The sequence below is a fragment of the Urocitellus parryii genome, chromosome 2, assembly GCF_045843805.1.
Source record: "Urocitellus parryii isolate mUroPar1 chromosome 2, mUroPar1.hap1, whole genome shotgun sequence".
Taxonomy (NCBI): Eukaryota; Metazoa; Chordata; class Mammalia; order Rodentia; family Sciuridae; genus Urocitellus; species Urocitellus parryii.
In genome coordinates this window covers 173,501,465-173,645,643 of record NC_135532.1, presented here as the reverse complement: position 1 = coordinate 173,645,643, position 144,179 = coordinate 173,501,465, and the positions used below count along the sequence as shown (strand labels likewise).

Below are 144,179 nucleotides of genomic sequence, written 5' to 3'. Positions count from 1 at the left end.
TATCAGTATTCTCATTTGAGTCCAAGAGTTTTGGGCTGGGGATGTGGCTCAAGCGGCAGTGTGCTCGCCTGGCATGCGTGCGACCTGGGTTCGATCCTCAGTACCACATACCAACAAAGATGTTGTGTCCACCAAAAACTAAAAAAAAAAAAAAAATGAATATTAAAAAAAATTCTCTCTCTCTTGAGTCTAAGAGTTTTTAAATTTCTCTTTTGATTTCTTCTGTCACCCATTCATCATTCAAAAGTATATTGTTTAATCTCAATGTGTTTATTTTTGCTGGGGGTGGCTGTCAATTTATTATTTTATATCAATATTTTTTGTATTTGCTAAGAGTTGCTTTGTGACCTAAAATAAAGTCTGTTTTGGAGAAGGTTCCATGAATGTATTCAGCTGTAAGAGAAATAACTTGTGAGTTAAGTACACAACAGCCTGGTGGTCACCTTAAAGCTCCATCCCTCTGTACCTGCTTCCTGCCCCTTTCTTCTTCTGCCAGGGCCACCCTCACCTCAATCAAGGGATCTCAGAACAGTCCTGTTGGAGATCACAAAGGATTTAAGGAGCTGATTGGATTCTTGCCTGGCTCTGATGCTATTACTTATTTATAGATGTAATCATTAAGCATTTATTGAGTTCTTGCCATGTGCCAGGCAGGGTGTTTTACCACTACTATCATTTAAACTCCACAAACCTCATGAAGAAAGGACTGTTATTATGTGTATGTGTAACATAACAAAACAAATTGGAGAGATCCAGTTACAGTTACAGAACCCTAAGTTTTTGTTTGTTTGTTTTTGGTACCAAGGATTGAACCCAGGGGGGCTCAACCACTGAGCCACAGTCCCAGCCCCTTTCTTTTTTTTTTTTTTTTTTTTTTTTGAGATAGGTCTCACTCTGTTGCTAAGGGCTTAAGGGCTTGCTAAATTGCAAGTTGCTGAGGCTAGTAGATTCAAACCTGCGACCTTCCTTCCTCAGCCTCCTGAGCTGCTGGAATTACAGGCATGTGCTACCGCTCCCGGCTTGTCTGTTTTGTTTTGCTTATTATTATTTTAGTTATAGATGGATTCAGTATTTTTATTTTATTTTATTTATTTTTATGTGGTGCTGAGGATCAAACTCAGTGCCTCATGCATGTGAGGCAAACGCTCTACCACTGAGCTACAACCCTTAGCCCTTGTCTGTTTTTTTTTTAATTGTAAAATACATTTCTAAATAGGATATGTAATATATTTGAATGACTTAAATAATTATACATGTTTTCATATTTTTGCACAAATAATTTGTTGGTTATATACGTCATAATATATGTGCATAGTGTTTTTTGCCTTCTACATGGAAGCTTTTTTCTTTGGGCAGTGCAAGGGTCAAATCCAGGGCCTTATTCATGCTAGGCATGAGCTATACCCTCAGCCCCTCCTCATGGAATTTTTTTTGGAATATTTTAATAAGTTCTTAATTTTAATAGAATACAATTTATCAACATTTATGTATGATTTTTAAAAATTATATCCTATCTCTATCTGAAAGTCATAAATATATTTTTGTATTTTTTTCCTAAAATGTTTATAGTTTGACCTTTTACATTTGCATCCTTAAACCACCTAGATTTTTATTTCATTTTTTGAGGTGACATAAGGTAAGTACTAGTTCTTCCTACTGTACAAGGTTATAATATCTGCGCTTTCTAAACTCCCACAGTTACTGCACGAAGCTTGCTTGTTTCAACTTTTATAAGGTCTCATTTAGCATCTTCTGTGGGTTTGTCTGTCTGTCTAGAAGTAGGCCTATATAAGAAGAAAAAAAGGAAATAAGAAATTGCTCAAGTTTTGAATCATTATTAAAGAATGTACTGTTAAGGAAACCATCTTACATTTTCTGCTTCCTGACTCATTGTTTTCACATATAAAGAGAAGTTTATATGGGTCTGTGGGTTGTAGGGGGTTTCCAAACTCACTTCCTTTGAAATGAAGCGGGTGAGCATTGGTGCTATGCAGAGTTGAATCTTGGTTCTTGTTCACATTCTAATTTGTTGTCTTACCTTTTGCTACAGAGATATGATATGGTCTGGACGTTTTTCCTATTTTACAATGATCCTCTACTTTTTCACAAGTAGAACCAAGGTGTTTAAGAATAAGGATTGTATTTGTGTGCTAAATGCTTCTGAAACTTGGTATTGAGATGTGTAAAATCAGCTGGGTTATGTTTGGGTTATTGAATGCAAACAGTTGGCTTGCCATAGCTATACCATTCCTATTCCAGAAGAACCACTCAAACCTAGTAGCCCTCACATTCAAATTCACAGAGGTACTTAGGAAGTGCCTTCTCAAGTAATATGAAAATTTTTTAAAATTTTAAAGTCACGAGTGTGTAGAATTAAAAAGAAAATTTGTAGTTGTAGATGGACGTCATGCCTTTATTTTATTTATTTTTTTATGTGGTATTAAGCATTGAACTCAGGGCCTCACACATGCTAGGCAAGTGCTCTGCCACTGAGCTATGGCCCCAACCCTATTGGTGTGCAGATTTAAGCAGAGGTTTCTGAAAGGCATTTGTTTACCCAAGAAGCCAGACTCCTACTGCAACAAAAATGGCACTTAAAAAATATGTATGTGTGTGTACATTTGCAAGTATGTATATGGGGAAAGAAAACATCTCAAATACTATGAAAGGTTATGAAATGAAAAACAAAATTTTTGCTTTTGCCCACTCTGGTTCACTCCATAGAAGTAATCATTATCTATAATTTCCTAAGTCTCCTTTCAGAAATAACTTTAAGCACATAGAAGCACAAAATGGTTGTATTTCCTTTTGATAATTCAAATGGAATCATATTAAACATGGGATTTTGCAGCTTGCTTTTTAAAATAGTGCCATAATTTACATATAATAAATTTCACTGTTCTTAATTTGATAAATTTGGACTATTGTATACACCCATGTAACTGCCCCTCAAAACAGATATATAACATTTCTATTCCCCCAAATTGTCTTCCTGCCCCTTTCCAGTTGATTCCCACTGTCCTTACTACCCCCGTCTCCCATCACCAAGGTAATCACTTTACCATTTGCTTTTTTAACTGAATTTATTCTGGATGTGATTTGCTATCAATGCTCAGAATTCTACCTCATTTCTTTAAACAGTTGTATAATGTGCAAGGAATGGATGTATCAGCATTCTATCTATCTACAATAAAAGCATTACCCATTTGGGTGTGGCGGTGCACTCCTGTAATCCCAACAGCTCAGGAGGCTGAGACAGGAATATCAGAAGTTCAAGGCTAGTCTCAACAATTTAGAGAGCCCTAAGCAACTCAGGGAGACCCTCTCTAAATTAAAAAACAAAAGGGTTGAGGTTGCTGGGGTTGTAGCTCAGAGGTAGAGCACTTGTCTAGCATACGTGAGGCCCTGGGTTCGATCCTCACTCAGCACCACATAAAAATAAATTAATTAAATAAAGGCATTGTGTCCATCTACAACTAAAAAAAAATTTAATAAAGTAGGGGGTGCTGGGGATGTAGTTCAGATGTTAAGCACACTGGGTTCAATCCTTGGTACCAAAAGAAAAAAAATTACTCCTTTTAAAAATTACAAACAATCCCAGCCACTTAGGAGATTGAGACAGGAGGATCAGGAGTTCAAAGCCAGCCTCAGCAATGGTGAGGGGCTTGGCAACTCAGTGAGACCTTGTCTCTAAATGAAATACAAAATAGGGCTGGGATGTGGCTCGGTGGTTGAGTGAACCTGAATTCAATCCCTGGTACAAAAAAAAAAAATGTAAACAATGTATATATGCTGAGTGAAAACAAAGCAGTCTCAACAATAAGTCCTCGGGGTTTCTACTTCAGCCTGGACCTCCAGTTCTAACCTTCCACGGTTCTATTTGGCAACATTGGCTCCATCAGTTAAGTTCCAAGCCTCACCAGTAGTAAGACGCTGCTATTACTGGAAAATTCTAATGACAAGACAAAGTAGATGCTACTAATCTTACCAACGAGTACGATATTCTGAAATGGTTTACCAGTAACTCTTCCTCCTCAAAGAGTCTCTCTGGGGACCCCATTTGTGAATCCATACAGGATGGGGAGGAACAAGATGACCTTAAAAATCTTTCTTCATAGTGCTGATGCTCAAGGAACCTAGGAGGCAATAAATTTGGTTATATGCATAAATCTAGAATGGTTTTAAAAACAACAAGCCAAAAATTTACCTAGGTAGAAGCATTACAGAATAATAAATTCATGAAAATGAAAGGCTATGTTCATAAACCATATGGTGCAGAAGAATGGTCAATATTATACCTTACTTAATTGGGGAGTATATTCTAGAGAGATAGGAGAGAACAAATATGTGATTCTGGGAACATTAGAAAATAAAACTAAGTTATATCAAAACAAAGGCAGAATGATCTTGGGATTAGAGTAGTTTTAGGCATAAAACTCAGCAATCTGTCATGCGTGATGTCTGTTGGAAATCCAGAATGTTTCGCATCCAACAATAGATTATCACCATATGCTTGATCAATAGACCCAAAATTGGGTTCTACTGAAAATAGATAAAGATGAAACTGGTCATGGCGATGAGAGGATTGTGGGGCCATTTCCACCGAGAAGAGAGCTCCCTTGCTTGCTCTTCCACTTGCTATCACTCTGCACCTCAGTAAGAGAGAATAATTTACCCAGGTAAATAGCTAGTCTCAAGATTATGGTCTGCCCAGACGCTAAAGGAATGTTTAAAGACATTTTCACGGTTTGTGTGCACAGGATTATCAACTGTGTCAAGGGTCTTCAGGGATCTCCTTTGGAAATTGAGAATAGTCACCTCTGAGTTCCATAGTCCATTAGATTCATTGCTACCCCGCCCTCCCCTCAACTGAACCACCACACTGCATTTCTTTTCCTCTGGACAGCTCAATCAGTGACCTGAAAGTCACTCAGGAGAGTAGGTATTAGTTCATGCAGTGTTTTCAGCGTCATCTGGCAAGCTAGAATTTGCCGCCTCTGCATGTGTTCCCTCTTTGTTCAAATCCCCAAAGACCCAGATCCATTAAGGAACTCATTATTGCTAACATTTAAAATCTTGATGAGCCTGGAGGATTTTCGAAGCTTTTGTTATGCAGAGTAAAGAGTGAGTTTTCCCCTTTTTGCTTAAGATGTTAGGGGAAAACAAGAAAATTCAGTTTTTATTGAAGATCCTTTGCATGTGAAGCAAGTTCAACGCCAAGCACCTCTGAGATGTGTGTTTTGGCTTGTCCTCTTCAGTGGCTTGTGAAAAAAAAAAATTTTTCCACTTGGGTAGGAGTGGAATAGGAAGGTAAGGCTGGGAAATGATGCAAGAATCAGTGATATTTTTTTTTTTTAAAGAGAGAGTGAGAGAGGAGAGAGAGAGAGAGAGAGAGAGAGAATTTTTAATATTTATTTCTTAGTTCTCGGCGGACACAACATCTTTGTTGGTATGTGGTGCTGAGGATCGAACCCGGGCCGCACGCATGCCAGACAAGCGCGCTACCGCCTGAGCCACATTCCCAGCCCGATTCAGTGATATTTTTTTATTTTTTCCCAATCTCTGACTTTGACCATTTTCTACAAATTATTTGGTTTACACGCATCTTCAAGGCCATATAGGTTCATAGAAAAATCTAGACTACCTAAGAGTTTTATATTTATTTTTTACCCCTATATCATTCCAAAGGAGGATTTGAGGTGGCAATATAAATAAATATGACCTATTAATTATTATATTAGCTCAAATTTATTGAGTACTTCTATAGGCTGAGTAATAGGCTAATTATTTTATTTTATTTTGCTATAGATGGACACAATACGGAACTACCTAATGGGGCATTGTTTCTGTTTCTTTATTTTATTTGTTTATTATGTGGTGCTGAGTATTGAACCCAGTGCCTCACGTGTGCTAGGCAAGCACCCTACCACTGAGCCCCAGCCCCAGCCCTAGGCTAATTATTTTATATAGATTACTTTGTTAATCCTCAGAACTACCCTGTGGGTTGTTCTATCATCTTATCAATGAAGAAATGGGCTCAAGACGTTCAGTATCTTGCCCAAGGAGTAAGGGCTAGTGAATGGCAAAACAGAGGTCAGACTAACTCCCAGTGTCCCTCTGCTTCCCTTTGAGATAGCCCCTCTAAAACCTCACAGACTGTGCCAAAGAAGGGACAGGTGGCATCCTGCACAAATGTGAATGTTGTGCAAGTCACAGCCTCATTTCCCCTAGTTCTAGGAAGAAGAGGGCTTACCGCTGAGGAGCAAAGGGAAGCCTCCACCCCAGCCCCAGGCCTTAGACAGTAGTTGGGTCCTAAGGGAGTCAGGAGTCCCTAGGGGGCTGGGCTTTGAGGTTGCCATACAGAGCCTCAATACCTACCAAGCTTCCCTTCAGCCATCACACTGAGCCTTGAATGTAGCCCAACACCAGCCAGGTTCCATGTTCCATCCTCGCACCAGCTATCATGGGCTCTGGAGTCAGTTGGCTTGGGTTTGAATTCTGGCTCTACTTCTTACTAGTCTGGCAAGTACCTAACCACTCCAAGTTTTCCCAACTGTAAAATGGAGAAGATGATTGCATTTGTACCCACCTGCTATAATTTTGATCTTAAATATTCCCCCAAAGCCCATGTGATACAGGCTTGGTCCCCAGTCCATAGGAAGTGTGATAGTAGAAGCAAAGGTGACTCCATTTTGTAAAACAACCATGCCAAGTAGAAGGTTCATGACTGGAGCAAGATATTCTTTTCCTTTTTCTATAGAAACCTTTAAGAACACAGAACTACCTAATGGGGCATTGTTTCTGTAACTGGAGTAACTGGGCTAATTGTGATTGGCTAAGCATCCTCTGCCTGACTGCACTCTCCTGGCTTGCTTGCATTGGCTGGACCCCCAAAACACTCCTTTTGCAGTTTTCAGACTTAAAAGGAGAGCCCTTGCAATTGTTCAGGGCTGATCACGGGACAGCTTTATGTTCTGGTCAGTCACCACCAGTGTGCTTCAATAAAGGCTTGATTCGATTATACTTGAATGGTCTGGAAGTCAATTTATGAAACCCCGGAATGATGCTTTAACTACAACAGAAGTACTGGAACCTTTAAGAAGTAGAGCCTAGGGCTGGGGTTGTAGCTCAGTGGTAGAGTGCTCATCTAGCACACATGAGGTACTGGGTTCGATCCTCAGCACCATATAAAAATAAAATAAAAATATTGTGTCCACCTATAACTACAAATAAATATTTTTAAAAAGAAGAAGAAGAAGAAGAAGAAGAAAGAGGGCCTAGCCAGGTGTGGTGACACATGCCTGTAATCCCAGCAGCTCAGGAGCCTAAGACAGGAGGATCATGAGTTCAAAGCCAGCTGCCAGCCTCAGCAATGTCGACGCACTAAGCAGCTCAGTAAGAGCCTGTCTCTAAATAAAATACAAAATAGGGATGGGGATGTGGCTCAGTGGTCCAGTGCCCCTGAGTTCAAACCCAAGTACCCACTGCCTCAAAAAAAGTAGTAGCACCTAATGGGAAGTCTTTGTCACTGGGGGCATGCTTTTGAAGGGAATTGAGGGACCCTGGCCTAGTTCCTCATTCTCTTTTCTTCCTAGCCACGGGGTGAGTGGTTTTGCTCTGTCATGTACTCCTACCAAGATACGCCACCACAGCCCCCAAACAATGAAGCCAATCAGTCAGACTGGGGCCTCCAAAACTGTGAGCAACAATAAACCTTTTCTCTTTATAAGTTGATTATCTCATGTTCTAGTGATGGAAAGCTGGCCAACACATCACCTCACTGGGTTGTTAGGAGAATTAAGAGATCATGAGTTCAAAGCCAGCCTCAGCAATGCACCTGTATGTGTCACACTATGTGTGTTCAGTATGAATTAGCTGGCCTTGCAAATATATTATCTGCATCCTAGGCAGCAGAACAGAAAAACGTGCCTCCTATTATAGAATAGTTATAGGACAAAATTCAGTAGAAATGATAAGGCCAGGGTTGAAGGTCATTGCATAAAATATTTGATCAGTACTCCTCATAACTTCCAAGCTCAGCAAAATAAGAAATATATAAAACAATCATTTTTTTTTGTTCATGGCTTTAAAAATTTTGTTTTGTTGTTGTTGTTGTTCAGAGTAATATTTATCAGTAAGAAACATTTATTAGAAAAAGTTTTTTTAAAAAATATTATTCAGGCTGGGGATATAGCTCAGTTGCTAGAGCATGCACCAGGCCTCGAGTTCAATCTCTAGCACCACAATACATAAATAAATAAATAAATTCACTATTAACTTTCTGATATTTTTCCCCTTATCCGTAATTCTATATATGTGTATGTGTATAATATGTATATGTTTTTAAAAAATAAATTGTTTTACTTTAGAATATTTTTGTAGTTTTTTTTGTTTGTTTTATTGGTGCGGGGGATTGAACCCATGGCCTCATACATAATAAGCACATAGTCTACCACTAAGCCACACTCCTAATACTCATTTTTTAGACTACTTTTTGACTTCCAGAAAAGTTGAAAGGATAATAATGCAGGATTCTCTTTTACCCCACACCTAGTATCTCCTAATGCTATCTTTTAAAAAAAATCTTTTTGGTTATACATGGACACAATATCTTTATTTTGTTTATTTATTTTTATGTGGTGCTGAGAACCCAGTGCCTCACATGTGTAAGGCAAGTGCTCAGATCCTAAACCACAACCCCAGCCCTCCTAATGCTATCTTATATTACTATGGTACGTTTATCATAACTAATAAGCCAATACTTTTATGGCATTCTTAACTGAAGTCCATACTTAATCTGGATTGTCTTTGTTTTTTTTGTTTTGATTTGGTTTGGTTTGGTTTTGTGTGTGTGTTGTGTTTGGTGCTGGGGATCGAACCCAGGGCCTTACCTGCACTTCATGTTTGTTTAGGATTTCATCTATGACACCACATTACATTAGTCATCATGTTTCCTTAGGCTTTTCTAGAATGTAAGAATTTCTTATGCTTTTCTTATTTTTGCTGAGTCTGGAAGTTTTGAGGGGTACTGATCAATTATTGTATAAAATTCCTTCATTTGGGACTTGTCTGATGCTTTTCTCATGATTAACTTGGGGCTTGGAGATAAAGTACCATTTTATCCCATCGTTTCAGGATATATATATATATATTATTGACATGATTTATCACTGTTGATATTGACTTTGATCACAATTGATCCTTAAAGTTGCAAAGTTACTCTTTTTTTCCTCCCCTTTTCATACTGTACTCATCAGAAAGAAGTCACAATATATGGCAATTTGTGTGTGTGTGTGTGTGTGTGTGTGTTACTGGGAATCACATTCTAGGCAAGCACTCTACCACAGAGGTACATCTCAGCCCTTTGTTTATTTTTATTTTTTTAAAATTTGGGAGTACTGGGAACTGAACTCAGGGGCATTCAACCACTAAGCCACATCCCTATCCCTATTTTGTATTTTATTTAGAGACAGGGCCTCACTGAGTTGCTTAGCGCCTCTTGGTTGCTGAGGCTGGCTTTGAACTCGCAATCCTCCTGCCTCAGCCTTCGGAACTGCTGGGATTACAGGGTATGCACCACCTTGCCTGGCTAGATCCTTATTTAAATGTTACTGATTTCATCTTGCTGCAATTTTGCTAGTCATTTTTGAGGATTTTATTTTATTTTACTGTAGCTTTCTAATGAAGTCTTTGGTTTCAATATTAGAGTAATAGAAATGTCATAGAATGAGCTGGGAAGTGTCCTTACTGCCTGTTTTTGTTTGCTTGTTTTTCTTTCTTTCTTTCTTTCTTTCTTTCTTTCTTTCTTTCTTTCTTTCTTTCTTTCTTTCTTTCTTTCTTTTTTTTTTCCTTTTTCAGTTCTGCTAATTGAACCCAGGGGTTCTTTACCATTGAGCTAGATCTCCAGCTCTTTCTATTTTGAGACAGGGTCTCACTACGTTGCTGAGACTATCCTGCAAGCCTCCTACCTCAGCCTCTGAGTTGCTGGTATTACAGGAATGTGCCACCATGCCCAACTTCACCACTTTTTGGAAAGCATTTGTAAAGAACTGTTACTGATTCTACTTGAAATGTTTGTTAGAAGTCACCAATTAATCTCTCTGTACCACAGCTTTTCTTCATGAGAAGTTTCAAAATTCTGATTCCATATCTTCAATTGCTATAATTCTATTCAAATCTTCTTTCTTGCATTAGTTTCAGTAATTTACTTTCTCTGCCATTTTTCTCTAATCTGTATACACACCCACATCCTTGATTATATATAGATATGGATAAATACTGTACCTTGCTGAAACTGGCCTAGAACTTGAAATCCTCCCACCCCAGCTTAAGTCACTGGTATCACAGGCATGGTCCACCATGCCCAGCTAAATACAGTATCTAGGAATTCTAAAAATTTCCTCTAAGTTATCTAATTTGTTTATATATAGTTGTTTGTAGTATTCCTTTATCATCTTTTTTATTTATGTAAGAAGTTTTCTCTTCTTTTTTAAATTTTTTTAGTTGTAGTTGGACATAATACCTTTGTTTTTATTTATTTACTTATTATTATTTTTATATTGATTTTATTTTTTTAAATACACAACAGTGGAATGCATTACAATTCTTATTACACATACAGAGCATTTTTTCATATCTTTGTATATAAGTATATTCACGCCAATTCACGTCTTTATACATGTACTTTTTTTGCATTACAATTCTTATTACACATATATATCACAATTTTTCATATCTCTGTTTGTATAAAGTAGGTTGACACTCAATTCTTGTCTTTATATATGTACTTTGTATAATGATGGCCATCACATTCCACCATCCTTGCTAATTCCCTGCCTCCTCCCTTTCCCTCGCTCCCCTTTATTTATTTATTTTTATGTGGTGAGGATTGAACCGAGGGCCTTGCACACCATAGGCGAGCACTCTACCGCTGATCCACTACCCCAGCCCCTGATGTTCTCTCTTTTATTTTTAATTTTCATACATTGAATTTTTTTCTTTTTTAAAATTTGATCCGGCTGGGGATGTGGCTTAAGCTGTAATGTGCTTGCCTGGCATGTGCGTCCGGGACACTGGGTATTCGATCCTCAGCACCATATAAAAATAAAATAAAGATGTTATGTCTACTGAAAACTGAAAAATAAATATTAAAAAATTCTCTCTCTCTCTTTTTCTCTCTCCCCTCTCTCTCTTTTAAAAAAATTTGATCCATTTAAAGATTCATCAGTTTTGTTTATTTTTTCAAATAACCAATTTCAGATTTTTTACTATCTCTGCCATTTTTGTACACATATTCTAATCTGTATACACACCCACATCCTTGATTATGTAGATATAGATATAGATAAATACTGAACCTTGCTGAAGCTGGCCTAGAACTTGAAATCCTCCTGCCCCAGCCTCCCAAATCACTGGTATCACAGGCATGGGCACCATGCCCAGCTAAACACAATATATATATTAAATTACACATAAGTTTACACTGATGGCTTTAACTCTGGACATGATTCATTCCAGCTGCTTCCCTTGCTTATCTGTAACTTCCTACTCCAATAGTGAAAACATCTGGCGTCCACAATTTACCAGCCATCTTTTTATTTGTTCAAAACCAGTATACACATGTAAAAGTTTCAGAATTGTTAACTTGTATTCTCATGGGAAACAACATTACCAATTATAGTAAAGTACTTTTACACAGTTCCTTTTGTCTTTAGTCTTGGTTTTCACTCATTTCCAAAGTCACTTAGGTGAGCACTCTTATACTACCTTCAGTGAAGGTAGATCATTGTTGAACCACGATGCAAAAAGACCACTGACTCCAGTGTAAACCAAAGACAGCTTATATTGTGTACACAAGAGAGGTGGCCAGCGGCTGCCTCACCCAAAAAAAAAACAGGGCCAGAGGACAGTATCAACTTTCTGGGAAAAGAAAGTTTTTTATAGCACAAAAAGTTACAAAGGGGGTGTCTTGGGAACTTACAGCTAACAGGGTTCTGACAAGCATAATACAAGGGCAGATAGCAGGTTTATGATCTACATTGTTTAACATCTCAAGGTGGAAGTAAACTCAGATTCCAACATCAAAGTCAGTGAGCCGCAGCTTGGATTTCAGGGAGGGTTGTTATCTGGTCAAGGAGAGCCAGGCACAGATAAGTTCAAAGCACAGGCAAGAATCCCAAGCAAGTTTTTTAAAACATCAAACTGTGGTCAAGCCAAATAGAAACCTTAGTATTTTACAGTAAAACATAAATGAACTTTTCATGACTCTGTGACAAGATGGCTTCGAATCTTAAAATGGAATTAGGCTGTGTTCATCATCATATGTTTGTAACAGATTTTACCAAAGGCAGCATTCCATTCTGGGACTCTGCCGAAAGCCAATGTCTCGGCTTGGCACAGAATCACGAGCCACCACACAGCTTTGTAGGTTCAAACAGCAATTCTTTATTCCAGATCTCACACCAGCCTCCACACGCGTTCAGGGGAAATTCCTAATATGCCCGTCCCCAAATCCTACTCCACGAGGCTTTTTCCAAATCCCATTTTAATCTCACGAGAACTCAATGGGAACAAGCAGCAGGAACACCCTAATCCCAGCAGCAATAATCTTCAACCTCAACTTCCCTAAAACCCATATTCTTAAACCGGAAACGCCTTAAACCCGGAACACCCTAAACCCAAGGACCGGGATACTTCCTCAAACCTGCAGGATACTTCCTCAAACCTGGATCCACCCTCGATCACCTTGAGCAGGGTCATCTTTCTCAAACACACAAGCAAGGTCGCAGCAAATTTCCAAGGCAAGTCCATTTAACATGGGGTACACTGGCAAGGATTACGATGCGTCAATACCTACTTGGTAATGGCCCTCAGCAGGACTCCCTGACCGCCTAATTAATTTTTTAACTAGCATACATTAAAGTTGACTGTGCTATAAAGTTCTATGGGTTTGGACAAATGCATAGTCTCATGTACCATAAACAATAGTTTCACTGCCCTAAAATACCATGTTACCATTCATTTATTCAACTCCCCCATCTTCAAATCTCTGGAAATCTCCCGTATAAAGTTAAGTCTCTATAATCTCATCTTTTCCAGGATGTCACATAAACAAAATCTATAGTATGTAGCTTTTTAAGACTGTCTTCTGGGGCTGAGGCTGTGGCTCAGTGGTAGAGCACTTGCCTAGCATGTGTGAGGCACTGGGTTTGATTCTCAGCACCACATACAAATAAATGCATAAAATAAAAGTCCATACATCTAAAAAAATTTAGAAAAAGAAAGACTGCCTTCTTTCATTTATCACTGTGCCTTTTTATGCATTTTTATTAGCAGTGCTTTTTTTTAAGAAAGAGAGAGACAGAGAGAGAGAGAGAGAGAGAGAAAGAAAGAGAGAGAGAATTTTAATACTTATTTATTTTTTAGTTTTCGGTGGACACAACATCTTTTGTTTGTATGTAGTGCTGAGGATCGAACCCGGGCTGCACGCATGCCAGGTGAGCACGCTACCACTTGAGCCACATCCCCAGCCCCAGCAGTGCTTTTCATGAATAGCTCATTGCTTTTTACTGATGAATTCCATTGCATGACTAACCAAAGTTTGTTTATATTTTCCCTTTTTTGGGGGGGGGTGCTGGGGATTGAACCCAGGGCCTTGTTATTTTCACTTCTTGAAAGTGATCTTGGTTGCTTCCAGTTTGGGGAGATTATGAATAAAGCTGCTCTAAAATTTGCATTCTAGTATGGAATAAGTTTTCAAATCAGTTGGGTAAATGCCTAGATATGTGACTGCTGGATAGTATGGTAAAAATTACTATATTTAACTTTATATTAATACTCTGCCAACCTGTCTTCTAGAGTGGCTCTACCATTTTGCATTTCTACCAGCAATGAATGAGAATTCCTTACATTACAACAGAAGACTTACCAGCTAAAGTTACCAGAGTCTAAATTTAGGGCCCTTTGTTAAGTCACTTTTTACTGAGCTGATGGATCTAAGGCCATGGGAAGCTGTGGGAAGGCAAGGGTGTGCCTGGAAGGGAGATATGGGCCCTTTGATTAATTTTATCAGTCTCCTGGCTAATGGAAAACTTTATAAACACCAGAATTGAAACTAAATCCAAGGATACCTTATCTTGCCAATAGTTAAGGGCTGCTGTCATGGAAGGAAGGAGTCTTTCCTCACTAAACTCATAATCCCAACTTCCATTTGAGGTTTTCCCCAGGCTATATGTTTTGCACATCTTCCCAATAATCCACATGGTACCATGCTATGGGACACTGCAGATATTATTTTTCTCAGAAAATGCTTCAGCTGCTGGGTGGGCATGGTGGCATATTCTTATAATCCCAGTGGTTTGGGAGGTTGAGGCAGAAGGATCACAAGTTCAAGGCCAGCCTCAGCAATTTAGCCAGGCTCTAAGCAACTTAATGAGACCCTGTCTCTAAATAAAACATAAAAAGGGACTGGGGATGTGTCTCAGTGATTAAGTACCCCTGGATTCATTCCTTGGCACACACAAAAAAAATGGGGCTGGGGTTGTGGCTCAGTGGTAGAGTGCTCGCCTAGCATACATGAGGCACTGGGTTTGATCCTCAGCATCACATTTTTAAAAAATGAAAAAAAAATATTGTGTGTCCACCTACAACTAAAAAATAAAGAAAGAAGAATAAATAAAGAAAGAGACAATGCTTCATTTATCTTTTCTGGTTTTGTTGCTTATAGTAGGTATCAGAGTATCTGGCACAAATATCCATAAGAGACACAGATGTGAGTTCAAGCAAAGGTTTATTGACAGAGAATATCTGCCAAACTGCTCTTCTGCAAGGCGCAGCAGCTTGCTCGGAAAAAAAAAAAAAACCCAACTTCTTAATTATATAGTTAAGTATGATGGAGTAGTTAAAAAATACCGCACCTGGTCCTGTGATTTTTACTTGATGTCTTTCCTGTGGTTTCAGTAGTTAGGGACTCTTGTGGGGTAGACATAAGGGGAAGATCATGCCTGGGTGGGCAGGTGCTGATTTTCAAAATGGAATTACTTTGGCCTAGGGACCTAACAGTAGGTAAAGTATATATTTTGGTTGAAGTGCCAGAGCACACTATGATCCCTTTCTTATGAGTTTTGAACTCCCACTGGAGATGAATCTTAAGATACAAATTGGTGACAGGAGCAAATAAACATGGCATTGAGGTTTCTGGCTTTAAGAACCCCTAAGGTGCTCAAAGGTGTTCAGAAAAGTATGAGGAAAAGTGTTCAGGGAGCTATTAGGATCAGTGAAAGAGAGAGATTGAAAGAAGAAGAACCTATCTAGGGAAGAGAAAAGAAGCAGATGGCAGAGAGATGATCCTCATGGTGGAGATCCCTATGGGACTGGATGGAGGAGGTGGAGAAAAGGAAAGATGCAGAGAAACAGGAGAGGAGGACAGGTATGTTGTGTGTGCCTGTAATCCAGCGACCTAGGAGGCTGTGGCAGGTAAGTTGGAGGCCAGCCTCAGCAACTTTGTGAGGCCCTAAGCAACTTTGCAAGTGTTAGTACATGGTCCACAAATGACAGAGGCATAAAATGGGAAGCAAACCTTGGATCAGCAAGGTTTATTCAGTATTCAATGGTGGAGTCAATTGGCCATACCCTGGCCTGTCTCTTTTTTTTTTTTTTTTTTTTTTTTTTGGTACTGGGGATTAAACTCAAGGGCACTCAACCACTGAGCCACATTCCTAGACCTTTTTTTATTTTACTTAGAGACAGAGTTTCACTGAGTTGCTTAGTGCCTCACCTTTGCTGAGGCTGGCTTTGAATCTGCGATTCCCGTCCCCCAGCTGCTGGGATTACAGGTGTGCGCTGCTGCCTAGCTCATTTTTGGGTCAGAAAATAGCGGTGGGCCTTGGACTACACCCAAAGGACTTAAAAACAGCATACTACAGGAACACAGCTACATCAATGTTTATAGCAGCACAATTCACAATAGCTACACTGTGGAACCACCCTAGATGCCCTTCGGTAGATGAATGGATAAAAAATATGTGGCATATATACACAAATGGAATGTTACTCAGCAATAAAAGAGAATAAAATCATGGCATTTTCAAGTAAATAGATGGTGTTGGGGAAGATAATGTTAAGTGAAGTTAGCCAATCCCCAAAAAAACAAATGCTGAAAGTTTTCTCTGATATAAGGTAACTGACTCATAGTGGGGCAGGGAGGGGAAGCATGGAGGCAAAGATAACTCTAGATAGGACAGGGGTGGGAGGGGAAAGGAGGGAGCAGGGGGTTCCCAAGGATGGTGGACATAATTATCCAGAGTACATGCATGAAAACATGAATTGGTGTGAACATACTTTATATACAACCAGAGATATGAAAAATTGTGCTCTATATGTGTAATAAAAAATGTAATGCATTCTGATGTCATTTATTTTTTAAAAATCAATTAAAAAAATATTTAAAAAATAGCAGTGGGTCTATAGACTTCCTTCCTTTAAGGTGGGATAAGAGGGTAGCTCCTGGTGTTCATTGTATTAGGGTGGGGTGATTCATTAAGGTGGGACAGGAATGTGAATGGGGAATTTCCTGGGGCTCATTGTACTGGGGTCAACTGATCCATGGAGGTTGGGGGTGAGGTGTCACTCAGGTACGAGTTCCTCTAGTGTTTCTTTACTCTGGCTGAGGCCTAAGATTTTAAAGGACAAAAGCCAAAAGCTTCAATTTTACTTTGGACAAAGTGGATGGGAGAAGAGCTGCAGATAGGGAAAATGTCCTTGTGCTTATTCTCCATATCCTTCAGCAAGACCCAATCTTAGAAATAAAAAATACAAAGGGCTGGGACTTAGCTCAATGGTAAAACACCCCTGGGTTCAATTCCTAACATCCAAAAAGAAGAAGGAGGAGGAAGAGGAGGAGGAGGAGGAGGAGGAGGAGGAGAAGCAGCCATTAACTTTTTTTGAGTCCTTGTAATATGAAATGAATTGTATTCTGCCGTCATATATAACAAATTAGAATAAATAAATAATTTAATAAACAACAACAACAAAACATATATATAATTTTGATTGTTGAATGTATATAGGTGACTCTATGAGCCCTGTGATTCTGCAATCTCTACAATTAGAAAAATGAGAAATTATACCCCAATGATTCAATGTAAGGTAAAAACAACCCAAAAAAACATATATATATGCCTGGACAGGGGAAAATGTGCCTGTGCTGGGTTGTGCAGGAGAACTGAAAAACACTGGGCAAGAGAAGACATTTAATAAAATGTCACACTTTGGTAAACCTGGAAAAAGATGATTTAATGACCTTGTTAAAACCTCTGAGGTAAGCATATTATTTCCATTTTACACATAAGAGATAATCAAGTCTTAGCTCAAGACACTTAGAGATCAGTATCTCTAAGGTACTTAAAGGACTTAAGTTGAACTTTTCTAATCTAGGTTCAGTTGGTCTCAAATATGCCTTCTTTGTGCCTGTGAACTATTTGGAACCTGAAGCTCCAATGGTGGGGACCAAAGTACAGCCTGCCCAGATTGTACCTTGAAGATCCCCATATCTTATTTCTTCCAGGACCCCCGACTAAGTCTCCCTGTTCATAATCTTTCCTCCTCCGAACATCTCAGCAAATGCTTGTACCTTGAGTTTCAGCTTTTGTATTATGCAACTCCCAAACTTTTAACAATTCACTTTTCTGGTTTGTTTTCCTAATATTTTTCTTTCTAAAATCATTATTACCCTAGATGCATGTATAATTACACTACTGGAGTGACTCTGCAAGATGGACAGCCAGAGGAATGAGAAGTTGTGCTTCATTTGTGTACAATGTGTCAAAATGCATTCTACTGTAAAATAGACAGATAGATTTTATTTTTTAGAACAACTTGGAAAAAAGCAGAGTTCTCATGTACCCAGTATTCAGTTTCCTTATTATCAACATATTAGTGCGTGTTTCTCCTTTTTGGTCATTTTCTATGCACTTAGAAACATGCCAACAAATCTCTAGAAGCAGTTATGTTTAGTGTGTCAGAGCCTCTGCTCAGAGCTTATCCTGGTGCTCTGCAGAGAAACCATTAGTCAACACAGGCCAAGTGATTGAAACCAAGCCAAACTGAAGTCCTCACTGTTCCTCCAGAAAGACAGTAACTTGGGATGATTGCCCAGGTATGGAAGAAGTCTCAGTCAATATCTCATTTCCTTCCTTGTGGAAACTTGCAACTCTCCCTAAGAATAAGCTCTGATTTAAATATTAAAAGTGGAGATGCTGGGGGCTGGGGTTGTGGCTCAGTGGTAGAGTGCTCGCCTAGCATGCGTGAGCACTGGGTTCAATCTTCAGCACCACATCAAAATAAAATAAAGATATTGTGTCCACCTAAAACTAAAAAATAAATTTTAAAAAAATGAAGATGCTGGGATCTGTTCAATGCTAATCACCAGCAGCTCCCAGATTTATGATTATCTTTAACTCCAGGGCATTGGTGTGGACAAGTTATTTCCCAATAAATAAGCTGATTTCATTTGAGCTCAGGCACAAACTGATGCTAAAGGAACTCTCTTCAATAAACATTTACTGAGCACTCATTAGGTGGCTATGGGTGTTGGGAAAAGGTATAATGGCAGCCACATTCCAAAAACCCCAACGTGGCACCTGAGGAGCTTCTCTTCCTGCCTCTCCCTTTCCCACTGGCGCCAATTCTCCTGCTGGCGCCAATATTCAAATCCCGCTGGCAGGCAACCTTAGCCCCAATAAGAACTAACTTCTTGGGCTCCGTAACTGACATCTGGGAGAACTTACCAATAAACGGGTGATCCGTCATTTACCTAAGCCCTGCCACCTCTCCTTAGATCTATATAAGCCCACAGCCTTTTGTAAGAAAGTGGAACCTCTTCGGTGATTTGTGTCGTGTGATGTCTTTCATTCGTAGTGTGGTGTCTTTGTGCGGTGTCTTTCAGTGGTGCCGAAACCCGGGAGACAGTGTGCTCAACAAACTGAGCCCCATCTCCGCCACTGCCGTCACCACAGACACATTTTGCCTTCATCTATCTTTTTGGGCACTGGCTCCCTGCACTCACCACTGATCTGGTTTAGGTAAGTTCCCCCTTCCCAGCTCGCCAACTCCCTTGGGGCTGACAGCAGGAACCGTGACCATGATCGTCTGGCAGGCTCCTGCCGCCTGGTAGGGAGGAGGGAACCCACCCCACTAAGACCTTCACTGGCCGCAGTGGACCCTCTGGCGATCTGCTTCCCTTTGGGGCGTGAGGCTTCTGGGTTTACACGAGAGGCTCCCTAGTTTCTTCCTCCTCCACGGGAACTTCTGGCTCGGAACTGCGTTCTGCTGGAGCTGGAGCCCCATTCCTTTCATTCCTGACTTTCACTGCAGTCCAAAAACTTTCCTGATGTCAGGTTGCCCTCGGCCCTGGCCCTATTGGCCTCACAGATCGCACTTCACTGGTGACGACCGGGTAGTGCCCTCTGTATTTCCTCACAACGGTTGGTCATTTTGGGGACGCCCACTTGACCCCCATTCGCCCTGAGCTTCCAGGAAGCTATTCCGGCCTGGGTTTTCTCTTTGTCTCTCTCTTACTCTTATTCTCTCTCTCTCCCTGTGACTATGGATACCTCTTCGTCTGTACCTGAAGCCTCACCTCTCAAATGTCTAATAAAAAATCTGGCCACACTCTCCCTCACACCAGACATTAAGCCCAAACTTCTGATCAAGTTCTGTACCTAAGATTGGCCTACATATCCACTGGATAATGGCAATCATTGGCCTCCAGAAGGCTCATTAGATCCAAATCTCTCCGGAACCTTTTTAACTATTGCCAGCACCTGAAAGGGTATTAGGAGGTTCCCAGGTTTTCCCATCCTGCCCTCTTCTCTCTGCTCCCAACCTTCCCTCTGTGCCCTTCCCTCCGCTCTTCATGTCTGCTCTCCCTCCCAGCGGTACTGGTCCACGTCCCCTCCCTCTCCTTGCTGTAGCAGCCCTGTCTGCGCACTTCCCCTCCTCTTCCTCCACAGAGACATCCCCCTCCTCTCCCTCTTCTTCCTGTCCGCTGCTGCTGCCACCCGTGGCCCTCTCTGCGCGCTTCCAGTCTGCCTGGCCACCAGACACGTGCGCTGGTGCTCCACCTTCCCAGTGCTGCGGGCAAAATGGGCTGGTAGTGCGCCCTCTGCAGCCTGGAGAGGCCTCAGGATCCCACCTCAGCCAGCTGGCGAGCCGCAGTCCTTCACCTTTATTGTGCCATGGCAGCTTTCACGCAAGCCCCTGACTCACGTGCACCTCCCTTTTGCCACCCGGTTCCAAGGGGCAGGCAGGATGGGTCCCACCTGGCTGCAATGGGTAGGATCTCCCCCCCCCACTCTGCTCAACTCTTCTACTGATAAGCCCTTTCCCTCCCCCTACTCACGCCTCTCTTCTCCTGTCAGTGCCCACACCCGGTCCCACTCAGATAACTCACAGTTCCTTTGTCCTCTCAGGGAAGTAGCTGGTGCTGAAGGGATAGTCCGAGTGCACGTCCCATAACTGAACCTAACTGGGACTATCAAGATGGCCAACAAGGTCGCCGTCACTGTGCTCGCATGGTCCAATATCTTATAGCAGGCATGCAAGCAGTTTCTAATAAGGTAGTTAACTTTGATAAACTGAAGGACATTACCCAAGATCCTGATGAAAATCCATCCTTATTTCTCAACCGCCTTACAGAGGCCCTAACCAAATACACTAAGCTAGATCTTGAGTCTCCCATCAGGGCTACAGTGTTAGCAACCCATTTCATTACTCAATTGGCCTATGATATCAGAAAAAAAAAAAAAAACTCAAATGAGCTAAGGAGGGCCCTCAGGCCCCTATCTGAGATCTGGTAAAAATGGCCTTTAAAGCAGGCTCCATTGCAGGAAAAAAAAAAAAAAAAAAAGGTATCACCCCAAACCCAGGCCTTGGCAGCAGCCCTGAGGCCTACATCTCCAGCAAAAGTTTCAGAGGGGAACCAGCATTCCTCTCCACCAGAGGCTTGCCTCAAATATGGATGCGAAGGTCACTGGGCTCGCCAATGCCCAAACCCACGGCCTCCTTCCAGGCCATGCCCCACCTGTAAGCAGACAGGACATTGGAAGATTGACTGCCCCATGGCTGGCCCTTCCTCAGCACCTCTACGCAGGGGTATGACCAGTCAGGTAGTCCCTTCTCCTGAACTTTTGGGGTTCGCAGAAGACTGAAGAAGCCCAGATTCAAAGACCCCCTCAGCCCTCTCCGAGCCCAGGGTAGTGCTCCAGGCAGCAGGTAAGTCCATTCCTTGTGGACACAGGGGCTACCTATTCTGTCTTGCCTGCCCATTGTAGGCCTCTGTTTCCTTCCCAGGTCTCAGTTATGGGGATTGATGACAAACCCTTTTCCCCAAACAGAACTGTAAAGCTGGCCTGTGCCCTGGAGGGACACCCATTCACTCCTTATTCTGGTCATTCCATTCTGTCCAGTTCCTCTCCTAGGCAGAGATGTTCTCCAATTATTAGGAGCCACCCTCCAATTACACCCCAAGAATACTACCACCCATCTCCTTCGGCCTTTAACTCTCACCCTCTCTAATGACCTGACAGTACCTACCGTGCCATTGCCCCCTGATCTAGTTGATCCCTAGGTCTGAGACATCTCATCCTGACTTTTTGCCTTCACATGGGAAGACCTTACATTCTTTAGGTTTCAACCGCTGACATGGACAGGCCTACCCCAAGGCTTCAGGGACAGTCCCTACCACTTTGGTCAGGCCTTGACACAGGATCTAACTGTAATTTGGGGATAGCACTCTCTTACAGTTGGATAGAAGCCTTCCCTACCTCCAGGAAAACTGGTGACCTGTCACCTCCATCCTCATTGAGCAAATCATTCCTAGGTTCGAACTTCCTGCCTCCATCTAGTCAGACAACAGTCTAGCCTTCACTTCTCAGATTGCTTAACTAGTTTCCAAAGGCCTTAACAGCACTTGGAGGCTTCACATCCCCCACTGACCCCAATCCTCTGGTAAGGTTGAGAGGCCTAATGGCATTCTCAAGGATCATCTCACTAAACCTGCTATTGAACTCAGACTGTCGTGGCCCAATCTTTTGCCATTGGCCCTCACCCAAATTCGGGCAACCCCTAGAGCCCCCTCAGGCCTTAGCCCCTTTGAGCTGTTCTATGGGTGCCTTTCTTAATCAACTAAAACTTTCCTGTCACTCCTCCTCCCCTTGTGTCCTACCTGCCCTATCTCATGCTTCTATACAAACTCCTAAGAGAACACGCAGACCGGTGTCTTCCTGCACCATCTGTTACTTCTGTTCCAGCACAACCAGGAATTAAATCGGACCCTCTTCAACCAGGTGATGCGGTCTTACTTCGAGAGCTACATTCTCAGTCGTTGAAACCTTGCCAGACAGGACCCCATACAGTCATATTTCCACCATGCTGGGGCCCACCAAACTCAGTTTCTTGCCAACCCTCTCTTGTTACTAATCATTAATCTCTCTCAAGCTTCTATCCCAACCCACAGATGGCGCTTCTACATCCAAGCGACATGGCAACAGGATGGCACCACCCGCTCTCAGTTTATGGGCCAAGGCGATTGCCCTTTCACTGGCTGTAATTGGGCCCTTAATGTTACTGGATTCAACTGGGCCACCTCATCCCACTTATGTTCAGCAATGCTTTGCTTCATAGCAGATCAAACTGAGGAATCCTGTTGAAGCCATATCACCAGGAAGCCGCCCCACCTGCTGACGACAAGACAACCCCAGAGGAACTTCAAGAGTCACCTCCTAGACCTCCCCTTTACTCCTGCTCTCCACATCCCAACTATCCTCTAAAGCTTCGCCTGTCCCGCGTAACCGCCCATACTCCACCATGACTCCCACTCTTCTAATTGGTATTTTCACTGTCATCACCCTTCTCCCAGGGACATCATCGTCCTCCTCTTATACTTGGAGATTCAAAGTTAGAGAGACATATGTCCAAGGCAGCACTCATTACACTCGCCTAGTTTCTTTGGTTGATTGCGCCCCTACAAGATGTAATGCATCTATCTTCCTTCCCCTCTCCTCCCAGAATTCTGAACTTTTAAAAACAGCCACTAGGCCTTACCTTTGCTTCTTATATTATCAGACACAGGATTACTGCAAATGGTGGCCCAAAACCTATGGGGGGGTGCCCCTACTGGTCATGCAACATTCATAACCCACGTGCATGCATCGGGGATTCCTGCGTTGGAAATTTCAGATCGATCTCGGGGGGCTATCAATTGGCTATCACTAACCCCAACTATTCGCACTGGACCTCTAGGGTAAATGCTTCCTTCTACTGTGACATATCCTCTTCCACCCCCGGTGGCTCCATCTCCATCTCCCGGGAGCTTCAACCCTCCCAGCCCTCAGTAACTATAATCTCTACTGACGTAAAGCAGTCCGAATAGCAGTTATTAGGCTCCACACAGGATCCATATGAGCCTAATACTGGGAGTTCACCACAGTATTCATGGCTACGACTACTTGCCGACACTGTAACCTTCTTAAATCAAACCCTCCCCGCCATTGCACCAACTGTTGCTACCTATGGGCCTCTCTGACTCGACCTTTGCTTGCAGCAGTTCCCTTAAACTTCTCGGCTTCTGACCTCTCAAATTCTCCACTCCATCTGCCCACCGTTCTCTCTGGACCCTTTCACCTGACACTCCATTATGGGAGCCCGAGGAGTCTAACCATACCGTGATTCCCTGACGCTGCCTCCCCAGAGTTTTGCCACTCTAACATCACCTTTAACTTCACCCTCTATGCACCACTTGACTCATTCTTCTGGTGTAATGGTTCTCTCACCACCATCTTATCCACCAACACCTCCGCCCCATGTATACTGGTAATGCTTGTCCCGCAATTGACTCTCTATACACCTGCTGAAGTACAGGCCCTCTTGTCTCCCCCGTGCAAAGTAGGCTGGCTGCTTTCCTTCCAGTAATGGTGGGTCTCTCACTGGCTGCATCTGCGGCGGGAGCAGGAATTTCTGGTGGAGCTCTAGGACACTCCTTATGGGCTGTACAGGACTTAAATTCTAAACTTGAACAAGCGCTCACTTCTATGGCAGAATCTCTAGCATCTTTACAAAGGCAGGTCACATCCTTGGCTCAAGTTACTCTTCAAAACCGACAAGCTATAAACTTACTCACGGCCGAAAAAGGTGGAACCTGTCTTTTCTTGAGGGAAGAATGCTGTTACTACATCAATGAATCAGGCCTTGTGGAAACTAATGTAGTCAAGCTCACCAACCTGGCTACCTCTTTGAAAAATCCACCAAACCAAACCCATTTGCCACCTTCCTTTTAGCCAACTTCCAATCATGGCTGTTGCCTCTTTTAGGGCCCATATGTCTTCTTTTTCTGATGTGTCTGTTCCTGCCCTGTCTGCTTCGCTTCCTACAGGGCCAATTACGGAATATCTTTAACCAAACTTTCAACCAGCTTCTGCTTAAGTACTATCAGCCTCTGATGACAGATGAACCCCCAACATCTTCAAGAGAACAGCTCACTCAGTGCTGAAGCTCACTACCAGGCGCGATGGAATGCAACGGACATGGGACAGCGGGAAACAACGGGCCCGGAGAACCTCTTAATCTGCCATCCTGGATTCTTGAGCCTTTATGTCCTTTTAAGCCTCCTCATGGCCCTTGGCCTCTTCTCTGTCAGTCCCCCAACATGGAATTTCTGCCCAAAACTGACCTTTGCTTTAATTTTTATCTTCATCCTGCTTTTGTTTGCTCTGATCTTCTTCAGGTGCTGGTGACGCTATGTCGAGGCAACGCTTCCAAAATTTCCTAGACTCTCTGTTACAGGTCCAATGGCTGATACCGACAGTCTCCTCCATCCAGGACTGGTTCGATGCCATCGACGACTTTTGGCTTCAGGGAACTTTCATAGACTTCACCCCTACCGAAGTAGCTGTCTACAGCCACTGGGCTTTATTTCTGGTTGCCATGATATCCCCGACCTGCCCCCTGAACATTCCTCCACTTCCCCTTCTAGGCCCCACGCCGCCCCCACACAGCAGGAAGCAGCCGGATCTGACCAAGGACGCCCTAGTCCCTAAGAAAACAAAAAGGGAGGAATGTTGGGAAAAGGTATAATGGCAGCCACACCCCCAAAACTCCAACATGGCACCAGAGGAGCTTCTCTTCCTGCCTCTCCCTTTCCCACCGGCGCCAATTCTCCTGCTGGCGCCAATATTCAAATCCTGCTGGCAGGCAACCTTAGCCCCAATAAGAACTAACTTCTTGGGCTCCGTAACTGACATCTGGGAGAACTTACCAATAAACGGGTGATCCATCATTTACCTAAGCCCTGCCACCTCTCCTTAGATCTATATAAGCCCACAGCCTTTTGTAATAAAGTGGAACCTCTTCGGTGATTTGTGTCGTGTGATGTCTTTCATTCGTAGTGTGGTGTCTTTGTGCGATGTCTTTCAGTGGGGACTATCCCTAGGACTGTCCTCTGAATCTTCAAAGCACGGTGTCATGAAAGCAAGGAGCACAGGAGACAGGACCACCAGCTCTTGGGAGTATGATGAATTCTCTCTAGGGCAGGCTGAATTTGAGTGGGTCATTCAGGTGGAAGTGCCAGAGGACACCTGAGAATAAAAACCTGGCATTTAGAGAGAGGACACAAATTGGTATATGTACAATGAACAGGGATTAGAGAAGGAATCCAATTAATATTGTAGAGATCCAGGGTAGTGTGTGGACCTCACCTGCAGCTCCTCACAGACTTTCCCTTAGATACGCAAGGCAGTTGCATATCTGAGTCTAGCTTATTTTCACAACATTTCTTGGAAACATAATGATAGGTCCATTTCAGTGCTCCTTCTGAACTGGCCCTTTGTCTTTGATATCTAAATATGAAACAAGGATGCTTCTCTTTATATTTAACAATTTTTTTAATGCTAGACAAGTGAAATAGCAGGCTTCTGGAAGACCCCTCCCCTGTGGGGCACTTGAAAGATAAATTCAGAGAATCCAAGGGATATCCTGAGACAGCTCTTTATCACCAGCGCTCAACAAGGTCTGACACACAGTAGATACCTGGTAAGTATTTGTCAGGAACAAGGGGGAGAAGATTGGGAATGTGAGCTCATTAAGGCTCACTCATAGGGTCTACTCTCTGAACAATGGGAAATCAGAGACAGGAGGTAGGGGCTTAATAAATGGTCACAGTGCAATTTCAGATTAGGAACAGGATGAAGCCACACAATCTTCTCTGACAGAAGGAGCTAATGCAGTGCACACAAATAAGCACTAGAGAGGTGTCCTCTGTCACTGAGGCACAGGTGCAGGTTTGGGGCCATGCATGACCCAGCTCAGTGACTGGGCTAAGTAGCCAGAGAGAAACAAGAGAGGGAGAGGGCTGGCCTTCCAAGAGCTAACTCCACAAGAGATGCCAAAAAGGCTGGAGTGGTGTTTGCAGGCTCAGTCTCTAGAGAAACCTTGGTGGACTGGGGAAGACTCAGGTCAGGGCCACCCGTGCAACAATCATCCAGGCCAGGGATGATGATATCACCTGCATTGTATGAGCACCTAACCCCCCAAGTGTGAATGTCATTGCCTGAAACCCAAAAGCTTCTGCCAACCTAGAGAGGTAGAGAAGAGAGAGCAGGTCAAGGATGGCACTCCATTCATGCTGACCTTGAACCAGACTCCAAATTTAAATACACACTCCGTGATCTGTTTGTTTCATGAGTGGTTATGGGGAGTGGCTTAAGTAGTGATTTCGTATATGTTTCCCAATAAGGATTTTTGTTGTTGTTTGTTTGGGGTGGTGGTGGAGGTTGTTGTTTGTTTTAGAAAAATCCTACCCTTTTCCAGTCCTTGCGAGTTCTGCAGAAGAGGTTCCAGAGCAGAATGTGTGGGGACCAGCTATTCAGCTGGCCTTCCCAAGGCACTCAGTTAAGTTCACAACAGTCTGGGCTGTTCCTCTGGTTTATAGCTTCTTTAGAAACTCAGTTTTATCAGTTCACCCAAGGTCATCAGGTAATCTGCTACCCAAGGGCAGAGGACACTGCTTCAAACAGCCAATTTATTACTTTGTGTGGAGCAAGAGCTGCTGTGGAGGCCAAAATTTCAGATTGGAGCCTAGTATCTTCTCAGTAGGAAAATCATCTCAAGAACTATGAAGGAGTGGATTGTTTGGCAATTGTGGAGTCCCAGCAAACGCACTAAATGGTCCTGAGGGCTGTTTTATTTAAGCTGTGATAGCCCCAGGAATTGACCTTGTCCACTGAAAAGCTAAATAGAATAATAGGCCACCATGGCTACATAAAAATAGCTGCCAAGCTGAAACCACTTTCATGCCAGCTGGCTGCCCAGTGTGCCCTCTCTGTGGGAAGGGCTGGAGAGATAGTTATGAAACCTCTCCTTCCTCTAAAATCTATTCAAGTGTGCTCTAAAGACCAGCAGCCTTGGCATCCTCAAGGAGCTTGCAAGAAATGCTGAACTGTGCCCCACCCCCACCTTCTGAATCATAATCTGCATTTTAACAGGCCCCCAGATGAACCATTAAAGTTTAAGAAGCACTGGGTTAGAGTCTAGGTGCCTATGGATCTCAAAGCCAATTTCAGTTTAACTCATCCCAACACCTGAAGGGAAACCTCCCTGTTCCTTGATAAAGCCAAGGTAGGATCTTGGATTTTGCCCACCATCTAGATTGGCTCCTTGTAATGGAGAGGACACCAGGCTCAAGATCAGCTCTGTTCCCAGGATTCTTGTACCCTTTGGAGTTTTCTGCTTCCTTTTCCCACTTTGTGTGTGTATGTGTGTGTACTAGGGATGGAACTCAGAGAAGCTTTACCACTGAGCTATGTATATATCCCCAGTCCTTTTATTTTTCACTTTTGAGACAGGGTCTTGCTAAGTTGTTGTGGCTAACCTTGAACTTGTGATTGTTCTGCTTCAACCTTTCAAGTGGCTGAGATAAGAGGCAAACTTTGCCCACCTTATTTGGCCTAATTACAGAAGCCAGTGGTTCTCTTTAGATGCTCCCTATCCTCACTGGAACTAAGTTTCAGAAGAAGTAATGTCATGCAAGTTTGAAGACAGTTTATCCTGCTTATGTGTAGGTTGGCTGCTTTCCCATCACCTGGTTGACAGCTGTGAACACTCATCTCATTAGTTAAGCCAGTTCTAAATCCCATGGTACGGTAAATTATTTCTAGGAAGCATCTGGGAGAGAGTTATTCCAGGCACACTGTACTTGTGACCTTGTCATTTTATTTTAGAATCTTTTTGAGTCCCTGGCATAAATTTCAACTGTAAATGAAACTCAAACCTTCCTAAGATGGGTGTAGTTAGGATTAGGGTTAGGGTTAGGGTTAGGCTGGCACTAAGTCACTCTAATCTGGGCACAGAGCTTCAACCCTCTGCTTTCTAGATAGTGCTTCAGTATTTCAATACCTGAGCAGTATGAAAAGTAGTTTTAAAGAGAAGATCTCAAAGATTTGAGGTTATCCTCTGCAACTTAAAAATTGTGTCACTTCTAACCAATTAGTTTGTATCCTTTGCATTTCTACTTCATCTATAAAATGGGTAAGATACATGTTTCACAGAGTAGCCAGGGGTCAAATAAGATGACACAAATATGAGCACCCTGCCTAGTAGCTGGACAAGCTGGGGATTCAGTGACTGTTACTTCACTCTGAGGCCTGGGAAGCCCAGCTCTGGGTGAGGCGCTCCCCACATTTGGAAGCCCGTGTGGTATGAACCAGGGGAAGTCAGGCCAACTCTCACAGATGTACCCACCATATAGTTGCCTCCTTGACCACATTTCCATGTATGAGAAATAAAAGTTTTGGCAGGATTATTTTCCAAACTGGGAGAAACTGTCTACTATGCATATTGAGCCAAAGAAACCAAAAAGTTTTGGATGATTTGGTATTTTTCCTGCACACTGAATTTGCTGACTTGGGAGTTAGGTTTAATTGTCTGTTTTTCAAGTGGTTTTTTTTACACATAGGTTCATTTACATTAATGCAATATTCCTCTCAAAGTCCTCTTTATTAGTCTTTTCAAAAGCTCTCAGCTTAGGCAGTGTTTGGCCATATGGCACATAGTTTATCAAAAGTATTAGATGTCAGGAAGGGAAATTCACATATAAGCAGGAGGGGAGCTCAGATGTCCAAAGAATAAAAAAGAAAATTTTTTTTGTAAAGCCAAACTGACTCACAAATAGTTTGGAAACAAAGTTAAAATAATTTGTTTGATTTAATAACTCTCCTTATCAAAAGCAGATAGACATTTAAAGAGATCAGCTGTCTTGCAGGGACAATGAGGGTGCACTGAAGCCGGGCATGGTAGCACACGCCTGTAATCCCAGGGACCCTGGAGGCTGAGGCAGGAAGATTGAAAGTTCAAGACTAGCCTCAGCAATTTAGCAAGGCCCTCAGAACTTGTCTCAAAGTAAAAAAAAAAAAAAAAAAATTACTAAAGAAAAGAGTCTGGGGCTGGGCATGTGGCTCAGTAGTTGAGCACCCCTGGATTCATTCTCTAGTACTAAAAAAAAAAAAAAAATGCAGAATACACTGTAATTCTGTCACATATGTACCTAGATATCTGCAGAATCAGTCTGATTTTTAGAATTATCTGGGATTTCCCTCAACACAAAAATAAATCCAAATTTTGAAGTGAATCCTCCAAGTGCTGAGTTTTTCTTTCAAATTGTACTACATGGGTGGTCCTCGGATCTCTTTAATAGAAATTCTGCCTTGAGCAGGGGGCATGGTGGGGCATACCTGTAATACCAGCTACTCAGGTAGTAGAAGCAGGAAAATTAAAATTTAATTGCAAATTTAAGGCCAGCCTATGCAATTTAGGAAGACCTTGTTTCAAAATAAAATAAAAAGGGCTGGGGGTGTAGCTCAATGGTAAAGCGCTTGCCCAGCATGCAGAGGTCCTGGGTTCAATCTCCAGTAAATAAATAAATAAATAAATAAATAAATAAATAAGTAAATAAAATTCTGCCTTGAGTAATCTATATAGCCAAGTATGTAGTGCAGGCAGTCTAGGTCAGATTGCATTTGTAAGAAGGTAGTATGTATAGTGGAATTGTTTAGGGCCAGGTCTAGGAGCAAGATAAGTTACTTAACTTCTCTGTAATACCAATTTCCATGCCTAGAAGATAGAAATAATAATAATTTTCATTTTTAAGGATTGTTATGAGGGCTACATGAACTTGTAGGTTTAAAGGCCTTAGAATGGTACCCACACAATACTAGTATATGCTCAATAAACCTTAGCTATTGTTATTCAGCTCTCATGATAAGGAGGTTTTCAACCAGATTAGATTCTTTTTTTCTTTTTGGTATCAGGAACTGAACTTAGAGGCACTTAACCACTGAGCCACATCTCAAGCCAGCCCTTTTTAATTATTTATTTATTTTTTGGAGACAGGGTCTTATTAGGTTGCTTACAGCCTCAATAAGTGTGAGGCTGGCTTTGAACCTGCAATCCTCCTACCTCAGCCTCTCAAGCCGCTGAGATGATTAGATTCTTTTCATCTTTAGCTGAAGTAGACTGGTAATAAATTAGGGCAGATATTCTACATACCAGTATATTAGACTGCAACAATATCTGGATATCACATTATCCATGGAAAACAGTTAACTTGAAATACCAATATGATTAATTACTAAATGGCAAAACTATATTTTGAACCTAGGTCTCATTACTTCAAAGACTCATCTGTTCCCATTGAACCCTGTTGAAAACAGCATGAGTTGAGAATGTGCAGTGAATGTGGTACAGACAGGTGGCCTTCATAAAGTCTGCAGCATCTACAAAGGAATGCCCGCCCTGCTTATTCTGGAAAGGTCAGTAATATCATGCTTCCAAAAGGGACTAGTGGATGGGGAGATATTGAATCATATCCTATGGTGGCCCTTAGAAGAGATTTGGGTATTTAGCCTAAAGAGAAGACAGTTGTGAATAGGAGAGTAGTCTTCAAACAATAATAAATTTATAGGAAGTATAGGCAGAGAGGATTCAGCTCAGGACAAGTAAAAACCTTCTGAATGTTGGCAGAAGTTCTACCCCCACACCCCCTCCCTTCTATTGAGATTTCTACAAAGACCTGTTGTGTGACTGGTCTGCCATCATTCAAAATGCCCAAGGTTCTCTGCTTTGGGAAATTATAGATTCACTGTTTTTGGACAGGAAAAAGGAGAAACTAAACAACAGCCACTTGATGGGATGAAGTAGGGAGATTTTGTTTAATTAACTCAACATACTTTTATTGAATGCTTACCTTGACGATAGGCCAGAGTCAGAACATGAGTTAAAGTTCCTTCCAATCTTGAAATTCTATTATGAAGCCAAACCTACTTTGCCCAGATGGGGTTAAATAGAACCTCACAACCTGTATCCTCATATCACTAAACTAGTTGGCACAACTATCCTTGTAATTGATTAAAAAATTAATTACTTTCTTCTCTCTGCCCTAAATAACCTTTGCCATTTGCTATAAAGTGGGGGCAAACTCCTCCATATTAACCTGGATATTGGTTCTGTTCCATGTTCTCCTTGTGTGAGCTTTCTTTTTAAGAACTGGGGAAATAAACAAACAAACAAAAAAAATTCAGTCAGCAATATAAGGATAGGAAACTGAAGGTTTTCATGTACACATTTAAGGGAGAAACAAACAAACAAAAAGAACGAGATAGCTGGGTACAGTGATGTATGCCCGTAATCTCAGTGGCTCTAGAGGCTGAGGCAGGAGCACAAGTTCAAAACCAGTCTCAGCAAATTCAAGGTGCTAAGCAACCCAGTGAGACCCTCTCTCTAAATAAAATACAAAATAGGGCTCTGGATGTACTTAAGGTCAAGCGCCTATGAGTTCAATTCCTCTTACCCCCTCCCCCCCCAAAAAACAAAAAAAAAAAGCTGAGGATGTGGCTCAGTGGTTAAATGCCTCTGGATTCGATCCCTGGTACCAAAAAAGAAAGAAAGAAAGAAAGAAAATTGATATAACAAGTTCATAGGAGCTCTAATTAGATAGAGCTGAATAGTTAGAGTGGTTTCTTTTTTAAAATTTTTTTATTCTAATTAGTTATATATGACAGCAGAATGCATTATAATTCTCATTACACATGTAGAGTATAATTTTTCATATCTCTGGTTGTATACAAAGTATTTTCACACCATTCATGTCTTCATACATAGGGTAGTGATGTCCATCTCATTCCATTGCCTTTTCTACCCCCATACCCCCTCTCTTCTACTGAGGTTTCTACCAAGACCTGTTGTATGACTGGTCTGTCATCACTGGTCAAAATGTGTGACGCTATATGAAAGCATTTGATTTGTGTTTTCTTACTTGGTCTCTCCACTCATAAAACCTTAATCAATATTTGCTGAAGTGTAGGGTGGTAGAAAGTTTAAACAGTGGGCAAAGAAACAGGGAGAAACGTTGAGAGTTGAATTTTAACTTTGAGCAAGTCCTGTGTCCTGTTCACTAAAAAGACATGTGCTTTGGAAAAGTAGATAGTCTAGAATTACCTCCTGTGGTTTTCAAACACAGTCACACACCCCATTAGGAAATCAACAAAGTGGGCTGAAATTAGCATTTTCACAATTAAATAGGATAGAAAATTCCAGAGTGCTTTGCACACAGCAAGAGTATTATTTCATGAAACTTATTTCAGTTTCATGTGAACACATACACACACACACACACACACACACACACACACACACATAAAATGGATGTTTTTCTATGGAGTGTAATAATAATAATAAAAAAAAATCTTCGAGAAATGCAGATCCAAAAGACTCCCCATATACCATTTGGGCCAGAAGTATAACCCCAGAAAAAACATATGGTTTTAGATGATTTATTACTAAATTGATAGATTATTTTTTTTTGTACTAAGGATTGAACCCAGGGGTGTTTTACCACAGAGCTACATACCCAGTCCTTTTTTTAAAGCTTATTTTGAGACAGTGTCTCTCTAAATTGCTCAGGCTGGCCTTGAATTGTAATCTTCCTGCTTCAGTTTCCTGATTTGCTGGGATTACAGGTGTGTACCATGGTGCCCAGCTAATGGTATTTTTAAAAGTGTGATAAAATATACACAACATAAGCAGATTAATGTTTTCAAATGTAAGAGACAAAATAATAAATGCCTCTATCTAAAAACTAAGAACCTCTTCCCCTCATCTTGAAAATTTGTTTTTTTCAATGCTTACTCTACACTAATTAGTCCTCCTCAGTTCCTGGTCAAAATCTCAGCTCAGAGGTTTGTGTTTAGAGCTGGGTGTGGGGCACATACCTATAATCCCAGCAGCTCAGGAGGCTGAGGCAGGAGGATCTCCAAGGTGCTAAGCAACTCAGTGAGACCCTGTCTCTAAATAGAATTCAGAATGGGGCTGGGGATGTGCCTCAGTGGTCAAGTGCCCCTGAGTTCAATCCTTGGTACCAAAAAAAAAAAAAGAGGTTTGTGTTTGACTTTGCTTTCAGGAGGCAAGTGGCAAAGATCCCCTCTTGTACCTGGGACTGAAGAGGAAAATGAATTTCATTCAATTGTACTTTTACATTAAAAAACAGATAAACGTTAACTAGAATCTAAGTAGGCGCATCATTTGGAACAATTAGATTTAAACAGTTAGATTTAAAGAACTGCCAGGCATGATGGTGCAAGTCTATAATCCCAGTGGCTCTGGAGACTGAGGCAGGAGGATTGCAAGTTCAAGACCAGCCTCAGTAATTTATAGAGTCCCTGTCTCAAAATAAAAAGTAAAAGAGCTGGAAATGTGGCTCAGTGGTTAAGCACCCCTAGATTCAATCCTTGGTACAAAAACAAAAACAAAAAAAATTTATGTGTAATACACACACACACACAGAGCTAGATGTATCTATCTATATCTATATCTATATATATCTATATCTATATATATATAAAGGTACATAAAAGCATAAAAATTGCATATATATTATGGGATGCTATGTGATATTTTGACATATGAATACATATGTAATGTTTAAATCAACTTAAAACATACTTCCTTCTTCAAACATTTATCATGTCCTTATAATGACACATTCAAAATCTTCTAACTTTTGAAACATATCATCATTATCAATGGTCACCCATTGATAATGGATGATCACTGAGTTGTTTAGCACCTTGGAGATCCTCCTGCCTCAGCCTCCCAAGCTGCTGGGATTACATTACAATAGCCCAGCAGAACTTCTTGCTCTTATCTAATTGTAACTCAGTACTCACTGAACAACCTTGCCCCATTCCATTCCCACCCCAATTCGATCTAGTCTAGTACCCACCATTCTGCTCTCTACTTCCAAGATCAACTTTTTATATTCCTCATTTGAGTGAGATTATGTAGTATTTGTCTTTCTGTGGTTTTTTGGGTGGTGGTGGTGGTGGTGGTGGTGGTGGTGGTGGGGTTTGAACCCAGGGCCTTGTGCATGTGAGGCAAGAACTCTACCAACTGAGCTATATCCCTAGCCCTACAATTTCATTTTTAAATGGCTGAATAACATTCCATTGTGTATATGTATCTGCATTCTTGCTATTTGTCCCTTTTTATAAATAGTTTCTCCAGCTGTATTGTTTGCCTTTTCAGAGGTACATGTTTGAATATCTCTTTACATATCTGCCCAGTACGCAACTCTACTCAATAAACAATAAGGGATTACCTTTTCATCTCAGCCATTATCAATAACTATCATTTTTTCTGGAATCAAAGCATTCAAAAATTCTTGAAGATACCTTTCTTACTTTTCTTTCTTAAGCAATAGCCTTGGGCTGGGGATGTAACTCAAGGGTAGCACACTTACCTAACCCTGATTCCCATCCTCTGTACCAAAAAAAGAAAAGAAAATTTCTTAAGCAATAGCCTCATTGCTAGAAGCTTAGGATTTTTCAGTTTCCAGGCTTCTGCCTCACTGTACATGTTCTTATTTGCATTGGGCCCTGAATGAGTAAACACTTCACATTTGTTTAACCATATAGTTTAAGAAGATTTCCTACTTTGAAATTCACTGATGAAGGAAATAAAGGGATGTTATTTCCATGCGGCAAACAAGGAGACTGAGGCACAGAGCCATTAATGAGATGCTGACTTCTAGGCTGGGGCTCTTTTTACTACTTAAGTGGCTTCTCTGGTTTGCTTTTTCTGCTATTTTTCACTCACCAACTAGCAAGCCTCTACAGGAGTTTTCATGTGAAGAAAAAAAGGGAGAATTTTGTAGTGGATGACGGTTGTACCCTCTTTTTCATCAGTAATCCCCCTGCAGTAGCTATCAGGTATTTCCTTTAGAGTGGCTTTTTTTTTTTTTTCCGGGGGGCGGGGGTGTGGTGTGTAATAGGGATTGAACCCAGGGGCACTTTTAGCACTGAGTTATATCTCTAGCCCTTTTTATATTTTCTTCCTTTTTTTTTTTTTTTAAATGGTGCTGGGGGCTTTGTACATACAAGGCAAACACCCTACCAACTGAGTAATATCCCCAGCCCTTTATTTCCATTTTGAGACAATGTTTTACTAACTTGCCCAGGGTATCCTTGAACTTGGAACCCTCCTACCTCAGCCTTCAAGTAGCTGGGATCAAAGGCCTGGCTAGGGTAGGATTTTTTTTTTTTTTTGGTGGTGGGGGTGGGGGTAATGGGGATTGAACTCAGGGGCATTGGACCACTGAGTCACATCCTCAGACCTATTTTGTGTTTCCCAGCCCTATTTTGTGTTTTATTTATAGACAGGTCTCACTGAGTTGTTTAGTACCTTGCTTTTGCTGAGACTGGCTTTGAACTCTCCATTCTTCTGCCTCAGCCTCCAGAGCTGCTGGGATTACAGGTGTATACCATCTGGACACAATACCTTTATTTTATTTACTTATTTTTATGTGGTGCTGAGGATTGAACCAGGGTCTTTCACATGCTAGGCCACAACCCCAGCCCAAGGCTAGGATTTTTTAACAACCCCAGGCTCATTCTCACTTCAGACCTTTCATGTGAGTAGGGCTATTCTCCACTGAAATGTCTTCTCTCTTCCTCTACATGAACCTAAATGCTACCCCAGTCTGTAGACATCTTCTATTTCACAGTCCTACTGGACCCCAGTCCTCCCCACCCAGACTCTTACTGAACTGAACCAATGCTGATCAAGGGTCTACTCTGAGCCAGTCATGTTTTTTAGGAGTTCCTCACTGCCTTAGCTCATTTAAACATAGAAAGGAAGGGCTGGGGATGTGGCTCAAGCGGTAGCGCGCTCGCCTGGCATGCGTGCGGCCCGGGTTCGATACTCAGCACCACATACCAACAAAGATGTTGTGTCCGCCGAGAACTAAAAAATAAATATTAAAAATTCTCTCATCTCTCTCTCTCCTCTCTCACTCTCTCTAAAAAAAAAAAAAAAAAGAACATGGGAAGCAGTTTTTTTTTTCATGATGAATTTTATGGTTTCTGGATTATATCTCAATTATAAAAATTTTAAGTGAGTACTTATGGAGGAAAGTTAACATTTCCACTTAAACATTTTCCCATTATAGTTACATTCCATTCCTAAACACACAATCAAATGGCATCTCCTATAAGATCACACTTAAGTGATGATATCCTGCCCCATAGCTCAGATCTCACTATAGTTTTTTTTTTTCTTTCTTGCATTGTATCTTTCAGGAAAATTATTAGTAATAGTTGGGAGGCAGGTTAGCCCTATTTTAAAGTTGATACATCCAGCATCTGACTCTCCAGGCTTTGTGTTCTTTCCCCCATAACTCAAGGTGTTGTTTTTTCTTTAGCACATTTTTTTTTTACACTGTACATTTCTTGACAACCTCCACAAATTTTATGAAAAGTCTAGCATACATGATTTGATTTTTCTGCCCTTTTTGGAAGAACTGCAAGAATTTTATTTCCAGAGTAAGTTAAATCTTTTGTTATAGTTTGTGGAAGGTTGAACATTGAAAACTATCCACATCAGCTATACTGGATAGTTTAGATAAAGGTTATCAAAACCTTATTTCATTAAAAACATTCTATGTTACTGGATTTCCACAAGTATGAAATAATGCTATGTAATAATGGTAACAATAATAACAATGACAATCAGATTTTAAAAAAAGAAAATGAATGTTTGGAGTTGGAGGCTAAAAACATACAGGATTCATAACAAAGCAAGATATATTTATATTCATTTACTTGAAACTGTAGAGGAGGAATATCTTGCAACTTCCAGAGACAAAGAGTTAGTAAGGGAATTTGATTGCATAGTGTCTGTTACCACTAATAAAAGCATGAAAATAAAAACAATAAATAAAAACAATTGACATCCTCTTTGGTGTTTTATTCAGTGAATATAAAATTTTATTTGAAATTTCATATCAATGGATGATCCTGACTTTGCTTTTCTCCATGAAGGTATGAGATATTTCACCTTGAAATACTAGTATTGTTAAATATCCTTAACTTGCATGCACCATCTGATAGAGGACCAGGACTTGAGGTCAGTCCCTCATTTTTGCCCTTTCTTAGCAACAAATAGCCAGACTAGATGATGCCCAACCACTTTAAAAGAGTTTAAGGACACAAGTCCTTAAGGGGTGGGGGAGGGTTAAGGTGGGGGATCTTAGGTAGCTAGTCAGCCAGGAAAGGGAGCAGGGAAAAGGCAACAAAGGGCAACTGAAAATCACAGAGAGCCTTATCTGACAGATAAGCACGTGGAAGATTGGGGTTTGGAATGTTAATTACATTTCCTCAAAGGGAAAAAAATTGTTTCAAGATCAGGTCACCTTAACAGGTGGCCTCAACTATAACCCAAACTATCATAACCTCCAACCACTGTGGCAACTAAAACCGGAAGACCTTCACAACAAAAGCTTGCTGAAGGCTATTCAAAGGTAATAAACAGATTAAGGGAGCAGTAAATTGAGGCAAAAAGAGGAGAATTCAATTTCCTTAAAATCATCAGTTCTGCAAGCATCTTGAATTCTTGCATCCTCTTTTGGAGGCAACCCCTGCAGTTCCCATTTCACCTTTCAAAAGTCAGGAAGCAGACTTGGGCAGGACTCACTGAAACTTCCCTGAGACCCCCAATAAAACTGGGGCGGGCAGGAGGGCTGCACCATCCTCCTGACAGGGCCCATTCTACCTCATAACCAAGGAAAAGCAGACGGTCTATTGTCTGAATTTCAAGGCAACTAAGGTGCAGCGATGTTCTGGCTTATAAGATTTTTAAATACATATTTTAGAGTGGAGAGAGATTTTATACAGGGGTGGGTGTAAATGGAACTGCTGCAAGGCTCTTGGATGGCACATGCCCATAATCCCAGCTCCTGGGAGGCTGAGATAGGAAGATCTGCAAATTTGACCTCAGCCTGAGCTACTTAGCAAGACCCCATCTAAAAATAAAATCTAAGGGTGGAGATGTAGTTGAGTAGTAGAGCTCTTAATTAACATGCACCAAGCCCAGGGTTCAATCCCCAATACTACAGAGGAAACAAACAAAAACCTGCGGTGGCAAATCCCAAGTATTTGCCCTTATTTCAGAACCGAATGTGGGAAAAGGCAAGAGCCTACAGCCCCAGAATAGATTTGCATTTTAAAGTACTGCCCCAGGTCCCGTAGGGCTCCACCTACAAAGTCTGTTGTTGTTATCTGTAACCCTCTGTTGGTCCAGGTTTAACTTAGAAGCTATTTGTAAACTCTCTCTCATTGGTCTTGGTCTGTAATGGACAGAAGGCAAAATGTGAATGTCTGCAAAGACTTTTAAAAGTGACAAGAATCCTGTCGTATTTGTTATGCATTCAGCAATCCTGTAACAATAATGGCAGTAAACGTGAAGTTAAATCTACAATCCTATCACCTCAGCATGTTTCTTGTTTCTGCCTTCCTTTCCATTTTCTTATGCCTTAAACATATGCAAATCCCTCTGTCAGTCTAGGTTCAAGTGCTGCTTGTATACCTCCTGAAAACAATTTTGCATTTTGCTTTTATTTTTCTCCCCTTTTTGCTTATTTCTGAGGCTGCGAAATATATATGTTTACAATATGCCTTAGTGGCTACCTCATATTCCATCCTGGTTATTCACTTTAAGTAACTATTCACCATAAATATTTTGGAGTCAAAGCTAACACTTTCGACCTTGCACTGCAGGGCCTGGAGGTCGGTCAAGGTTAGGCGGGCGACAAGGGCTGGGTCCAGTGACCCAGAGGAGGGAGCCCAGTAGAAAGCCAGTGCGCCAATCGCTCGGCTTCCCCCGGCACCTGCCGTCTTGGCGCCTTTTCTCTGAGACCTCGCCCCACCCCGCGCACCCAAGCGGAGGGCCGGGCCGGGTGCGCGCGCACATCACCCCAGGCGGTTTCTTTAGAGTACCTCGTTAGGTGTACGTGAGGCAGGAAGTGACGCAAATCCTAGGGGGTCGAGTGGGGCGGGCCCATGCTATAAGCCGCCGGTTGCGGGTGGCCAACCTCTCAGAGGGCGTCTGGATCTCGAGTAGAGGCTGGGCGGTAGCGGACAGAGGAGGAGGCGCCTGAGTGAGTGACGAGCGGCGGCTGTTAGAACTTCAGAGACCCTCTTGTTCTTTCCTCAGCCTGGGAGGCGGGTTGGAGTGGTGTCCGGGCCGACCCCACCTCGGTGCTGTCCAGCAGCTGCGGGGAGGTGCGGAGGTTGCAGCGCCTCGGTGGGGCGGGCGGGATGCTGCGGGAGCCGCGAGCTGGTGGGCCGGGGGCTACGGCCGCGCCGAGGGCGGGCTGCAGGTGCAGAGGGGTGGGGCCGCTCTGCAGAGAGGAACGTCCTTTTACTCCTGCGTTTTGCGCCTGCCTTGGTCGCGGAGAGGCGAATGGTTTTTCTTTAGGGCTTAGGGCAAGAATAAAAATATCCCATCATCGCTCTGCCCTCTCTCCATTCTGCTTCCGGCTCCTCGGGCCGGGTGGATCCCTGTTCCTCACTAGCTGGCTCTTAAAAGCTGCATGCCCTCCTAGCCAGGCTCAGGGGCAGCCACGCTGCAGCAGCACTGCTGAGCTTGGAGCACGTGGCTGCTCCAGGAAGTAACCCCCAGCAGTGGCTGTCGGGGTTCTTGGGTGACCTTGGGCTTATAACCCTTCTCTTCTGCAAGGCCTGGTCTCACTGCTAGAATGGACAAAGCTGACCCCTATTCGGTTACGAGAGTGTCATGGGCATTTAGGTGGCAGTTTCTGAGAACCGTACATTTGAGCTCCGGTACCACCTGATCTTTTGCCAGGCTCTGCCTGTTGGCCTTGTGTGTGGACTCTCAAATTTTCCCAAGGCGGAATCAAACAGAACGTCCCAGATGTTCACATTAAGAGTACTGCTGGCAGTCTTTCCTACAAGATGGGAGACCGTAGGAAAAAGACTTGTGTGTAAACTCTGGGAATTAGCAGTGTGATCAAAGGGCTTTTGAGACCTATTGTGTTCATTGTTTCTGCTGGACAGCTCTCTACAGTGGTTGTGTGGAGAGAGGGTCTGTAAGAAAATGATATTTAGTGACACCTCTTTTCATTTAACACTTTCTCCCTGCCACTGATTGCAGTGACCTTGGGGTACATAACTTATGGAGAGGACTGCAGTATTGTGTATTTTCCCATTAAGAGGATTGAAATAGGAAATAGTTGTCCAGTTACAGAAGTATTCTACCCGACGTCTTTATTGGGGGCTTAACTACGAGTCTGTAATAGTAGGTGCTGACTCATTTGTCTCAGAGCTGGGAAATTTGACCCATTAACAAAGAAATTTAAGCTGACTTCTAGAATTTACTGCGAAAATTAAGTTTAGGCTCTCTAAAGTACTTGTGGGTCCTGCATTGGTTTTGGATTATAAACTTAGTGTGCTTTATATGAAGAACCCACAGTTGGATATAATATAGTACCCCACCACCCACTTTGGGATGCTGTTGTCAAGTAATCATGACTGTAAACCTAGCCAGTGTTAAGGATTTAGTTTGGGTAACTCAACCCTAAGGCAGTTATTTGTTTCTGATAATGTGCTTATCTATTATAGAGTAAGGTTCCTAGCTAAACCTTAGGCAAACAATGAAACCTAGTTAAAAATGGCCTTGTGGAACTCTTCTGTGTAGGTGCTTTCTTTCTGCTGTCCCTGATGAGCAGACTGCAGTGACTTCGAGTGGTTCTGTAATTCTGACCTTCAGTTTGGGCAATCTCTTTTCAGAAAGCTATATGGGAAGGAAGCTGCTGCTCCACTGCTCTTTCATTTCAGGCCATAAAATTAAACTCTTAACTAGAAGCACCTTGACCATCCCTTGTGAATTCATACGTGTGTGTGTGTGTGTGTGTGTGTGTGTATAAGTACATGAGTTTTGAGCACCCTGCACAAGTTTGGTAAATTCATGTAATCCTTTTCTTTTCACCTGGTGAATGCATAGTTGTCTAAGGAAATGTTTGCATTGTCTACAACCAGGTGCTTCAGATTTTAGAACCCTACCAGGTATATTTTACAGTTTTTCTGCTTTTATTTATTTAGATACCTGGGATTGAACCCAGGGCTTACATAACCATTGAACCACATTTCCAGCCTTTTATATTTATTATTTTGAGACAGGATCTTGCTAAGTTACCTAATTCAGTAAGTTGCTGAGGCTGACTTTCAACTTGAAATTCTGCCACAGTGTACCACTCATTGTGCCCAGCAGTTTTTCTGCTTTTAAAGAAACTTCCTTCTACCCAAGATTTACCTGGTGATTTCAGGATAAACCAGACTAGTGATAAAGATGGAAAAGATTCTAGTTCCAAACTTTTCATTATGTTCTTTTTTCATGTCATTTGGAACCTCATATGCATGAATCATGCACCAATACTGTTAAGAAATAAAATTTTTACTCCTTATTAATTAACACATAGTCCATTATTCAGTGTTCCAGGATAGGGAAATATGTCAGAAAAAACTTCATAAAGATGGGCATTGAGCTGAGTCTGGAAGAGATGAATAGGACCTCAAGGAACAGGGAAGAATGTAGGTAAAGTGTATTCTGTCTCATTTAGGAGAAAATGCAGATTATGAACATAAGGCAGTGAAGATTTTTAGAACAGATCCTCAAAAACGGGTACAGGAACTTCCTTTTATGTGAACTCCAAAGACTTGAAACAGTGGCTGATTTTCTAAATTGAAGTGGGCTTGCTGGTATTGACAAATGGCTTGTCCTTACTTCACAAGAGAGAGTAGTGGTTTTGTCTGTTATAATAGGTAAGAGTATATCTGAACTCTTCCACAACCTCCAGCTCTATGAAATGTTTATAGATCCTTAGTCTTGAGATACTACAATTAGTTTGAGATTTCAAGATAGTTCTTCACTAAGGTACATCCCCAGCAAGATGACTTTATTTTAAGGAAGGTTGGGATTGTAGTCTACCTAGTATCTTTTGCCTGTTTATCTTCTGTCTCACAACTCAAAAGACATTTCAGATCCTCCTTCTGTTTCACATAAGAATTGAACTGGTTTTTTTCCCCCTCAAGCTGGGTGTGGTGATCTATACCTTAAACCCAATTTCTCCAGAGACTGAGTCTGGAGGATGGCAAGTTTGAGGCAAGGGAGCAATTAATGAGACCTTGTCTCAAGATAAAAAGGGCTGGGGAATATTTATAGCTCAGTGGTAGAGTGCTTGCCTAGCATATATGAGTACCCAAGTTCTATCCCCGTTGGGAACTTCAGAGATAACACAGTTAACTAATGTGTGTAAAAATCCAGGTGATATTAGGATTGTATCTTGTAATAGATTAATCAGCATTGGTGATGACATCTTGAAATAAACCAAATGAGAATTGTTTTTGACTTTTAGATATGGCTTTTTAATAGAACTGTTTATAGACAGAATGGTGTTGATAACTGGTAGGAAAAGTTTCTCTCCCATGCCCCTTTAGAGTACATAAATTAGAGTGATTTCACTTGGGTTTTTGTTTTGTTTGCCACAGATTAAACCCAGGGGCACTTAATCATTGAACCACAACCCCAGTCCTTAAAAAAAAAAAAAAAAACAAACTTTTGAGCCAGGGTCTCATTTAAGTTGCTGAGGTTGTCTTTGAACTTGTGATCCTCATCCCTCAACCTTCCAAGTAGCTGGGATTATAGGCTTGTGCTCCCATATTCAAGTGACTTATTTTATGTTACGTTATTAATTTTGTGTCTGTAGATTGAAATAAAAATAACATTTGTTTTATCAGTAACATGTACTCTGGTTTTAATTACATAAATAATAAATATGTGTAAATGTCTACTTGTTTTATAGATTTGAAAATCACTCAATCTCGTTTATTTAATTTGTTTAAATAATTTATTTAAATGTGTTATGACTTAAAATTATTTCCATGACCAACGGTATAGCTCAGTGGTAGAGTGTTTGCCTAGCAGGGATGTTTCATCCTGGGTTCCATCCCCACTACTGCAATAAATAAATAAAATTATATAAACAAAATTAATTTAAAACTATAAAAATTGAGGCATGGTTGGGTCAGACAAGTTTTAAACTTATAAACTGTTTTCTCCTAGAAAAAGGATGATTAAAATTGGCTTAGGGTGGGGCCTTCTGGTTCTGGCCCAAGTGATTGTGGTTATACACTTTTGGTGCAATGGTAGTGATAAAACTTTGTACCAGAAGGGGCAAGAGATTGTACTTCTAAGAATATGATAGGTTGCATATGACTTTGGTCTTTAAAGCCTGGGGATAAAAAAAAAAAATGATTAATAGTACTTTTTAGAAACGAACTTTTTAGCCAGGTGTGGTGGTACTTGCCTGTAATCTCAGCAGCTCAGGAGGCTAAGGCAGGAGGATTGCAAGTTTGAAGCCAGCGTCAGCAACTTATCGAAGCTCTAAGCAACTCGATGAGACCCTGTTTCAAAAGAGGAGGCTTTCTCTAAAGCCAGTTTACACAGTGTCTTTTATTTTGTAGGTGGCATGCTTTCTACCTTGTGGGTATTTAAATAATGTGCTATAAGTGTACTTCTGTGTTTGGAAAAGACTTAAAAGTGAATTATATGTAATAGATGTCCGTTTTCAACATCACTTTCAAGTACCTGGATGCACTCAGACCAAATTTATTCGAAAATTATGATTTCAGTAAAGGCTTTAACTTGACATGACATTTAGTTACAGAGATATTTTACTTTGATTATAAATAAAATAAAGGTATTGTGTCCAACTACAGTTAAAAAATAGATATTTTTTAAAAAGGGGCTGGGGTTATAGCTCAGCAATAGAGTACTTGCCTAGCACATGCGAGGCCCTTGGTTCAATCTCAGCACCAATAAAAATAAATAAAATAAGATTGTGTCCAACTACAACTTAAAAAAAATTAATTCCAGGGGTAAGAATATAATTTCCCTCCCTCCTGCCCTCCCTTCCTTCCTTGGGATTGAACCCAGGGATGCTTTACTATTTACCATTGAGCTATATTCCCAGTTCTTTTTTTTTTTTTTTTTTCCTAGTGAGACAGTTCTCACTAAGTTGCTGAGGGTCTTGCTATATTGCACAGCTGGCCTCAATTTTGTAATATTGCCCCAGACCATTGAGCCACTGGGATTACAGGTATATGCCACTGCCTTGGCCAAGAATACTTTAGATTTAGAGTATCAGTTTGCACCCAGGTGCAGTAGCACATGCCTATAATTCTGGCCGCCCTGGAGGCTGAGACAAGAGGATCAAAGCCAACTTGAGCAATTTAGCAAGACCCTGTCTCAACATAAAACATAAAAAGGAGGTGGAAAATACTAGATTAAACAAAGGTGGCTGGGGCTCAAGCGGTAGCGTGCTTGCCTGGCATGCGTGTGGCCCGGGTTCGATCCTCACCACCACATACAAAACAAAGATGTTGTGTCCCCCGAAAAACTAAAAATAAATAAATATTTAAAATTCTCTCTCTCTCTCTCTCTCTCTCTCTCTTTGAAAAACAAAACAAAACAAACAAAAACACCCAAAGGTACCTCCTCCAAACAAAACAAAACAAACCTTAAAGAAGGGCTTGGGATGTAGCTCAGTGGTTAAACACCCCTGATTTTAATCTCTGGTACCAAAAAAAACCCCCAAAAATTATCAGTTTGCAGCCTTATATAAATCACTTAGCTTCTTAGGTAATTGATGTCTTCATCTGTAAAATAGCATACCTATGTGTTTTGTGTGTGTGTGTGTAAGATCTAACAGATTATTAGAGCAACTGTTTTAAATGAAGGATTAGGATTCTCATGTCTATTGCAGATGCTTTGTGATTTTGACTTAATTCTGCTTCAGTCTTCCCCTCCCCCAGATGATAGTCTGTTGTCTCCCCCACTTTTTTTTTTTTTCCAGTACTAAAGATTAAACCCAAGGTCTTGAATGCTAGGCAAGTGCTCTACCATTGAGCTACATCCCCAACCCTGTCCCTTTTTCTTTTTGCTGCTAAATTTGGCTACTTAAATCTGCTTAGCAGGAATGACATTCTAATTAGTTTTCCCCACATTTTAATTTTCAAATATGTCAAGCCTGCAGGTAAAGTTGAAATAATAGTACAGTGATACTCTTTCTATCCCCTTTAACTAGATTTACTGTTAGCTATTTGCCACATAGGGGTGATACACACACATGCGTACTGAAAATGAATTACAGACAAGATACTTCATTCTTAATTACTTGGCATTAATCTAAGAACAAAAATATAACATCACACTCCCAAAATCTGGCATTGATAGAGTAGCATTAGCTAGTAGGTAGTCCATATTCAAATTTTTTGTTTCTGTCCTGTCTTTCAAGCTAATCCCACTGCTACCCTGCTTTAATTCAGGAATTTGATATATAATAATCTATTCTGATGATGAAAAGCCCTCACTAATTTGATATAGTATTATCTATCTCATTATATTAATTCTTTATTCTAATATTAGGTTCTTACCTGTGGCAACTCACAATGATGGATCAAGCCAGATCAGCAATCTCTAACTTGGTAAGATATTTTTAATTATATTTTTGTTTGCAAGTATGTGAAGTATAAAAGCCTGACTTTCACCCAGCAAGCATGAAATAATATCCTCAACTATACTTATGTGATCTTTTACATTTGAACTAGGTTTTGAGGCATATACAGATCCCATAAAGGAAGGGTATATCTAGGCTTTTGTGTGGGGGGGGGCGATACTGAGAATTGAACCCAGGGATACTCTACGACTGAGCCTTAATCCTTTTTAATTTTTTATTTTGAGATAGTATCTCAAATTTTTTATTTTGAGATAGTATCTCAAATTTTTTATTTTGAGATAGTATCTAAATTGCCAGGCTGGCCTGTAACTTGAAATTGTATGTACCTCAGCTTCTTTGAGTAGCTGGGATTACATGTATATGTCATCACACATAGGGTAGATTCATATAGGCTGTAGATTCACTTGTGGGTTTTTTTGTTTGTTTGTTTGTTTGTTTGGTACTGGGGATTGAACTCAGGGTCACTCGACCACTGAGCCACATCCCAGGCCTATTTTGTATTTTATTTAGAGACAGGGTCTGACTGAATTGTTTAGCACCTCGCCTTTGCTGAGACTGGATTTGAACTCGCAATTCTCCTACCTCAGCCTCCCCAAGTCACTGGGATTACAGGTGTGCACCACCATGCCCAGCTAGATAGTTTTTGTTTTTTTAATATTTTTTAGTTGTCAGTGTACCTTTATTTTATTTATATGTGGTGCTGAGAATCCAACACAGTGTCTCACACATGCTAGGCAAGCTCTCTACCACTGAGCTACAACTCCAGCCCTAGATTCAGGTGTTTTTTTTTTTTTTTTTTTTTTTTTTTTTAATATCTAGCTTCAGGTATTTTATTATAGCAACAGAAAATGCCCCCTGGTATGATCCACCCTTCCCCTGGGAGCACTCCCAAATACCAAGATATGTTCCAATGTTTGTGTGAAGACAGGAATAGATTCAGTTCTGATTAAGGTTAATTATGGAAAATATTGTAGAAGCTTCAGGGTGTTTGGGTATGTTTGGTTATGTTGGTTCATGTTGTCTATTTGATAGGATGTTAGTGTACAGGTATAGTCCCAGCTACTTGGGAGGCTGAGGCATGAGGACCTTTGAGTCCAGCCTATGTAGCACAGCAAGATCTGATATCTTAGTATGAAGAATTCTCTTTTAAAAATGTGTAGAGGAGGGGCTATAGCTGTATCTCAATGATATAGCACTTGCCTAGCATGTGTGAGGCACTGGGTTCAATCTTAACACCGCATCTAAATAAATAAAGTTCCACTGACAACTAAAAAAAAAAATATTTAAAAAAAATGTATAGAGGAGCTGGGCACAACTTGGAAGGCTGAGGCGGGAGGATCGCAAATTCAAAGCCAGCCTCAGTAACGATGAGGTGCTAAGCAACTCAAGTGAGACCCTGTCTCTAAATAAAATACAAAATAGGGCTGGGGAGTTGGTGTAGGGGTTGAGTGCCCCTGAGTTCAATCCCTGGTACCAAAAAAAAAAAGTATAGAGGAGATATACAAACAGAAATCCTGAATGAAAAAGCTTAATGAAGAAGACCAGTATGTGATCTAGCCCTCATCTGCCATTGACAGAACTGGGCAGAGGGAAGGTTGTTAATTTGAAAGAGGAACTTCTTTTCCTTTAATAATGTATATCAGGTAGGTCGGGCATGGTGGTACACACCACACCTGATATCCCAGTTTGAGAGGCTGAGGCAGGAAGATCACAAGTTCAAAAACAGCTTTAGCAACTTAGCTGAGACCCTGTCTCAATTTTTAAAAAAGGGACTGGCGTTTTCACTCAATAATTAAGCTCCCCTGTGTTCAATCAATCCCTGGTTCAATACAACAATAACAACAAAAACTCTGTATCAGGTGATAGTAATGGTCCAAGTATGGTATTTGTGCATGTGCATGTTCATGGTGGCATACACCTATACTCTCAGCTTCTCAGGAGGCTGAAGTAGTAGGAGATTTTCAAGTTGAGGGCCAGTCTAGGCAACTTAGTGAGACTCTGTCTTAAAATAAAACAGGCTGTGAAATGTAGCTCAGTTGTATAGTGCCTAGCAAGTTCTAGGACTTGGGATCTATTCTAGTACCACCACCACCACCCCCCACCAAAAAAGAAAAGAAAAACAAAGTTTAGTACTTGAGCAAGTTTTTGTAAATGTTCCTAATTCCTTTTTTTTCCTCCATAATGCTTTCCTTTTTTTTGTTAAATCTCAGTTTGGTGGAGAACCATTGTCATACACCCGGTTTAGTCTGGCACGCCAAGTAGATGGAGATAACAGTCATGTCGAGATGAAACTAGCTGTAGATGAAGAAGAAAATGCTGACAGTAATATGAGGGCCAGTGTCCCCAAATCAAAAAGGTTTAACGGAAGTATCTGCTATGGGACTATTGCTGTAATCATCTTTTTCTTGATTGGTAAGTGTTTCTTCTAACCAATTTTGAGAAGTCTATTTTAGCTCAGCAGATCGTTATTTTGTACCTTTTAAGTGTCACTATGCTAGACACTAGCAGTACAATGATAACTAATACTTTATACCTGCCATTGAATTTAATGTAGTAGAAGAGACATACACAAATAATTTTAATATCTTGTGCATATCTTATGCTAGAAACATACACCTCAGCCTGAGGTTTCAAGGAAGGCTTCTGATGAGAAAGCATACCTACCTATAGTTTGAACAAATAAACTGTTTAAGTAGTTACTATATAATAGATTCAATGGTTTAAAAATCTGTGAAACAGAAATGCATTGTATACTTTAAAACTACTTAGAATTTAATTAAAATCAGTATTTTCAAGATTTAGCTTAAAAACTTAACGATTTCTATGGGTGTAGATTATTAATAAGTTCTACAAGTTTATTGCTCAAACTTTTTTATCTTCAGGATTTATGATTGGTTATCTCGGCTATTGTAAACGAGTAGAACCAAAAACTGACTGTGGAAAATCAGGAACAGGGGTGGAGGAATCAGAAAACTCAGAAGCAGAAGAGGACTTCCATGAAACACCTTCTCGCTTGTATTGGACAGACCTTAAAACAATGTTGTCAGAGAAACTGAATACCATAGATTTCACCAGCACTATCAAGTAAGTTTGAATTACTTCACAAGTTCATCTTCAATGTCTAAATGCATACTTACTGATTATTAGGTGGCAGTGAAAGAAAACAAGGGTGAGTCTTGAGGAGAGGCTTTTTAGGGTAGGGAAGATTTCCCTATAGCTACAGAAAAAAAGGGGTCAGCAAAGAATTACTCAGCAGTAGTGGAGAAAAGTTAGAACTTTCCTGGGAATTCTCCATTGAAAATTTCATAGCTTTGATCTTTTTGCAATCTTTTTTTTTTTTTTTTTTTTTTTTTTTTTTTGTAGCTTATTGCTCATTATCAAGACTTTTTTCTGCTTTGATCAGTTCCATCTTAGCCTTTTGTCACAACGTGTTGAGCTCTGCTACTGTCCACAAGGGCATAGTTTCTTTCATCTTCTACAGTCATAACTTATTTGACTGCCTGATTTGATATGTGCTCTACTATTTCTTGATTTCTGCTGGTTCTCACTCATTAATTCATAACCCAAGAGATATCCTTATAAAGTTTCTGTCCCATCTTCTTCAAACACATGTCTCTGTAAAAAACAAATCATCTTTTTACCTTTTGCTAGCTTCCTATATTTTCAATGTAGGAATTCTTTCAGTTTTAAATTAGCAATTTTGGTATTTTTACTTCATAGGCATTATGGACAAATTAAGTGTGGTCCATGGGAGACAGGGGCAAAAAATTAGTGTGCTGAGTATCATTAGTAAGAACCATGTGAGTTCTGACAGTTTTGCTTCCAGGGGATTCAAAATGCTTCAAAGAGGTAAAAATTGAAACTACATATCTTTTTTCTTCTGATTTTTTTTTTCTATCCGGTCATTTTAGGAAGTTTGGGTCATAGTTCATTTAATTGTGAGGATAATTCTGAGCTCTGGGATTAAAACAATTTGCTTGGTGATTGGGATAAATGTTTTATAAATGTTTTAACAGACTTTTTTCCCTCTAGGCAATTGAATCAAAATACATATATTCCTCGTGAGGCTGGGTCTCAGAAAGATGAAAGTCTTGCCTATTTTATTGAAAATCAATTCCATGAATTTAAACTTAGCAAAGTCTGGCGTGACGAACACTATGTTAAGATTCAGGTCAAAGGCAGGTATGTCAAAAGATCATAAACTTATTTTATAGAAGTAATGACTTTCAAGTCATGCTAACCATAGCAATGACTTTAAAAGTAAAAAACAAGTTTTAAGATTTAGAGCAAAATTCCCTCAAGCTAGATAATTCAAATGTATTCAAGCTATTTAATATATTTTCCCCCAAGGTTGGCCTTAACTTCATTTTAATTTAATCTTTTTTTAGCCGTGCTCAAAACTCGGTGATTCTATTGAATAATAGCCTGCCATATCTGTTGGAGAATCCAAGGGGTTACGTGGCATACAGTAAAGCTACAACAGTTACTGTAAGTAAGGCAAAACAGTGCATGAAATGCTACTCTGATGAATAGCTCTCCTCTTCACTCATTCTGCTCTGGTCACTTTGACCTTCTTGTTGTTTGCCATTTAAACTCAAGCATGTTCTTACCTCAAACCTTTTATAAAGTTTTACAAGCCTTTTATGAGGTTTTATAAAACTTGCCTTCCAGGGGTACTGTGTTGCACCCCCATCTGTATCCCAGCAACTTGGAAGGCTGAAGCAGGAGCAGCACAAGCTCCATGCCAGCCTCTGCAACATAGGGAGGTCCTAAGCAACTTGGCAAGACCTTGTCATAAAATAAAAAGGATTGGGGATGCAAAAAAGTAGCTCCCCTCTAATTACTTTCCTCTTACTGTTTTTTGTTGTTGTTGTTTGTTGTTTGTTTGTTTTTGTTTTTCCCTTTCATATACTTCTAGCACCTAACACCAACTATTTATTTCCACTGAATGTAAACTAGAGATTAGTTTCATTTATGACATGTCCCATAGCCTTGGAGAGTGCCAAACACATGGTGGTATTTGCTAATGAATGCACATATCAAACTCCCCTTTGGAACAGCTAAATATCCACCTTGGGCTGGGGGTGTGACTTAGTGTTGGTAGCATGCTTGTCTACATGTATATACAAAGCCCTGGGTTTGATCACCATAAAAGTAAATAATAAATTGTCAGATTATTTGCCAGTTATAAATCACATATTTGTATGTTGGCTTTATATTTAATGGATACCTTCTGCACCAGATGAAGTTTTATGGTGGTTTTCTGCATTCCTGATTGGTCACCTGTATCATTTGGAGATGGGGAGATTGTTTTGTTACGTAACATTGAGATTTTAGTTCATCTGCAATTTTTCTATATTCAGATATTGGGTTATTAATGTTAGTTGTTCACCAGTAGTGAATACTAATAGTTTAGAAACTTGATGACAACTTATGCAAACATCTAAAAGTTGGTTTATGCAAGTCACATTATTTTAATATAGTATTTAACAATTTTTTGGAAAGATTTATTACACTCTTCAGTTAAAACTTAGGCATGTCCTTAATTGTCTGAGATTCAGGAATGGAAATCTTATGTCATTGGTGCTTCTATGATAACCTGTATATGCCTCTGTGTTTAGTATATCCTATTATCACTTCTTTTCCCCAGAAATATCCGAAGCAATGTAAAATAGTCTTTAAATTAAAGCCATCATGTGATAAGCAAAAGCATAAATAAAGAATGCTGGGAATCTTGGTTTTACTCCTGATAACTGACCAGTTTTAGTTCTCGGCGGACACAACATCTTTGTTGGTATGTGGTGCTGAGGATCGAACCCGGGCCGCACGCATGCCAGGCAAGCGTGCTACCACTGAGCCACATCTCCAGCCCTAACTGACCAGTTTTGACATTCAGAACTTTACAATATCTTTTTGGCTTTGACCCCCCCCACACACTTTTTTTTCCTCCCTTTCTTGGTTTCCTCTTTCAGATTCTATAGCTGTTCTGATACAGCTCATTAATGCTCATTAAACCTACTGTCTTTGTTCTAGGGCAAATTGGTTCATGCTAATTTTGGCACTAAAAAAGACTTTGAGGATTTAAATGTTCCTGTTAATGGATCTTTAGTGATTGTTAAAGCTGGGAAAATCACTTTTGCAGAAAAGGTGAGTATGGGTTACCAAATTCAGTGGTATCTTACTAGTTAGTAAAATGCTATTTCTTGTCAATTTTCTCAGATTTCATTTATCTAAAATCATAGGATACTTCAAAACTATGGCATATTCACTTTCTAGTATTTTGTAGCCAGCCATCATTGTCTATGAAAATAAAATAATAAAAAAATGCTTAAATGAGCAGGGCATGGGCACACTCCTGTAATCTCAGTTACTCAATAAGCTGAGAGTACCAATTTCAGGGCCAGCCTCAGCAACTTAGGGAGGACCTAAGTAGTTCAGTGGTTGAGCCTCTGTGTTCAGTCTCCAGTAATAAAAGGAAAAAAAAAAGAAGCTTAAGCGAAAGCAATTTAAATTATGTCTGTATAACCCGGCTTTATGTGTGTATAGAATTCAGTTATGTTTTATTAAAGAGGAAATTAAAACATGCTACACAAAGGACAAGATCGTAAAATATTTATATTTTTTTTATTGGTGCATTATAGCTGTATGTAAAGGTAGGACTTGTTATTATGTATGCATGTATGAATATAACAACAATATGATCTGGCCAATATAATTCTCCAATATTTCCACTTACCCTCAACTTGTCCTGCCTGGTCCCTTTCCTGTATCCATCTCCCTTTGATTTTCACAAGGAACCCACTCCCCTTTTCTTTTCCTTTTTTCCTCTCTAGCTTCTACATGTGAGAGAAACTTCTGATCCTTGACCTTCTGAGTTTGGCTTATTTCACTTGACATGTTCTCAAGTTCCATCCATTTTTCTGAAAATTACATTTTATTTTTTATGTAACTTTGTTTACTTTTTATGTGGTGCTGAGGATCAAACCCAGTGCCTCACCTGTGCTAGGCAAGCACCCTACCACTGAGCTACAGCTCCAGCACCTCGTTTTTCTTTATGGCTGAATAAAACTCCATTGTGTATATGTACCACATTTTCTTTATTCATCCATCTATTGATCAACACCTAGGTTGGTTCCATAATTTGGCTGTTGTGAATTGTGCTGCTATAAACATGGGTATGCAAGTATGACGACTTTAATTCTTTAGGATAAATATGGAGGAATGGTATAGCTGGATCATATGGAGGTTTCATACCTAGTCTTTTGAGGAACCTTTATACTAATTTCCATAATGGTTGTACTAATTATAGTCCAACCAACAGTATAAGAGTGTTCCCTTTTCAACACATCCTTTATTATTGTTTGTATTCTTTTTAAAATATTTTTTAGTTGTAGATGGACACAATACCTTCATTTTTATTTATTTGTTTTTATGTGGTGCTAAGGATCAAACCCAGTGCCTCACATGTGCTAGGTGAGTGAGTGCCACAGCCACATCCCTTATTGTTTATATTCTTGAAGACTGTCATTCTGATTGGTCTGAGATAAAATCTCAGTGTAGTTATGTTTTTCATTTCCCTAATTGCTAATGATGTTGGACATTTTTTTTCCATATATTTTTGGCCATTGTAAGAAGTGTCAGTTTAGTTCATTTGCCCATTTATTAATTGGGTTAGTTGGTTTTTTTGTTTGTTAAACTTGTTCTTTATGTTTTCTGGATATTAATCCTCAGAAAAATTTCTCCTATTCTGTAGGTTCTCTCTACACATTCTCAAGTGTTTCCTATGCTTGTAAAAGCTTTTTAACTTGATGCCATCTCATTTATTAACTCTTGGAATTATTTTCTGAGCTAGGGGTCCTATTGAGAAAGGGACTGGAAAATATTAAAAGACAATGGTTATCTTGAATCAATTTTCAAGATTCTCTGTAATTTGTTAAGTTTCAAGGGATTTTTTTTTTTTTTTTCTAAATGTATAAGATACTTGAAACTTTTGGGAATATCAGTTTAGTCCTGTAACAATTTGTTCTTTAGCTTAAAGTCCAATGTGTATTATTCTCACCTTATATGATTAGATCTTCATTTTCTGACTGTTTTTCTGTAGGTTGCAAATGCTGAAAGCGCAAATGCAATTGGTGTCTTAATATACATGGACCAGGCTACGTTTCCCGTTCTTAAGGCAGACCTTGCAGTCTTTGGACATGTGAGTTCTTATTTCTTAATTCAATGAGTTTTTGAGTTCTCCTAATTGTTACTGGTTCCACCTACCTTAGTAGAATTAAAACTATGCACTGGACATGGTGGAGCATGTGACTAGGGAGGCTAAGGCAGGAGGATCACAAGTATAAAGCCAGTCTTTGCAACTTAGAGGTTGGGTATATGGCTCAGTGGTTAAATGCCCTTGGGTTTAATCCCTGGTTCCAAAAAAAGAAAAAAAGAAAATAAATACAACTATGTCTCCTTTAATGCTCCTTTAATAGAGTTTTAATAGGAAGCAGGGAGATAAGTACTTTATCAGTAATGTCTTGAGCTACCAGGGTGGGTGTATGCCTGGGGTTCAAGCAGAGGATGAGGCAGGAGAATTTTAAGTTCAGGCCAGCCTGGGTAACTGTTGAGACCTTATCTCCAAAGGGTGTGTGTCTGTAGCGGGGGGGGGGGGGGGGGGGGGTGGATCTGGGGCTATAACTAAATGATAGAGTGCCCTGGGTACCATAAAGAAAATAAGGTGTGTATAGTGCCTTGAATTGAAATTGCTAAAAATATTTATTGCCAAAAATACTTCATCAGTAGTGCTTTGAATTGAGAATTTGGCCTATGTCATCTAAAAATAAGTGTTACATATTATGGAGCCACTTAGACTTTAGGTTGTTGAACTAGCTTGGGCTGTGTAGCCTCATACCAATCGGAATCTTCTAGGTAACTTCTTAAGTGGCAGAGAGAGCTAATTAACTCTTTCATTTCTATTTACTAGGCTCATCTGGGAACAGGCGACCCTTACACACCTGGATTCCCATCTTTCAATCATACTCAGTTTCCTCCATCTCAATCATCAGGATTGCCTAATATACCTGTCCAAACAATTTCCAGAGAATGTGCAGAAAAGCTGTTAGCGTAAGTTATTATTTGAAAGCTGTCTTGTAAGGTGAGGTTTTATAAGAGAAAACTGACTAATAAGCTTAAATTGATCTAATAAAACCTGAAAATCATTGTGTATAATTTTCTACATTTGGGAATTTGGGGAATACTTATTTAATAACTTGGTATGAATAAAATGAAAAAATCCTCTATAAAGTGATATTGATAATAGATATTAGATTTATAAACTCAGGAATTCTTGTTCAATTTGGTCAGTGAATTCATTGTGTGGTATTCTGGCATAACTTCTGCTTGAGTCCTTTTTATGGTAAAGCATGTTGTTACCTATGGTAACCTATTAAATTATAGGAGCAAATATGTTAGAATTCATGTTGAGCTGCAGTAACACTGTAACATCCACTAGTATTTGGATGATTTTCTTTGGTAGCACAGAATTATTCTGGTTTCCTAGTCTATATTGAATGTCCTCAGTTCTCATAATAGTTTCCAAATGTTTTATGGTCATAATTAATTCTTTTGGATAATCCTTCCTAATACACAAGTACCTCTTAAAAGTAGAGTATAACCAGCTGTGGTAGCACTTGCCTGTAGTCCCAGTACTTAGGAGGCTGAGGCTGAGGCAGGATGTTCACTTGAGCCCATAGACCAGCCTGGGCAACATAGTGAGACCCCCATCTCAAAACAAATATTCCAGTCTGAGAGTACACATATCATTAATTTTTTTCTGCTTAATATTGTCATACAATAGATATCTAATTTTAGACCTTTATTCAAACTTTGAAAAAAATTGTGTTATAGTAAGAGGTAATAATTGTTTTTTTGTGGGGCGGTTACTGGGGATTGAATTTGGGGGACACTCAACACAGAGCCACATCCCCAACCCTTTTTTATATTTTACAAAACCAAATCTTTACTTATTTCAAAGTGTTTTATTTTTCCTGTGGTGCTGAGGATTGAACCCAGTGACTCACATGTGCAGGCAAGCACTCTACCAAAAAAAGAACCCTAGTCCCCTTTTTTGTGTTTTATTTAGAGACAGGGTTTCACTAAGTTGCTTAGCACTGCCTCACTGTTGCTGAGGCTGGTTTGAACTCTATCCTGTACCACCCGTGGGTGTAATGTTTTGATGCAGGTTTGTTTTTTTGTTTGTTTGTTAACGAAACTTTAGAGAAAGATAACTCCCGGCAACACAGGAATATTCTTTTATAATAGATGAGAATATACTTTACCTTTGGAGAGAGCTGGGAAATATGAATTATATTAATGGACTTTTATGATCTTTGTTCTGAGTACATCTTGGCATGTATTTCAAATGTAAACTAGCTTTGTCTCAGGCAGATGAGAGTAAGGAGACATTTAAAAATATTGTTAAACTAGGAAATAACTCATGGTTTTCAAATAACTGCCTACTGATTGGAGTAAGAGGAAAATGGTTGACCACTAGGGATTAAATTTTTTATATTTTCTTTATGTGTCCTTTGAACCTAGAACCTGGACAGACTGTAGGACTGATTTTCCAATCCTTACAGAAATAACAATAACCCAGATCTTTGCCTGTTTTCTACTTCTAGAAAAATGGAAAAAGACTGTCCTCTTAGTTGGAGAGCAGACTCTTCATGTAAGATGCAATTCCCAGAGAAAATGAGTGTGAAGCTATCTGTGAACAATGTGCTGAAAGAGATAAAAATTCTTAATATATTTGGAGTTATTAAAGGCTTTGAAGAACCAGGTAAAGAAAGACCTTTGTTTTGTACTTTTTCCATTGATTTTTTTTTTTTTTTTTTTTTAATTCTCCCCTTAGGCATGTGGCCAGAGAAGTAGGGAGTGCAGGAAGGCTAGCATGGGTTGGTTTTATGAAGTGCTAAATCTTATCTGTCCTTACCTGGACTGTGGTGTTATCAGCCTTATTGGGAGGTAATAAGACCCTAGTTAAAAACTGATCATCATTACTAGACTAGGGATAAGCACATTTTTAATCTCCGATGTTATATGTCAGATCTGTAGTTAGGCTCTTTTATACTTAATGCATACTCTACACTTTACTGGCATGCTTATTCTAGACTTAATTATTAGAAAGCAGTTTTAAAGCTCATCATAGCTGGATGCTGTGGTGCACATCTGTAATCCCATCAGTTGGGATGCTGAGGCAGAAGGATCGCAATTTCAAAGCCAAACCCCAACAACTTAGCAAGACCTTGTCTCAAAAATAATATAAAAAATTAAAAAGGGCTAGGTATGTGGTTCAATGATTAAGTGCCCCTAGGTTCAATCCTTGAAATAACAACAAAAAAGGTCAGGTGCAGTATTGCTTGCCTGTGATCCCAGTTTCTCAGAAGACTTGTAAATTCAAGACTAGCCTCACAACTTAGAACAGGGTAGGGTATAAGCACCCCTGAGTACTATTTTTTATAATTTTTTAGTTGTAGATGGACACAACACATTTATTTATTTACTTATTTTGTAGTGCTGGGGATTGAACCCAGGACCTTATGCATGCAAGGCAAGCTCTCTACCAACTGAGCTATGCCCAGTATTCAACCCAGTGCCTCACACATGCTAGGCAAGCAAACTGCTCTACCACTGAGCTACAACTCCAGCTCTCTGAGCGATATCTTTTTAAAAACAGAATAAACTCAGTTGTGTAAAAAAGTAATTTATTTTCTTTTTCTCCCCACCCCTCCAAGATCGCTATATTGTAGTAGGGGCCCAGAGAGATTCCTGGGGTCCTGGCGCTGCAAAATCCAGTGTAGGAACAGCTCTTCTCTTGGAACTTGCCCGGACATTTTCAGATATGGTTTTAAAAGGTAAAGTACAAAGTTTGAGACCTTTGAACATTTATGTACTATGTATAGTTCTAGATGTTATTATATGCTTTTTTTACTTTTGCCTATCTTCTTAGAGGAGGATTCTCTTATGCTAATTTTTAAACATAAGGTAGATTGTCTTTTCTTTTAGTTGCTTTTGACTTTGATATGACTCTAAAGAAGGGTCTTATTGAATCATCGGGGGTTTTTTTAATATTTATTTTTTAGTTGTAGATGGACACAATACCTTTATTTATTTTTATGTGATGCTAAGGATCGAATCCAGGGTCTCTGTGCTAGGCAAGCACTCTACTCCTGAGCCACAATCCTAGCCCAAATTATCAGGTTTTTTGGATATTGGAAAAGTATTTAGCCTTTTTTTTTTTTTTTTTCCTTCTCCAATTTGACATATCCAGAATGACATGCCAAATTTAATAGTGGCATTCATGAAGGTGCTAAAGCCAAACAAAATGATAATATTATTCTGTTTATTTTCAAGTTTTTCTATGGTACTTGCCACTCTTCCAACCCACCTACACACATAATGCAAACCCATATTATGCTTGAACCTTTCAGTTATATGGTAAATTGGTTAACTTTTATACAAAATACATTGATACAGAAAAGTAATTATCTTGCGTAATTATTGGGATGGAGAGCAGTGTCATATGTAATTCCAAAAGGCACTACTGTAAATGAGATTTCTCTAGAAACTTCCCATAAGTTAAATTTCTAAGTTTTTGTTCTATTTCATAAGTATATTTCCATGTTCACATGGGTATGGTGGTGTATGCCTATCTTCTCAGCTGCTTGGAAGACTGAGGTGAGAGGATTGCTTGAGCCCACAAGTGTGAAGTCAGCTTGGGCAATGTAGTGAATGAATGAACAAACAAAAACCCTTTAAATGACTTTGCTGCTAAGCAGATTGTTCTCAAAGAAGATAGATATCACAGGGCATGGTGACTCATGCCCATAATCCAAGCCATTTGGAGACTAGCACCAAAGGATTACAAATTCAAAATTCTTGTTTTGAGGGCTGGGTATGCAGCTCAATGGTAGAGAGTGCCCCTGGATTCAACCCCTAGTACTCCCCACCTACCAAAAAAAATATAAATTATAGAAGATGCACATCATACTTGCACTACGATTTCCAAATATTTTTTGATTCAGGAGTTAAGGTACTCCAAGAGCCAGGTCATTGGTGCACCCTTGTAATCTCAGTGATTTGGGAAACTGAGGCAGGAGGAGCTCAAGTTCAAGGCCAGTCTCAGCAATTTAGTGAAGCCCTAAGCAACTCAACAAGATCATGTCTCAAAATAAAAAGGGTTGGGAGTGTTAGGCTTATGCCTATAATCCCAACAGCTCTGGAGTTTGAGACAGGAGGATTGGGAGTTCAAAGCCAGCCTCAGCAATGGTGAGGTGCTAAGCAACCCAGACCCTGTCTCTAAATAAAATACAAAATAGGCCTGGGGATGTGGCTCAGTGGTCAAGTGCCCTTCCTGGTACACACACACACACACACACACACACACCCCGTGCAGCAACAACAATAATAAAAAAACAAAGGGACTCAACAAAAAGAGTAACTATTGTGTACTTGAAATCTTATTGGTAGAGATCTCATTCTACCCTTTGTAGATCACTTAAAAATTTTATTCCTATTCCTTTAGCACTCTTTACCTGGGGTCTCAATAGGAAAATCAATATTTTAAAATCTTCTGTTTTGAATTAGAAGCTTTATTATGTCAGTTACTTGCCTGTACCCCTTTCCCAACGTTAAACTAATTTTTTTGTTCTCCTTCAGGTGGGTTTAAACCCAGCAGAAGCATCATTTTTGCCAGTTGGAGTGCTGGAGACTTTGGAGCGGTTGGTGCCACTGAATGGCTTGAGGTATTCTTTATATATCATTTGTACTCAGAACAGCCACTTGAACTTGTATTGACTTTTGCTGTCCTATAGAAATTGCTCTTTTAGGTTTATTTATACCATTTTAGAATCCAGATGTAAAAATGAATCCTTAATAAGAGCTAATGTAATAGATAGATTAATTCATACTCATTAATATTTTCTCTTTTAGGGATACCTTTCTTCTTTGCATTTAAAGGCTTTTACTTATATTAATCTGGATAAAGTTGTTCTTGGTAAGTATCCTTTTCACTAGTAATTTTATGAATTCAGGTAAACTCTGAAACAACATAAGAAAAGTTCATAAAGGATAAAGGAGGGGCTGGGGATGTGGCTCAGGCAATAGCGCATTCACCTGGCATGCGTGTGGCCCGGGTTCGATCCCCAGCACCACATACAAACAAAGATGTTTGTCCCCTGAAAACTAGAAAATAAATATTAAAAAAAAAAAAAAAAACCCTCTCTCTCTTTAAAAAAAAAAAAAGGTTACTGAATGGACACAGATTGATTTGTCTAGAGCAGTGGGTCTCAGTGTGGTCCCCTGATCAATTACATCAGGACTATTAGGAATGCACACTTCAAGGCCCCACACTAGATCTTTTGAGTCAGAAACTGGAACAGTTTTTAGTTTTAGAACCACTAATCTGGACCATATTTTAGACCAGAAGGAACTAACCCATACCATATAGAGCAGAACTTCTAATTCATATCCTGCTGGATTGTGGCAGCACTGATAGAAATACTAGATAATCAAATTCATGAAAGAGTTTGCATGTTACTTAAAGTTTATATGTAGTTTTATAGGAGAGATTATGCGTGGGATATCTATGGGAAATCATTGTACCTCTTAATTTTGCTGTGAACCTGAAATTATTCTTTTAAAAAAAGTCTCAAAAAATTATAAAGGTATGTGAAGTCAAGGACTAAGAGCCTGAGTTGAGTCAATTAAGAGTTCTCAAAGATCTTGGCTCCTCAACTACTTTTTTTTGTATACTTTGTTACTATTTGTTACATAGCACCACAGCTATAGGTAGGTTACTCTCTTCCTGTTCTTATTTTTTTTAGTTGTAGAAATCTCAATGTGAAATGTACTTAATGGAAAGGGGACAATGTTAAAATAATTTCTTTGCAGGTACCAGCAACTTCAAGGTTTCTGCCAGCCCTCTCTTATACAGGCTTATTGAGAAAACAATGCAAGACGTGAGTGTATAACTAATTACAAAAATGTATAACTTTTTTGTCATGTTTATATAAGATGAAAAATATTTAGGCCATTATCAGTAACCAATGATAAGAATTTAGGATAAATTTTATAATAGCATTATTTAAATCATGCTCTTGGTTTGTTAATCCCTAACCTGTTGAACTGCGTGAGGTGAGGAAGGTAACACACACACACACACACACGGCTCCAATCTCAAAGAAAACATAATCTTCTTTGGAATATGTAACAAAATGCCAAGAGACCCTGAACTGTATTGTAGATGCCCACAGAACAGTGTGTATAAGTTGGAATGCTAAGGAAGGCTTAAATGGACTTAAATAAGTCCAGATGAAATATTCATTGAATAAAGACAAATGACTATAATTTTGAATGAGGGAGGAACACATGTTAAAGAGAATATTTGCTTAATGGATTTAGAGGATGTATACTGGAGTTGGGAGAAAACAATATTGGATGTTGGCCTTGATCCTGTTGGAATCTAGAAATTATTATAGGGCCTCAAGGCAGTGATGTGTTTGCTGGTTAGATTAGCAGTATAAAAAGTGGTACAAGGAGAGACTCGGGTTGTGGCTCAGAGGTAGAGTGCTCGCCTAGCATGCGTGAGACACTGGGTTCTATTCTCAGCACCACATAAAGCAAAATAAAGACATGGTGTCCACCTATAACTAACGAATACATTTTTTTTTAAAAAAGTGGTACAAGGAAGAAACCAGAAACAAAATAGGCATATCCAGAAGGCTAGATAAGAACATTTTAAATTGTGGTCAGGCCACCTGTAAAATGTCAATAAGGAAGACATTTTTTTTTCTCATCATAAGTGATGGAACTGACATATAAATCTATAGGGTTAGCTTAAGAAATTTGAGCTGTTTTAACTGCTTTGAAGAAAATTTTTTTCAATGTAAATGTAAATATATAGGTTATGAATATAATTTAGTGACTAGCCTGAATAAGTTCAGAAAAGTTAAGTTCTAATGATAATTTCTTATTTATAGGTGAAACATCCACTTACTAGACTATCTCTGTATCAGGACAGCAATTGGATTAACAAAGCGTAAGTTGAAAAGTGAATGAACAAGCCAAAAGAAAAGCAGAATCACCCAGTAGCACCTACTGTGTTAGGTAGAACTACAAACTTCTTAACCTTGCAGCCACCTTAGCTATCCTTAGGGATATTCTATTTAAGAATTTATTTCGAGGCTAGAGGTGTGGCTTGGCAACAGTCTGTTTTTTAGGAAACTTTCTAAAGACATGTTCTCTTTTCCTTGGCAGTGAGCAACTTTCCTTTGATAATGCTGCTTTCCCTTTCCTTGCATATTCCGGAATTCCAGCAGTCTCTTTCTGTTTTTGTGAGGTGAGTCTGAAGAGTTCTAAAGCATTATATGTTAGATCTTGTATTAACTTTGAGACCAACTTTCCTAGAATGCTCAGATTTTTCAGAAGTTGTAATTACTGCATATTCCCTTATTATCAGTTTTTAAATGGACTTGTTATCTTGGCTTAATGAGCATTTGAGTTTATTACTAAAATTTCTTCAAAGAAGTATGAGTTTTACTAACAAGGCTTAGTTTCTTTAATGATTGAGTAGCCAGGGACTAAATATTGAATAATGCAGTATGGATATTTGCATTAAATAGAAAGTTCTGCCAGACAATACTGATATTGATAATATATATATATATATATATATATATATATATATATATATATATATATATATATATGATTGCACAGATATTGCACAAAGTTCTAGATCTTTGTCTAGCAATGCTCATGTCTTAAGCAGGGATTTATGGGTAAAAGCAGAAAATTTAAACAGGTGTGATTGTCAGTAGACAGAACTTTGAACTGAGCATATTGTACAGAAATAAGATTGGCTTGACACAAGAGCCAGTTAGAAGGCACTGAAGGCCAGGCAGAATAAATAGAATGATGGAGTCATCTGCACTGAAGTAGTTAGAGTAGCATTAGCATTGGGGAGTCAGATGGAAGCTGTTGATTTGTCATCAAATTGTCAGTTCAGTAGAAGCCAAGTCCACAATTGAACTTTTAAATCATTGGGTGTTTTAGCTAGGACTAGGAGGGAAGAAAATATAAAGTAAGGGAGTGATAAAAAATGTGAATTTAGAGATATATGGTTGAAATTTTTTTGACCTTTTGCAAGAGCAGCAACATAAATGGATTGAATTAGCTGGTCATAATGTCTACTGGATGTCATGTCTTATGGTTGAAGGATTTTGTGATTCCTATTCATCTTAAGAAGATCTTTTAAAACTTCAAATGTAGTTTGAGATGACAAAGCCTAGAAGTTCTGGTTAGGAGGTACAGTCAGAAATGTACAGTCTGAAAGTAATGAATTAAAGTCAAAGGATTATCGGTAAGAGTTTCACCGAGGGCAATAGCAGGGAGTAGAGCTGAGGCATAAGAAATAGTTACTAAAGTTGTATAAGAAGCATCAAACATTTTGTTAGAAAGGTAATATGTATGATTGGACCAAGTGCTGCATGATTAGGAAGAAGGTAAGTTTTAATCCAAGAATAACACTTTTTATAGTGCAATTCATGTATGCTTTTTCTCTTTCCCCATCAATATGGGCCAAGCTTCCCAAAGAGAACAAAGTATATAGCTTCAAGGAATTTGGCCTGAAATCTGTTCAGAGAATGTGATATGATAAAACATGAATTCTATAGGACCTGGATGGAAGAAATTGTCATTCTAGAAGGATAGATTCAGAGGAAGTAGCAAGAATGTCATCTTATAGAAGCAGATATGAGATAAAAGTGGGTAGGAATATATTAAAAATGAAGAATTGTGGGCTGGAGTTGTGGTTCAGTGGTAGAATGCTTGCCAGCACCACAAAAAAAATAAATAAAAATAAAGGCATTGTGTACAACTAAAAGAAATATTTTTTAAAAAATGAAGAATTGCAGTAACTGTTACCTCAATGGTGAAGCTAGAATGTGAGGCCCCAACTCTTATAACTCCCGTGAGTACAGTAGCCTTCCTTTGTTTTCCAGAATGGGAATTATCCTTATTTGAATACTGATATGGATACCTATGATGTACTGATTAAAGAAGTCCCTCAGTTGGACAAAATGATGCGAACAGCTGCAGAAGTGGCTGGTCAGTTCATGATTAAACTTACCCATGACATTGAGTTGAATCTGGACTATGAGATGTACAACAACAAACTATTTTCATTTGTGAGAGATCTGAACCAGTACCGAGCAGATATAAAGGTAAACACTAATTGAAATTTATTTAAAAATAAATTTTATTAAAATTTAAGTTAATTTTTTAACTGATACTTAAAAGCATAAAATGTGTATTTATGGAGTACCATGTGATGTTTTGATATACTGTATAATCTTTAAAATCAGGGTAAACATATCTTCTCAAACATTTTTTTTCTGTTTAGTGCTAGGGATCTAGCTCAGTTGGTGGAGTGCTTGCCTCTCATGCACAAGGCCATGGGTTCAATCCCTTTTCAGAACTTTATACTTTTAATACCCACCGATGAGCTTTTACCCATCCCTCCCTCATTCCCTTCTCCCCTGACTGTGGTAACCACCATTCTACTCTCAACTTCTGTGAGATCCACTTTTTGATTATCCACATATGAATGAGTGAGATCATGTAGTACCTTACCTCTCTGAGTCTAGCTTTTCACTTGACAAAATGATCTGTAGTTCTGTCTGTGTTGTCATAAACAACAGGATTTCATTCTTTTTTTTTTTTTTAATGACTGAATGATATTCTATTGTCTATGTGTACCAGCCACATTTTCTTTGTTCATTCATTGGTTGATGGACCCTTAGGTTGTTTCCATTCCTTGGCTATTATGAATGTGCTGCAATAAATATGGGAGTACAGGTATCTCTTTGACACCCTGATTTCATATCCTTTAGGAATATACTCAGGAGTGGATTTGCTGAATCATGGTAGCTTTAGTTTTAATTTTTTGAGGAACCTCTATTTTCCAATAATGGCTATACTAATTCACATTTCCACGAGACTAGGTTCTTATTGCTAAAGTATCCATCAATTTGAAGTATGATATTCCTGGGGAGCGATATGATTGGCAACCAGAGTGTGTGTGTGTGTGTGTGTGTGTGTGTGTGTGTGTGTGTGTGTTTTGTACTGGGAATTGAACTTGAACATGAAGAGTGTTTTAAAGTAAAGTTTGCTTTAGTATTCTACTCATTTGAAAAAGGAGGAAGCTTTGGGATATAAATTTAGGATAGAACACAACACGTACTTCAGAATGTAGAGCTGTGTGGTGTTCTGTTGTGTCTGATCCCAGTCAACCTGTACATAGGTAAGACATGAAGATCTCAGTTGTGAATATGGGTTGTATTCCTTTTGGACAATGCTCAAATGGAAAGAGCATACCAATAGTTATTAATGTAGTGTCCAACTAGTTTTATGGTATGAGGACCTGATTTAAGGTTCTTAATTGAAGTAACTCACTGATAACTGAATTTTAATAATTATGGCTTTCTTGAAACTAATTGTAACTGTTCAGAAAATGGGACTTACCAGATGGAAATAATTAGATGTTGAAGATCATTGAACCAACTTGTGGTTTTCCCCATAGGGAAATTGAACTGGAAACAATGTAATACATAGGATTATAATTTTTCTTTTGTAAATTATGTTGAATTTCTTAATGAGGATGGTTTTCTTATGAGATTAAGAATGGATAATTGTACTAGCTGCTGAGTTAAAAAAAATGAATGTATTACTGTGTTCATAGAGCCTCTGGTACAAGATGTTTCTAGTTTTCTAAGTCCCAAGTTTCCCTGTCAAGTCATTCCTTTTATCTTCTGCTGGGCATGGTAGCATACGCTCTTAATCTCAGCTCAGCTTGGGAGGCTAAGCAGGAAGATTGCAGGTTTGAAGCCAGCCTTAGTAATTTAGTGAGGCCCTAAGCAACTTTTAACAAAGCCATGTCTCAAAAAAACCACAAAACTACTCCTCAGTTGCCACATCTACATTATTAAAATGATACGTAAAATCATACTGAGAAAATACAACTTCTAATAGTGAATTTAATGTCTTTCCTTGACAGGAGATGGGCCTGAGTCTACAGTGGCTGTATTCTGCTCGTGGAGACTACTTCCGTGCTACTTCCAGACTGACAACAGATTTCCATAATGCTGAGAAAACAAACAGATTTGTCATGAGGGAAATCAATGATCGTATCATGAAAGTAAGTAAACTTCTTAGTAATAGTGCACTCCTGTAATTCCAGGTACTTACTTGGGAAGCTGAGGATCACAATCCCAAATTAAAAATGGCTGGGGGTATAACTCAGTGGTAGAGCACTCCTGGATTAAATCCCTAGTATTAAAACAAAAAAGGAGGAACTAGATGTGTAATTTAATTGAAAATTGGCTGGTGCCTATCTTTTTTTTTTAAATATTTTTAGTTTTTTATGTGTTGAGGAGGATGAAACCTGGGTCCCGCCTGTGCTAGGCAAGCGATCTACCACTGAGCCACAATTCCAGCCCCCCCAGCCATTTTTAAAATTTTTGTTTTGAGACACTCTCACTCAGTTGCTGAGGTTGACCTCAAACTTTTCGATCCTCCTGCCTAGGCCTCCCATGTCACTGGGATTACAGGCATATGCCACGATGACCAATGAAGTGTGTAAAATATAACTTGTTAAATTTACATTTGCAAAAATAGAGTAAATCTGGGAACCTAGAGTTCTTAGCTTATTTAGAATTGAAGGCAGATTTTAACTCTTAGCAAATCTAAAATCAACACATATAACCCAGCAATACAAGAAATATTTGACTTTGAGGGTTTTTTTTTTTTAAAGACCTCTTTTTTGAGGGGTCATGGGTACCAGGGATTGAACCCAGAGGCACTCAACAGTGACCATACCCTCAGCCCTTTTTTATATTTTATTAGAGCAACTCCCTGAGTTGCTTAGGCCTCAGCCTCCCCAAGTGGCTGAATCACAGCCATCATGTCCCGTCCCCTCTTTTTAGTACTTTATAAACACTTTGGGGGCTGCAGGTTTAGTTCACTTGTAGAGTTAGAATGCTTAGCATGCACCAGGCTGTGAGTTTATCCCTAGGATCCGAAAAAACAGATCAATTGTTGCCCAAGTCAGACCGTAACTGTTTTATCCTAGTCTGCTTGGAAGGAACAGGATATCTGCTTGTACCCCAAAATCTCAATATAGTTAGTTCACTTTAACAGGAATGGACAGTTTGCTTCAGAATTTTAACTTTAGAAGGTTAGTGGCTTGGGTCTCAAAGTTCTCAAAATCAGGAGAATCTAACATTTGAAGTGGGAGAACAATAGTTCTCAACAATAATGTTCTCTCTCTGCAGTCATAGCACTGTGTAAGTTGCCCTGTTTTATTTTCATAGGTGGAGTATCACTTTCTTTCACCCTATGTATCTCCAAGAGATTCTCCTTTCCGGCACATCTTCTGGGGCTCTGGCTCTCATACGGTGTCAGCTTTACTAGAGAACTTGAAACTACGTCAGAAAAATAACGGTGCTTTTAATGAAACTCTGTTTAGAAACCAGTTGGCTCTAACTACTTGGACTATTCAAGGAGTAGCAAATGCTCTATCTGGTGATGTTTGGAATATTGACAATGAGTTTTAAACATGATACCCATAACTTACGTAAAAACATCAAGGTAGTTTGGTTTGACTTGTGCTGGTTATGCTAAATTTTCAAGTAGGACTACAAAACCTAATGTTAAAATTCTACCCAGTCATCTCGATGCTACTAGATGTCTTTAGGTGGCAGCTTTTAATACAGGGTAGGAACCTGCATTTCAAGTTAAAGTGAGTAACCACCAAAAAAGTTCATGACAGAGTATTTTCTCTGATTATCTCTAGAATGTTAAGTGCTTTGTAAAGATAACTGCCTCTTTGCATCCTAATTAGGAAAATGTCAGAACCAGTTACATGAACTGTTGTTCTAAATCCCAAGGACAGGAGCTGACATGAGCTGGTGTCTTTTCTTTATTCCCCCCCACCCCCACCCCTCTGTACTGGGGGTTGAACCCAGCTGTGGTCCACTGAGGCACCTTTTTTTATTTGCAACAGGATCTCAAAGTTGCCATGGCTGGCCTCAAATTTGCCATCCTCCTGCCTCAGCTTCCCAAGTTGCTGGGAGTATAGGCATGCACCACTGTACCCAGCTGAGCTGGTATCTTTTGAAGTGGAAGGAAGAAGGTAATATCTAGTGAAGGCTGGAAATGGTATCTTGGTGTGATCCTTCACTTTCATTTGATGCTAAGAGATACTAGATTATAGGATCATATTCTCCAAATGAGATATGCCCTTCCATAAGGATTTAGTTGGTTTCTGCATCCCTGAACAAAACAGTTGACTTTCAGAAGACGTGTTTTCTTACTAATGAAATCTGAAATAGGGATCCTTTAATTGGATAAAATGAGGTTCAACTGTTTATTTCAGGAGTAAGGCCTTAATGTGTTAATATTGTTCAAGAAAAGAGAAGACCAGAAGCCAAAGACTTATAGTACATTTTCTTTTCATCTGACCTCTGCCCCCTGCCCCATAGCCTTTGTTTCCTTCTTTGTTGTTTTTGTTTCTTCCAAAGTATTCTGAAAGAGAATCAGTTTTAGGCATTTAATTTCAGACTCAGTTTGTCAGACTTTTAAAAGAACACACCGCCAATTTTTTGGTCAAAGTGTTAATCTTTTGGGAAAGCTTTCTATCGTTTTGGCACTGAGATATTTATTGTTTATTTATCAGTGACAGAGTTCACTATAAATGGTGTTTTTTTTATAGAAGATAATTATCGGAAGCAGTGCCTTCCATAATTATGACAGTTATACTGTCGTTTTTTTTGAATAAAAGCAGCATCTGCTAATAAAACCCAACAGATACTGGAAGTTTTGCACTCATGGTCAATACTTGAGGGTGTTAGAAAATAGCCGCAAGCCAAATAAAATTATGATGCTAAGTATTGGAAAAAGATTAAATTTAATTAGGGGTTGCTAATCGAGACTTTTATTTAGCTTACCAGATAAAAATGATATTTCTGCTAAATGCAGTGAATTGTGACCAGTTTATAAACAAATGTTATTTAAAGGCTGTGGGTAGTATTCATAGATACAAAATTTTACAGCTCAATTTATGCAGGGTGTAACTTAAATTCCAATTTTGCAAAATTTCCAGTACCTTTATCACAAACCTAACTCACATTATCGGGAGCAGTGTCTTCCATAATGTATAAAGAACAAGGTAGTTTTTGCCTACCACAGTGTCTATATCGGAGACAGTGATCTCCATATGTTACACTAAGGGTGTACATAATTATCGGGAACAGTGTTTCCCATAATTTTCTTCATGCAATGACATCTTCAAAGCTTGAAGATAGTTAGTATCTAACATATATTCCCAATTCCCTATAACTCTTAGTTTAGTTGCAGAAACATTTTGTGGTCATTAAGCATTTGGTGGTAAATTGAACTGCTGTGAAATAAAATTATTACTTCAAGAACATTTTTTAATTTAATATGGGTGTTTTGTTATCTTTGTGGTTTCTCCAGGACTTCTGTTTAGTGGGGTAGTAGCATACATTTATAATGTTTGCTGTTGACAAATGAATATAACTTTAGCCCCTGATTTGCATGTTATATCCTATAAACTTAATTCAAGCAAGTTTGAGTTCAGAATTGATCTTATGGCTTAAAGCTAGGGATTCATAGATTTGGGGTTGGGAGGAGTCAAGGGTGTGGTGAGGCAAAGCTTGCAAAAAGAATCTTTTTGATCATGTCTACATACCCATTAGTATGGTGGGTTATAAATTATCTAGATATGAACAAGTAAGTTTGAGATTGCATGAGTAAAAAGTCTGTTTTCTACTTAGCCATCATTATAAACCTGAAAGTCAAATGTGTCATAAGATAGTTCAAAACTGTCACCTGAGAAAAAGTCCATAGGGTCTTTTAAGGTTCTTAAACTTAGTGTCACTTACCAAATTATGGTAGACCTAGATTATTTTACAGTTGAACTGTTTCGCTACTCACGGTATCTTTAATCTTCACAGTGTTTTATCTGGGACATTTAGTGTAGCTAAATGAAATGTCATAGCTGGGATGCCTAGTTTGGGTATTGTGCATTCATACTTTAATGAAAGCTCAGTGACTTCAAGGCATAATATGGATAAAGGGCATACATTTTACCACAGTAAGTCTCTTCAAATAAACTAACGTTTTTCTATGATTAGGGTTAAGTTCTTTCCAATCAGGCCAGCAAATGGTAAGAGGTTCAACATCCCTGATTGAAATGTGTGTTGACTATTGATAATAGCAGCCTGTTGGTCTTAGGGTTTTTTTTTTTTGTTGTTGTTGTTTTTTTCTTGCTTAAAGATATGTGCATTAGAAAGGTAAAGGGTAAATTGAGTGAGCTCTGTCATGATCCACTCACTATTCTAGAACTTGCATGACCTTTTCTGTGTTTGCTCTTTGAATGTTCTTGAAATTTTAGACGTGTCAGCCTACTGCTCAGCTTTGTAAACAAATGACATGCCCTTATATTGTATACAAGTTGGTATATGCAACAATGTGGAGATTTATCTGATTAAATAAAATGCTTGAACACTGAGACTGTCAATTTTTTTGTAAATATTTTTTTAGTTGTAAATATTGTTTTTATGTGGTGCTGAGGATCGAACCCAGTGCCTCATGCATGAGAGGTAAGTGCTCTACCACTTAGCTACCACTTAGCTACAACATTTTTAAAAGTCTATTTTTAAAAATGAACTGTCATTTTAAAAAATAGACTTTTAAAGAACACTTTGTTTTGCAATAATATTGAGCAGAAAGTACAGAGTTTGCATATACCCCCTAGTCTTGGCCACTGGCACATCCTTCCCCACTAACATCTCACACTGGAGTGGTACATTTCTTAGAATTGATGAATCTACATAGCCACATCATTATCACCCCAAGTCCACAATTTATATCAGGTTCTATCTCGGTGTTGGACATTCTGTAATTGCCTTCCTTGCCCTTACAGTATCTTAAATCCCACAGCTTTTCTAGGCATGCAGTTACAAAAATCTAACCCAGGACCTTAGGAATGCTAGGTAATTGCTCTTCTATTAAGTCCCCAGTCCTTTATTTGATATTTTGAGATAGGTCTCACCAAGTTTCCTAGGCTGGCCTTTAACTTGAGATCCTTCTGCCTCAGCCTTCTGAATATCTGGAATTAATAGGTGTGTGTCCCCAAGCCCAGCTTATTTTATAGGTTTTCTTTTTTCTTTTTTTTTTTTTTTTTTTTTTTTGGTACAAGCAATTGAACCCAGGGGCACTTAACCTCTGAGCCACATCCCAGCCCTTTTTATTTAGAGACAGGGTCTCAACTGAGTTGCTAAGGGCCTCACTGATTTGCTGAGCGTGGCTTTGACCTTGTGATCCTCCTGCCTCAGCCTTCTGAGTCTCTGGTATTACAGATGGGTGCTGGACTTATTTAAGTTTTAAAATCTGTTACAATAATAAACCTTGAGTCTTTTGCCCATGATGTTACTGGAGTTTTTTTTTTTTTTTTTGATGGGGGTAACTCTTATTATTTATCTAGCTCTCTCTAGCTACATAGATGCAGAGAAAGAAAGGACAAAAAGCTCTTGCCCTGGAGTGTGGCTCAGTGGTAGAGACCTAGCCTAACATTAGGCCCTTGATTTGATCCCCAACACCAAGAAAACAAAACAAACAACAAAAAGACTATCTTAACTGGTGTAGGACTGCGTGTTTTGTATGAATGTGAGAGATGTCTAAATGCCAGTGGTCTTTCATGGGTGACATTTGCATGTTCTTCAGACATTTCCTTGCTGGAAGCCCCTGACTATGGTGCCCTGATGCAGGCAAGGTTTTTCTCCCATGCTTCAAAAAGTTAGCCTTCTGGAACTCTTGCACAGGCATTATCCAAGACAAATAAAGTGACATCTTGTTTGTATGTGGTGCTGAGGATCGAACCGGGGCCGCACACATGCCAGGCGAGCACGCTGCCGCTTGAGCCACATCCCCAGCCCCAAGTGACTCCTTTTGACAGGGTTCCTCCTGAGGCCATTTCCTTGGTTGGCCATTCTATTTCAGTTAGATGTGAGGTCAAAGTTCCTGCATCCCCCAAGTCTAGGAGACATAGGCTAAAAATATTCAAACAATAATAAATATAAACCCAAATAGTACTTAACAAAAAATAGTACCAAACCTAGTTGTTTTAGGCCCTAGTTTTCAACTCCTGGCAGTTTTCTTTGGCATTTACTTACCTGTTTCATCATGTACTTACAATGGCTATTTATTTTTCAGCTTTTAAATATAATCTGGTGTCTTTCTACTATAGAAAATTTGGCTTTAGCTATTATACCAACTGTTTATTCAAAAGCTATAAAATGAACTAACTATTGTTATATTTCTTCTCTATTCAATTGAATTATTTATTTTTTTATTTTTTGGTACCAGGGATTGAACTCTGGGGTATTCAACCACTGAGCCACATCCCCAGCCCTATTTTGGTATTTTAGAGACGGGATCTCACTGAGTTGCTTAGCACCTCACCTTGCTGAGGCTGGCTACGAGCTCTTCCATTCCAATTTTGATTTGTGACTGTTTAGATGGACACAGTTATTGTCCTAGTTCCCATGTCTAGGGGTCTTGTCTAGGTGGAACACATGTTAAAGATCTTGTATGTCTTTGAAAGACTATTCCATCAAACATTAATTCTATATTGAATGTAATCTTTTGAAGTAATTGCTGTTTTGGGGGGTTTGTTTTTAAGATGTACATGAGAGAAGACAGGATTTTGGTAAGTTGCTGAGGCTGGCTTTGAACTTTGCTTAAGCCTCCTGGGTGAGTGAGTGGGATTACAGGTATATACCACCATGCTCAGCTGGGGTCTTTTAATTAGAGTGAGACAGTAAAGCTGTATATTCAGGGTGGCATTTGTCACCTGAAGGACCTTTCAGTATAGTGACTAGTGTGGACCCTGACATTTCACTGTCATATTAGTATCTGTAGGTCTGTTCTTTAGGGAGGAATTTATGGAGGATACTTTACTTTAGGGAGTTAGAAGCCTGTTTCCTAGCATTCTGACTCCCAGGAGAGAGCTTCTTGGGCATGACCATTCAGTCTGCAGACTATCATTCAGTGCTTTGGATAGGGTACTTCCCTCCCACCAAGGACTTCTCCATTTCTACCTCTTTGGATGGTAAGTCTTTTGTGTTTTGTAGACATGGAAGACTTCAGATCTAAGAGTTCTTGATAAAACTTTCCAACAATCCACATATCCTGCATTTAATCTGGTCTTCTTCCATTTGAGTTAACCTCTTTGTTCTCTAACAATATATGAACTTCAGTGTGGCTTCTGGTTTCTAGCAATCATGGTGTTATCTCCCCTCTGTGTAGGTTAAAAGTGTTCTGAGAGTTTTGAGCCCTAAAACAGCAGAGCTAATAAGTTGTGTTCCTATTTGTATTCCCACATTAAAGTAAATCCCATACAAATTAAAGATTCAAAATGAAATTATAAACATTCCAGAAGAAAATATAGGAAGTGGGAAGGGCTTTCAAAGCAGGACAAAACAACAAAAACCCACCAAAGCCAGTCTCAGCAACAGCGAGGCACTAAGCAACTCAGTGAGACTATCTCTAAATAAAATACAAAACAGGGCTAGAGATGTGGCTCAGTGATTGGGTGCAAGTGCCATCTGAGAACTTGATCAACTTCAGGCAAATTATAGCTACATGGAAAAAAATATCATAAGCCAAATCACAAGGTAATTGACAAACTGAAATACTCTCAAAGGGCTGGGGGTATGGCTCGGTGACAAAATGCTTGCCTAGTACGCACAAGGTTTGATCACCAGCTAACATCAAGATCATGGACAGCTCAGCTTGTATTTGACACTCACATGTGCTATTAGAATTCAAGAAAACATTGTGTGCATGCTTGTCCCTGTATGTGTTAGAAGTTAACAGGAAGCCTACTGGTCTTCTCCATTCTTGGGCCACCACTTAGTTCCAGCTTTCCTTCACATCCAGCTGGTCCCCTAACTAACCTCTTAAGGTACAGTTTCATCACCTTTAACCAAGCAAATTAGAGACTGGGCCATATGCAATCTCTAAACCTTCAGGATTCAATAAAATATTTTTGTTTTTTCTGATCAGCATTGGCATGCTGGGTATGTATTAGGGAATTGAGTCAGAAAGGGAGAGTAGGAGCCCTGGATTTGTATCTTGGGCCATAGGGATTCTAGTTCAAGTTTAGTCACTTCTCTCTTTCTTTCTCTCTCTCTCTCTCTCTCTCTCTCTCTCTCTCTCTCTCTCTCTCTCTCTCTTTGGGGGGTACCAGGGATTGAACTCAGGGTCAGTCAACCACTGAGCCACATCCCCAGCTCTATTTTGTATTTTATTTAGAGACAGGGTCTCACTGAATTGCTTAGTGCTTCACCATTGCAGAGGCTGGCTTTGAACTCAATCCTCCTGTCTCAACCTCCCAAGCTGCTGAGATTACAGGTGTGTACCACCACGCCCAGCATTAGTCACTGCTCTTAAATTGCTGGGTGTCCCTGAGTATCCTGCTATAGCTCTAAGAACCTTAATTTCTTCACTGCTACATTAAGGCCTGATGTTCACTAAGATCGTCCAACTATAATATAGAATCCCTCTCCCACTGAGAATATATGTTTCCTCCTTCAAACCCAGATTCAATCTGTCCTTTTGGGGTACCTTTATGATCTTTGCTTTGCATTCCAATAACACAAGAGCTACTGGTGAGACTGTGTGTGTGTGTGTGTATACACACATACATATATAATTTTTTTTTTTTTTTTGGATACTGGAGATTGAACCCAGGGACCCTTAACCACCAAGCCATAATCCAGCCCTTTTTAGAATTTTATTAGAGACAGGGTCTCACTGAGTTGTTTAGGGCCTCACTAAATTGCTAAGACTGGATTTGAACTGCCTTAGCCTCCTGAGCCACTGGGATCACAGGCACCCAGCTTGGTGAGACCATATTAATCTGTGTTTACCTTGCAGGCATTCTTCAGAAACTTGTGCAGCTATCCTATGTTTCTCCAGCCAGTGTTCCTCTTGGTCTAATCACCTGATTACCCTCTTTGAGGCTGTTGATACTGAGACATTTAGATAGCTAAAATTATGTTCTAGGAACTTGCCTTTTTATTAGGGATAAACCCATTGCAGAAGTTAGATGGTCATGGGGTTGGGGATTTAGCTCAGAGGCAGAGTGCTTGCCTAGCATGCACAGGGCCCTGAGTTAGGGCCTCAGCCCTGGGGTAGGGGGAGAAGAAGTTAGATGGTCACATCTTCACTGATAAGGACTTGTATCTGCTCTTACACCTGCTTCCCTGATTTCTGACATACTGATTGCCTTGTCTTCTGGAAAAATATTTCCTTCTAACCCACAGTCCTATCTTGATCTCTATTTTTGGCTTAGCCCTTCAGGACCCAGCCCCCTTTTCCCCCATGATGAATCAACCCCTGTGGGACTGCTGTTATTTTCAGAACACCAGGGGGCAATTAGGGAGCAATTATAATTCTTGAGTAAGGGAGTGACATGATGAAGTCGATGTTTTAGGAAGATTAATGGAGAATTACCAAGTAAAACACAGAGACTGAAATCAGCAAGGCCATCTAAAGAACACTTATAGTAAATAACACCATTCGAGGGTAAATATTATAGCATTATCTTGTCTAATCCTTACAATCTCCCAGCGAAGGGATCACATCTGAGAAATAGGCTGCTGATGGAAGGATCTGTTCCAGCTTATGTATAAGTCAATTCATGGTTAGGTGTCTGGCATTTCAAAGGTGCTTGATTACCATTTGAGTGAGAACTTGAATGTAAAGCTAGGACTTGGATTCAAGTGTGGTAGCTGAGAGGAGGTGAGGCAGGAGAATGGAAGCCTGAGTATTTGGGACTTGTGTTCAGTGCTGAAAGAGGAGATGGATGAAACAGGCGCCAAGAACTTGAGTGTGATTTCAGGGCAAACAAGAGAGCCAGGAAAATAGGGGAGAGATGGCTGGATTCGAGTTTGACTTCTGTTGCTATGTCCTTGGACTGGTGTGACCACATGGAAATATCTGGTAGTTAACTGAATGTTAGCATGCAGGAGGGCATGTAACAAATCCTGAGTATCTATCTACCCACCAGTTTGTTTTGGTTTCCAATCTTAACTCTAGGTGTCCACCAGAGGGCATCAGAACCCAGGACTCAGTGAGTGGTGCTTCATTTGAGAGTAGCCCACAGTGACCTCGGGGTTTTGTAATCTCTTGGTTTATTTGGCTCTTACTCTAGCTAGGCTTTCGTGGGAGTGGCTGGCAGCAAGCAGCTCCTGATGCCCTAGTAAGGTTTTAGAAACTGAATTGCTTGGGAGCATGTGAGCTGGTCCCTTCAGCAGCTCCAGGGAGCTCTGACTTAGGCAATAGGGTGAAGGCACAGTTTGTTCTTGGTCCTAGGAGGACATGGCCACAGTTGGCAGATACCCCTCACCTAAGGATTCTTTGAGAAATCCCTCCTTTCACCTATACTAAGAGGTTAACGTCCCCTTCTTGACTCTGAAATCCTTTGCCTTTGTTAAATCGCATGCTGATCCCACAATTTACTTCCCTTGGCCTGAGCTCAGGCACCTTCTAGGCACCAAAAGTGTATTAGGAAACAGAGACAAATACATCGGGCCTTTCCCCCTCCCTGCCCAAGTTTACCTTTCAGCCAAGCACTGTCCTTTTCTGGTTGCACCTTGGAATCACTTGGGAAGGTTTTAAAAGCCTTAGGTACTGCTTAGCACAGTGTCGAACACCTATAATCCCAGAAGCTCCAGAAGCTGAGGCAAGAGGATCACAAATTTAAAGCCAGCCTCAGTAACTGGGGAGACCCTGTCCTTAAATAAAATACAAAAAAAGGGCTGGGGATGTGGCTCAGTGGTTAAGTGCCCCTGGGTTCAATCCCCAGTACAAAAAAAAAAAAAAAAAAAACAAGCTTCAGTAGAGTGTTTTGTTTTTTTTTAAGTTTTTTTGTGTGTAATTATGTGCAACACTATGGAGAATCTCTGAGTCTAAGACCTTGCTACTCAAGTGCGACCATGGACCAGCGCCTGAGCTGAAAGCTTGATAGAAATGCCAGACTTCTGCATCCCCCTCCCAACTTGATGAATCAGGATCTGCATTTTGACAAGATCTTTGTGGATTTAGAAGCACTGACCTCATTAGTATATTGTTCACTCATGTTCACCTCCCCAATCTAATCAGCTTGTACAACTTTTTTAAGCTGTAGGAGTGCCTTTCTGAATTTTTTTCACTAAGACCTACAGAAATAAATGAATTTTACATCTATATGTAGAGCATATATACGTATATGTAATGAAACAAAAATGTTTCTCACTCATTCCAAATGAGTCTCACTCATTCCACATATATTCTTGGTATCTTCTTTGTGCTGGACATTGTTCCAGTTACCTGTACCTAGGACAACAACAACAAAATCTGTGTGTGTATGTGTGTGTGTATATGGTGGGGGAAAATTAAAAAGTTAAAAATAAACCATGAATATGAAGGTTATACTAGAAGATTAATATGATAGAATTCTTTACTTTTTCTTTTTTGCAATGCTGGGGATTAAACCCAGGGCCTCAGGCATGCTAGGTGAGTGCTGTACCAACAAACCACATTCCCAACTCTAAAATTTCTTGTAAAAGTTTTTTTTTTTTTTTTTGTACTGGGGATTGAACTCAGGGACACTCAACCATTGAGCCACATCCCCAGCCCTATTTTATATTTTATTTAGAGACAAGGTCTCACTGAGTTGCTTAGCACCTTGCTTTTGCTGAAGGTAGCTTTGAACTCCCAATCCTCCTGTCTCAGCCTCCTGAGCTGCTGGGATTACAGGCATGTGCCCCTGAACCTGGCTGTAAAAGCTGCATTTTGAGGGAGGGAATTCTGGAGTGCTGGATATGTTCTGGATCTTAATTTGAGTGCTTGGTATATTCACTTGGTAAAAATCCAAGTTTTTGTAATTTTCAGATGTGTGTTACATGTCAATAAAAAGTAAAAAGAAATATATTCTGGTATTTTCTTCTATTGCTCTTTCATTAAAAAGTTTTTAAAAAGCCAGTCAAAAGTCCACTAGATTCAATTCACTTCCCATTATTAGGTTGCAATGGTAGTTTAAAAAATTTTGCTCGGGCTGGGATTGTGGCTCAGCAGTAGAGTGCTCGCCTCGCCTAGCACTGGGACCCGGGTTCAATTCTCTGCACCACATAAAGAAAATAAAGGCATTGTGTTGTGCCCATCTACAAAAAAGATTCTCTCTCTCTCTCTCTCTCTTAAAAAAAAAAAATTGCTCTACTTAAAAAAGCAAACCAGAGAGGAAAGCTGGAGCCGCGGGAGGGGAACATGTTGGAGTCATGTTGGAGTGGAACCAGTGCATGGCTGATGTGGTGATGAAGATGGGTACTGGTTTGGGATTAGGAATTGTTTTCTCACTTACCTTCTTTTAAAAGAAAAATGTAGCTGTTAGCCTTTGGTTCTGGCATGGTGTCGCAATAGGCAAACTTATGCAGTTGAGGGGGAGAAATAAAGAATGTCCACCCACTTCTACCCTTTTTAATGCTTTATTCACTCAAATCACTCCATATAATTTCACTCTATAGGTTCTTAATCAAGAAAATGACGATCCTTAATGCTAGGCACTACAATAGACATAATCAATTCACAGCAAAAAATTCTAGATTAATTCTAAGCACTGCAAACTCACTTAATCATGACAGGCTAGTGACAGACATTCCCTCTGCATGCTAAATTCAAGTGTCAGATCAAAAGTCTCAAGCCTTAGGCTCTAAGTCCAGCAGATGCACACTCAGACCATGGTGATCAGATCAGGAACCAAAGCAGGCTTCTCCTGGGGTGGAGCTTATAGCCATCTGAGGAGAGGGTCATAGGGAGAAGTCCTTTTCTCACTAGAGTCAAGAGGCTGCTGTAGAGTTTGAGAATGGCAAGAACAATGCAGAGGATCAGGCAGATGAGAAAAGTTGAGATGTCAGTCCAGGTCCTCATCAGACTTGTGTGCATCAGTGTCAGCTGGCTGAATGTCTGTTCATTTGCTCCATCACTTATACTAAATTTTGGGGCTTCTGACCACCCTTTCAATCCCTATCAGCTGCTATCACTGGATTTCTCAGTGATGCCTTTGGTCCTGACATTAAATCACCTGGTCTGGTGGCCCCTCCCTGATTTTCTTGCTCCTTATCAGGGCAATAATAACATGCCAAAGACTTCACTCTGAGTTTGTCAGGGTGGGGAGAAGTGATTTGTTTGTGCCTAAGGGCCATACTGGAGAGCTCTGTAGGTGTGCCTTGTGAGACTGCAGGTTTCAAACTGGAGTTTTAAAATGGAGTTGCTTAGGCTAAGGCCTAAGGCCATCCTTACACTCAGGATTGGGGATGGCCTACTCCAACTGCCAGCATGATTTCCAGGCTCCATATCTTCTTCATGGAAAATATGTCAAAGAGCAGGAGCAGTGATGTATACTGAGAACATCCCAGTGGAGGACAAGAGAAATCATGTTTATTCCTGAGGAATACTGAAGTGTCTTGGAGTAAGCTGACATTCTTCTGTAACAATGTTATAAGTAATGCTTTAAACTCCAACACATTGTTTATATATTTAAGACCAAGTCTTTCTTGTTTCGTATTTACTCTCTGGAAAACGTAAGGTCGTGATCTTAAATAAATTTAAATAAAAATTGGGTGGTGGTGGTGGGGAAGCAAACCAGAAAGAAAAAAACCTTCACTCAGTAGCAGGATGCACTCTTGGCTAAGCATCTACTGCAGGTGTGAGCTGGGCTGCCCATCACCCCTGCAGTGCCTGCCTTGCCTTCTTGCTTACCCTGAAGGGCAACCACCTCATGGTGGAGGTTTTTCAGGGAATCACCAAAAGCTTCCTTCTAGCAGCTTGGGCCCCCTCTGTTTAGAACTAGACCTGACAAGCCCTTCATCTTGTACAGTCATTCTGCTGTGGGCAGCTCTCCTAAAGTTCCAAATCTGGGAAGAGACTGGCTCAGGTACCTTAGAGGCTTGTGGTTTCCCCTGCAACCACCTCCTAAATTTCTTGAGCCTTCTGCTTTTTTTACTCAGAGGCTCTTTTCTCCATTACACTGTCAGCTTCATGCTGGCAAAGTGGTCTTCCTAGGTGTTTTTCTGGCCACTTGTACTTGAGTTACAGAATGATGTGGAGATGGACACAACCTCAAAGACATCTCCCAGCACGGCCCCAGAGTTCAATGGTATGATGAGCACAGTCCAGGAGCTGATGAAGAACTGGAGAACATGAAGAAGAAAGAGACTTTCCTCTTTCTCAAGTCTAAAGCTACAGGTAACCCTGCACTAGGTATTTGTAAGAAGTATGGAGGCTGGAGTTGTGGCTCAGAGGTAGAGCCCTTGCGTGAGGCACTGGGTTCGGTCCTCAGCATCATATAAAAATAAAATAAAGGTATTGTGTTCACCTATAATTAAAATAAGCATAAAAAAAAATAAGTATGGATCTGGCTCTTGAGAGAAACTGGAGGAGAAATGGAAGAATGGGAGTCTGGGCTCCCTGAAGAGAATCATCTAGGAGCTGTTTTGACCTCTTGCTTTGTTTGATTGATGCTCGATAAGCTTGCAGGATAATTTGCTCCAAACCAGTTGTTTGCATCTATTGACCACTGAAATCTAGTTAGTCCTAATACTTCTTACAGCAAGCCTTCCAGGTTAATGTTGCTTTATTGTGCCTTAGTGATTCAGTGCATAGACTAGAGTCAAAAAACTGGATTTGATTTCTGGCTTTTCTATTGTCAGCTTTGTGACCTGAGCATCACTTAAAGGTGGAGCCTATCATCTGTGAAATGGGGGAGGGGGGATAATATGCATCTTACTGGGTTTCTATGGTGGTTTCATGAGAATAAATGCAAAGTGCAATGCCCTATCCACAATTAGGTTCCTTAAACCTTAATGATTATCATTACTGAGGTATGTAGCTGAGAGAGGTTGGAAGAATCCCTGTTTTTTCCCTCAAATCTATTGAACTTCTGACTTTTTTTTCCTGAGAGGAGGCAACAAGGGAAAGACTCTGTCTATGGTAGGGTGTATTCACTTCCATGGCTCCATGGGGAAGGGATCCTATCACACATAGTATTATCAAGTAAGTAAGTAGAAAGTTGTCTTGCTTGCCTCACAGGGCGAGGCACCAACCCCATCCACCCACCCAGACTAGGCCCTGTGTAGGTATCTGGAACTCACTCCCTTTCTGGTTGTCTTACTGTCCTTTGGCTATGGTCTTTGGGCCTAATGCTAGACAATGTGTTTTTTACTGGACCTAAGTCCATCTGATCACCACTCAAAAGTCAATACTCTTGAAGCCAAGAGCTGATGGAAAGAGATCAGATTTATTCAAGGACTGGTATTCTGAGATGGGGTGAGAAAAGTTATTATCCCCCCACCAAAAGAATATATTGGGGAACTCAGGTACATGAAAAGACTTTTATAGAGAGGGAAAGGAGGATCAGAGGTATAAAATGCTGAAAGGTTAAGTGCTGAGCAGTTAAGTCTTCTGCCATCTATTGAGTGTCTGTTTTTTCCCTCTGGCTAGAATACTTCCATTGCCTTGATCTCCTGGGGCTAGTTCCGGTAATTCTTTAGACAAACATTACTTTTCTGCTAGTTAAACCTCACAGCAACTTATTTTGGGTTTGTTTATACACAGGACTAGAATAACATTGCACATTCTAATATTATCTGAAGATCACCAAATATTTGGGTTTTGCATATCTAAGGAAAAATTTAGCAGTTAGCAATCATTAAGTGTGGCTTTTCTTCAGATATTAGAATTGGGGTAAAGGGAGAGGAAGTCCAACTCATCAAAGGGGTAAATAGTGTTACTCCTGCCTATTCCCTGATGTTGGATCCTTCATTCTTTTTTTTTTTTTTTTTTTGGTACTGAGAATTGAACTCAGAGGCTCTCTACCACTGAGCCACATCCACAGACCTATTTTGTATTTTATTTACTGTCAGGGTTTCACACTGAGTTGCTTAGCACCTTGATTTTGCTGAGGCTGGATTTGAGTTCATGATCCTCCTGTCTCAGCCTCCTGAGCCACAGGGATTACAGGCATGGGCCACCACACCTGGCTTCATTCATTCTTGAGTTGCTTTGTTATACTCATTTTATAGATGAGAAAGAGACAGTAACAGGGCTGAGTGGCTCTAAGTCTGTGGGTTCTAAGTCCTGCTGCCTAGTGCTGCCTCATTGAGGGTTGGATCTGGGTTTCCAGGCTGCAATGTTACTAAGAATCAGAAATTTGAATTTTCTCCTTATGTGTGTATGTGAGCAGGGAGAAGAGGACTTGTGAGGGAGCAATGCAGGAAGAAGGCCCCCCCCCCTTTGCTTGGACTATTTCTGCTCAAGGCCCCAGAGAGAAATGTCACAGGCATGAGACAAATTCTCCCTTGTTCAGAATCCCTCCCTTGGCCCAGGGAAAGAGTGCAGAAGGCCCAGGTTTCTAGACTCCCAGAGATTAGGATTAGAGTCCCACTCTCACTGGTTGTGACCTTGGAAACCTTACAAACCACCCTCCTCACTTAGAGCCAAGCAATTGAGGTTGGTGGTGACATTTTAACTCACAGGGTAAATAAGCAGCTGCTGAACTGCTATTTAGATGGCAGACTCGAATTCCAGTGCTCCCCATCTCCCTTAATTCAGTGAGACTTCCCAACTTTCGCTTCACCTTTCCTGCCTTTGGAACTGTAGGAAGGCCAGAGCCAGCCAGTGGCAGGTGGGAGAATAGGGGGTGGATCCGGGGGGGCCCAGAGGAGGAGGCGGTGGAGAAGTAATGGGCCTGGGCCCTTTAAGAGGGCGGACCGAACCAGCCGGGTCCCGCCCCCCCCGGGGGCGGCGCAGGCGCGCGCGGGCTCCGGGAAACCGGGCGGGAGCTAGCGCGTTGACGGCCGGCGCGCGGGGCCGCAGCACCTGCGGGGGCCGGCGCGGGGCGCGGCGCCCGGCGGCCGACGTCAACGCCCGGAGGCGAGGGTGGGGAGGAGGGCTCGCGACGCGGGGGCGGCCCTGAAGCGGTTGGGGTGGGGACCCCGCAGCCCCCTCCCCTGGGGGCTGAGGCGGAAGGAGCCGGGCGGGGAGCGGTGTGAGCGGGCGCCTAGGGCAGCACCATCTGGAGGGGCGGGAGCGCGCGGCCTCTCGGGGGCAGGCGAGTGCGCTGGGCTGTGGGGGCGGGGGGTCCCCTGCGGGGAGCCCAGGAGGAGCGTGGCGGGCTTAGCCCAGCGCTGCCGGAGCAACAGCCGCAACGAGTCGGGGTTCTCAGCTGGGGCCCGCAGCAGCTCCGCGGGCTGAAGCTCGGCGTGGAGGAGCAGGGCGGAGTGGGTCCGGCCGTGCAGGAGGAGGGCGGGGTGGGTCTGGGGGTACAGGAGCGGGGCGGTCGCGGGCACGAGCCCAACCTGGGAGTGGTGTGGGGGCCGACAAACCGCGTGGACTGGAGGCATTCGCCTGGGTGGAAGGGCTCGGCCGGCTGGCCTGTGGCGCAGGAGGAGGGGCTGGGGCCCCGCAAGCAACACCAGGAGAAGGGGGGAGGCAGCCCCGCAGTGCAGGAGCGGGGCGAGGCCCGCGCCGGGGTGCAGGAACGGGGGGAGGGGAGCCCACGCAGGCTGCTGCAGCAGCCTGAGCAACTGCCGGGGTTCGGGGACCGCTTCTGTGAGCGCGGGGAGGGGCTCGAAAGTTCGGGCGAGCAGGGTGAGCAGAATTGGGAGAGCTGCGGGCACCTCAGACTCGAGGCGGGGGTCCTGGGAGCGGCCCCTGCGCGTCGAGACACTCTTGAGCTGGTGGGGAGGGCCCGGCCTGTGGGTCCCCAGGGGCCTGACGGGGAAGGGCGCCTGGGAGTGCAGGAAGCAAATTGGCTGCCAGGTGTGCAGGAGGGACAGGTGGTTTGGGCTGTCCAGGAAACGTATCTGAACGGGAAGGGGTCTCAGGAGGGAGAGGGACCCCCCGAGGGGCACAGGACCCGCAGGCGCAGGCGTAGGAGGAGGTGGTAACCCGCAGGCCACCAGCTTGGCACTGGGATCCCTCCTGGGCCGAAGGGAGTACAGGATGTAGGAGGTTGGGGATTGGGGCACAGAACAGCACTGTGAACCTGAGAGCTTCTGAAGCCATTGCCCAAGGGCAGGAAGTGGCCTGCAGGATCCTCTTCTGTTTCTTCATCCTGGGCATCATCGAAGATTTTTCTGCAGGGAGGCAGCTGAAAGAGGCAGGTAAGGAAGCCCAGTTCTGTTCTTAGCTGGAGTGGATGTGTTTGGAAGCCCAAAAGAGGGTGCTTTCCAAACTGCTTTTGTGTTCTTTTAGGTTGACATTTCCCTCCAGTAATGTATATAGCAAATGGAGTGATGGAGCATCCATCTCCTAGCCTAGACTGGATAGGAGATCCTCTGGGTGGTTGCCAGGTCTGGGCAGAGGGAAAACAGGGATAGTCCCAGGTTTTAAGTTGCAGGGGAAGTAATTACCCCCTCCACCTGTCTACTGATGGAGTTTGGGGTGCCTCCACACAATAGTGTGCATGTTGTGATCAGCACAAGTTGCTTCCAGCCACTAAGAGAAAGGAAGAAGGCATCAGACCCTTGTAACCCTGTTGGCCACATGAGCTGAGATGTAAGTGTGGCAGCCAGTAGCTTGGGCACGAGCCTGATCTGCTCCTGCCATGAGGTCTTGTCATGGTTGATTTATACTAATGGCCCAGAGCCAAGGTTGAAAAGTGGGCAGAAGAGCAGAGAGCAACTTGTCAGGTCTTTTGTCTGAGTGGGACCTTGGGATCCCAATGTGAAAAAGGTGGGAGAGGAAGGTGTGCCTGCACTGCTGTACTCTGGACTGTGTCTGTGGTGCAGGCCTTAACCTCACCCAGTGGAGATTGACAGATGGGTAGCTGTGGTGTTGTGGGCTCTGAGTCCTGTAGGGCCCACTCCTGGCCTAGCCTAGAGGTGGGGCTTACAGAGGCCAGGGCCAGAGGCTAGATTTGACTTCTTATTGACTCATGTGGCCTGAATGCCAGCCCTGCTCATTCCTGGAGTGGTTTGGGGGCTTGGTTAGCAGCTTATGGGCTTTATCTTTCTAGGGCTGTTCACTCCTTTCCTGGCACTGTCAGGGTTGTTGGTTGCTTCTGTAGTTCTCAGGTAGGGATGCATGCAGAGTTGCTGCCTGCTTCAGGACCTTAACCGGGACCCATCTTTGCCGCAACCTTGAGTGGCTGAGTCAGATAACTCCCAGACCCCAGTGCTCCTGAACTACACTGGGTGGAGATAGAGCTTTCCTGTGGAGGCAGAGGGAGTGGTGGTGGTGGTGGCTGGGACTGCTGGAGAAGCCGGTTAGCCTGCTACTCATGCAAACCCAAACTCGTCTGTCAGCTTCATCCCGTGCCTGTCACACTTCCTCCCACTCACTCACTTACCGGAAGTTCAGCTGCAGTGTCCACGGTGCCTGGCTCTTCTGGAATGGCCAGAGGGGTTCTGGCTCTCTGGCTTCAGAGGAGAGAATTGTCTGTTCTAAGCACATATACACAAGCATATATACACCTCCACCTACTTGTTTAGGTCTACTTTTTGAATTTGTGATAGATGAAGAGAAGGAGAAAGGTTTTAGTATTAGGCTTATCTGTTTTGATTTGGTGATACCATTTATTACTAGTTCTGTAACCTTGGGTAAGATAACATCTCTGGGTTTGTTTCCTTTTCTATTCAGTGGGCCATGACTCCTTCAGAGTTCTGAGTGCAGTGGTACCTAGTTTCCACCTCCCAGAATCTCTGATCAGCAACAGATGTTGGGGAGACAGGATCATATCTCTTAAGTCTGAGATTACCACCCTGCTCTGTGCTTATTCTGGAAGATGTTTTTTTTGTTTGTTTTTAATAAGCTTTATTAAGGTATAATGACATGGTAAACGGAACATACAATTTAATTAGTTCAACGTTGTGTGTATCCTTTGAAGCCATCACCATTAACAAGATAGTGAATATGCCCAGGGTTTTTTTTTTTTTTTGTCCTTAGGAATTCATTTCACCTCTCTTCTGTTGTTCCCTCCTCAGGTAATACACTGATCTGCTTTCTGTCAATCTGAGTTTGTAGTATCTAGCATTTTGTGTACATGGAAATCAAATGACATGTGCCCTTTTTAGGGTCTGGCTTTTGTCTATTAACTTTTGAAATTCATCCTCATTGTTGCATATATCAGAGGTTTATCCTCTTATTGCTGAGTATGCTGTTGCACGCATATGCCACAGTATCTATTCATTTACCTGTTGGATTGTTTTCAGCTTTTGGTATTACAAATAAAGCTTCTATGAACATTTATCTTAGTCTTTGTATAGATATATGGTGTTTTTTTTCCTCTTGGGTAAATCTCCAGGACTGTAATGATTGGATCATATAGTAGGTAAACATTTAGCTTTCAAGAAACTGGCATATTGATCACATTTCCCCATTAATTTGTACAATTTTTATTTTTATGAAGTAGTTAAATAAATTTATTTATTTTTGTTTTGTGTGTGTTTATTTCTTTATCCAATCATAAATTTAATTTTTACAAATTTTAAAATAAATGAAAAAATACCTAGTATTAAAAGAGGTATGAGAGGGCTGGGATTGTTGCTCAGTGGTTGAGCACTCGCATGTGTGAGGCACTGGGTTAGATTCTCAGCACAGCATATAAATAAATGAATAAAATAAAGGCCCATCAACAAGTAAAAAAATATTGGAAAAAAAAAAAAAAAACAAAACTGGGCATGGTGGCACATGCCTGTAGTCTAGGCTGAGGCAGGAAGATGGCTTGAGCCCAGTAGCTCAGAGCCTGCCTGGACAGCCCAGTAAAACCCCAGCTCAAAACGAAAAACTGCAGGACTGTTTTCCAAAGTGGTTGAACAATTTGGTATACAACCAGCACTTCATATGGTTAGTCTCTTTAATTTTAGACATTCTAATGTGTCTGTAATGGTATCTGATTATAGTTTCAGTTTGTGTTTCCTTAATGACTAATGCTGAACATCTTTTCATGTCCTTATTTTCAAACTACACTTTTGGTGATGTGTCTCTTCAGATTGTTTACCCATTTCTAATTGTGTTTTTTGTAATGTTAAGTTTTGAAAAGTTTTTTTTTAATATTTTTTAGTTATAGGTGGACACAATATCTTTATTTTATTTTTATATGATGCTGAGGATCAAACCCAGTGCCTCATGCATGGTAGGCAAGCACTCTACCTCTGAGCCACAACCCCAGTTCCTTGAAAAGATTTTTGTATTCTGGATATAAGCCCTTTTTTTAGGTATCTGTTTTGCAAATCTTTCAGTTTGTAGTTTGCAATTTAATTCTCTTAACATTGTGTTTTTGAAGAGAAGTTTTTATGTTTTTGTTTTTGGTGGTACTGGGGATTGAATCCAGGGATACTCTTTCACTGAGCTACATCCTTAGTCCTTTTTATTTTTTATTTTGAAACAGGATCTTGCTAAGTTACTTACGACCTCAAACTTGCAATCCTCCTGCCTCAGTCTTCTGAGTCACTGGAATGACAGGCGTGTGCTATCATGCCTGGCTTAATTTTTTTTTAATGGCCTTTTAATCTTTAAAATCTGCTTTATTGTTATTTGTTTTGTGGTAATAAGAATTGAACTTGGTGTACTCTACATCCCCAGATCTTTTAATTTTTTATTCTGAGATAGATCTCACTAAATTGCCCAGGCTGTTTTTTTCTTTTTTTTTGGGGGGGGGCTACTGGGGGGTTGAACTCAGGGGCACTCTACCACTGAGCCCATTCCCAGCCCTATTTTGTGTTTTTATTTAGAGGCAGGCTCTCACTGAGTTGTTTAGTGCCTCGCTGTTGATGAGGCTGGCTTTGAACTTGTGATCTTCCTGTCTCAGCCTCCTGAGCTGCTGGGATTACAGACTGGTTTTGAATTTGTGATTCTCTTGCTTCAGCCTCCCATGTAGCTAGGATTATATGTGTGCCACCATGCCCAGCTTAAAAGCTATTTTAATTGTGGTGAATATATATAACATAAAATTTACCATTTTAATGGTTTTTTAAAATGTGCTGTTCAGTGGTATTGAAACGTTTATAATATTTTATCTTGAAGAATTGAAATTCTGTATCCAATTCCAGGCAACCACTCATTCTACTTTCTTTCTGTCTTTATGAGTTTGCCTACTCTAGGTGACTCATGGGAGTAGAATCATATAGTATCATCAAATAGTATTTCTATTTTGTGACTGTCTTGTTTTACTTAGCATAAATTCATTTATGTTGTAGCATGTCAGAATTTTTTTTTAAGGCTGAACAATTCTATTAATATTCCACATTTTGATTATCTATTCATGCATTTATAGACATTTGGGTTACATCTACTTTTTAGCTCTTGTCAATAATACTTCCATAAGATGATATTGTTTTACATTTCAATATATTGTTCCTAATAGATAAATAATTTTTCTTCTGTCTCTCCTCCCCTCCCTCCTTCCCTCCCCCTCCTTTTCTTGGTATTAGGGATTGAGCCCAGGGCACTCTGCAACTGAGCTATGTCCCCCAGCCTTTTAGAGCTTTGTCCCCTTTTTTATTTTGAGACATGTTCTCACTGGGTTGCAGAGGCTAGTCTTGAACTTGATGTCTTCCTGCCTTAACCTCCCAAGTTGCTGGGATTACAGGTCTGTGCCGCTGCACCTAACATAAATAAATACTATTGATTTTTTGATATGGAACTTGAATCCTACAACCTTGCTAAACTGACTTATTCTCGTGGATTTTTTGGTAGCTTCCAGAATCTATATAAATCATCATGCCATCTGCTAATAAAGACAGTTTTACTTCTTTCTGATCTTTATGCCTGTTACTACTACTTTTTTTTTAATTGATTTTATTTTTTAACTACATGACAGCAGAATGCATTATGTTACTTCTTTTTCTTACTTGATTGCATTGGCTAGATCCTCTGGTGCAGTGTTTTTTGTTGTTGTGGTTGTTTTGTGGGTTTTTTTTTTTTTTTTTGTATAGAGGATATAACCCAGGATCATTTTACCACTGAGCCACATCCCCAGCCCTTTTTAAATTTTACACTAAGTTGCTTAAGGCCTTGCTAAGTTGCTGAGGCTGGTTTTGAACTTGCAATCCTTCTGCCTCATACTCCCCAGCTATTGCGATGCAGGTGTGTACAACTGAGAGTTTTAATCAGGAAAGAATGTTATATATATATATATATATATATATATAGTGTGTGTGTGTGTGTGTGTGTGTGTGCGCCTTTCAAAATGATATTGGATTCTGTCTTTCAGTTTTTTAGCATGGTGAATTACACTGAATGGTTTTTCAAATGTTAACCTCATATTTCTGGGACAAACTCCACTTGGTTATGCTATAATTTATATTATAACTATCTGTGTATGTAAGTGGATTATGTTTGCTAAGGAAATTTTTTTTTTTTTGGTACCGGGGATTGAATCTAAGGACACTTAACCACTGAGCCACATCCCAAGCCCTTTTTATTTTTGCTTTGAGACACTGTCTCCCTAAGTTGCTTAGTGTCTAACTAAGTTGCTAAGGCTGGTTTTGAACTTGCCATCCTCTTGCCTTAGCCTCTCAAGCCATTGGGATTACAGGTGTGTACCACCATGCCCTTGCTAAGGAATTTGTTTAGTGTTTTTGTATCTTTGTTTATGGATCATTTTCTTGTAATGTCTATAGGATTTATAGTATTCATCTTTAACTTATAACACCTTCAAGTGATATTAGTATAAAAACTTAAAATGGTGTTTTATTTCTCCCTCTTGTTATGCTATTATTGTCAAAAGTATGTTATATAAGACGGATGGCACACACCTGTAATCTCAGTGACTCAGGAGGCTAAGGCAGAAGAATCATAAGTTTTGAGGCCAATCTTAGCAACTTAGCAAGACCCTATCTCAAAATAAGAAGAGCTGGGGATGTGACTTTGTGGTAAAGCACCCCTGAATATAATCCCCAGTACAAAATTTTTAAAAACCCACTACATTCACCTATTAAAGTGATTAGAATAAGAAGAAAAAAAAATCTATTTTACCCGTGTAATTACAATTGTACAGTTTCTAGTGCTGTTCATTTCTTTGCATAGATCTGTATTTCTAATGGTATTATTATTTTTTTTAATTAGAGGAAGTTCATTTAACATTTATTGTAGTGTGAGTCTACTGGTGATGAATTCTTTCAGCTTTTGTATATATATCTAAAAGGCTATTTTGCATTATATTTCAAAGATATTACTGTTTTTCTGTTGGAATAAAACTCTAGGTTGTCAAGTTTCTTTTAGTTCTTCGTGTGTGTATGTATGTGTGTGTGTGTGCGCTCACATGTGCGCTGCTGGGGAACAAACCCAGGGCCTTGGGCCTTGGGTATTAGAGGCAAGCACTCTGCCACTGAGCTATATCCCAGCTCACTCTTTCAGTACTGTAGTTGTGTTATGCCATTATTTTCACACTTCCTGTTGTTTTTGCAAGAAATTGGCTGTCATCTTTGTTCCTCCATACATTACATGTCTTCTCTCTCTTCCTACTACTTAAATTATTATAATTAACATATTAATTATACAGATAACCTCCAGAGTTGCTGGGATTATAAGTATACACCACCATGTCTGGCTATTTTAGAAATTTGATTTGGATCGTTTTTTAAAAAAATTGTCTCAGCTTTTTGAACATGTGGAAAGTAGTTATAAAAACTATTTCATAAGCCCAGGAGCTGGCATGTACTAGGCAAGTACTCTATTACTAATTTATACCCACATCCCATGTTTACTAATTCTCACATCTTGTCAATTCTGGGTTGTTTGGGATTGGTTACTTCATCTCCTTGTTATAAGTCATAGTTTCCTGCTTTTTTTCACACCTGGTAATTTTTGTTTGGATGCCAGACAATGTGAATTTCACCTAATTGTTTGCTGAATATTTTTGAATTCTTATAAAAAATCTTGAGTTTTGTTCTGGAATGCAGTTACATGGCTTGGAAATGATTTGTTCTTTTTGGGTCTTGTTTTGCTAGGTGGGACCAGAGCCATACTCAGTCTAGGGCTAATAATACCCCACTGCTGAGGCAAGACCCTCTGGTGAATTCTATCCAGGGCCTACCTTTTCCAGTCTGGCACATGAGAACAAGCACTTTCCCAGACTTGTGAGTGCCAGATACTGTTATTTCTAATGGTTTGTTTCTCTAGCCTTTGATAATTTCTTCATATTCTTGTGATAACCATTGCTCTACTGATCCTCAAGGGGCACCTTTTGCGGATCTGTGGTGCTATCTCCTCTCTGATATCCTGTTGTGCAAATACCAATTATCTAAATCTCCCTGGGTTCTTAGCTCCATCTTCTGAACTCAGGGATTTTCCTGTATTCAACTGGGTTCTTTCCTCATGCCATAGCCTGTAAACTCTCAGTCATAGGGATTCACTCTGTTATTTTCTGATGTCTTGTGTCTTAAAGTATTTTGTGTGTTTTGTCTGTTTGTGCAACATGGAATTAGGCAGTTTGGGTTCTTTTGTCCAGCAAATTCAAGGAAAGAGGTCCATGGATATAAGAGTGAGAGCAAAGTAATGGGATTTATTATAGTAATAGAAAGCAGAGCTCTGGAAGGGGAGGAGCTCCAAGAGACAGATACCAATGGATTTATTTTGGGTTATGGGGATTGAATTTGGGGATTGAACTCAGGGTCACTTGACCACTGAGCCATATCCTCAGCCCTATTTAGGACAGAATCTCACTGAGTTGCTTAGAGCCTCACCACTGCTGAGGCTGGCTTTGAATTCATAATCCTCCTGTCTCAGCCTCCCAAGCTGCTGGGATTACAGGCATGCACCACTATGCCCAGATGTCTTGGAGTTTTTAAAGGTATGTCTGATGGCCCAGCGCAGGTGATTGGTAGGGCGAGTGATGTCAATATGTACCAATCAAACTCTTCAAGCTCTGAGCTTAATAAGCCAATCAGAACTGCATCATTTCATCCCTTATTTACATAATTAAGATATTGCGAGCATCCTTTTGGTTTGATACCTCTTTTGGGGAGAGAAAGCATTTTGGGTAAGGGTCTGCTTGTGGTTGACTTTTGCTATAGGTAAGGGCAAGGGCATCTAAGAAGGGCTGCTGTGGATGAAGCTGAGAGGATCAGATAAGTGTTCTAACTTAAAGACGGAGTTGTTGTGGTTGAAGCTGTCAGGGAGTAGCAGCAGGTCACAGGATGTTCTCCAGACTTGATGTCTCTTTTCAGGCTGGCATTATGTCCCCCTCCCATCCCCTCCTTTCCTTTTCCAAGGCCCTTATTGTTGTGTTTGTTTGTGTTTCAGCTGATCCCTGTTAAATCTGATCCTTCTTATCCTACATTGGTCAGTAAGATGAGGATCTGACTTTCATTCACCCATTCTCACCCTTCCACTCTTCCCATCTTTAATATATCCACTCTAGATTTTTTTTTTGCTTTAACTGATTGTGCTTACGTTATTATGATATCATAAAATGTGATGGCTTTTCCTTTCCTGAACAACTTTTTGTTCTCTCTGTAGTTGTTTTTGTTTGCTTAGGTTTTTTTCTTTTCTTTTTTTTTTTTGGGGGGGGGGGGTGGCACTGGGGTTTGAACCCAGGGCCTTATATATGAGAGGCAAGCACTCTACCAACTGAGCTATTTCCCCAACCCTTGTTTTCTTTTTATTTAATTTTTTTTTTTCTGTGTTGGAGTTTGAATCTAGGGCCTTTTTTATACTAGGCAAGCTCTTTACTACTGAACTATATACTCTAGTCCCGCCAAGTGTTCTGTGTACCTTTTGATTAGTCACATTCTTCACCTACTGTCTAAATTTCTCAAGATGTCAGTTCCATTAGGTATTCTGTCAAATTCATTTTTCTGAAGAAGACTCTTTAACATCCTTCTGCCCTATGACAGCACAGACTAGGCAACCTTCAAAATCCTGGGCATTTCCTTTACTGCCTGTATCCCTAGTCTTCCCCTTGGGTGCTTTACTCTCTAGTTTCAGTACAGCATGTTCTCTGTAGTTTCGGGAGAGAGGACCATGTTCGGGTGGTAGGTTTGAGATTGTGCAACCCTGACCCTGGATAATTCGGTTGATAGATGAATATAGAAATCTGGGTTGGAAATTTTTTTCTTTCAGCATCTTCAGGACATTACTCCATTGCCTTTTAGGTTCCAGAGTTCATATTGCAGTCTAATATAATTCCACATTCTTTGTGAGGATGAGCTGTTAATACTATTTTATACCATGAGGTAGTCTACATCTCATTTTAAAAAAAAATCTTTCCAAGAAGGCTTGCCTTGTTAAAGTTTAGAGGACTCCATTAAAAAAAAAAAATTGAGTGTGAAAATCTAATCAGGAAAAAATTCTCAGAACAATTTTTGGGGGATTTAGACCCATTAACTTATGTTTATGATCTTGGTGTGAAGGGAATTCTAAAAAATGGTTCAGGTTAACAATGGAGATAATATCTGAGAACAGACTGTTCTGGCGAGGACAAATGATTGGCATAATTATGGGCTTTCATCAGAGCTATGGTTCTTAGCTCCAGTTTGGATCTATTGAAGAAGCTTCAAGATATGATGCCTGAGACTCACTTAGACCGAGTCCATCAGAATCTCAGGGGATGCCCAAACATTGACAGTTTTCAAGCTTGCAGTTGACTTTAATACATATGAAGGCAAAAAACCTAGAGCTTAGAAGGCCTTTACTTTTCATTTTGTGCTTTATGGACCACACAACAGCATCACTTGGGAAATTGTTAGAATAGAGACTCTTGGGCACTACTCCAATTCTGTGGGATCAGGATCTATATTTGTTATTTGTATATTCACTAAAATTTGAAAGACAAGTGAATTAAACCTCATTTATCCATATGACAAATATTTACAAGCACCCATCGTATACCAGAGTCTGCTAGAATGGGGATGGGTCTGTTGAGTTTTTTGTCTGCTCTCATTTGTAGTTTTTTTGGGGGGCGGTTACTGGAGATTGAATCCAGGGACACTCAACCCCTGAGCCACATCCCCAGCCTTATTTTGTATTTTATTTAGAGACAGGGTCTCATTGAGTTGCTTAGTGCCTTGCTGTTTATGAGGCTGGCTTTGAACCCGCAATCTTCCTGTCTCGGCCTCCTGAGCCTTTGGGATTATAAGTGTGTGCCATCGCGCCGAGCTCATTTGTAATTTTTTGTTTCTCCAGTTAAAAAAATAATAATTCTGTTATTTTTTTTTGTGGTTATAATATTTTATGATTCTTGCCTGAAATTTTCTTCTTTTGGGCATCTGGTAAGTTTTTATTGTCTGCTCTTAAGGACTACAGTGCTCTGAGGCCTTTGAACTTTGACCCGGATGGCTCATTTGTTGGTATGGATGGCTCCCAGTGTTGGTATCTTTACATCTTTCTTGGCTTGGTCAGAGGCCCTAGAGAACACACCTTTTGTCTCTTAAGAGAGTGGAGGCTTTAGTTCTTAGGTAGAAAAGGAACTGAGATCTTGGCATGTACTGCCTGTGCTTCCCTTGTTTGGGATGTGCACCTCCTATTGTCCACAAAGCTCCTTGGAAAGACCTTCAGCTTATCTCTCTGGGGAAATTTTTGGCTTTGACGGGGTGTGGAAGGGCAGTCAGTCACCTTTGATTGTATTGGGAAGTAAAGTCTTACTGTTTTTTAAATTTTTTTTCCCTTCAGTAATGAGGATCAAACCCAGGACCTCACACATGGTAGGCAAGTGCTTGACCACTGAGCCACATCCCCAGCTCTTTTATATTTTGATAAAGGGTCTTGCTAAGTTGCCAAGGTCAGTCTTGAACTTGTGATTTTCCTGCCTCATCCTTTTGAGTTTCTGGGATTACAGGTGTGTACACTGAGCTTAATTTACTATTTCTTAAATAGCTTCTAAGTATAAGTACTCCTGCATTTTCCTTCAGACACATCACCTCTTCTTTCATAGGTGCCTGGGGCTGCCAGTTCTAGGCCTTCAGAGGATTTGTGAGGTCATTGAGTTCCTCTCATTTTGTAACCTGTGATTATCTCAGGTCTGCTCTCCATTGTCACTGGCCTATCTGCTTTTCAGCTTCCAAAGATATATGTTTGTCTGATCTACCAATTTCCCCAGCCTTAGGAACTATGCCATTCAAAACAAAACAAAAAAAAATTATTATTATTTTGGTAGAGTTTTAGGAAAGAGTGAAATGATCTACATGGGTCAATCTAGTCTTTTCCTGGGATCTTGGCCTCTTTAAACTATCTTATAGAATCCATAAATTTATTTAGCACCAGAGGACAGTACAGTATATATTTGACATATCTGTTACGGTGGGATGGATATTAGACTTCCAGTCTTTCCTCCAGAGACTTGAATCCACAAGCCAAGCAGTTTTGCTTATGGTTGTATGTGGACTGAATTCTGGCTTTATCTTTTACCCCCATCTGTAAAATTTATGGATAGAGTAGAGTACCTAGGAGTGTTTTAAATCAGTCAGTGCATAGGAAGCATGTAGTAAAGAGTTTGTACATACTGTCATTTTTTGTTTGTTTGTTGTTTTTTTTTGTACCAGGGATTGAACCCAGGGGTGCTTAACCTCTGAGCCATATCCCTTGTCCTTTTTGGACTTTAAATTTTGAGACAGTCTCACTAATTTGCTTTGGGCTTCCTTAAGTTGCTGAGGCTGGCTTTGAACTTTCAGTCCTTCTGCTTCGGTCTCCCGAGCCACTAGTATTACAGAGGTGCACCACCATACCATCTTCTTGAAGACCCGGTCTGTTGACTTGTGTTTCTTCAAATTTACCCAGAATCCCTAACTCAGGGTGAACACATATTAGGTACATGATGAGTGTCTGAAGAGAGGGATGGGGTACGGGGGTTTAGCCTGGTCCCTCCCTTTAGCAGCTACCCCCACCCCACTGCCCCCAAATTAGGTGGGGCAACACTGGCTTTTTCCTGTCTGTCTTCTTATGTTGTATCACTAAATGAGATGGGGTTCCCTCTCTGGGCCCCTGAACTTCACCAGTTCCTGACCTTGGTAGGGCTTCCCCTCCATGGACAAAAAACTAGCACTTTGAACATTTGCTCTGCTCTAACTGCGGGGATCCATCCCTTATGACAACTTCTTAATGCCTTGGACTGGGTAAACTCTTTCCCCTTTCAGGATCTGAGTTTCTTCATTGGTCAAATGGATGGAAAGGATGTGATGGGTTTTAACGTGTATATCTTGAAGTCCCTGACATTTCTCTCTCTCCCGTGCCCTTCTAAGCTCTGCAGCCTGCATGATGTAGACAAAGTCTGAAGGGGATGAGCCTGGGGTTTTGATGTAGACAAAGTCTGAAGGGGATGAGCAGTGTTTCTTGCACAGTAACTGTTCTGAATCTCCTCACCACTATTCCTTTCCCCACCCCACCTCCAGGGCCCAACAATAGCTCCCTTCAGCTCTGGACTCTCTCGCTGTGGGGGTGGGGTGGGATGGGGTGAGGCTTGAGCCAGCAGTGGGCAGGGTAACCAGCTGGATAGCCTCTGTGCAAACCCTGGAAGACTCCGAGAGTGGCAGACTGCTGAGAGTTGGACTGTATCCTTCTTCCCACCTACTTTCCTCTCTTCCTTGGGTTCACTGCTGGGCCTTAGTATTGTGTTGGTGCCTGAGCAGGATGATGGGCAAGAGGCAGCTCTTGGCATCTTAGTCAAGGCACTGAACATGCATGACATGCATGGCCATGAGACCCAGAGAGCCACAGGAATTTGTCTTCTGTCACACATTACTGGTGCTTGTGTGTGAGTGTGGGAAGTGAGGGATATCCAGGAGTACTTTAGGGTTTTCAGTATCACATCTGGATGGCAGGGTTGGCATACTACTGTTTAGCTGCTGCAGCATGAAATAGCTTCATCACATTTTCAGGACCAACTTGGGACAGATGATGAGTTCAGCACGATTTGTTGTGTTGTTCAGTAGGCCTTTACCTTCCTCTCTAAAAGTTACACCTTCTCCATTAGAGTAGGAGTAGATAAGTCATAGGAGGGTTCCTATGTCTGGTTTTTCTGTACTCTGCCACACCACCCTGGCCCTCCCTGGATCCCCTTTATCCTCTCAGTAAAGCTGGGATGCCTGACAAGCCCAGACTTTCATTCTTGCATCCAGTGGCCCAACTCTTCTCTGTAATCTGATGAGAAGGCCCCTTAGTGAAGGCTGGTTCAGGCCTAGCTGAATTATCCATGGGTCTGAAACAGCTTGGTGGGAGCTAAGTAGCTTAGTGGGTCTGGGACAGGAGTGGCTATTATGAGATTGACAGTTCTCTTCCCATGAAGTTGCTAGCTTTTCTGGATTAGAAATAATGGGGAGGGACAAAGCTGAAGCAGGGGGAGGGTAACCAGTGGGTTACCCTCCACTGGGGAAGTCAAGTGGAAATAGCATAAAAGAAAAGAGGCAAACTTTCTCCATTGTCTGTCACTAAGGCTGAAGTCTTTTCATCAAACTCTCAACAAGGTCCATTGCACTTTACAATGTGTAAACCATAATACAGGTGTTCAATAGAATTGTATACTAATACAGAGAGTTACAGAGAGTGACTCTTTAAGAATTGGAGCATGGTGGATAATTTAACCTTTGAAATACTTTTTTTTTTTAAAGAGAGAGAGAGAATTTTTAATATTTATTTTTTAGTTCTTGGCGGACACAACATCTTTGTTTGTATGTGGTGCTGAGGATCGAACCCGGGCCGCAGGCATGCCAGGCGAGCACGCTACCGCTTGAGCCACATTCCCAGCCCCCTTTGAAATACTTTTGATGTGCTTATACTACTCTTGTTTAAAATTTTTTTTTTTTTAATTTTTGTGGTGCTAGGAATTGAACTTAGGGTCTCCCCCATGCTAGTCAAGCACTCTACCACTGAGCTACATCCCCAGCCCTCTACTAACCCTTATTTATAAATGTTCTTTAACAAAAACAAACATGGGGATATGTAAAAATAACGGTTTGGAGATAGGAAATGGGATTTTACACAAGAGATGGCATTTGATAGGGGTCTTGAATGGTACAGAGGAGTTCATTTTATAGATAAAAAGTGTCACAAATAATAGCTCAGAGGCATTAAAATTAAGGAACAAGGTGTGGCTGGGGAAAAGCAAGCATTTGACTTGATTGAGACACAAGACATTTGAAATAAATGGTAGTGTGGAGGTGAAGAAATAGAGTAGATCCTGAAGGACCTTATGTGCCAACAGGGAGTTTGACTCAGAAGTATGGAAGGATGCAAGAGGGGTGATCTCAGGTCTTTTTATACTCTCACAGGACAAGAGGTGTCTCCAAAGGTTCCAGGGAGCTTCCAGAGAGAAGGTGGAACCTGACTAGGAACCAGTGGGGTTCTTTGCATACATGGCAGAATAGAATTTCAGCACATTGTCACCAGGCACAGATGGTTTATTTAGGAAGTAGGTATACATTCAAGGGAAAGTGAGGGTCATCTTGAAAGAGATGCCTTTGGAGGCAAAGCAAGGAATATTCATTTGAGGGAGAGAGTAGGTCATCTAGAGAAATAGTAGGCCATCACAGAGAAATGTGGTCTTTGGGTTCTCAGGTCTTCTTTAAAGAGGGGTGGGTATGGGAATGGTATCATCATTCTGGTAATCTCAATACTGGTCTGGATCATTAGGATAATGTGGTCTTCGTTATTTGATTGATAGCACTGGAAAGTCTCCTGAATTATAGATTTCCTCAAGATATCCTGCCTCTTTGCTTCAACTGTACTGGAGGGTTTAATTAATAGTGCTCAGGTAGACTTACAGATTTCCAAGGAATCTGGGAATAATAGGCCTAGAAGGGAGATAGGGTTAGAGAGTACATACCTGGAAGAGTACATGGAACTTCTAGATTAAAATTATTTTCTTGCCAGGTGTGATGGCGTAGATTTGTAATCCCAGTGGTGATGGAGGCTGAGGCAGGAGGATCATGAGTTCACAGCCAGCCTCAGAAACTTAGTGAGGCGCTTAGCAACTTAATGAGACTCTGTCTCTAAATAAAATATTTTATTTTCTTGTCCTTCCTTTGGGTCTCCTTTCTACCTATTATTTCTTCTACCTCAAGATGGCCATGACAAAACAGTCAACCATGTGCCAAGTGCTATTGTAGTCATTCTCTCACTGACTCACTCTCTCTTTTTTTTTTTTTGGTACCAGGGATTGAATTCAGGAGAGCTTAGTCACTGAGCCATATCCTCAGTCCCTTTTGCATTTTATTTTAAGACAGGGTCTCACTGAGTTGCTGAAGCTGGCTGTGAACTCATGATGCCTTAGCCTCCAGAGCCACTGGGATTATAAGTGGGCTCCACTGTGCCTGTCATTGACTCTTTTTTTGGGGGGAAGGCGCCAGGGATTGAACTCAGGAGAACTCAACTACTGAGACACACCCCCAGCCCTATTTTGAATTTTATTTAGAGACAGGGTCTCACTGAATTGCTTAGTGCCTTGCTGTTGCTGAGGCTGGCTTTGAACTCAGAATCCTCCTGCCTCAGCCTCCTGAGCCACTGTGATTATACGCATGCACCACTGCACTGGGCAAGTCATTGACTCTTCAACAACTCTGTGAGGGAGATTTTGTTTATCCACACTTTACAGATAAAGAAATTGAAATTTAGGGGTTAATGACTTGCCCAAAAGCTGTCCATCTATAAAATGTGAAATTAAGATTTTGACTCAGGTCTGTGTGATTTCTAATCCCAGGGGAATTGATGAGGGGGAATACTGAGGTCGAAGCAACATGATTTTGTAGTGGCCTGGTGGAAGAGGAGGTAAAGGAAGGAGGAGTCTTGGCTGGATATGGGTAGTATGGCTTCTGAGTTGGCTTGTGATGCTTTCAGTTAGGATATAGGAGCAGGATTAGCAGAGCTCAAGGGGGTGAAGATGAGCTCAGTTTGTGCTACAGATTGTGACACTTGTGCAGCCTCCGGATGGAACCATCCTGTAAATGTCTGGAAATGTGAGGCGAGAGCTTTAGAAGCTCAGGATTAGAGGTAGTCAGCATAGGGTGGAAATAGGATCCTTGGGAGTAGAGGAATTGCTCCCCAGGAAGTAGATCATCCTTTAACAATAGAATAAAGGGTGAGGTCAAAAGTCTTAGGAAATAGCAACAGCTAAGCAAGGTGAAGAGACTTCAAGGCCTAGTACTGCCTGCAAACACATTTCAGCCTTGCCTGCCCTCAGGACCTCAGTGGCCAGGCTCCCCATGGAAAGGAATGGGCCCCATGTAATGGAGATGAAGAGGGTGTGGACAGCTATGTTGTGTGTCTGAATCACTCCCTTCTCATCCTTGGCCCCTGACCAGCCTCCTCCTGACCAGTATGATGTAAGACCAGGCTGACCTGAAGGTGCAGGATTGCTTGGTACATTTCCCTTTGGGATGAGATTCGGAGAGAATCCTTCCTGGCTTTGGTCCAGAAGCTTGGGCCCTGCATAGAGAGGTGAGTTAAGGCTGACTGAACTTGATAGGGCTCACATGGGGAGGCAAGACAACTCTCTGGCAATGGGGTGGTAAGGGGGAATTGAAAGTCCTCCTGTCTTCTCCATGTGTTTTTATTCCTCTGGGCCTGGAGAAGAGGGAGGCAGAGATAGGAGAGGGCCAGTTTGGAGTAAGGTTGGCATATATTCCCAAGAATATGATAGCTTGTTTTGGAAAAATCTCTTGGCCGGAAATTGCATGTCATGTCTGCTCCTCAGTGTGGATATGCCACTTCACTGATGGTGTTTGAGAGCCTCTGGAGAGGGGAGTGGACAGCAGACTTAGGCTGTCCCTAGCTACTCCTGACTCCCTTTTGTTACATGGTGTGGAGTGATAAAGGGGTAAATAAAAACCAGAGAGGTGTACATGTGGGGTGTTCCCTGATTCCCAGAGGTAGTTTAACTCTTGTAGTTGTCACAAGATGGTGTTGGGAGGTAGGATTTCTATGGGGATGAGGCAGGGAGAAAACAAGAGGGGAGAATGGATTGGATCAGATCTTTTGTCCAACTAGGGCAAGAAGGGGTAGATGTGGCATTTTCAGCTTTCCTTATTTCACAGCTTGGTGGCTTTGGGTTCTGCAGCTATAGGTGTTCCTAAGACTAGTTACTCGCCATGGCTGTGATAAGATACCAAGGAGCTTCTGTACAGAATAAAACCATGTGTTCTGGACCCCCTGCCTGGCAAGAGTACTGCCCATACCCCATCAAGCTTTAAGATGAGGAGTGAGCCTATTGTAAACTCACCCAGTGCCCTCCTGGGGTCTCTTTCCTCAACCTGGAAGCTGAGTGGAGAAGGGGATATCATTTTTTTTTCCTCTGCCCCAACCCAGGGAGGAGTGAAGGTATCCTGAGCTCAGCCCTAAGTACCTAGTAGGAAAGAGTCAGTGGATGCTTCAGATGCTATTAGAATGAGAGGGTGTGTGTAGCACCTTGGGACCCTGGGGGCTAGAGGGAGAGGAGGAGCCTCTACAGTGGAACTTCCTGTATTGGCTGGCCATGGCCTCACCCCAGGGCTGGGTGAGGCACCCCTGCGTGGGCATGTGTTGGAGCATTTCTTCCAACTCTTCTGGAGTTACTCTGAAGTCGGAGAGGAACTTCAGTATGAAGGCCTGCCCTGTACTCCCAGGTGCAGAGGAGAGGGTGAAGTCAAGGCCAGCAAAGATGAGGCACAGGCTGAGGCAGGTCAGGGTAGGTGGGCCGCTGTCTCCCTCCAGTGTGGGAGTTGTGACTTGCATAATTGAGTGAGGAGTGGCTTGGTGGGGTACCTGATTGGAACTACACAAGTTGAGCAGTTGGGCTCCTGGCATTCTTGGAGCAGAGTAGAAGCTGAGGCAGGTGGAGGAATAGGTTTCAGGCCCCAGGATGTCTAGAAAGAGGGAACTCTGGTCTAGTTGCAATGGACACTTATCTTCTGTGGTGTCTTAGATTTGGACCCCCCTTATCATGGGATATGGGGGTACTTATATTCCAGAGGACCTAATTAGTTGCTCTGAATTCCTGGAGGTGGGTCAAGGACTGAGAAGAGCTGTGGTTCTGTGATCAGTGAGGGTTGGGCCTCCGCGCTGTCTTTCTTGAGGATCATACCTGGCAAAGCTAGCTTGCTGTTTTATTGGCTGGGGCAGGGCAAAGGGGAGCAGTGCTGCACAGTTGAATGGAGGCTGTGGACAGGATTGGGGAAGGGGACAGAGGCAGACCCTGCAGGAGAGGCTCCAGCCACCCTTCTTGGACCTGAAGCTATAAGGTATGGGGCCGGGTGTGAACTGGAGCCATTTCCCAGCTGAGGCTCTTTAGCAATCCCTGCCCTCTTGGAGGATGCTCGAGGCCCATCCCCCCGGACGCAAGCAGTGACGCTGGCGCTGCCGTTGGAGGGGCGGGAGCTGCAGGCGGCTGCTGCTTCCCCTCCCTGGCCTAACGCTGAAATTTGGGCTTCATGGGGGAGAGATCTGCTTACCAGCGTCTGGCTGGGAGTGAGGAGGGACAGCAGGTAATGGGAACACCTAGGTAATAGGTACCTGAGGCCCAAGCCCCATCATAAGTGGTGAGCAGAGGCCCAACCCTGCATTGTGCAGCAGCCTCCTAGGAGTATAGTGTCTGTGTTTCTGGGCCTGGGACCCATACTGGGGGCTAGGAGACTGGGTAAAGGATGATGATGATGTATGAATGTGCGCGTGTGTGTGCGCGCGTGCGTGTGCATGCATGTGTGGAGGAGGGAGCAGTGGTTGAACGGGTGATGTTAGTGGTGAATTGCTGATGCTAGCCTTTGCCATGGTGTGCATAGGTCCCCTGGGACTTAAGCTGCCTTTTGGGCTTTCTGTAATGCCTCCTAGGAGCCTAGGAAGCAAGCACTGCTGGGGTTCGAGTTCAGTCTTCTATGGGAACCATGTCTGTGTATCCTAGGCATACCTATTTACAGCTTATTGAGTATATATATCAAGTTAACGACCCTGTAGCTTTGGAAAATGTGGTCACTGTTTATGGGGCTTCTTTCCTTCCATTTGAGATCAAGCACTTTTTCCCTTAGCCAGCAGGGGGCAGTAGCTGATAGGAGAAAGGGAATATGCTGGAGAGTTTTGAAGCAGAAAGTGTGGGGCTGTTGCCTATGGCTAGGAATAAGGTGTTCAGGAATGGACCTGGCTCTTACCCCCAATATACATTGCTTCTCTTCACAGCCCTCTACAGCTGTGTTTTTTTTGGAAAAACTGCTAGAACTTGTTCTTACTGTACACCTAAGAAAAGTGTCAGACCAGGTGTGGTGGCCCACACCTGTAATTCCAGCTACTCTGGAAGCTGAGGCAGGAGGGTCGCAAATTAGAAGCTAGCCTCAGCAACTTAGCAAGACTGTGCCCTAAAATAAATAAGTAAATAAGGTGTGTGTGTGTGTGTGTGTGTGTGTGTGTGTTTACTTATTTATTTAAATTTTTATTAAAATATTAATTTGGTGCTGAGGATTGAACCCAGGGCCTCACTTGTGCTAGGCGCACGCTGCACCACTGAGCCACAACCCCAGCCCAAATAAGTTATATTTTAAAAGGACTATGGATGCTTCCCTGGGTTTAATCCCTAGTAATAAAAACAGGGAAGAGGTCAGGCATAGAATTCTGGTGGGTTTTTGGTGCACATCTTTCTGGGATGACTAGAATTTTTAATCTGGCTGTTCTGATCCAATACCCCCATCTTGCAGTAGAGGGAATCCTGTTTAGGTTATCTCCTACCCACAGGTCACTGGGTCTCCTTCAAGGTGGTACATGATAGATGGTAGTAGGCTACTCCAGTCTGAGGATGTGGTCTGCTAGCTTTTGGGAAAAAGTAATTATCCAGGTAACTTCATTCTGTCTTTTCTTGTCCATTAGCTCTGACCTACCTCTCTGACTAGTTATTCACTTGGACTGAGGGGAGGCTGTACCTGGCTGTCCATAGCTTTATGTGGTAAATGACAGGGAGAGGGAAAGAAGTACTGATGGTTGCCTACCCCCATCAGAATAGGAAATGACTGTTCCTGCAGAAACCCCCAGGAATGTTAAGCACTATAAGAGGCCTTTGAAAGAGAGCCTGAGATGCTGAATCCCTAAAACTCTTAACCCCAGCTGCTTACCCTGCCAGCCAGCTGGGGTTCCCTGAACTGATGACCAGCTGAATAGGGACAAGAGATCAGTGTGCAAGAAACAGGGGCTCCTCAGGCATGGCCGGGGGGATGGGGAGCAGGAAAGGACTTCTTGCAGCTGTCAGGTGTGTTTGGGGGCCGTAATGAGGGGTTTGTAAGAGCAGCTGGCACCCTTTGAGAAGGGGCAGAGGGACCATTTGTCAGCTCTAGGAACATGGGGGGCCTATGGGGACTTGATAGAGTGTCTCCAGTCCTCTTAAGCTATCTGTTTTCTCTGTGGGGTGCTATACAAGAGGTATCTTGTAGCCTGGGATCCTATAGCTTTGTACATGGATCCCAGCAGAGGTCTGGGGACATATTTGTTTGAGACCTTTGCCAGCTGGGAAGGAGGCACCCTGCATTTTGCAGGCAGACAAGGCAGTCTTAGGGTAGGGAGTGGAGATCTTCACACTCCCCCCGCCCTTGCTCTTGGCTGGACTGCCCCCCTCTGGCAAGCTATGGGCCTCCTATTTCCGTCGGGCACCAGGGTAACAGGGCGACATTAGGGACTGAGCCAGGAGACGCCCAGCCAAGACTGGGACTTGGGGATGGGGGAGGGTTCCTGAAGGATCAATCTGCAGGGTCCGGCAAAGATTCTGGGGTTCATGATCCCTATTCAGGTTATATTCTAGTCCCCAGTCCTAGATAAGCTCTATGGGGGCCTGCAACCCCTTGTCCACACTTGCTATTTGAGTCACATCACCCGCACCATGAAATCCCAGGAGTTGTCTGCAACTGTGAGGGCAGCAGTGGAAGCCAGAGACAGGGGGCCTTGTGTATGGGGAGGCAGGGGGGCCAGTGCGGGTGGCTGGGAGGAAGAGTCCCCCCTCCCGTTCCTGCCGTCCTCTTGGCAGTGATTCAGAAAGGTCCTTTTTCAGCCAGTGTCAGAGCTGCTCAGCTGGGAAGGGAGGGAGGAGGAAAGGCGGGCAGACAGGCAGGCAGCAATCGGGTGGGGGAGCCAGGGAGTAAGGCTGGAGCTGTGGCCACTGCACTGGAGAGAAGACAGAAACAGACAGAGGACCCAGGCTGCAGCCAGTTGTAGAAGTACAGCGGGGCTTGCAGTAAATCAGAGGGGACTACTCTGTTCTTCTGCCCCATTTCTCATACTCATCCCCTGTGTGAGATTTGGGCGACTTGGAATAGACCTCTGGTCAACTTCCCTCTGGGCAGAGCATAAAACTCAGGAGCTGAGGCCCTTGTTCGCCCACTTCCCAGGCCACGGCCCCATTGACCTGATCAGAGTTGAGTTCTGTGGAGATGCCGGCAGCTCCAGCTCGTCGGTTCCCTGGCCTAGAGCTCTCCTTCCCTCTCCTGGCCAGACTTCGGCGACGGCTGTACACAGTGAGTGGGGGGCTAGGGTTGGACTGGCTGGGACAGGGGCAGCTCCTCATCAGCGGCACTTTACTGAGGGGCATAGGAAAACTGGGGATATTGTAGAACACCTCCTGTGAGGGCTTCAGTGGGGGTTCTGGGCAAAGTGGTCTTTCCTTTCCATCTGCTACATTCATTCTGATTCGTATGTGTTAGAAAAGTAGAAGCAGGAGCCCGCTCAAGTGTGTGCTTGTATGTCAGCTACACGTGTCAGACACACATATGCAAAATCTACCCCATGCTGGGGGCCAGGCACACGCAGAATTGGACTGTCTGAACTGGAGGAAGTTGTGGCAATACTCTGCTTCAACAGACAAAGAAATGGGCTGGAGGTGGAGATAGGAGAGGGGAGGTAAACTGTCCAGGGTCACCCTGGGCTTAGCAGTAGAGACAGGACTCGGACCCTGACTCCTTTCTTCTCATTGGGATCCCAGTGTTCTTCCCAGTCTTCCCACACACCCCCTACGCAGCCATCCTGTTCTTTAGGCTGGGGAGCAGGGTGGGGGGTGTCCAGCTGAGCAATTTTTTAGCTGGTGTTTCAGGGAAAGGGTACAGACCAGGCTGTGCTTTCTAAGTAGCTTCAGGATAGGCCCTCTGGGTTTTCCTCAGCCTTGATCACCCATGGCATGACTTTGAGCTGCTTTTGAGAGCCCAGAGGAGGGTAGGAATAGGAGAGCCTGGGGCCCTGAAACTTGGTTGAAGGAAAGGAGAGGAGGGGACCTATAGACTGCTTGCCCTGGTGTGGCAAACTTCTTGAGGCTTAGCTGTATCACCAGTGGGATCACTTTGCTCCAGGGATAAGGCAGTGATGATGGAAATGGTGGTGGGCTCTGCTTGGCCTGGCTACAGGGACACCTGCCCAGGCCAGTGGTTTTCATAGTGTACCTTTGGGCTTTATTCTGGGAAGCATTGATGCTCATCCACTTAAATGTCAAACCCCCATTTTTGCTGAGGATAACAAGTTAATACAATTAAAAGTTTAGTAAGCATAGTTTTGAAGTGTTGTATTTTAAAAAAAAATCTTACTCTTCTTAAATACAATAGAAATGTAACCAGTTTACTGTATGTAGTATCAGATAATCATAATGCCAACTTTATTTAGGAGAAATAAAATGGAAGTAGTTGACAATATTTTATGTATTCAGTATACATCTGTATACTGAACACATAAAATATTGAACAGCATAGGAAGTTGTCAGATTCTAAGACCTCAGAAAGGCAATGTCTACAAGTGCTGACAGGAAAGTTTTGAAATAAGGGTGGATTGCCTTCACTGACATTTTTCTAAATAGTAGGCTTTTACTATGTTCTGAATAAAGCAAAATCTAATCTTCTTTCAGTTTACATAGTAGTTTCATTCAAGAAAAACTCAGTGCGTATTGAAACTGTGAAAATACTTTCTTATACCTGTGTAAAATGGAATTAGTCTAGGTGTGGAGGATTATGAATGTTTTCTACCTGCAGGAATTAAGTTATGTGGGATTTGGGACAGTGTTTATGACTGTCCTGTGCATTGCAGGATAACTCATGTTTGTATCCTCCAGACACCCACTAAATGTCTCAGTGTCCCCCACCCAACATTGTAACAACCAAAAATGTGCCCTAGAGGGATGTGCTTCCCTATGACAACCATCCAAATAAAGGGTTACAGCTTTAAGTTTGGAAACCACCCGGCTGGCCCAGCTGCTTGGCTCAGTTGCCTTGGTGGAAGAGCCAGGGTTTGAACTGAGGGCTCCTCATTCCCATTTGTCACTCTTTGTGTTGCTCTAAGCTGCCTGGGAAAGTCTGAGCTCTTGGCACTGAGTTGGCAGGACCACTGGGAACTGTGGGGGCAGGAGGCTCTTGCTGGGTCTGGGTTGTAAGTGCCTGTTTCTCTTGGTGCATCTTATTGTTCTGAGAGCTGGGGATGAGGCCACCGCTAGGTTGTGAAGGGAGAATTGCTTGGCCCTCAGCCGGACAGCTGGCCTTTTCCCTCCTGCCTGTATTCCTCATTGGAAATGCAGTAATGGTCAGGGGCTGGCCTGACGGACCTGTTTTACTTGGACAGGGTTGGGCCTGCTGTCTGGTAGGTCAGCCTGTTTAGTTTTGAAGGTGCCACTGGCCTTTTTCTCTGGGTCTGAGAGTGTAGGTCAGAGGTCACTTACTGGTACTCATTGGCTGATTGTGGCCTGAAGATGTTTTGTTTTGCCAGCACAGTGTGTGTGTGTCTGTGTGTTTTTCAGACTTGAACTAGTTGACATCATTTAAAAGTTAGGAGAGGGATAAAAGTGTGATATGAAATCAAGAAACAGAACAGTGTGGGTAATGTGTGAATATTTATTTGTGAGAGGGGAAAACAGTTTCAAGGGGTACATAAAAGGCATTATTAGCATCTGGCCTTGAGAATAGGGAGATAGGTAGCTGTGCAGTAGGGGAGGAAATAATAAGACTCCTTTGTGCCTTTTGATTATTTTACTATGTGCATATACTACTTTTAAAAAAGAAATTGAAAAAAAAACTGCAAGATTTTACGTAAATTTAGGTGTCTGATATTAAATAAATGGAAAGCTTTGATAATACTGGGCCACAGTCTCTTGTGACAACCATTGACAGGAGCTGAGCTGAGGTTGTCTGAAAGTCCACTCAGATCCCCACCTGTCCCACTTTGTGGCGTGGCCCTGAGTGGTTGCCTGTGAATTGGCCTTAGAATTGGTGGAAAAGGTCTGGTGATATTAGGCATTGGGAGGAACTTCGTTTAGATCTTTCTGTAAGATAAATCTGATCTAAGGAGCCCATGGATGGGTATCAGGACATTACCACCCCCCAAATTTTTTAATTTAAAAAAATTTCCTTTTAATTTGTGATGGGTTTCTTTTTATATCAAGGTTTTATTTTTATCTTTATTTTTTAGGTGTAGTTGGACACAATGCCTTTATTTTATTTATTTATATGTGGTGTTGAGGATCGAACCCAGGGCCTTACATGTGCTAGGTGAGCACTCTACTGCTGAGAAACACCCTCAGCCTTTAATAAAAATTTTAGGAGTGAAAGTAGGTTTTTGGGCTGGGGATGTGGCTCAAGTGGTAGCGCGCTCGCCTGGCATGCGTGCAGCCCGGGTTCGATCCTCAGCACCACATACAAAGATGTTGTGTCTGCCAAAAAAAAAACCTAAAAAATAAATATTGAAAAATTCTCTCTCTCTTAAAAAAAAGTAGGTTTTGTTTTCTGAAGAAATAATATATAGTTTTTAATCAGATTTTCAAAGGGCTTTTAAAGACCTCTGGAAACTTAGAAGCAGGTGAGGAAATTGAGCACAAAGAAGTGATTTCTGGTCACAACAGCCATAGATCATATATGTTGTGATTAAGACTCTGACTCCTGACTGTTCCAGGGCCAGGGCTATATCTTAGCTGCTGCAGTTCTACCCTTGTTGATGGCAAGAATAGGGACATATAGGTATAGCTGTTTTGGGAAGCAAGCAGGTGGTCTCAGTTCTAGGCATCTATATAGTAAGATGTCACTTTGCCACTTCCCTTCATCCCTTGGTCCCTGAGCCATTTTTCCTTTCTCCACAGAGGCTGGGGAGCAGCAGCATGCAGCCAGAGGAGGGCACAGGCTGGTTGCTGGAGTTGCTGTCTGAGGTGCAGCTACAGCAGTACTTCCTTCGCCTTCGGGATGACCTCAATGTTACCCGTTTGTCCCACTTTGAATATGTTAAGAATGAGGACCTGGAGAAGATTGGCATGGGCCGGCCTGGTAGGTGGGACATTTGCCTTCCTTGCTTTTCCCCTCTGACCGTTAACTTCTTCTGTCTTTTTTGGTGGTACTAAGGATTGAACCCAGGGCCACTCTTGTTGGGAAAACATATAACGGCAGCAGCACCCCAGAGAAAAACCCCAGCATGGCGTCTAACGACCCTCTTTCTCCTCTTTGCGTCTTTCACTGCCGCGAAATGTTCCCGCCCGTGCCAATGTTCAGACCCTGCTGGTGGGAAGCCTTGGCCCCAATTAGAATTAACTTTTTGGGCTCCGGAACTGACTTATGGAAGAGCTTGCCAATAAACAGGTGACCTGTTATCTACCTCAGCCCTGAGACCTCTCCTTAGACCTATATAAACACACAGCCTTTTGTAATAAAGCGGAAACCTCTTTGGTGATCTGTGTCCTGTGGTGCGGCTTCTTCCAGTCTTACAACTCTCCCACTAAGTTACCTCCCCAGCCCTTTTTCTTTTGAGACAGGGTTTTGCTAAGGTGCAGCGGCTGACCTTGAACTTAAGCTCCTTCTTTCTCATCCCCCTTAATAGTACCTTCTCTGTCCTTAGGACGGCTGAGCACATGTTAGAATCCCTTTCTCATGGTTCCATGGGGTGGCAGCTGAGACCTCTGTTTGCCTGTTCCAGAGACCCTGAGGTGGAGTGGGAGGGGCATCAATAGATGCTGCACACAGGATTCACTGGGAACAATTTGCAGTTGTAAAGGTCAATCAGTTTGAGGAGAATGTAGTCTTAACTTGAGGCTCTGCTACTCAAGAGTAAATACATACCCCTTTTTGTTTGATCAGATATTTGTAGGATGTATTCCCTTACCCTTTAATAAGCACAGATTTGGACTGTTCTGTTTACTATTCTGAATACTAGTGGGGTCAGTGCCCAGAGATCTAAAGAGAGAAGATAGGATAAAAACTTCCCTCTAATTTGAACTCATTTCTCTGTTTCTCTCCTTAAAGAAATGGTTGTAGCATCTAGAAGTCATGGCATTCTTCAGAGAACATTAGAAACCTATCAGTACATTCAACTTAAAGTAGCTAGGGTAGTAATGTGCTAAAATAGATATCAATTTATACTGCTTTTAGCTTGGATAGTTGGTTTCTGATACGAGTAACATAAGAAAATTTTATGAGAAGAAAACTAAAAATTGAGAAAATTTAATCCATTACCTTGATTTTTCTTGAGTTGAAAAGACTGCTACTATTCAATTTTTGTGGTTAAACACTTCCATCTAGTTTGGGAACCATTGCCTAGAAGTGGAATGCAGTGATCATCTGATTAATGGAAACTCCTGGCAGGTTGAGATTGATTTAGTTAGTATCATTGTGGTGGGCAGTGTCTAGTGATGGGCCTACTCCATGAGGACCGAGGAAGCCTGCGAGGAGGACAGCGGCCTCTCCAGGGAGTGAGAGCTATCTAATAACATCTGATCTCATTCCTTCCTTGCAGGCCAACGGCGACTGTGGGAAGCTGTGAAGAGAAGGAAAGCCATGTGCAAACGCAAGTCCTGGATGAGCAAGGTGGGTGAGTGAAGAGTGGGGTCTGGGCAGCCTCAAGAGCCTCACTCTGCTGCCAGTCCTAGAAACCTTCCCCCATTCCCCAGGCAGGTATAATCTCGCTCTGTTTCCCTATACTTTGTACTGACCTCCCTCCTCCAGGGTCTTATCAAGCAGGACAATTGTAGAGCTGGCCAAGACAGACATGTGAGCAGCCTGTGTGCAGCAAGGTCTTCATAGTCCCTCTTGGCGTGTGGGAACAGGAGCATGTTGACGGTGCATCTCTATTTGAACCTCGTTCTGGCTGAATGTTGGGGCCAATGGCCTTTCTTGGGGCCAGTGGCCTTTCTTGGTGTGCGGGTGGTAGGGACTGTCTGGACATCTTGCCTTGTTTCCTCTTACCCACCCTTTTTGGTCTCTAGGTATCTGTGGTCATCTGGCCCTATCATAACTTCCTTGTGGCCTCCCCGACTACCTTGTCCTAATTTTGGTCTGTGGTGTAGTCAGTCCCAGGTCTGACTCAGTGGAGCTTTGCCCATTGTCTAGAAGACAATGAGAGAGGAAATGATCCAGCTGGGGCCTCCCTCCCTACTTCTGGCCTCAGGGCTGGCGTAGATTGGGGGATGGGCAAGACAGAACAGCTGGACTGGGATTGGGCAGTAGAGATTTCCTGACTGCAGTCTGGCAAAAGGACTGTCTCTTGGGATCCTGTGGCCTTTTCTGGGGACACAATTCTGGGCCTGGCCCAGGTTTTAGAGAAGGATGAATGTCTTGGGGCTGGTAAAGGCAGGAAGGTGGAGCTTTGTATATACTGGGATTTGGGGTCTCCCATCAGCTCACTGTAGGTCTCTGGGAGGTCTGTGACCCTCTCCAGACTTTAGTTGTGTCTTCAGCAACAGTGCTAGTCCCATTACCCAGCTCATCTTGCAGGGCTTTGGAGAGCCTAGGCTCATCCTGGAATTAACTATTGTGAAGGGCCTTATAAGATGACATTGCTTGCAAACATAAGGAAGTCCAGTTTACTGGCAGGAAAGATGGAAGAGGCCAAAAGAGACCCTCAGAATTGAGACACCTCCTAGCACATTTAGATAAGGTTCCATTAACTTTTAAATGGGACAGAAAGAATCTTCAGCCTGAAGCCATACCCTGGTACCCCAGTGAATGTGGCTAAGTCAGACTGACATGCCACCGCTGCTGTTACAGCTTTTTTCCTCCTGTCCTCTGACCTTTGGCCCCTTCCTCTCCAAACTGGACCTCAATGTCTCCTAGTCCTCATTCTTTTTCAGATCTTAATTCTAGGCACTCCTCCAGAAACCCAGCTGTCTTCCCAGTAAAAAAAAAAACACACACAGACACACACACACACACCACACACACACACACACACACACACACACACGCGCGCTCGCTGTCTCGCGCTCGCACGCTCTCTCTCCCTCTCTCTCTTTCTCTCTTCAGCCTCATACTAAAATTATCCTCTCCCCTGGGCAGTATGAAGGGCAGCCGACTCCCTAGGGAGGGTGGAGACAGACAGCGCCAAATGGTCAACCCAGAGTAGGGGCCAGGGCTAAAAATGGACAGAGAGGTGTTTGTGGAAGGCCCCTCAGGCTCCTGCCCCATCTTTGTGGGTTAAGGGCTGGAGTCTGTGATTGGTAGGGAGTGTAGGAAGGGAGGGGTGGAGCATGAGGAAGCCAGGGAGGAGACTCAGACTTAGGAAGCAAAGTGCCTGTGGCTTTGTGGTGTCTCAGTACCCACGTATGGGTGTGGGACCACCACAGTCCCTGGCTGCATGCCAGTCAGTCTGTTTCATATATTTACCATGAAGCCACTCTGCTGTGGGTTCCCTGTAGGGGGTGTGATATGGAGGGAGTATGGACTTCCAGCCAGTCTGTCCTCTGGCAATATAATTCAACTTCTCTGAGGCTGAGCTGAGGTGCAGGTAGACTTAGAAGGGTGGGACCAAGTGACTGGCTCTGGTGCCCTGGGTTCCATCTTGCTCCTGGCTGCCTTCAAACAGGTATTCAGTGGAAAGCGACTGGAGGCTGAGTTTCCCCCTCACCACTCTCAGAGCACCTTCCGGAAACCCTCGCCCACCCCGGGGGGTCCAGTGGGCGAGGGGCCCCTGCAAAGCCTCACCTGCCTCATTGGGGAGAAGGACCTGCGCCTCCTTGAGAAGCTGGGAGATGGCTCCTTTGGCGTAGTGCGCAGGGGCGAGTGGGATGCCCCTGCAGGGAAGACGGTGAGCTCCATGTCCCACCGGTGGTGTTGGAGTGGTGGGGCCCCTGAGACTACTAGTAGAGGCTCTTTCCCCCTCTGCTGGGTTGTGAATGCACTTGGGGACAGGTCATATAGAGTGGCTTATCATGGAGTCTGTGCTCAGGGTTAAGTAAGTACATTGTTTCATTTTTTTAATTATAAAAATAATTTATTTATTATAAAAGTTTGGCAATAAATCAAAAGTCTTAAAAAAATTGCCTGTAATCCCACCACTCAGAGGAAGCAGAGTTAGTGTTTCTGCCTTTTATCCTCCCTCCATTAATTTATTTGATTTAGTTGACTTGTACTTCTTTTTCCAGTACTGGGTATTGAACCCAGGGGTGTTCTACCATTGAGCTACATCACCAATTCTTTATATTTTGAGATAGGTTCTTGCTAAGTTTCCCAGGCTGGCCTCAAACTTGGGATCCTCCTGCCTCAGAGTCCAGAGTCACTAGGAGTGTAGGCAATCCTGGTGCCACCACGCTCTAGTTAAATACTTAACCACTGAGCCATATCCCTAGCCCTTTTTTATAATTTATTTTGAGACAGGGTCTCACTGAGTTTTTTAGGACCTTACTAAGATGTTGAGGCAGGCAGGAGGACTGTGAGTTCAAAGCCAGCGTGGCTTTGAACTCAACAGTCCTCCTGTCTCAGACTCTTAAGCCACTGGGATTACAGGCATGCACCACCATGCCCGGCCTCTAGTTAAATTTTAGATACAAACTTTGGATATAGCTCTTTAGATTTTATCCTTTTTCCTTGGTGTTATATTTTAAATGTTTTTCCCCTAGGGGATAACATGTGCACTAAAGCATACAATTAAGTGAGTTTTTACTTATGAATAGAATCTATGAGCACTGACCAATTGTGTGTGAGCAATTACCCACACCCCAAAAGGTTCTGAGGCCCCTGCCACTTAGTATCCCCATCCTCCAAAGGAGGGTAGTCCTACTTCCAGCACCGTAGGTTAGTTTTTGGCATTGTATTGAAAGTAGTTTCCTTCCATACCAAAGACTTTTTAAAAAATATTTATTTATTTATTTTTTAGGTGTAGATGGACACAACACAATGCCTGTATTTTTATGTGGTGCTGAGGATCGAACCCGGATTCCACCTGTGCTAGGCGAGCGCTCTACCACTGAGCCACAATCCCAGCCCCCATACCAAAGACATTTTTAATAGTCTTATTATAACATGTTAGTATTCTGTCATCATATGGGTCATCTCTTACCTTAAGGTTTCTATTTAACTTAAGGTTGGAATTTCCCAGAAGGGGAGTCTATCCAATGGCTCCCAAGGGTCAGCCAGTAGTCTTTCCCTCTCCAGACCCTGACAGAATGTGTAAGCCCAGCACTGGTGACATGCCCATCCACCCAGGCGGGTAGATCTGAGGCAGGGATTTTCAAGCCGAGTTAGGGGGAAGTATAGGTTATAAGAGTGTTGGGGGCCAGGCAAGTCTTGACTCCCTACAAATCCTGCTTTGGCCAGGTGAGTGTGGCTGTAAAGTGCCTGAAGCCGGATGTGCTGAGCCAGCCAGAGGCCATGGACGACTTCATCCGGGAAGTCAATGCCATGCATTCACTTGACCACCGAAATCTCATTCGCCTCTATGGTGTGGTGCTTACACCACCCATGAAGATGGTGAGTGTTGTGGGCAGGAGGGGCTGAGGACAGGAAGCTGCCTGTAGGTTGTGGTCCCCCAGGTGTGCCTCTCCTACTGCCCGTGTTGACAGGGCTCCCCAGATCTACCTGATGTGACAAAGGAGCTCATAGGGGCCCAGCTCAGTACTTGTTATATCATTTCTGGATTTTGCTATTGCTCATTGGCAAAGAGTTATATACCCATGGGAGGGGCTGACCGTATATTAATTTTTGGAATTTCTAGCCTGAACCTCTTTGGCCTGCTTCTTTCTCTCTGAGCCTAAATTTCCCCCATTGCCTGGAAGGAGAGACCTGAAAAGCTGTAGGACTTGGGAGGTTCCTAAAGGAGAGGTGTTTAATCAGCTTTTTTGCTGCTGTGACCAAAAGACCTGACAAGAACAATTATAGGAGGAAAAGATACTTAGGTACTCACAGTTTCAGAGGTCTCATTCTGTAGATAGCTAGCTCCATTCCTCTGGGCTTGAGGTGAGTCTGAACATCAGGGTAGAAGGGTGTGGCAGAGAGAAGTGGCTCAAGACATCACACTAGGAAGCAGAGAGAGAAAGAGAGACCTCTGCTTAACAAGGACAAAATGTGTTCCTCAAAGGCACACCTCCAGTGACCCACCTTATCCAGCCACACCCTACCTACTTCTAGTTAATCCCATTGTGGGATTAATTCACTGATTGGGTTAAGGCTCTCATAACCCATCATTTCACCTCTGAACCTTCCTGCATTGTCTTACATTTGAGCTCTTTGAGGACACATATCTAAACCATAACAAAATGTTAGGAAGAAACATTGAGTGGGCTGTTCAGAGAGGGGTTGGACTCATTCAGATTTATTCCTCCTGTTTTCTCTGTGGCATCAGGTGACAGAGCTGGCACCTCTGGGATCTTTGTTGGACAGACTACGTAAGCATCAGGGTCACTTCCTCCTGGGGACTCTGAGCCGCTATGCTGTGCAGGTAGCTGAAGGCATGGGCTACCTGGAGTCCAAGCGCTTTATTCACCGTGATCTGGCTGCCCGAAATCTGCTATTGGCTACCCGTGACTTGGTCAAGATTGGGGACTTTGGACTGATGCGAGCACTACCCCAAAATGATGACCACTACGTCATGCAGGAACATCGCAAGGTGCCCTTTGCCTGGTGAGGGGCAGGTGCTGCTGGCTCAGAGGGTGTGGACCCACCCTGGTCCCAACCGATCCAAGCCTAAAGCTTTTGCAGCCCTTGGCTCTGCCTGGGCCTGCCCTTGCCTGTTCTGGGCCTGGAGTGTCCTTATGTAGGGTACTGGAAGGCACAGGCATAAATGCTATGGGCTCAAGGCTGTGCTACTTAGTAGAGTATTAAAAGACTTCCTAGAGGATTCAATGTTAAGGTCCTAAAATATTAGAAGGTTAACCAGGCAATACAGGTTGGTAAGTATGTTTTAGGTAGAGCTACTGGCTGGCAGGGCCAGACTGAACTGGGCCTCATAGGCTGCTCACCTGTGTGCTGTGGTGGCTCCCAAGGTTGTATACCATATGATCAAGAAGTCCCTGACCTCTATGTGGGCTTCTTCTGTGATGAGATCATGTGGTCCCCTAAAGAAGAATAGTCTTTATGATAGGGGGAATTTGTACAGTTGTACTTGCTAGAGCTTTGGGTGTGGGCAACTTTGATAATTCAGGATATATGCTCACCCTGGTTAATAACTGACTCTGTACCATGGGTAACCATATATCCTGGATTATGTCTGGAGTGATTAATAGCATCCTCTCTTGTATTCAAACATCCTGATTTGAGTGATAAATTATGAGGTCACCTTTTTTTTGGGTGGAGGTGGGGGTGTGGTATACCAGGGATTGAACTCGGGGGCATTCTACTATTGGGCCATTGTATTTTATTTAGAGACAGGGTCTCACTGAGTCGCTTAGTGCCTCACAGTTGCTGAGGCTGGATTTGAACTCGCAGTCCTCCTGCCTCAGCCTCCTGAGCTGCTGGGCTTACAGGCATGTGCCACCACACCTGGCATGAGGTCATCTTTTTTTTTTTTTTACTACCCCTTGAAACAACCTTGTGGAGTGCATAGGTTATTATTCCCTTTTCACAGAAGAGGAAAATGAGGCTTAGGGATCTTGGGTGACTCTCAGAATTCCATTTTGAGAGAATCCCATGAGAGATCTTTCTATTCCATCCAAGGTGCATGTTCCTCATTCTGTACCTCAGTGCACCCTGGGAGACCCCTTTTCTAACTTCACCATAGTGCTGTTTCTCCCACACTCAGGAGTGAGCACAGGGTGAGTGTGGGTGTGTTTGGGTAAAGCCAATGTAACTGTTTGCACCCATTTTATTTTTTCCCCAGGCTCTGTCTGAATTTTCCATCCATACCTTTATGCTGAAATGGTTTCAAAGCCTGTGCTATTCCACAAAGCTAGAAATTGTCATCCTTCTACCAGAGAAAATAGCATGAGACCTCATCATCCCTTCCTGTTTTAGGGCTTTCTGACCCCTTCCTTCTCCCTGTTTCCCTGACAGGGAAACCCCTTCCTCCTTCTCTCATCCCAGGCTTTATGTGAATAACAGACCTGAGTATAGATGATTTTTCCCAAGGTTGTGCATCATATTATCAAGAAGTCCTGCCCTTCTCTGTGTACTTCATACCATGTTGAGCCTGGCACATAGGGCAACAGTAAATGCTTATCAGATCAGTATTTTATGTCCATTTGGGTTGATGCCAGTAGAGGCGCTCAAGAGCCCTTCTCTTTGACCCCTCCTCTGCCAGGTGTGCCCCTGAAAGCCTGAAGACACGTACTTTTTCCCATGCCAGTGACACCTGGATGTTTGGGGTTACGTTGTGGGAGATGTTCACCTATGGCCAGGAGCCCTGGATTGGCCTCAATGGCAGTCAGGTGAGGAGCTGTGGATGTGTTCCCTGTTGGATGGGTGGGGCGTAATTCTGTCCCTGGTTCCTAGCCTGGTCTTTTTGGAATTGTCTGATATCTGATGTACTCCCTCCTATTTCATACCCCATGTTAGTTCCATCTATAGAGAGCTGAGCAAAGAGAGGGATCACCCTAGTAGATCAGGGGAGAGGAGAAGTGGGATTGGCTCTCATTCATTAGTCTTTGCCACATCCTGCTGTTCTGAAGGCACAGGCCTGGGCATAATGGTCTGAGACTCTGAGGATGGGCCTTTCCCCAGCAGATTTCTTCTTTGGAGGATAGATAGGGTAGCTAGCAGTTCCAGTTCTAGGATGGTCTGGAGGGAAGGTGGGAAGTAAAGAGCTATCTATCCTCCAACTATGTACTGACCCACCATCAGATTCTGCATAAGATTGACAAGGAGGGGGAGCGCCTGCCCCGGCCTGAAGACTGCCCCCAGGACATCTATAATGTCATGGTCCAGTGCTGGGCTCATAAGCCGGAAGACAGACCCACCTTTGTGGCCCTGCGGGACTTCCTGCTGGAGGTGAGGAAGAGGTCTTGTCTGCTCATAGGATCTGGGGTATCTAAGCAAGGAATCACCTGAGAGTTAGTCTCAGGGTGGTCAGTGACCTGTCTTTGTCCCTAGGCCCAGCCCACTGATATGCGGGCCCTTCAGGACTTTGAGGAACCTGACAAGCTACACATCCAGATGAATGATGTCATCACTGTCATTGAGGGAAGGTAGGGCTGAGTCCTGCACTGGGATTCCTTGAAGAGCACAGGTTGGATGGGCGTTCCTCTAAGGTTCCCATGGCAGCACTTGGACTGGTGGCAGGCCTGAGTGTCAGTGTGCCATGGCAACTGGCCTGAATCAGCTTCCTGAGAGAAAGGGTCAGGATGTGGATGCTATAGTTCAGATGGGATTTTTCTTAACTCTGCCTCTATTACCCTTGTCCCACTGGGCCCCAGACCTGGCTGTGTAGATCAGGGGCAAGCTGCCATTATGTTGAGGAGTAGAATGTTTCCCAGTCTAGTGTTAAGGCCAAAGCAAGCAGAGCACTTGACTCCTGGGGTATTCTTCCTCTCATCATCCCTCTCTGCCTTTCTTCCTTCTTCTTCAGCATAGACTCCTTTCTTTTTTTTTTTTTGGTCTGGGGATTGAACCCAGGGGCATTGTACCACAGAGCTACATCCCTAGTTTTTGGTTTGTTTGTTTATCTTTTTTTTTTTTTTTTTTTTTTTAAAGAGAGGAGAGAGAGAGAGAGAGAGAGAGAGAGAATTTTTAATATTTATTTTTTTAGTTCTCCGCGGACACAACATCTTTGTTGGTATGTGGTGCTGAGGATCGAACCCGGGTCGCACACATACCAGGGGAGCGCGCTACCGCTTGAGCCACATCCCCAACCCCTTGTTTGTTTATCTTGAGACAGGATCTGGCTAAGTTGCTTAGGGCCTCACTAAATTCACAGCATAAGACTCTTGACGATCCACCCAGGTGTGTCTCAAGACCCAAAAGCAGCCTGTCCTTGCCTAGGTCCAACTTTGTCAGCTGCCATCCATGTGGACATCTTTTTTGTCTGCTTCATATCATTTCCACATGGCCCTCTCCCAGGGCTTCAGAGTCTTGGGTTTCCCTCTGTCCTCAGCTTGGGACTTTCTTCTTCCCATTCTTCCAAGTCACCCTTTTCAGGACTGTTTTTCAAACTTCCTTCCTGCCCCCCACTGGCTAAAACTCAAATCTTAGACTCACACCTGAACCCCCTGTTAGTAATTCTAGGGCCTGCCTTGGAGGCCCCGCCCTCTTCTGGCTCCACCTTTTGTTATCTGATCCCCAGGGTGTCTGAGGAACTGGTTAGGGCAGGCTGGAGATGCCTTTGGGGCAGGGGCTGAGTGTTGAGGACTGGGAAGACTGAGGCAGAGGGAATTCCCTGTTCTGTCCTCTTCTGACACAAAATCAGGCAAGGATATGTGTCCCACAGAACCCTTTCTGCCTGGGCTTTGGGTTGGTGGGCCTGTTGGGGCAGTGGTTAAATCTTGTGTCCCATGGGGACTGGCCAGTGGAGTAAGTCTCTGGGTCTGAGTCTGAGTGGTGGAACAGGCCCTATATTCCCTTTTCCTCTGCCCCAGGTCAGGGCTCCCTCACCTTTGAGCCTAGTATCTGGGATAGAATGACATTCTAGCAGGTTGCAGGAGTACATATGGTTGGGGAGTTAGTTGTGGTAGAATAAAGCAGAAAATTGCTAGGAGAGACCTGGAGTATAGGAAGAAACAATCTGCGGGTTTATAGCTGAGTTGGCAAGGAAAGGGTTTATAGGCTTGGCACTTTGGAGAGCAATGTGGAAATAGGAAGATTGAGGGTGAGCCCTCTCTGGAGGTACCTAGCAGGAGCTTAAACCATAAGTTTGGGCCTCAAACCAGCAGGCTGGTGGGAAGGGTAACCCCACTCCAGAGAGCCTTCGGCCTGACCACCCCTCCTATGCTCCTGTAACTCCAGATTTTTACCACCCCTATCTCCTCTCAGGGAGCCTGGGGGTGACTCAGGAGCTTCCTGTGTTTCCTGGGTGTGTATCTCTGGAGCTGGCGCCCTGGGTTACTGTGAGCAAAGCAGGCTGCGGGAGGGGTTGGGGGAGCGGCTTCTCTTGGAAGGCTGTCTTAGGTGCACCCTGTCCCACCCTTCCGTCACAGGCTTTGGTTGTATCCAGCAGCAGGTTCTGCCACAGGTTGCTGCTGTCACCAATGGTTCACCACACAGGGCTCCTCCTCCTGGGCCATCAGCCTTGACTAGGACAACAGTGCCTGCCCTGGGTCCCTGGAGCTGCTCAGGAGGTGGGAGGTGAGGGGCAGGAGGCCACAACAGCCGGTGAGGCTTTGGGAGTGGGCCTTTGTGTTGGTGGTACCAGAGCTTTACCAGAACTCTGCCCCCTTGTTTTCTCAGTCCCTGAATATCTCTTTGTTTGTTTGGCTTAGTCTGTCTCCATGTCCTAGGGTGTATGGGCCATTTGTGTCTCTGTGAGCGATGGTTTGCATATGAGGGCCTCTGTTTCTCTGGCTCTTACCTCTCTCCTTATCTGGGCTCTTCTCTTGGTTTTTGAATCCCTCCTTGCTAAAGCCATTTTCACTGTGTTTCCTAGTTCAGAGCCTGGGAAGCCACTTGTCTGTCTCCAACTCTGACTGATTCTGTAGGCTCAGTGCTTCTCAGAATGCCAGGCAGTGGGCAGAGAATACACCTTGGTGGTTTGTGAGCTGAACTTAGGCTTTGTCTAGAGTTGGAGGGACAAATGATGACTGGTCTTTCCCAAAGGATCTTATTTAGAGGGTGGGATGTCTGGTAGTAGTCATTTTACATTCTATTTTTACAGAAGTGATAAAGGGCTCAGAATTTGAAATCCATTTTCAGGTCCTTGGCCTGGCCTGGCCTTGAGCCTCTACTTTCAGTGGAGGTGTGTGTTGGGGAAGGCACTAAATATCTGGGTTATCCTGGGAGGCCAGAGGCTCCCAGACACAAGGGGCAGGGATAGGGTGTGTGTGTGTGTGTGTGTGCACGCGCGCGTGCATGCGCACGCTTAGGTGATGATTTGTTAAGCCATTTCCGAACTACCTTAACCTGGATAAGAATTTGGTGCTGAGATTTCTAAAGCTGGGGCATCCTTAGGCAGTTCTCAGCCCAGGCCATAGTTTCCTGTCTTCTCTGCCCTAGGGGATCTGTTAGGAAGCCTGAAGGGAGGGCAGCAGGAAGTAGAAAGTTCTCAGTGAAGGTGCTGAACCCTTTTTTCACTCACCCCGGGCTTTCTCATATGTCTGCTTCATTCATTGTGGATGGCTGGCTTGGCCCTCAAATCAGTGTGGAGATTTTAATCTGTGTATGACAGGAAGAGAGGGTATGGCTGGAGCAGGCTGGTGGGAAGGGCTAGCCTTGGACCTGTGGGCTGCTGGCACCTTGGTCCCACTGAGCCCCAAAGGCATATGTGGGATGTAGCATTGACCATCTTGGAATGTTCATTTGAGCCTTGTAAGGAAAGAATGCTGCCTCTGAGTGTGCCTGGGTACAATCCCAAAAGACTTCTCTTCCTCTTGTAGCAAGCATGATTTTGAAAAATGATGTTGGGACTCTCAGTGGCCATGGGATTCTGGCCTGGGCTGTACCTGTAATAAGGGCAGGTGGCTTTGGTGTCTTCTTTCACCCTTAGAAGTGGATTCAGAAGGAGGCATCTGTGGGAGGAGCTGGGCTGTGTTGGTAAAAGGAAAGATGTAGAGGGAATGACCTCTAAGTGATCACTTCTAAGGAGGTGTGGAGAACAGTCCCACAGCCGCCCCCAGGGTGGCAAGGGGCTACCCTATAGAGGGCACCACCAGAGAGCCTGTGGTATTAGGGGGAGCAGCACTGGGGCCTGTCTTTCTAGGCTGGTGCTAATCTGCCAGCTTTCATGGGTGGCTCTGTGTGGTGGGAAGCCTTTTTCTCCTACTTAGAATGGCCTTGCTATTTTCAGATGGGTCTTGTCCCCTTTTAGGGTACTGTCTTCTCTTCTTCCTTCCTTTCCTGCCCTTCCCACCCTGAAGGCAGGGTGTAATCACAGGGTTGCTGTGTCTGGTGGTGGGCCAACCAGGCAACCTTGTTTACAAGGAGGCTAGCTGAGGGAGCTTGGCACCTCCTCCCCTGGCTCCACTTCTCACCTCCCTAAGGACTTCTGTGCTCATGCGGTGTGAACATTGGTCTCTAGGACAGGCTGTTTTGGGGGTCACACCATCCCAGCTGGGCTGTATTATCTCAGGGTGCAGTGGGTCCAGGTGCTCAGGCATCATCCCTTCCCCCATTCTCCTCAACCTCTCTGATCTATTGCATTTTGGAGGATACGTTTTGTGTGTTTCTGGCTGTGGGACCGGTGACATGAGGGTGAGGGAGTGACAGGATAGGCAGCATGGTGCCACATGTGTCATAGCAGACCAGATTCTGCCCATGTCACCAGGTATGAGAAATTCTAACAGTAGGTACATACATCTCACAATCTGTCATAGCTTTGGGGGTATTGGAGTGTCCAGAGGATACCTCTGTTCTTTTTAAAAAAAAATTTTTGTAGTTGTAGATGGACAGTATATCTTTATTTTATTTGTTTACTTTTATGTAGTGCTGAGGATTGAACCAGTGCTTCATGCATGCTAGGCAAGCGCTCTACCACTAAGCTACAGCCCTAGCCCCGAGACCTCTGTTCTTTTCCACTTGTCTGCCTGCCTGCCATCCTAGCCCAGGCCTGGTTTAGGCTACATCAACATAGGCTTTGTGTCTAAGGGCAGAGAGAGTGAAGGTCTGAGGGTCCCATAGTCTGCCTACATTGTGAGTTCTGAGTTCCTTTCTAGAACTCTCATATTAATACAAGAATAGAACTCCCAAGGAGATGGGCAAGGTGGCAAGGACCCTAGTTCCATAACCCTATCCCTTAGATGTAGGGAGCACTGGCAGAAAGAAGTCTTGGCTTGCCCCAGGTGCTTCCAAATACTTGAAGGCCTGCACATAGAAGATGGATTGTGGTTGGAGGGCTCCAAGCTCAGTGCTAAGGCCCACAGTGCTCCCTTGGTCCTCTGCATCTGTTAAAACTTCTGGAAACTGGCTGAAAAATGAAATCTGATGCCGGAAGAGGACTAGAGCCAGGCCTTGCCAGAGGAGTAGGGAGGCAAGATAGTATTGTGAGAGGAGTTGCTGGCTTTGCAAACTTAATACCTGGATTTGAATCCTGGGTCTGCTGCAATCATTCTGGTAACCATAGGCAAGTTATGTCACTTGTTGCAACCTGTTGCCTTATTTGTAAACTATAGGAAAAGCTGCCTGACCCATCTTGGGATCTTAGGGTAAGACTGTGAACAAACAGCCAGGCCCTGTTCAGGGAGTGGCAGGTCATGGGGGTGTACTTGGGGAGGTGGGATAATGCAGACTGTCTAGTTCTGAAGCCTATCTTTTGTGTTGTTGTTCTGCCAAGATGGCAGTTTCTGTTGGCAAAGAGCTTGGTTTGAGAAGGGCCCCACTACCTGGGCAGTCCCCTGCCCCCATGCCAGGTATCTACCTTGTCATCTCTGTTGGGCAGGGCTGAAAACTACTGGTGGCGTGGACAGAACACACGGACGCTGTGTGTAGGACCCTTTCCTCGCAATGTGGTGACCTCCGTGGCTGGTCTGTCAGCCCAGGACATTAGCCAGCCCCTGCAGAATAGCTTCATCCACACAGGGCATGGCGACAGCGACCCTCGCCACTGTTGGGGCTTCCCTGACAAGATTGACGAGTAAGTACCTGGACAGGGCCACTGGTTCTACCTGGCCCAGGGATCCCAGGATCAGCAGCCCCTTACCACACTACACATAAGCTCTCATGGGCTCCTTACCCTTTGTATTTGTCTTCAGCCCCAGATCCTCGCTACTTTTCCCTCCTGATTTTTATTTTGCTTTAGGGAAACTGTGGAACCCTAAAAAGCTCCACCTGAGAGTCAGGATTCCCTCTCTTCTGTTTTTGAGTTTGTTATATTATTTACTCTGTAAGATGGGCACATTTAACAGATGGGGTTATATATTCACCTATGAAGTAAGGATTGTAAGTATAAGTATACTCTGTTTTTTTTTGGCGGGGGATACTGGGGACTTTGAACCCAGGAGCAAAGACAGAGTCTTGCTGAGTTGCTTAGGGCCTCACTAAGTTGCTGAGGCTGACTTTGAACTCAAAATCCTCCTGCCTCAGTCTCTTGAGCTCCTGGGATTAGGTGTGTATTACTATGCCCAGCTGTAAGTATATTTGAATTAGAAAGCATTGCTGGGGGAAGGGCAACAGAATAGAATAGACAATATGATTGATGTATGTACATTCCATGTATGTATTATATGTCAAAATACATTCTGCTGTCATGTATGACTAAAAAAAAATTTTAAAAAATCGTATGACAAAAAAAAAAAAAAAAAAGAAAAGAAAACATTGCTGGGCGTAATGGCGCATGCATGTAATCCGGTACCTCGTGAGGCTGAGGCAGATGAAAATCAAGTTTGAGGCCAGTCTCAGCAACTTTTGCAAGATCTTATTTCAAAAAATATTAAAAAGGCTGGTGATGTGGCTAAGTGGTAAAGCACCCTTGGGTTCAATTCCTGTTACCAAAAAAACCCCACAAAAATAACCAAAAAACAAAACCAAAAAACACAGGTCATGAATTACCAAGGTTAGACCCACATTTTGGTTTGGTGGTAAGGTTACCAGGGCCTTGGCCTTATGGCCTTCTGGCACATTGGCTTTGGAAAGATAGATTTTGGAAGCAATTTAGTTTGAAAGCTCTGACCTGTATTTGAGCAGTTTTCCTGATGCTGGTACCAGAGTCCTGGCAATGTGAGCCTGCTAGGTCAAGCAGAAATGCCCTTCTTCCCAGAATCAGGGGAACTGTCCTGGAGGGAGCTTCCTGCAAGGGAGCTTCAGAGGGAACAGCAATGGCTGCTAGCTACCCCCACTCCAGAACTTACTATGACTGGTAGGGGGCTGTAGTCTCCTAAAGAGTAAGGTCACTGGGAGGCATCTGGGAAACCACAGAAAAATTAGGCACTTCCTGGGTGCCTCCCCCTAGGGAACCCCCTGGCAGCTTCTCCTTCATACCTGTTGGCAGCCCTCTCCCCTGCTGACTTCTCCTAAAGGGCATGGTAAAGCAGTTCTCCACACTGCATGTCCGGCACACTGGAACACTAGCCTCTGAGGGGGCTCAGTCAGGGTCTCTTTCCTTATAAAACTCAGGCCACGGCCTGTGAAAGCTGGGGCAACCTCCAGGAGGAGGCAAGTGCCCTCTGTCCCACTCCTGGCATGTCATGGCTAGCCCAGCCCCATTCCTCTGGGCTTTAATCAGCCTCAGTGACTAAGTCCCAGATACTAATAGTTGGCACAGGGGCTAAGGATGAATCTGAAGTAGCGCAGGTGGCCCAACTTCTCCCCCAACTCCTGTAGTTGAGCAGAAGGATGCCTTCTGTCACCATGACCAGGGGGACTGGAGCTCAGAATATTTCTGCCCCAGGCTCTTCCAGCAGGGCCTGCAGGACAGAGGAGTGTGCACCAGTAGGTAGCTGCCTACAGTGGATTGGGTATAGGTGGGGAATTGAAGACCCTCTCTGCCCTTATGGCAGAAGGCTTTTCAACTTGGGTTTAGATGTCCTTTCTCTGTCCTTTTTCCATGACTCTTGTCGCTACAGCTTACATCTATACAAGGGATCAGGATCTGTGGATTGGGAGTTGGGAGCCCAGCCCAGCTGTCTCTTAAAATGAAGGGGCCTTAATGTTGTTTTACCCTGGACACATTCAGTATTTTATTTTCTGCCTAAACCCAGGGGATAGGCTCAGAATTTCTTCCAGAGGTTTCCTCACTGCCACTACTTTACACTCTGAACTGGCTCTCTCCCCACAGACTGTATCTGGGAAACCCCATGGATCCTCCTGACCTGTTGAGTGTGGAACTGAGCACCTCCCGACCCACCCAGCACCTAGGAAGGGTGAAAAGTAAGAGCCCTCCCAATCCTGGTTCCCTTGTTCATTAGCTACCCAGGAAGGGACACTGTCTTCTCAGGACACCCTGAGCCTGCTGTTCTTCTCTGGGGACAGCTGGGTCAGGGTAGCAGGCGGGACAGCTGTGACCCTGGCTCCGACTGGGCGTGGGGTGGAAGAAGGGAGGCAGCTGTATCCGCTGAGGTGGGCATCCTGAGGTTGGTCCTGTATCAGCCCTGCCCACCTCAGCTTCCTCCTCCCTCCTTCCTCAACGGCCTGCTCAGATCCTGGCTTTCCTCTCTTTCCCCTAATCCTGCTCTTCTCTCCTGAGCCAAAACCACCCCACGGGCTCCATCTCAGCCAGGAGCCTCATCCATCTCCTGGCTCCTGTCCTGTCATTCTGAAACACGGTTGTCCCCATCCTGCTGCCCATTTCCTCCCATGCAGTTGGGTTTGTATATTCACTCACTTCTATTCACTTCTCTCTCCCCCCCTCACTGCACCCTTTCTCCTTCCTCTCTCTCTCTCTCTCTCTCTCTCTCTCTCTCTCTCTCTCTCCAAACCTTCCGGCTTTGTCTCGCTCTCTTGTCTTCTGTCTTGCTTGGTCATTCTCCTCTCCTGTCCGCATGGCCTGTCTTGCAGGGGAGCCTCCACCTCGCCCACCTCAGCCTGCCATCTTCACTCAGAGTAAGTGGGGCTGCTCAGGATGCCTTGGCCCCTGCCCTCGCCCCCTTTCTTCTCTCACTTCTCCTCTCTTCCTGGAAGGTACAGATCCCTGGTGGCTGGCTTGGGTGGGAGGGGAAAGCAGGTGTGTGCTGTGAGCTTTTGCTGACCTGGTCCAGCATGCCTGCCTCCCTGCTCCACACCCCCAAAACCTAGGTTCACAGCAGGTGTGTGGTCTGGCACCCACATTTACCTTGCTCTTCCATGGCTTAGTCCTGCCTCACTCCCTTTCAGGCCTGCAGAGGCTGTTTGTGGTGGTGGTTCAAAAGCTCTGTCTTCCCAAAAGATAGCTCCTGTTGTCCATGCCTGCACTAATGGTGTGCTGTAATGGAGAGGGGGATACGGGTTTACTAACAGGGCCCAGAAGCAAGGGTAGTGGGGGCCTTGTGTTGATGGGGGAACATCAGAGACAAGACACAAATGGGATATGGCCTGCTCTAATTTAGGTGGAGGCAGGGGGCTTACCAGCCCTCATAGAGGGCTGACAGATAGCAAGCTCCAGTCTCCTGTTGAGTGGGGTCAGGTGTGCACTGAGAATTTTGGCAGCTAAGAGGCATCCTTTTGAGAATTGGTGGTAGAAAGTTGGTGGGGGATACTTGGCTTTCTTACATCCTGCCTTCCCTTGTCTCCCATCCCTGTCTAACACTGCCTCCTTGTTGGGGTCTTCCTTTCCATCACAGAACCAACCTATGATCCTGTGAGTGAGGACCAAGACCTCCTGTCTGGTGACTTCAAGAGGCTGGGCCTGCGGAAGCCAGGTCTGCCCCGAGGGCTGTGGCTGTCAAAGCCCTCAGCCCGGGTGCCCGGCACCAAGGCAGGCCGCAGCAGTGGGGGCGAGGTCACGCTCATTGACTTTGGTGAGGAACCTGTGATTCCAGCCTCTCGGCCCTGTGCACCCTCTCTGGCACAGCTGGCCATGGATGCCTGCTCTTTGCTGGACAAGACCCCTCCACAGAGCCCTACACGGGCACTACCACGACCCCTGCATCCCACGCCTGTGGTGGATTGGGATGCACGCCCGCTTCCTCCTCCCCCTACCTACGATGATGTGGCCCAAGACGAAGATGACTTTGAGGTCTGCTCCATCAACAGCACCCTGGTGGGTGCAGGGCTTCCTACTGGGCCCAGGCAGGGAGAGACCAATTACGGCTTTGTGCCAGAGCAAGCGCGGCTCCCTGCTGCCCTGGAGGACAACCTGTTCCTCCCACCCCAGGGTGGGGGCAAGCCTCCCAGCTTGGCCCAGACCTCGGAGATCTTCCAGGCACTGCAGCAGGAGTGTATGCGGCAGCTCCAAGTTCCAACTGGCTCACTGGCCCCCTCACCCAGCCCAGGGGCTGATGATAAGCCCCAGGTGCCTCCCCGGGTACCCATCCCCCCTCGGCCCACACGCCCACGTGTTGAGCTGTCTCCAGCCCCCTCAGGTGAGGAGGAGATAGGTCGGTGGCCTGGACCTGCCTCTCCTCCCCGCATACCTCCCCGGGAACCTCTGTCCCCTCAAGGCTCTAGGACCCCCAGCCCCCTGGTACCACCTGGCGGTTCCCCCCTGCCACCCCGGCTCTCAAGCTCACCTGGGAAGACCATGCCCACTACCCAGAGCTTCGCTTCAGACCCCAAGTATGCTACACCCCAGGTGATCCAGGCTCCTGGCCCACGCACAGGTCCCTGCATCTTGCCCATTGTCCGGGATGGCAAGAAGGTCAGCAACACCCACTATTACCTGTTGCCTGAGCGCCCGCCCTACTTGGAGCGCTACCAGCGTTACCTGCGTGAGGCCCAGAGCCCTGAAGAGCCGGCCCCTCTGCCTGTGCCCCTGCTGCTGCCCCCACCCAGCACCCCAGCCCCTGCTGCCCCCACTGCCACTGTTCGACCAATGCCCCAGGCTGCCCCAGACCCCAAGGCCAACTTCTCCACCAACAACAGCAATCTAGGTACCCGGCCACCATCCCTGAGGGCCACTGCTCGGCTGCCACAGAGGGGCTGCCCTGGGGATGGGCCAGAGGCTGGCCGGCCATCTGACAAGATCCAGATGGTGAGTGCCAGGCTGGCTTTGAGGTGAGGGGGGTAGGGGCCCAAGGGATCCAGAGAAATGGGCCTGAGTGGTCCTGATGGGTGGGTGTGCCCAGCTGCAGGCCATGGTGCATGGGGTGACCACAGAGGAGTGCCAGACGGCCCTGCAGAGCCACAGCTGGAGCGTGCAGAGAGCTGCCCAGTATCTGAAGGTACTACCACCTCTTGCCTGCTCTCTGGCATGCAGGGACCCTGAAGAGTGGTTCTATTGCTCCTAGCCCCCACCTCCTGGTTTTGACTCCTGCCCCAGCCGGTCTCATGGTATCACTCTCTGCCCTTCAGGTGGAGCAGCTCTTTGGGCTGGGTCTGCGGCCACGTGTGGAGTGCCACAAAGTGCTAGAGATGTTCGACTGGAACCTAGAGCAAGCTGGCTGTCACCTTCTGGGCTCCTGTGGCCCTGCCCACCACAAGTGAGTGAGCCCCTATCTCCTTGTCCCAGGAGGGGTCCCTAGAGCATGCCACAGGAAGAAAAAATGCACACCTGAAAGGCCACGCACAGCCAGGTGGAGATAGGGTTCCCCAGCTGGGAGTGTAGGCATACAGCCCAGGAAACAGGCGGTTTGGGTTGAAAGTGACTCCTAAATGAATTTGGACCTTGAGCCACTTGGTTTCCACTGGAGATGATGAGTACAAGAGGAACTTGCATCCTCTGGATGAAGACTAACTTCCCTAGCTCCTCAGAGAGCTATGTGCTCCAGGGAGCAGGACTTTAGGCCCAATGATTTGAACAAATGTTTCTCGCATCTTTTTTCATGTTTGTGTTTTAACATTTCAAATGTTAATGCATTTTTGGGGGGGATAGGTATTGGGGATTGAACCCAGGGGCACTTTTATCACTAAGTTGCTTAAGCCCTTGCTAAGTTGCTGAGGCTGGCTTTGAACTTCTGATCCTCCTGCTTCCCCAGACAGTTGCTGGGATTACAAGTGTAAGCCATCGTGCCTTGCTGAATTTCAGTCAAATGCTAATGCCTTTTTAAAGGAATATCCAACCAAAACAACAACAAAGTCGCCTTCTTTCCTGTCAGAACCTTATATTTGTATATAACAAAATATATAGCATATAAATAACATAATGATATATAAATATGTGTATGAAACTTAAGTCCAAAATAGTTGAACAGGCAAATAAATGAAGCATAGGCATCATTTCAGGAAACGAGCACTGGTGGGATATGGGGTTCAACTTGCTGGGCTTAGGAAGTGGACAGTCCAGGTGAACCAGGCTTTGCTGCTCCCTGATGGTGTGAGCTTGTGCACATTTCTGAGTCCTTGACTTCCTCATCTGTAGTTTTTAATCAGAAGCAATTAGAAAGATACAAGAAGTAGATCTGTCATACTGAATATGCAGGAGAATCACTAAGTGTTAGATATCATCTCAGGATCATTCTTCCTAATCTGCATTCAGATAAATTTGGGATTTATTGTCTCTGTTGTCCTTGGATACACCAGTACACAATAATGCTATTCTCTTAATTTATTTATGGTTTATTAAAGAAAAAACATTCCATGATTATAAGTTCCAAAATTATTGCCTAGAACAATCAGTTTTCAACTCATTTGCCTGGTGCCTAGAGGCAGTTTCTTCCTGTGGCTCTCTAGTGCTCAACCACACTGGAGTTTCCATCACCTGTTTATCTAACCCATGTTGATGGAGGGATTTTTTTATTCTTTCCCATTCTTTAGGCGCTGAGAGGTGTCTGGAGATTGAGATTCTGCTCTGAAGGAATCACTTGAGCCTATCCATGTGACTAGGGTAGGGAGACACTCCCACCCAGGCCTGGAGGAACTGCTGCTATCTGCTGCTCCCAGTGGACAGAGTAAAGCCAAGGCAGCAGGAGGCTGAGAATCCTGCCTTGCCCATCTCCCCAACCAAGCACTGACCCTGCACACTTTGGTTTAGACCTCAGTGTCCCAGCTAAGAGGTGGGAAGGAGCCCTGTAACAAGCTGGGGGCTGCCTCAGCAGGCCCTATGTGTGACTTGCCTCTGGCTCCAGTCTTTGACAGGGCCTGTGACAGGGATGTGTCCTCAGGCCCTGCCCAGGGGAACAAGACTGAGAGGAAACCAGGCATGTCCTAGGCAGGGAGGATATATTGACCCTACAGAAAGGTGGGTCAGCACCTGGAAAACCCTAAGGGCTGGGCCCTTTTCCAGAGAGCCTCTGGCAGTCAGTTGGGGGTGCCAGACAGAATGTGACTTGTGGCCTCACCATGGACATGTTATGAGGCTTGTTTGGTCTTAGAATCTTGTACCTGGATATAGCTCATGGTTGTTTAGGAAGCAGAGAGGGGTGCCAGACCATCTTCTGGCAGGGACCAGGGCCGTAGGCCCCAGGGTTGGAAGGAGACCAATGGAGCATCTGCCCTGGGGGAATACCAGTGCTTCCTGTTTGATCCTATTCCACGCCCCGCCCCGTGCCATCCATATTTTCCCACCAGCCTCTGTGGCCAAAGTTGCTGCCCCAGCTATCGATACTGCTTCTTCCAGAGAAATAAAGTTAGTTTCTATTTTATGTTATTTACTTGTGCCTGCCTGTTTTTTTATGCTTCTTAGCAGCTTGAAAGCCCCAAGGCTCCCCAAGTCATTATCATCTATTCAGGGCTCAGGCCTTGTAGCACCACCTGTAGGCAGAGGGAGGAAATGCAGGCAAGGGAAACCCCAAGCCTAACCCTTAGCAGGGCTGTCCCAGAAGACAGCCTGTGCTTTTTTTGGTTTGTTTTTGCGTTTTAATTTTTTTTTTTTTTGTAATTGTAGATGAACAGCATGCCTTTATTTATTTTTTTTTTAATGCAGTCCTAAGGATTGAACCTAGTGCCTCACACATGCTAGGTAAGCATTCTGCCACTGAGCTACAGCCCCATCCCCAGCCTGTGTTTATACTCCTTGGATTACTTTAATGCAGGATATGCTGCAGGTGAGGGGACAGCCACCAAGTTAACTGGAGCTAAGCCAGAAGACTTAGTAACAAGGAAGGCTTCAATATGTAGAAGTATTCTCTTTTGCTTAGTAAAGTATTCACATGGTTCAAAATTCAGAAGGTATTAAAGAATGTACAGTGAAGCATCCCACTCCAGATGCCCACTTCCCTCCCCAGAGCCTGCCTTTATCATCCATTTCTTGTGTATTCTTTCTTTTCTTTTAAACTTACAGTAGTTTGAAGAGCTTCACAGCAATATTCAAAGAGCTTCCCCATATGGTTATCTGGGTTACCACATCTTTTTAACCATGCTCTTTTTTCAATTTTTAAAAATTGTTGCACAGTGGTGGGATTTATTGTTACATATTCATACATGCACACAATATACTTTGTCCAATATCATTCCCCAATATTTCCTCTTGACCTCCCCCTGCTGTCCATTTTCTCTACTGATCTCTCTTTATTTCATGAGATCCCCATCACCACCTTTCTTTTCTTTTCCCTCTCTAGCTTCTATATGTGAGAGATAACAAACTACCTTTGACCTTCCGAGTTTGACTTATTTAATATTTTCAAGTTTCATCCATTTCCTGCAAATGACATAATTTCAGATTTCTTTATGGCTGAATAAAACTCCCTTTTGTATATATACTGTATTTTCGTTATCCATTCATGTGTTGATAAACACCTAGACTGGTTCCATAATTTGGCTATTGTGAATTGTGCTGCTACAAACATAGGTCTGCATGTATTGCTATAGTATTGAAGACTTCAATTTTTCAGGATGATACTGAGAAAAGATATAGCTGGGTCACATGGTGGTTCCATGCCTCGTCTTTAAGGAACCTCCATGCTAATTCTATAGTGGTTGTACTGCTTTAAGTTCTCACTAGCAGTGTCAAAGTATTCCTTTTTCTCCACATCCTCTCCAGCATTTACTATTGTTTGTTTTGTTTTTGTTTTTGTTTTTTTGCATCAGGGATTGAACCCAGGGGTGCTTAACCACTGAGCCACATCTCCAGCCCTTTTTATATTTTATTTTAGAGACAGGGTGTTGCTGAGTTGCTTAGGGCCTTGCCAAGTTGCTGAGGCTGGCTTTGAACTCCTCCTGCCATAGCCTCTCCAGCTGCTAGGATTACAGGCATGCACCACCATGCCTGGCCGTTTGCATTTTTTTTTTTTTTTTTTTTTTTTAGTTGTAGATGGACACATGCCTTTATTTATTTTTATGTGGTACTGAGGATTAAATCCAGTGCCTCACATGTTGTTAAGCAAGAGCTCTACCACTAAGCCACAACTCCAGCCCTGTTTTTGTATTCTTGATGACTGCCATTCTGATTGAAGTGATGAACTCTCGGATAGTTTTGATTTCCATTTATTAATTGGGTTATTCTTTTTTGTTTTTAGTGTTAAGTTTCTCGAGTTCTTTATATTAATCCTCTGTCAGAAGAGTAGCTAATGAAGATTTTCTTCATTCTGTAGGTTCTCTCTTCACATTCCTAATGGTTTCCTTTGCTTTACAAAATCTTTTTAATTTGACTTTATATTATTTATTAGCTCCTGGCATTATTTCCTGAGCTTTAGGGGTCCTATTGAGAAAGTCATTGCCTATGCTTGTATGCTGGAGTGTATGCCTTATATTTTCTTCTAGGAGTTGCAATTTCTGGCCTAATTCTTAGATTGTTGATCCATTTTGAGTTGATTTTTGTGCAGGGTGAGAGATAAGATAGTCTCATCCTTCTAAGTATGGATAACCAGTTTTCCCAGCATCATTTGTTAAAAAGGCAGTCTTTTCTCCAATGTATGTTTTTGGCACTTTTGTCAAGGATCAGACGATTGTAGATTTGTGTGACATAAATAAGTTACTGATTGGCAGAAATGGTGTGGGTTTGACTATGTGGGTTTGTCTCTGTGACTTCTATTTTGTGTTTCTGTTTTTATGCCAGGATCATGCAGTTTTAGTTACTGTAGCTCTTTTAGTATAATTTGAAGTCAGGTATTGTGATACCTCCAGCATTGCTTTTTTGGCTTAGAATTGCTTTGGCTTTCTGTCTCTCTCATCCTTCCAAATGAATTTTAGGCTGTTTTTTCTAGTTTTGTGAAGAATATCATCAGTATTCTGATGAGGATTGCGTTGTATATTTTGGTAGCATGGCTGTTTTAACAATATTATTTCTGCCTATTCATGTACATGGGAGATTTTCCCAACTTCTTGTGTCTTTTTCAGTGTTCCATAATCATGCTCTTCTTTTTTAAACCTTTATTTTTATTTATTTATTTTTATGTGGTGCTGAGGATTGAACCCATTGCCTCTCATTTGCTAGGCGAGCGCTCTTCCACTGAGCCACAACCCCAGCTCCAATCATATTCTTCTTAATGAAGAGATATTTTGGTTGTTCTCATTTCTTTGTAGTTACAGCTATTGCTGCATAAGTCACATATGTGGGCTATCTTTCATTGGCAAGTCAATCAGAAGGAGGAGTTATCGGTGGTGAAATTCCTGGGTCAAAGAGCATGTGCATTGACGATGGATGTTGCTAAATTGACCTCAGTAGAGAATGCAGTGCCAGTTGTCATACCAGCAGTGTGTGAGAACTGTTCACATGATAGGGAACTTTCTGATCTTTGTCAGATTGACTGGCAGAAAATGGTGTGTTTAGAGTTTTGATTTGCATTTCTTTTATGAGTGAACACAGTTTTAAAAAGTTGAGCCATTTGTATTTTCTCTCTTGTGAGTTGTCTGTTAATATCCGTGACCCATTTTTTTCCCCTGCCCATCCTCTCCACGACCCATTTTTAAAAAATGAGATTATTAATCAGTTCTTGTGTTTGGGGGAATTGCTACATTGAGGACATTAGTTCTTTGAGTTTAATGTATTATATGGACTTTAAGAAAAGAGGTAATCATAGAAAGCAAGATGGGAGCTTCAGTTTATTAAAATCAAAGTGGAAGCCATTCAGGATGGGTTGTGGCCAGTAAGCTTTGAGTATTGCTATTAGACCTGGCATCTATTTTCAGCTGTGTTTCATCACATAAAAGATATTCAACCAGGGCTAGGGATTTGGCTCAAGCGGTAACGCGCTGGCCTGGCATGCGCTGGGCGCTGGGTTCGATCCTCAGCACCACATAAAATAAAATGAAGATGTTATGTCCGCCGAAAACTGAAAAATAAATATTAAAAAAAAATTCTCTCTCTCTCTCTCTCTCTCTCTCTCTCAAAAAAAAAAAAAGATGTGTTCACCAAAAACTAAAAAATAAATATTAAAAAATTCTCTCTCTTAAAAAAAAAAGATATTCAACCAGCCAGACACAGTGGTGGATTACACACCTGTAATCCCAGCCATCTGGGAGACTGAGGCAGGACTGGGAATTCAAGGCTAGCCTGGGCAACTTTGCAAGACCCTGTCTCAAATTAAAAAACAAACAAAAAACAGTTACCCTTTCAGGGCCTGTAAACTGAGGGAGAGAAATTCCTGCTTCAAAGGATGGTTGTAGGGACTAAAGGAGGTCACAAAGGTAGACTTTTTGCCCAGTGCATGGGCCATAATAATGTGCTCACTAAACTCTAACCATTATAAATTTTATTTTTCATATTCCTTTCTGTTTTTGCCAATTAGCAACTTATTTGTATCATACACCTACCACATGTGTATAAAATTGTGTTCTACTTTTCCCATTTTCCCTTAAAATTTCTTAAATGGTTTATTCTTTTGCTACACAGTTGTCTTAGTTCAGGAACATTGTTAACTCCATTTAAACATCAGTTTTTTGGTAAATGATGGCAGCCTTTGTACACTGTAAGAGGGTTTAGTAATCTGTTAGAGGCTAAGGCAGGAAGACTACAATTTTGAGGCCAGCCTGGCACCTTAGCAAAACTATCTCAAAATAAAAGGAGCTGGGGCTGTATCTCAGAGGCAGAGCTCTTGCCTGGCATGTACAAGGTCCTGGGTTTGATCTTAGTACTACAATCAAACAAACAAAAAACATTCAAAAGAGGTGTTTTTTTTTTTTCCCCTAAGGATAGGGATTCCACAGCATCTGGAGGTTTTTCAGGATCAGGAGATTATGTCATACATAGTTTCCTAAACCTTAGGGTTTCCTGCTGGTTGTCTTATAGTCTGCCTGCAGCTCTTGCAAGCATCTCCTGGATTTACTGAGATCTTAAGGGAGCATGTTGAAAAAGCTGACTCTGCTTTGTCAACATGGGGAATCATCTCAGGATTTATTGGGCACTTTGTGTCGAACCCTGATGATGGGGCACAAGCCACATAGACAGTCTACCCCTGGGGAGGAATTGACAGTCTTTTGGGAACTGTGATATCATTATAGCAAGATGATGAGTGCTGTACAATCACTCTGTTCCTGAGGAGTTCCTCCTCAGAAGGTAACCTTGTGCTGACTTGATGGGTAAGATGCTAGGAAGTTGAGGGGGTGACAACATTGCAATAGGCTGCTGTAAAGGTTAGAGTCATGAACTGGCTTGTCCCAGAGCCTACTGTTCTCTTGTTTTGGGGTGGGTTGGAGGCAGCTCTTGAGATCTTGGTGAGTGAGGCAGGCTTGAATCAGGAAGATGCTGGTGTGAAATGGCTGAGGTATTTTTTTTTAATTTTTGCATTATGATTATACATAACAGTGGGAATTTTTGTTACATATCTATATATGCACACAATGTAACAGTATAAGTTGGTCAGTATCATTTCCCAGTACCTCCCCTTTCACTCCCCTCTTCCTTCCCCAGTCCCTTTCCTCTATTCTACTGTCTTCTATTTTTACAAGATCCCTCCTTCCGTTTTCCCCCTGATTTTTCTCTATAGCTTCCACATATGAGAGAAAACACATCCCTTAATTTTCTGAGTTTGGCTTGTTTCACTTAGCATGATGTTCTCTAGTTCCTCCATTTACCAGAAAATGACAAAATTTCATTTTTTTTATGGCTGAATAGAACTCCATTGCTTATATATACCACATTGTCTTTATCCATTCATTCATTGATGGACACCTAGGCTGGTTCCATACTTTGCTATTGTGAATTGTGCTGCTGTAAACATGTGTATACTGACTTCTTTAGGATAAATACCAAGGATATATATATATATCCTTGGTATAGCTGGGTCATATGATGATTCCGTGCCTAGTCTTTTGAGGAATTTCCATATTGATTCCGTAGTGGTTGTACTAATTTACATTCTCACCAGTGATACAAAAGTGTTTCTTTTTTTCCTGTGTCCAGCATTTATTGTTTTTTTTTTTAATTAATAGCTGCCATATAATAAGTGAGGTAAAATCTCAGATGTAGAACATTTTTTCATAAGTTGTTGACCATTTGTATTTTTTCTCTTGAGAAGTGTCTGTTTAGTTCACTTGCCCATTTTTTGACTGGGTTATTTGTTTTTTGGAATTAAGTTTTTTGAGTTCTTTATATATTCTAGATATTAATTCTCTGCCAGAAAGCTAGCTAGCAAAGATTTTCCCCCATTCTGTAGATTCTCTCTTTACATTCTAAATTGTTTCCCTTGCTGTGCATCCCACTTTTCTTGATATTTTTTTCCTGAGCTTTAGAAGTCCTATTGAGGAAGTCGTTGCCTATAGGTTAGAGTGTTGGTCCTGTTTTCTTCTATCAGTTGCAAAGTTTCTGGTTGTATTTCTGGGTCTTTGATCCGTTTTTAGTTGACTTTTGTGCAGGATGAGAGAGAGGGATCTAGTTTCATTCTACATATGGATATCTGGTTTTCCCAAGTTCTGAGTTCTTTTGACTTTTTAGATGAAGGGAGACAGCAGAGGAGAATAAGCAGAGGGAGATGTGATCACATCTGTGTCTTTAAGCAAGATGGATCTACTTATAAGTGGCCCACTGCTCCATCTGCAAGTGGAGGAAATATGTGGCACATGTCTCACAGTACCCCGGGAACAAAGAGGTGTTAGTTTCAAGCAAGTTATTATACAACTATAAACAAGACCTCCAAGTTCTGGAAGCCTTGGTGAGAGCAGCAGTTTCTTAAAGGCCAGTCCAGGGCCACTGATGGTCTAGGGTCAGGTTTTCATTAGTTTGAGGTGAAACATTAAGAGTAAGAGCCCTGCTATGGAGCTTTTCTTTAAACTAAGTGTATTTCATTTTAATGACCATCTTTACTAAGATTTTTTTGCCTTCCTTCATTTTTGGTATTGAAATGGCTATTCTTATGTGGTGATGTAGTAATAATATTGATGGTAACTTTGCCCTCCGTGCTCTTATGCAGTGATGTGGTGTCAGCATTCTCCTCCAGCAGTTAATGTTACTCAAGTGATCCCTGAAATCAATCTTGAGAAGCAGCCCTGGGTAAGAGCACTTTTGTGTCATGCAGTGCCACCTGTTGGTAAAACCTGACATTGCAATTCCCACTCTAAATATCAGAGTGGAAGGAGGGATAAGATTATGCAAAATCATTTCACAGTAAATCAATTAAGTTCAAGTGCTGCTTGCCCAGGGGCATGGGTGCTTAAAGGGATGCAGCCCAGGTGTGGTGGCACATGCCTGTAATCCCAGCAACTTGCAATGCTAAGGCTGGAGGATCACATTTGAAGCCAGCCTCAGCAACTTGGTAATCTTTTCTTAAAATAAAGGTTGGGTTGGGATGTGGCTCGGTGGTAAAAGCACCCCTGGGTTCAATCTCTATTACAAAAAAAAAAAATGTGGGGTGGATGCAGCCCAAGGAAGCTTGGAGGAGAGGGGCAGGTTTGCCCAACATGGAGCCAAACCGTGGAGCAACTATGATCTAATACCAGGAAAAGGGACTGGATCGAGATGCTCTGAAAGAGGCCACACTTAAACCTAGGAAAGAAGACAGCGGCCTCAGGGCTACATGATAGGACACTGAGGGTTAAGGGAGAATATGCAATCACTTTCCAGGGAAGTCCTGGCCTGACACAGCTCCATTTGGGGTACCTTGGCTTCCAACTATATATATTTTTAATGTTTCTACAATTGTTATAATGCTTATTGTCAAATTGAAACATTGAGGAAAACTCAATGAAAAAATTTAAATAACCACAACTACTTGAAATTTCTATGTATTTACTTGCAGGGTTTTTTTTTTTCTTGTTTGTGTGTGTGTGTGTGTGTGTGTGTATGTACATATATGTTGTGTATATTATGGTTTTATAAAAATAAAGTCCTTTAGCTGGTTGCGGTGGCACACACCTGCAATCCTAGCAGTTTGGAACGCTGAGGCAGGAGGATCACAAGTTCCAAAGCCAGCCTCAGCAACTTAGTGAGGCCCTAAGCAACTGGATAAAAATAAAAAATAAGAAAGGACTGGGGATGTGGCTAAATGGTTAAGTACCCCTGGGTTCAATTCAAGGTACCAAATTTAAAAATAAAGTCCTCTGGCATGTATTATTTGTAACCTGGTTTTTAAAATTTCATGTTATATTACAAATAGCTCCCAAAGCTTTAAAGTCATATTCTCAAAGGATGTTTAAACACTGTATGGTTTTTATTCTATGGATAAACTCTTGTTTATCCATACACATTATTTTGTTAACATTTTTATTTTGTAACATTATTTTAACAAATATTGCTTAGAAGCTTGCCAAAAAATTTGATTCTTTTATTAAAGTAAAACATGTTTCTAAAAGAGAGGACTTGCATTCTAGAGATATATTTTAATTTGTGTGTGTGTGTGTGTGTGTGGTGCTGGAGATCGAACCCAGGGCCTTGTGCATGCAAGGCAAACACTCTACCAACTGAGCCATATCCCCAGCCTGAGATATATTTTAAAATATTTATGAAGTGACCCATAAAGGGAATAGTCTAGATGGTCAAATAGTGTCTCCATTAGCCACGAGCTGAGAACTATTGAAGCTGGTGGGGCTGTGGGGCTCGTACTACTCTGCTCATGTGCTTATACAAACCTTTCCACAATACAAAATTAAAACATACACTGTCCAGGGATACATAGCTTCCCCCTTGAAGCCCTTTGTGAGGAGACCTTGTGAGATAGCCTGCACCAGATTCTGAGGGGAATGTGGAAATCCCTCCAGTGCTTTCCTCACCAGCCTTGTCACGAGACCCTGCCCCTTCTGCTTGTTCACACCTTCTCCAAAGGCCTGGCACATAAAGGGCCCAATGGCATCAGCAGCACCTGGGAGTCTAGGAAATGCAGATCTGGGCCCTGGACCTGCTGCTGGACTGGAATCTGCATTCTACTGAGATTGCCAGGGTTCCCAGACACCATGGTGTATGAAAAGTATTGAACCCGGGCAGCTCTCACTCTAATCCCAAAGAACTGTCAGGTCTTGGGTGGCCCTGCCTGGCTTCTGATCCTCTAAAAGGGAGATTTGTGTTCCCTGCCACCCCTTGCATATGGCTGCATACCCATTCTACTTACCCCCTTTGAATAAGCACATTTAAAAAAATTTTTTTTTAGTTGTGGATGGACACAATACCTTTATTTTATCTATCTATCTATCTATTTATTTTTAATTCGGTGCAGAGAAATTGAACCCAGTGCCTCACACATTAGGCAAGGTCTCCACCACTGAGCCACAACCATAGCCCCTGAATAAGCAATACATTTTTAACAGTTTGTTTTACATTCAGATAAAATATACAACAAAATTTGTCATTCTGACCATTTTTAAGTGTTCGGGTAAGTACTGTTAAGTACATTCACATCATTGTGCGACGATCTTCACCATCCATCTCCAGAATCTTTTCATCTTATAAAACAGAAACTCTGGGTGCTGGGGTTGTGGCTCAGTGGTAGAGTGCTTGCTTTGCATTCATGGGGCACTGGGTTTGATCCTCAGCACCACATAAATAAATAAAGGTATTGTGTCCATCTACAAAAAAACCAAAAAACTGAAACTCTGTACCCATTAAACAACTCCTCATTCCCCCCAGTCCCTTGTGATCACTGTTTTACTTTGTCCCTATGGTTTGCAACTACCCTAAGTACTTCGTGTGGTAGACTAGTACAGTATTTATCCTGTGACTGACTGATAGACTTCACTTAGTTTTTCTTCATGATTCATCCAAGTTATAGCAGATGTCAGAATTTCCCTCCTTGGAAGACTGAATGACCCATTGAATGTTTATCTCATGTATTTATCTGTTTATCTATGGACATTTGGATTGCCTCTACCCTTTGGTTGCTGTGAACATGCTATGAAATATCAAGTCACTTCTTTCAGTTCTTCCAGGTTTATACCCAGAAGTGGTTGCTAGATTAGATCATATTTTTAATTTTTGAGAACCTCTGTATTGTTTTCCATAGTAGCTGTAGCTGTTTACATTCCCACCAACTGCAGAAGGCCTCCAATTTCTCTACATCCATGTCAACACTTATTTTCTGATGATGTGGCTTTGATTTACATTTCCTAACAATTACTAACGTTGACCATGTTTTCATGTTCTTGTTGACCATTTGTATATCTTTAGAGAACATCTGCTTAAGTCCTTTGCCCATGTTAAAATTTGTTGTCCTAATTGCCTCTTTTCTACATCTACTGAGCTGAAGTCTCATCCTTCACCAGCTGGTTTCTGTTTTAGCATGAGACAGGCTCTCCCTCCACATAAACCAGCACATTCTGTCCTGGCTTTCCCCTTCTGCAGGCATTCTGAACATGTTCCTGGAGGAGTAGTGTCTTGCAAGTGCTTCTTACCCTCCCCCATTACACCTGACCTCCAGATTGTCTGGAAATGACTTGGAATCCTCCTAATGGCCTCCAACCTTGGGAAATACCACCTTTCCCACAGCCTTTCCCACAGCTTCTCAGCCCAGGCAGCCTCTTCCACATGCCCAGAGCCAACACACCCTGTGGCTCACGTCACAGTGGTCCTGTCGACTTGTGACTCTGGAGCACCTACTTGGCTTTTGAAGGCTCATAGCAAGTGGTGGAAAATGTTCACCCACAGAAATGCTTATATTGGACTGAGTCAAGAGCTCTGATTAGGCAGACAGGGACAAGGAGCCCCCTAACAGCATAATCTAAGAAATGAATGGTCCCAGGATGGTATTATCATGAGGTGCTGTGGATCTTTAAAAGGAGGGCTTGAGGGAAAGGTCTTAAATCATTGAGGGCATGATTTTGAAAGGGATTGTGGGAATCCAAGCTCTTCTCTCCCCATCCCCAGACTAGGGATGGAACCCAGGGGCACTTTACTACTGAGCTACATCCCCACCCTTTTTATTTTGTACTGAGTCTTGCTGAATTGCTGAGGCTGGTCTTGAATTTATGATCCCCTTGCTTCAACCTTCGAAGTTGTTGGGATTACAGGCATGTGCCACTACACCCAGCTGGCTACCTCTTTTTGTGCTTCTTAGCTAATGGGCCTCAGTGGAAGTAGCACAAGGATTCTAGGACCAAAACCACTTGGTTTGGTTTTGGCCTTAGTGTCCCCCATCCTAGTTATCCAAATGGTTTGCTCCTTATGCTCCTCAGCTATGATGTGTCACCCTTGCCAGAGGCCCAAAGCAATTGGGCCACTTGGACTGGAACCACCAAATCGAGCCAACATAAACCTCTTTAATTCATAAGTAGTTTGTGTCAGATATTTTGTTATAGTAACACAAAGCTGACATACTGTTCTTCCCTGGGCCTGAGTTTCACAGACTACCCCTGAGAGCACTAATACTGTACCCCACAGAGAAGGCTGGTAGGGAACTGATGTCTCCTTGTCTCTCATCTTCCTCAGCTACAGTCAGAAAACCTGGTTTGGTTCCCAGCTCTGCTCCTTGTATGTAACCTTATTGTCTTTTAATCTCCTAGGAACAGTTTCCTCATCTTGAAATGGGGGTGAGAAATTCTGAGGGAATCTATAGGGCAGAGCTACTTACTATATAATTAAGAATACATTACCTGCAAACTTCTGCTCCCTCACAGCCCAGCTAGAGGTGAATTTTCAGTTTGCCGACCTCCTTTTGTACTCCTTGCTATATGCAGAGCATTATGAAGAGAATAAAGAGAAAACCCACTAGTCCCTGGCACTGGAAGTTTACATCTGGCTGGGGTGCCCCCTAGTGGAGGTGATGGGGAACTGCATAATGGTGGCTGGAGAACAAGCACGATGTTCTAGTGCAGCTGCCTGAGGCAGGACTGAGTATCTGTGGGCCTCAGTGGAAGTAGCACAAGGATTCTAGGACCAAAACCACTTGGTTTGGTTTTGGCCTTAGTGTCCCCCATCCTAGTTTTCCAAACCTGTGGAGCCTTGGGGACTACCTGGGTCCATTCTGATACTATGCCTATCCAGCAAATTTTTTATTTTGGTTGTTATATTTTTAGCTTTAAAATTTCCATTTGTTTCTTTTGAATATTTCATTTCTTTGCTGAAAATCTTTTTCTATTCACTTCAAGAGTGTTTTTCTTGGAGCATAGTAATCATAGATTTTAGTCTCCCACCAATAACTCCAACATTTGCTCCATCTGGGTTGTATCCTAGACCTTTGATTGTTATGAGACTCTGGGTCTTTGTTGAAAGTCTCTGGAGAGTGTTTTTGTTTGTTGTTTCTGCAGGTAACTGCGTTTAGGTTCAGGCCGCAGGTTTCCATCTGCCTTCCACCATGAGCTGTTTCCAATGTCAGTTCATTCTCAAGCCTTTGTAGTGCTCTTTGGATCTTTCCCAAGTGTACACCACCCAGTGGCCACTGTGGGACCTTAGTGGTAGTGACCGCCTAGTTCAGTACACTGTTGAGAGTCTGACCCATGCCTTTGCAGCACAGGGATGACCCCGCAAATTCACATACAACTTTATAGGACCCACCACTTGGACCGTCTCCTCCTCTTCACAATCTCTTGGACATTCTGGCTCAGGTTTCCCTACTCTACTACACAATCCTGGGATTGTGGCTACCTCTGGGGTCAAGTGAAAGGAAAATAGAAAAAAAGCCAGTGGGGATTTCCCCATAACTTAGGGACCACAGACTCTCTAGTCAGAGAAGGGGGGGTCCAGGTTCCATTCCATGTATTTCCGTGACTTTACTGTGCCTGGACACCCTCTGACTGATGCCAATGGTCCGATGCATTGTGGGTTACCTAGAAGGCAGGTGAAACCAAAAACTCTCCCAAGACTGAATCCCCTGCCACCTGCAAGAATATAACCTCCATGAGGCTAGGGACCTTTGTTGTATCTTTAAGTGCCTGAAACAGTGCCTGGCACATAGTAGGAACTCAATATTAATTGAGTTTGGTGAACTACTATCCCTGTTAAGAGAAACCTCCACCATTCTCTGTAGAGATGTCCTAAAGCTCTTAGACCCAATGTTCCCTTTTGATGCCAAATATATGGAAACATCCTTACTGTAATGAGATTTCATAGAACGTGTCCATGCACTATTTTGAAAATCAGTACACTGAGCCAGGCACTGTGGTGCAGGTCTGTAATTCCAGGGCTCCCAAGGCTGAGGCAGGAGGAT

At 42.6% G+C, this 144,179-nt stretch overlaps 2 protein-coding genes across 12 annotated transcripts; both read left to right on the top strand.

Moving 5' to 3' along the window:
• Positions 1-39,432: 39,432 nt before the first annotated feature.
• Tfrc (transferrin receptor) lies at positions 39,433-70,601 on the top strand. 2 transcript variants are annotated; one of them, XM_026393713.2, is made up of 19 exons: positions 39,433-39,529; positions 45,877-45,935; positions 48,178-48,379; positions 48,850-49,051; positions 50,000-50,149; positions 50,356-50,455; positions 52,001-52,114; positions 54,069-54,167; positions 54,936-55,075; positions 56,632-56,789; positions 57,745-57,864; positions 59,669-59,754; positions 59,942-60,005; positions 60,902-60,969; positions 61,990-62,048; positions 62,267-62,348; positions 64,012-64,233; positions 66,066-66,206; positions 67,381-70,601. In XM_026393713.2, the coding sequence occupies exons 2-19, from the start codon at positions 45,900-45,902 to the stop codon at positions 67,621-67,623; spliced, it is 2,286 nt and encodes a 761-aa protein (XP_026249498.2). In that variant the 5' UTR covers positions 39,433-39,529; positions 45,877-45,899; the 3' UTR covers positions 67,624-70,601. The 2 variants fall into 2 exon arrangements, with proteins under 2 accessions (XP_026249498.2, XP_026249500.2); XM_026393715.2 differs by lacking the exon at positions 39,433-39,529 and adding an exon at positions 39,547-39,653.
• A 13,128-nt stretch (positions 70,602-83,729) lies between these two features.
• On the top strand, positions 83,730-131,386 carry Tnk2 (tyrosine kinase non receptor 2). Of its 10 annotated transcripts, none has more exons than XM_026393829.2 (17): positions 83,730-84,297; positions 105,394-105,519; positions 109,104-109,284; positions 110,744-110,814; positions 112,808-113,029; positions 114,538-114,690; positions 115,562-115,839; positions 117,455-117,581; positions 117,994-118,140; positions 118,243-118,337; positions 123,671-123,865; positions 126,005-126,096; positions 126,724-126,846; positions 127,485-128,833; positions 128,928-129,023; positions 129,154-129,281; positions 130,555-131,386. In XM_026393829.2, exons 2-17 carry the CDS (start codon positions 105,436-105,438, stop codon positions 130,559-130,561), a joined length of 3,348 nt encoding a protein of 1,115 aa, XP_026249614.1. In that variant the 5' UTR covers positions 83,730-84,297; positions 105,394-105,435; the 3' UTR covers positions 130,562-131,386. The 10 variants fall into 10 exon arrangements, with proteins under 10 accessions (XP_026249614.1, XP_026249647.1, XP_026249643.1 ...); XM_026393907.2 differs by lacking the exon at positions 83,730-84,297 and having other exon boundaries at positions 105,147-105,519; positions 127,485-128,225; positions 128,463-128,833; XM_026393862.2 differs by lacking the exon at positions 105,394-105,519 and having other exon boundaries at positions 83,732-84,297.
• The last annotated feature ends 12,793 nt before the right edge of the window (positions 131,387-144,179 follow it).

Bases quoted from the DNA above. Each gene is read 5' to 3' on its own strand.
- Tfrc (XM_026393713.2), top strand. From the start codon at position 45,900: ATGATGGATCAAGCCAGATCAGCAATCTCTAACTTG. The intron at 54,168-54,935 runs GTGAGTTCTTAT...TCTATTTACTAG, and splicing joins ACCTTGCAGTCTTTGGACAT to GCTCATCTGGGAACAGGCGA. The intron at 60,970-61,989 runs GTGAGTGTATAA...TCTTATTTATAG, and splicing joins TTGAGAAAACAATGCAAGAC to GTGAAACATCCACTTACTAG.
- Tnk2 (XM_026393829.2), top strand. From the start codon at position 105,436: ATGCCGGCAGCTCCAGCTCGTCGGTTCCCTGGCCTAGAGCTCTCCTTC. The intron at 105,520-109,103 runs GTGAGTGGGGGG...CTTTCTCCACAG, and splicing joins TTCGGCGACGGCTGTACACA to AGGCTGGGGAGCAGCAGCAT. The intron at 129,024-129,153 runs GTACTACCACCT...TCTGCCCTTCAG, and splicing joins GAGCTGCCCAGTATCTGAAG to GTGGAGCAGCTCTTTGGGCT.